Source organism: Eublepharis macularius, chromosome 9, assembly GCF_028583425.1.
Source record: "Eublepharis macularius isolate TG4126 chromosome 9, MPM_Emac_v1.0, whole genome shotgun sequence".
Lineage (NCBI taxonomy): Eukaryota > Metazoa > Chordata > Lepidosauria > Squamata > Eublepharidae > Eublepharis > Eublepharis macularius.
Genome location: NC_072798.1, coordinates 37959868 through 38104046, shown reverse-complemented (window position 1 = coordinate 38104046; position 144179 = coordinate 37959868). Strand labels below are relative to the sequence as shown.

Sequence of the window (144179 nt, the reverse complement as noted above, 5' to 3'; positions counted from 1 at the left end):
TAGCTTTGGCTTAAGGACTGCCTTTTCCCATATGAACTTTCCTGTCCACACATCTTTGGAAGCCCTGCTTTGGACGTCTTCATCATCGGAATCTAGATGGATGTCAACATGAGAAATGGCCTTCTCGGTCGTGGTGTCAAAACTTTGGAGCTCCTTCCCAAGGGAAATGTGTCTGTCTTTCTCTGTTGTTGTCTCCTGTCAGTGAGTGAAGATTTTTAGTTTAGTTTGGCATACTCCTAGTAACTCCAATTGGTTTCTCCTCACTGGTTGTGTTGTTTTGTGTGTTTACATGTTTTTTTACTGAATCTCTGCTCCCTCTCCCCCACAAAACCTATTGCAGTTATATAGTCTGTCCATTTTGAATGTTCTTGTCAGAAAGCCAGCATAGTATAGTGGTTAGTGTTGGACAAGGATCTAGGAGACCCAGGTTCGAATCCCCTCTCTGTTTCACTGAGCTGTTTCATTCCTGAGCCAATGAGAGTGCTGCCTCAGCATCCAATCACCTTTCAGAGGAGGGATGGAATGTTGGAGGGAAGCTCAGCAGCAGTTTAGTTCAGGGCTGCCTTAGGGAGTGAGCAGGGTGGCTCTGCCTGGTAGTGTGGCAGAGTGGTTTAGCTCTACCTCTGGGACAGTACCCATTTGCAAGGCCCATCTCCAATGAGCAGCTCTGGTACCATTTAGTCTAACTCTTGGGGAAGTGCATGCTGGTGTGGGTGGAATCCTATGTGAGAGAGGATTCAGCCTGCTAGTTAGGCAGCGAAAGCCTATTTGTAACCACAAGCACTAAAAGGAATTTAAATCACAACCTGAAACCATAACTAGTTTAAGTGCCTTAGATGGGCTTCTCCTATGACTGTCTGGGAATCTGGGCTGCTGTTTTGTTTTTTAAAAAACACCTGTACATAAATAAATCTTATTAGTTGTTTTGTTGAACTTTCTGCTTCAGTGATCTCTGTACTCTTCAGGCACAATACAAAACGTACCTCACAACAGTGAACTCAAAGCCTTTACACTTGTGTTACCATAAGAACAGCTAGCAACTGAGGGGATGATTTGCATTTCAAAACAAACCTAGTTCTCAAAATTATAGGAGGCTGTGTGGATCCCTCAGCAGGAAGAAAAGTCCTGTCACAGTGCCCTTGGGCCAGCCTCTCTCTCTCTCTCTCTCTCTCTCTCACACACACACACACACACACACAGTCACACACACACAGCGCTTAACCTACCTCACAGGGTTGTTGGGAAGATAAAATGGAGGAGAGGAGAATGATGTGAGCTACTTTAGGTCTTCATTGGGGAGAAAGGTGGGGTATAACGTCACAGAGTGATTTTATATGATGGGTGTGACACAAAGCCCTTCCTCCCATATAGATTTGGAACTATTTTTTTAATTGGGGGAGGGGGCAATCCAGCAAATTAGTTTTGTCTAGATTTCATGGACAGGCATGTAAGCAAGTTGCAGGTAAGCTCTATTCCTTTACCTTCAGTAGGATTTGGTCACAACTAACACATGTTGTCAAACGTGGTACCAATTAATGGATGTTACTGTTTCAGACTGCATATGTGGTTGCTACTGATGAATGTTTCCCCAAATAGAAGCCGTGTACAGGTAAAAACAAGCACATAAGAAGAGAGATCTAGTCCACCCTCGCTGTGCTTGTTTTCTAGTTGCTGGCAGGCAGGCAGTTTACAGTGGCAATCATTCAAAAACGTAATTGCAGCAACGTATTTTGGAGACCTGGTGTGGTGAAGTGGTTAGAGTGTGCAGCCTAGGGATATCTGGTTTGAATTCTTATTCTCCCATGAAGCTCACTGTGGGCCGAGCTAGAAGTGAAGAACGACACTTGAACGGCAAGTGAACAGACTCACGTGCATTCTTCCCTATTCACTTGCGCTCCACGTGATCGAGTGGAGTGCAAGTGAACAGGGAGGAATACACGTGAGTCTGTTCACTTGCCATTCAAGTGTAATTCCTCACTTCTAGCTTGGCCCTGTGTAACCTTATACTAGTCACACACTCTCGCAACCTAACTTACATTACAGGATTGTTGTGAGAATAAAGTGGAGCAGGGGTGAATCACACATGCTTTCCTGAGCTCCTTTGAGGAAGGAAGGTGTTGATAGCATTTGCTATTGTGGACTGAAGGAGGATTCAGAATATCATTGACAGGAAGACTTTGAGAACTAGGGACTCTGAAATAATACCAGTCCTGTAGTAATTCTTGGCCTGCTGCTGCCAATCAATGAAGCTGCGTTCCTTGGCAGTGTGGCAGCAGCATGGAGGAAAAAGTTCTGCTCTCAAAGGGACTGACAAAACTGTAAGGTTGGCGGGTGGGAGAGGGATTATTCTGCAGCTATCACTGAAGGAATGGCACCAAAGAGATGTCCCTTCAGAACTGGACTGAGGACAAGGGTTCAAGGCATATATATATATATATATATATATATATATATATATATATATATATATATATATATATATATATATATATATATATATATATATATATTGACTCAATATGGCCACAATATGGCCTCAGAGGCCAGCTGGCCAAGCGACTGTCTCCTGAGGAGTCCAGCTGACCAGGTGCAGGACAGCAAATACCTGGTATAGAAGAAGCCTCTGCAGGGGGCAGTGTGTAGAAAACTAGTCAGATAGGAATGTGAATCTAATTTACTTTACCTTCCTCTTCTAGTTATTTCCTCCTTAGGTGCCCAGAATGCTATTCTTAGGCTATATGTGTCTTCTTCTCAGGAGCTATAGAACGTCTCTTCCTCCCTCCAGCTATGTAGTTAGCATGCTATCTGTGTCTCACTTGAGCCAGTAATGTAAGCTTCCTGAATAAACATCTCTGTTTCTGTAAACAGGTTGTGATACTGCTGTAAACCATCCTGCCAAGAGAGCGTAGGTCAAGCTGAGGAATTGTGACTTCCATAGGGTCACTGATTCTCATGGCAGAATGTGGATTTGAACTTGGGTCTCCCAGGTTGTAGTGCAGCACTCTAACCATAGAACCACACTGGCTTTCCTACACAGCAGAGGGGTGGGGGAGAAATAGGGAGGGATGCCAAGGTAATAGCCACAAATTTGTCCCAATATAAGGGGCATTGCAAGAACTTCTTTAATAGAGACCTAATTTTCATGCCAGGAATTCAGAAAATAAAAATCTTTGCACTGTTTTCAGCAACAGATCACGTGAAAATGAGCTGATGCAGAGACACACCCTTGGTGATAGAATGTTGACAATACCAGTTCAATGAGAAAATGACAGGGTCATTTTTGAAGTGAGAAAAGCTTCCCTTTCGTGGGGAGGGGGAACTGTGGGCAGCTGGAAGAAGGCAGCATCAGAAAGGGGGAGGGCTGAAGGTTGAATGCAAGCCCGGGGGACACGAGGAGTTATTGAGGGGCCCCGGGAGGTCATGCGGCAAAAGGAGGCTGCAGTGGGAAGTATCTGAGGGAAGAGTAAAGGGAAAGAGGCAGAGCAAAGGATGTGGGGGAGGACAGGAGGGTGGACTGGAGAAAATCCTCACAGCCTACTGCCAAGGGAAGTCATGTGCTTTATATGAGAAAGAGGGGAAGAGAGGGGAAGGAGCAAGATGCTCCTGAAGGTAGGAAAGCATACTTGTACACATTTCCTGCTTCTTCAAGTGGTGAGTGGTTCCAGAGGCAACACAGTTCATAGAAAAAGCATTTCTATGAGGCAGCTGTATAAACATATCATTAAATAATATCCCCCAAGCGTTTTCCCTTTCAGCCAACTCTCAGTTCTGTCTCTCCGTCTGCTCAAACCTGCTGTTCTTTTCTCTGGTTCTCATATACATACACACGCCTATTCACATACCTGCCATCCTCCCTTCATTTGAGGGTTGTTGGGCCTTCTTCAAGTAAACCTCCAAACACAGATTCACCTATCAATAAACAACTGCCCTTGATGACCGAGCTGCTAACTGTTCTGGCTATTACCACCACAAAGGAGTGGTCAACTAGCAGACATAAGAATACGCCCCAAAATTTTAACAGAGTGGTTCTTTGCATACCTTTTATTCACTCCTTTATTCCTTATAATATTCCTTTACTTGGCCTTATAGCCTGAGGCTTTTCTCTCACTATTGGATATTGCTGAAGGCTATTCGGAGGCTACTGCACTGTATTGATCTCATCTGCAATTACCTGCCCTGCATTGGCTTCTTGAGCAAGGGAATGGTTCTCTTTTTTTCAAAACAGAAGATGTGGGTTGTTCTTATTTATGTTTATCATCCTTCCACTTAAGAGCTTATGGTAGCAAACATAGTTCCCCCCACTTTTATCCTCACAACAATCTTGTGAGGAAGGTTTTGCTTAGAAACAGGGCTTTTTTTCAGCAGGAACGTGGTGGAACGGAGTTCCGGAACCTCTTGAAAATAGTCACATGGTTGGTGGCCCCGCCCCGATCTCCAGACAGAGGGGAGTTTAGATTGCCCTCTGTGCCGCCAGTGGCACGGAGGGCAATTGAAACTCCCCTCTGTCTGGAGATCAGGGGGCGGGGCCACCAACCATGTGCCCATTTTCTCTGAGGGCAACCCACTGAGTTCCACCACCTCTTTTCCCAGAAAAAAGCCCTGCTTAGAAAGATGAGAAGAGTTTGAGGGTAGGGCTATCAGGTAAAGACAACTGGGCACTGAGAGAAATAAGAAAAATGAAACTGCGGAGAAACCTGACATAGAAGCACGTGCAGTTGGTGGGAAAGAAGGCAGACAAGTAAGGCGTATTTTAGAAAACAGTGAGATTGGTTTAAAACAATAATTCTAATGCTATTCAGATACTTCTCCAAAGCAGTTTTCACTGGTGTTTAGAGGCATCCTAAGGGTTAGGTGACAATCCAATTGCCTTGTTGACCAGGAATATAGAAATAGGATACTGGTGCTGAGATATTTTAAAGATTCATTTAGTGTTGTTGGGTACATTGGATAGTCTCCCATCCAAGTACTCACATTTCTTAGCTTCTGAGATCTGACAAGATTGGGCTATGCCATGCCTGCATCCTAACCACCTGGATCTCCTTAGCACATTACATATAAAACATGCATCTTTTAGAGAATGCAAGCCCATAGCTAAGTATCAGCTGCCAGCTCTGTCACAACACAGTAGCACAGCCATATAGCACAACTTGGACACAATATACCATCGAACATTCAAAATATGTGTTTTCTCAGTCTGTTCCTCAAATGGTGGGTGGACATCAGCCTTGCAATTCCAATATAGCCCAATTAATACTACTTTCTGCCATCCCACCCTATCACACTCGCTAATGGAATCATGCTCTCTGGGCAGTGGGGATGATGCTTCTGGGATTCTCTTGAGTCAGGCAATTTTGATTCATCTTTATACCCAGCTTCAGGATGAGGTCACTGCCTCATTATTGGCAGAGAGAGGGGCATGCTCAATGGAAAGTAGAGGCCCTCTGCATCAAAGTAGTGGGTACAGTCAACACTGTGTCTTCATCTTTCAGCATACAAGTGAACACATGTGGGGAATCAATGAAAGCTAGTGTAGTGTGGTGATTAAGAAAGTCAGACAAGGACCTAAGAAACTAGGATCCCAATCTGCCGCAGAAGTTGGGTGACTGTGCGCCAATCAACTACCTTGCAGGATTGTTGCATAGATAAAATGGAGATGATGATGTATGCTGCTGTAAGTCTTCACTGAATGCATGAAGCTGCCTTATACTGAGTCAGAGCCTTGGTCGATCAAGGTCAGTATTGTCTACTCAGACTGGCAGCAGCTCTCTAGGGTCTCAGGCAGAGGCAGTTCACATCACTTACTACCAGGTCTTCAATGGGAGTGGCCGGGGATTGGACCTGGGACCATCTAGATGCCAAGCAGATGCTGTACCACTGAGTTATGTGATTAGGTAGGAAGGACAGGCAGAGAGGTAACAGGACAAAATGTTGGCCTTGGAAACTATTGGCACAGGACCCAGGGAAAGGAAAGCATACAATATTGCCATATGCTGCCCACTTCAAGTGGAAATAAGTTCCAGGGAGAACACTGCCAACATTCTATTGGATGCGAGCACACCAATGCGTCTCTGGATTAGGACTGTAGTCTGAGTTTTCTCAATTGTAGTAAGATTGTGATCCCCAATGTGGCACTGAAGGGCACCAGAGTGCCCACCAATATGTTTCCTGGTGCCCGCGTCCTTGTTTCCCAAAGACTGCTTGTTGGTTTCTGCTGCTTTGAGGGGGGGTCTTGCTGCTTTTTAGTATTGTTGCTGCTTCGTAATTTTTGTGATCGTGTATTTTCTTTTAGCAGCTATAGCTTTTAATAGCAGCTTTATTTGCCTTGTGGATCAATAGATCAAAAGTGACAAATTAATCCATAGCATCTTGAACACTCTGAGGTCATGCCTCGTATGCAGCAGGTGCAAGAAGTAAAATTAAGTAGAGCACTTTCCTCTTTTTGGGAACAGCTGACATGCTGCGAGAAGTTCTGCGTCTCTGTAAAAACCCCAGAACCAGGGGCTGCTTCACTACCTGGGTGTTCCATCAGACTCCAGACTCCCCACCAGTCTTACCAGGGGGATAAGTTAGGCTGTAGCTTATTGTTGTTCTCCCAGATAACAGAGCCCGAGGTTCCAGCCCAATGGTCTTCATGTTTCTTTCTTTCTTCCACCTATTCACCTCAAGATTCTGCTTGTACTTCCAGGTCTGGGTTCCAGCAGAGGATTCTTTGACTGGGGTCTTTAGCCCCTGAGCCCTCATCACAAGGTTAGATCTCAAGGTGACCAGGCCTCCAGGGAGCAACTTGCTGTTTTCTCAGTCAGGAACACCACCTCCTTAGTCCCTCCTGAACTTCCACACTTTCCCAGTTCTCTGTTCTCCCACCCTTTCCAGCCAGTTATCTTTCCTCCCCTCTCTTCCGCCTGCTCTGGCCTTTTATTTTCCTTCCTTCCTCCTGCCACACCCACTCCGTCTCTGGTGGCCTACACCTCAGTAGACTTTTACTATCCAGGAGTTCTCTACTTCCAGGGCTTCCTTTACTCCTGAGGAGGGTAATCCTGGCAGTCTTTGTCCCACCTGCTCTTTAGGTGCTCCCATCATTCAGTTCCGCCTTCCCCCCACCCTCCACTTAGCCTCTCTTGGGGCTGTTCCCAGGCTGTCCCACTTCATTCCCCACCCAGGAATCCCTTGGGATGTGACATTCTTCAATATGGCCACATCTTTCAGCTTTCCAAAGTTAGTAAAGCACTTCAGCTCATCATACTGGGGGAAGCCTCACTCAAGACTATTTTTACTATGAGCTGGAGTAGACTTTCTACATGAGGCATCTTACAGGAGAACACTCAAGAATAGGGAGATGCAATGTTAGCCGGGAAGCATAGTTTAAAAGGACAGAGCCGGCAGAGAGCGTTTCCTAGAGGGTTTGTTAATTTCATCTTCTCCTCCTGGAAGGCTCTGTTGATTTCATCTCCCCTTCCAGGAGTTGAAGATGAAATTAACAAACCCTTCCAGTTAACATTGTGTCTCCCTACACTTGAGTGTTTTCGTGTAAGATATCTCGTGTAGAGAAACTATCTGCATGAATTTTATGGGATACTTCTGTACTTCACTAACCCTCCCTGATTTGGTGTTTCTGGTGACCATGACTGCATTCACATGGCAGCTATTTTTCATGTTCTTTCCATTGCCGCTGCAAATTCAAGGACATTCACAGTGGTTATGGAGTTTCCACATAATAGTTTCCCTTGCACTTTCTTTTCCCTAGCCCTCTCCCCTCCCATTCCACCACTCTCTCTTTCAACACCAGAGGGTTTTTGCAAACATTAGTAATTAACATATTGCCGTATCATTCAGCTACAAATAGTTGCCAATTGCTGATTTTAAGCTATGGCATGGGGGGATGAGACAAGTGCAATAGTGCTGATGTGGTAGCAAGCCATCTAGACAGCTGATGATCTAAATGGTATGAACAATCATGAGAGCAGGAAGGGTGGGGAGAATGTGTGCATAAGGCAGTCATCCTGATATCACTGATATCTGGGTGAAGACAAAAACCACAAACAAATCATCAGACTCTCTTAAAGGCTGATGTCACCAGAACCTTTGTTGTTAGGAGAAATGCAGTAAGATTATGGAGTATCAAGAGTTTTCAAGTCCCTTGACCGAATGAGATAATGATCTAAACCACACATGGCCTCATTGAGTGAGTTCCATTGTCACACTGGAATGTGTGTTTTGTTCTTTTACCTTCTACTGTCTTCTTGATTCCTTTCTCTTGAAAGTAGTCTGAGATTATATTCGGGACCCAATGTGATCAGCGGTTAGTCAAAAGAACATGAGCTCAGAGGAGGGGGTAGAGACAGATGCCAGCAAATGGAAAGCTTTATTAGGGATTGATGGCAGCACTGCATCTGTCTTTTGGCTCAAATCAAGGCCTTTACCTACAAGGATCTTCCATTACTCCAATTCTTTTGTGGCTGGTCAGGGCTGGGTTATTGCTTGGCAATGATCCAAACCTCCAGCTCTTCTATATACATCACAGATAATGGATCAAAGTTGTTGTGGTATTCACATGGATTTTAGTTCTCTGTTATGTTCTGACCATTCCAAGCAACACCGTAGGAGTTTTGATGTACACCATTATAATTCTGCATGCCGTTGGCCTTTCTGCATCAGCAATCAGAGCTACCGGGTCTCAGTGGGTGGACTATTGATCGTATGTCTGGTTCTTGTACTTTGATGGCCAGAAGTTATGAATACGGAGTAGCCAATTAAGCAATACAAGTGAGACTATTCTGTTCTTCCACTGTTGAACTCCTTGTACTGTAGGCCCTCTCAGCCAAGCTTGTGAAGCTAAAACTTTCCTCTCTCAAATATACCTCTCCAAAAGACAAGGGAGGAAAAAATAATGTAAATATACCACAGACCTACCTGCAATAGACAGTGTTCTTTGTTGGCAATCAAAAGCCAACTATCTCCTTTGAAGCAATACCTTTAAGCAGTTGTCCCAGGAGGTCACATGATTACCCCTGCCAGAGCTACTAGGAGCTTCAAGGTAAGGAAAGCTTTTGCCCAAGTCTACCTTGTGATATGTTCTTCAGCTGATGAGGCCTTTATCCAAGTGCCTCAGTCTTATTTTTAAAATTGCATTTTACAAACATAAAATTCATAATCTATAACCTTTTATAATCATACATTATCAAACTTACTTAAATTTACCTTTTAATATTTCACTTGTTTAAATAACTTTATTCTATCTTTCCCATCCATATATATTGATATCCATCATCCAAATCTTTCTGTCATTCTCTGTTTTAATTTTAATCTTGATTTTCAGCTGTATAATAAAAAGACTTCCTGTTTTTCTTGAAATTCTGAGATTGGTCTATGGTGACTCACAGAGGTAGTTTGCCATTGCCTGCCTCTGCAACCCTGGTCTTTGTTGGAGGTCTCCCATCCAAATACTAACCAAGGCTAACATTACTTAGCTTCAGGCTCGTCTGCGCTATCCAGGACAGGGCATGAGGTGGGAATGGGGGAGAGAAATGAAATAAAGTAGACAAATGGTAGCACCTGTGGCTTTTGAAAATATTTTAAGATAAACTTCAAATGTAACCCAATGATAATGAAGGTCAAATAATTAATGCCTCAGGAAGAAAAGATTGCCATCCAAGTATGTTCAATATGAGAGGTACAAGGTACAGTTGCAAGTAAATTGAAGCTGCAATACTATTAGGTCCTTGGGTTCAACATTTATATAATCTGGTTATTTATAGACATGTTAATAAGTTTAACAACTAATTCTCCATTGCACCTGCTGCAGACCCTAAGGAATATGAGAATCTAAAATTCATTCACGTTATGGTAAAAAAAGACAAAGCAGTAACTGATGATGCCAGAAATAAAACCCTCAAAGTGTTTTGTGTCAATAATGTCTTATATCAGGCCCCTGACCTTAACATGACTGTTTTTAGACCTAAATTCATTTGTTCCTGTGTATTCTACCTGTCTTGACAACATGCAATGTTGTCAAGAACACATTTTTGTGGTTTGAGGCTTTGCCAGTGTAAGAGTTTGTTTAAAGCTATTGACAATAGGGAGGTTATTGGAATGAGTAACCAGGGAAACAGCACTAAGAGAAGAGAGAAAAGAAGCTAAAGATTATAAAATGCGTTGTTGACAAAGGGCAAGCTGTATGAACAGGTAATACTTTTGCAAGTGGATCTACTTTACAGCAAGTGAGAACCAAATGCATCTAGGAAACAAGCACTGTGAATTTGCAAAAAGTCCCATTAAAAGGGATGGGCACAATTCAGTTAATGCTCTTTCAAGTACAACTGACTTCAGCGGAAGAGTTTCACACATGGTTGATGCCACCCCCCTGAAATCAACAGAATTAGAAAGTGCTTGAACTTTGGCTGTCATTGAAGTGTCATGTTAACCCATTTGTTTCTTATGCTTTGAGACAGTAATAAGCTGTAAGCCAAGCTTTTCTTAGGGTCAAACCAGATGAGGCACGAGGAGATCTGTCTGTGGATCTCCTGAGCATTTTTATGGGGCAAATAGTAGCCATGCCTCTGCCCTAAATTTTGGACCAGAGTCATGGTGTGTTTTCCCTCTGCGTTATTCCAGGCAGCCCCCTGGGTCTACTATTGTCCCTACTGGAGGAAACACATTCCCCCTTGAATAGGATTGCCAACCTTTAAACCTCTAGCTGCCTGTTTAATTTGCAATAAAAAGATATTTTACTTCATTTACATCCTGCCCTTCCCCACAACAGGGACACAGGACAGCATATACCACTCTTCTCCATTTTACCCTCACAGCAACCCTGTGAGGTGGATTAGGCTGAAAGTGTGTGACTGGCCCCAGGTCACCCAGCATGCTTCTGCAGCAGAGTGGGTATTCAAAGCTGGGTGTCCCAGATCCTAGTCTGACACTAACCACTACACACAGGTAAAGCTTTCATGGCATGAAGATAAGTGGATGGTGGAAAGTGTAGCTTGTTAAATACCTGTATCTCAAGATGTTATTACAGGAGAAGAAAAGGTGGCAACCTTAAGGCCAACTACAGCGTGGAAAATTTCTGGAGATTTAGGAGTGGCATCTGGGGAGAGTTAGGGAAGGGATATGATGCCATGGAGCGATATGGAGCAGTGATATGATGCCATGGAAACTGTCCTCTGAAGCTGCCATTTTGTCCAGGGAAAACTGATCTCTGAAGGTCACTTGCAATTCTGGAAGAATGCCAGTTCCCACATGAAAGTTGGTAACCCAACTGGAGGGGCTTTCCCTAAAAACCCAATTTTGGGTTTCCCCAAGTTAATCTTAAAGATTACACCCATTAAAACTCAAGGCAAGGTAAGTGGTTTTGGGATGAACCAAAGTTTCTAGCTTGAATACTACTACTAAAGCCAGTAGCCCTGAAATCCCTTAACACCTACCCCAAAAGCAATACCAAGGCGCTATTCCCTGCCATGGGTGGAGGGGGAACCACAAGGTTAGTGCTGTGGAAGGAGTGCTGAGGGCCCTGTGGGTTATTCTTTTGCCAACAGTTACTAAATATAGCTCCACTAAGATTGCCAACTTTTATTCAGGTCCCTCTAGCTGTTCTTTCAATCTCACTCTGATGAGAATATCTCCACGCCATGAAAAGCTTTAACTGCCAATTTCCACTCACTTAATCTCTGTGAAAGAGATGACATTTTTCTGCTGGCTCTACTTGTGTTTCTCTGATAAGGAAATCTGCTACCACGATCTGTGAAACTGTGCCTCTCCTTGAACAAACATGTAGATGACTTTGTAACCACTTTATATATCCGTTTATATACCCTACCTTCCTTTCTCCCCACCAAGGCAGCTATCAGATTAAAAATATAAATAATAATAAAATCTTTAAAATCATTTTTAAAAAGTTAAAATAAACATTACAAAAATATTAAAATGACAATTAAAACAATAGAGCAGGAAGGAGGAATCACTGAGGGAACTCCAGATGAAACAAACAAACAAACAAACAAAAAGTCTTCACTCAGTGGCAGAAAATGGCAACGGAAGGGGTCTGGTGAATATCTCCGGGGTGAACGTTCCTGAGATTTGATGCCATGACCGAGATGGCCCCTCCTGAGTTTCCACCTACCTAATCTCAGAAGTCAGGGGCACCCAAAGCAGGGCAGCAGATGACTACAGTGGCTGGGTAGGCGGCATGAGAAACCGTGGCATGAGAAAAGGGTTTGAAACTGTGACATGAGAAAAGAGGAGCTACTGTTTGAGAATTCCACACAGAGCTACAGAAGGATTTATCTGGATCTCCTTAAGAGCAGTAAAAACAAACAGAAGTATTGTGGCATCAGAAAGACTAACAAAATTTTATTCCAGTATCAGCTTTCAGGGCCTAGAGCCCACTTTGTGAGACACGTGTAGAGTCGTCAGATGGCAGACATTTATGTAGAGACTCGAGTTTATTTTGGATGTAACAGACTAGCACTGATACCCTCTAGACTTAAGAATAGTAAGAATCTTATCCAGTTTGGGGTTTGACATGTTTCTGCTTCCTAGCTATAAAGAGAGGCAAAAAACTCTCCACATTTCAGTAAGTTTAAACAATGAAATGGAAGGATGTCAGATTAAATAACAGGCTTTCAGAACAAATGAACTCTTGAACCTGTCTCTTCAGAAAGAAGTGGTTCATTTTGGAAGTCAAATGCAAGTTTTATGTTTGTTTATATATTGATTCTTTGGCCTCGGCCCACTGGCTGTGAGCACTCAAATGAAACAACTGGCAGCTTTACTTTTCACCATATTTGTATTAGATTCCATCGTTATGGGGACTGGCTCCATGCTTTTTTGTGAGTGTCCGGTTCATCGATGTGCTGTTGTGTTTGGAGCAGGCTACAAGTCTTTGCAGTCTAGCCTAGAGAGCATGGCATGGAACCCATGAAATGCCGAGAGCACAGATGCTTGTGATATGGTCACTTCCCATCCTCTCCCTTCCTTCAGTAGATCTTGAAACTTCTGAAATGCTGAGACTAGCGGTCAGGCGACTTGCATGGAGAAAAAGTCACATGGCTTGGGAGGGGGCTGCAATGAAGAGAGAGATCGGGATATCACCCTCCCTCTTCCCACAGCAATGCTAGCAAAAATTCCATTGGCTCAGTTGTGGTGCCCACCTGTTCCCTCCACACTACAGGATCCTTCTTCCTGCTGTTTTTAGGGTAAAATGCCATAACTATTTTGTTGTTAGACAACTCTACCAACACATTAAACTATTCATGATCTCAAGATCTGGTACAAGCAAGAAGTTGAGCTATCTGCCTCTGAGACTATCAAATTGTCAGAGCTGATGAATACATAGTAGTATTAGGTATGTATCAGTTTCAGAAAACAGGTGCTGAACCTAACGGGTTTAGCTAATATTTTTTGCTGCCTGCGTCATTAGTGACACCACAATGGGTAAGTGCCAGTGTCCCTGCAAAGCAACTCGCTTCCTCCACCAGCAAAATGTCATCGAAGGTATTGGCACAAAGTTGTGGCAGGAACTCCAGCAGCTAAATAAACCTGTTCATGACAGTGTTTGTCTGCTTCAGAGTATCTTTGCCCTCTCCTCAAATTATTTTGGGTGCTGCTACTGAAGTGTTTATTAACTAGATACACTTGGAAAGGTAGGAAATTGTAGGGCTTAGAGCTCTCACTGCTTTTCCCATTTGCTAAAAACCCTACCAGTTTACTGTTTGTCCCTCGCGATTTCTGCTTTGAAAGTTGGCCTGTTCCAGTAGTTAGGCCTGACCAAAGATCTGGCAATGCTTTTGTTCCTGCTGTCCAATGGGAAGACGAACTGAGGTCCAGCATTCTAGACTTGGTATAGAGGCCAAGATCATGAAGTCCTTGAACTACCATGGAGGGCTGTACAGAGGTTGAAGTACTGCTCTGGCATCCTTGGAGGAACAAAGGAAGTATTTAACAAATACATAAATGGGAGAAATGCATCCCTCCCAGTGCCCACAATGAAGTCACTTCCTTATCTCCCAAATTCCACCAAGTCATACCTTACTTGCACAGATGAAGCTGAATTTTGCTTAGAGGTTACCTGAGAAGAGGTTCTTTCCAGCATATGCTTTATTTTGGACATAGCTTGAGCTGCAGCCAGGTGCTCTAGGAATGACCTTGCTATGGAAGAAGACCTGCTGTTACAAACACCAGCTGCTACTTCCCTTTTCTCTATGAGCTTAAAAGTGGGTCCCAGCTTCTATAATCTATCATGTTGCTGTAACTTCCTTTTTGCTTTGGGGCACATTAGTCTTAATGCTTCATGCTCCAAAAAAGGGCCTGGGAGCAATCACTTTTCTTGACTTATACCACCACCCTCCAAAGGTGTTCTAAGATTTCATTTCCTTAGTGGCAATGTTCCCTTTCAGTAGCATGTGGTTTAGATTACAAACATTTAGTGCCTTCATCTTAGATCCTGATATCAATTTGTCTTTTCCTTTCCAGGTATTATGCTGGAGAACAGAGCTATACCAGCTCTCTCTTGCTCTCTCCCCCACCCACCCACCCACTATTTCCAGGTTACTTACTAGACTGTTTTGGAACTGCATGAAACTGTTCTGTGAAAAAGAAAAGCATTTGTAAAGGTTTCTTTGTACCAGCATTGCCTTGCACGGTTTCTTTTTGGTTGGCGTGTTCTTTAAAAAGCTGTCCCCAACCGTGCAGTAGTGTCTTTGTTTTTCTTCCCTCCTGTGCAGGATATTTGTCTTCCACTAGGATTGAATTTCATCACACTGCATTTATGGGCCATGTTCCAGCCTCCCTGGGAGTAGAATGTGGTTGGGATACACCCTCTTGTGTGCTTGTTACATATCCGATATGTTTGGAATCACATTTGGAAATCTGATCACCTCTTTTGTTGACCTCTTCTTACACCTCTCTAATGAATGATATTAAAACATCACTGACAGTATCCTATTTACTGCAATTCATCCACACTCTCTTTTCAGTACCACTGTTTAGATTTCTATAGCATTAAAAGCAAGTGGTGTTTCTCCTTGTTCTTTATGGTATCACATCAATAAATCCCTCCATGCCGTTATTACAACCATGTTAATGCCTACATTTGCTAAGTAAGCAATTATGTTGAAGAAGTGAGCATAGCCTGACCTACATTTAATCTGTTTTAACAGTTCTTATTTCTTGTCTCAGAAAGCTGCTAATTGCTGGCTGGCTTAACTAAGCTAAAGTGAAAATAAGATTCATTAATTAGACATTAGCATCACATCTAATGAACAACTAATACAGGGGTGTGATGTACTCCATATGCAAAGTGTCCACCTTCTGGGCCACAGAAGTACCAAATCTGTGCTCTGATGGAAAGGCATAAGGGTTATTTATACATAAGCTATTCACACTATGATGTTTAGGGTTTTGTGAGTATTTGAAGACAAAGACAAGGATCATGATGGAGAAAGGAACAAAGGCAGCACTGATCAGGGAAGTTAGGAATGCCAGGCTATTAGGTTAAAATTAAGGACTCTGCTATGTTGAGGACGGGCACACCATCTGCAAGACTTCTGGGTATCAGATTCTGACTGGTCCCCTTTGCATTGTTCTGCACCCATATTTGACAATATAAATATATTTCCCTTGCAGCTGAATTGCACCATAGGTTTTGTAGTCTGCATCTGCTGCATATGCCAACCATTCTCAGTTTGTGGGCTGGGACTTAGAAATGGGTCCCACCTTTCTCACAGGCACGTTGCAAACTCACTAAAAAAGTGACGAAGATGAGTGAGCTGGGAGAGGCAGCTATGGAAGATTTTAATGGTCATGAAATATAGTCTGTTACTCAAAAATGCTAGGTATAAAAATGTAAAAATAAATTGATGTGTGATCCGTACTGTAGCTGTTCAGAGAGAGCTGCGACTGAGACGCGGGGGGGGGGGGGGGGGGAGAAGACCTGATCCTGACTGTAGTTCGTATTTTATAAGATCTACCAATCTAATAGCATATTAGAAAGTTTAACTTTAAATAATTGTATTATGAAGGGAATGCAATACTTGTAGATGTAGTGTGTGTTTTTTATATGTTGTTTCTTCCCTTTCCCCCTGTTCCCTTTTTCCCTTTTTCGTAGTTTTTGCGGTTAGTAATTAAAAATAAAAATTTATAAATAAATAAATAAATTGATGTGAGATTCTTGTTTCTCATGTTAGGGTGTTACTTTGCAATTGGGTTCCATAAAGTAAAGCTTCGAGAAGTGGATCCCACTTCAAAAAGGTTCAAGAATGAATGGCTTATGCAATTAACATGGATTTCCTGCATGGTTATTTCACATAACTGAGAGCTACTAATCAAATGGAAGGACTATATTCTGCTGAGTGATGTGGTGTGATCACTGTGTGAAGCAGCTATGTGTGAAAACACTCAGAATCTCTATAATCAATAACAAAGTTTGGAAGTGAAAGAGGACCAGCTAGAAATCAATGCAAGTCACATGGATACTGGTAAGGTGGCAGCACCTCCCCACTGAGAAACAGTTCCTCCTTGGTGGCCTAGATAGCATAACAAGCTAGATTGATTTCTTACAAAAAGAACAAAAAAAGAAGTCATGAAGGGCATTTGGGTGGCTGCAGCTGGCGGGGGGGGGGGCAAGGGAGGGGACTGATTTGCTCATTGGGAGCCAACACATGCACTGAGTGTTTGCATATGCAAAAAAGAATGCTCCCCTCCCCCACCCCCAAACAATGCATGGAAGGCAGGAATTCCTCCTCCTTTCATGCAGCAGTCCTGATTTGAATTAGGCCCTGCTGTGCATTTACTCATGAGTTGCCACCAAGAACTCACAGCAGTGGCAAACTCATGCTGTTTGTAATATCTAGTTAGGCTCTCAGTACATAGATAATAAGAGGTAGAGATAACAATCTAAGACAAATACAAATAATTTATCTGGGCACAGTGTGCTAAATAGAGCTGTGCAGTTCAGTTTGGCATTTGGATTAAAATACTGAATTTTGGCTGATTTGGTAGAATCTGGGCATTCCGGATCAAAAATAGTGAACACCGAACTAGATCCAGTATTCTGGATTTTTTGCTGAATTAATTTGTTTTAATTCAGCCATTTTTTCTATAGGAAAATCAATCTGGGGGCTATCTGGCGGGGGCAAACGTTCCCAAATTTTCTGGGAACCTACTCCTGACCATCCTCTAAAGACCCTCCAAGTTTCATGAAGGCTGACCCTCAGGGCCAATTTTATGGGCCCCAAAGAAGGTGCCCCCAGCCACACTCCAATACTCCCTATCGAGAAAACTATCTGGGGGCTATCCAGGGGGCTGGGGGTGGCATTTTTCAAGCAAACTCCTCTAAAGACTCCCCTAAGTTTTTATAGGCCCCCAAAGAAGGTGCCCCAGACCACCCATTCCACCCAAACCAAACGGAAGCAAGAGATGGTGTTACAACTTAGTTCAACAGAACCAGTGTAATTCCCAGCAGCCAGACACTGGGTTCAGCCAGTGGCGGAACACCACAGCTCAGAACCAAGAAGTACCCAACCACAAGCACAAGGCATTCCTTTACTTCATTTGGGTTAAGCTGCAACAGTGTCCTTTGATTCAGTTTGATTTGGGTAGAATGTATGTGATTCTCTGGTGTGATGTTGTTTCACTTTGGTTCTGGAGGAAGTCCATTCCAGTGCTTCAGTTTGATTCTATTGGGCTTGCTCTGGGATGAGCTCACCTTGCATTTGGGAGTGTGCCTTGGCCACAGCAGTCTTGCCCCAGTGTGTTTTTGCAGTGGGAGTCAGCTTTGACTTTTTCCCATAAGAAAAAAATTGAGTAGCTGGGGGCACCTCCTTTGGGGGTCCATAGAATTGGCCTCGGGGGTCCAATCTTCATTAAACTTGGGAGGCGAGATTTAGAGGATAGGAGTAGGTTCACGGCAAATATGGTGGTTTGCTTGAAAAATGACCTCTCCCCTGCCCACTAGATAGCCCTCAGATTGATTTTCCCATAGGAAACAATGGCCGAATTTTACCAAATATTACCAAACTGAACAGATAATCAATTCAGTATTCATGGAATTCCAGATTTCTTCTTTGGTTTAGTATTCCTAATCCAGATTTACCCAAATTGTTTTTGGTGCACAACCTCAGCGCTAAATGCCTTGCAGTTACTGTACAATTCTGTATTACAACAGGTAAGGGAAACACCTACACTGTGGTGATTTCTATTTACCAGATATAGGACTGAGAGACAGTGAGTTATGCAGGGCCATCTAATCTTTAGCAAAAGTGAGATGTGGTCCCTCAACATTTCTCCCTGTTGGACAAATAGCAGTGAGAGTGTAGTGAGGGGATTGTATTGGAAGGGTGATAGTGGGAGACTCAACTCTCTCTCCCAATCCAAATAACACACAAACAGAGCCACCTTTATCTTCTTTATAAAAATCTACAAGGAAATCAGATTTGGGATCTCTCTGCATCTAGTTTGATCTTAAGAGTATAAGAGCCAGTAAGTTTTCAGTTTAGTTCTAAGCTTGCCTATCAGCTCTTTAGGCTGCCTCAGCCAAGTCTTTCCTCCTTGCCAATATATGGACAAAATATTTGCCAAAATATGGACTGACACTGCCTAAACATATAAGGCACTTTTAAAAGTAACAGAGAGAAAATAAGGAAATTAGTTTGAGTGCTTTCTAAAATGCTTATGTGACTTTTAAGTGTATATCAATCGAGTCTCGAAACCTTGATGAATGTCAACAATTACATGCACAATCCCAGACAAAACTGGACAAGAGCACACAGCAGGGAAGTGTTGCTCACAGCTCCAGTGACACAGCATCTTAAAAGGATGCCTCGTGATCTTCAATTTTTAGGAGTAGTGCTGCTGAACATTTTTATTAACACTGGCTTGTGAGAAAGCTTTGCTTGTGGCAGGGTATTTGTCATGCTTCTAGCATACAAGTAATTGTTTGCTAAAACTGCCATCGCATTCTGGCCATTTGTGTATCAGTGAACAAACAACTGCACCACTGTAGTGAACTCAGTGTATACCAAAGTTCTCAGCAAATTTAATGACCACTTTTAGTGTCAAATGGAAAACTGCATAAGGGGCACTTTGGAAATGCAACTTGTTGAACTATAGGCTAGCATCTGTCACATCCTTGGTGCATTTAGCCGTTTACTTCCACAAAGCTCCAAATCAAGCAGCACTCAGATTTCAATTAATTTGCCATTAATGCAACAACAAAAAAATTAGTTGAGAAATGAGTTACTGATTTCCAACACTGCTCAGTATTACAGTAAGCTGAGCAACACAATATGCTGAGCAACACATGTGGCTCTTGAGACTCTGCTCTTGGTAGGATTCTCCCCCCTCCCCAATGTTTCTCAACACCCACTTCCTTGCTGGGTTCAAAAGAACTAGTGAAGAAACAGTCCCAGCATGCTTAACCCCACCCAACTGTCCCCATCTCATTCAAGAGAGGCAGTGAATTTGTCAAGACTTCTGAGTCAGCAAAAAGCAAGCAGAGGCCATAAGCCACAGGGCTGGTGTGATGCCAAGTTTAGCATGGTGCAGCCAAGTGCATCTGTTTGGCACTCCAGAATCACCAGCTGTAAAAGCACCAAGGGCACATTTCTTCCATTAGTCAAAACACAGTGCTGCGTGCTATGCTAAATCCAGCCCAACCATCTCTGATGTGCATTTGCTGCTTATTTGTGTTTCTCTGATCAAAGCCCCTAAACATCCACTTTTCAGTAATTTACTCCCCCCACAAAAAACTTCCTGAAGCAGTGGACAGAAAACATTTTTAAAACCCAGCAAAATCGTAAAAATAACTGAAGCTTATTAACTACAACTAGATAGCAGAATAGAAAGCCTCACAAACAATCACTGACGGCACAACAGAAAAAGAAAAGTCTTGACTTGTCCAAGGAAAAAGAACAAGGAAGAAGCTGTAAGAATCTCCTCTAGCAGGGCGCTCCAGAGTTCTGGGACAAGGCCCAGCTGCTCGTGGAAGACAGCTCTGCGTCAGAGCACATTTGTAGCAGGGCCTTGTTAGTTGGTCTTCTGGATCAGGGCGAGGGGTTCATAGGGAAGGAAATGCTCCCTGAGGTTCAGGATGTAAGCCATTTAGGGCTTTAAAGGTTAAAATCAGCCAGTGCAGTACATCTGACCCAAACAAGTGTTGACAAAGCATTCTCCATTCTGCAGCAAATCACATCAGGTTCAACTTCAGTATATTCTACTACTGCCATCTCCTGGCTCCTATTCCTGACAATTTTATTTTTAGTTTAACAGCTCTCAACATTTTTAGCAGCATTTATATCACAGGGCACCAAGAATATAGAATCTGGCAAGCAACTTTCCTGGAAGAAATTCTGCCAAAACGAATCCCTAACCCAACTGCTACCAGCAGCTTTGACATCAATCCCATCACAATCAAAATCAGAGAACGGCTACAGTATCTGTGCCTCACCCATCCTGTGTTGATCAGGCATACAAAGCTCTGAACAGTTGCTCTACAATTGTGGGTTTCCCTTGCCTGGTTTCCCAAAGCTCAAGTAGTTGCCACACCTTCCTGTTTGGGCTCTTTCAGAGACTGGGACAAAACCAGGGTGGGATGATTTTACATTTTTTAAAAAAAATGTAAGATTACGTTTTGTCTTGTTTTGAAGCTACTGCTGTACTCTAGAAAATAAGCTAAAAATGAAAATGTGTGAGTACATGAATTTGATTCTAAGCTCCTGTTAGGAAATTTTGGAGTACCCTACTCTTTCTTTATGTCACCTATCTTTACTCTGCTCTGGATTAACTAGTGTCTTTGTTCAACATAAACTCACACACATTTTTATGTTTATTTCATTATTCTGCTCTTCCTGGGCTTAGTCAGTACAAGATAAAGGCCAAATTGAACTTAGCAAAGCAAGCATATCAATCCTTGAGTGAATAAGGGCTCAGGTGTTTTCCTTTACTGCCCTTCTCTCTCAGCCTTGGGAATATCCTCTCTTAGGTAAGTCTAAATATTACAGGAGTCTTAGAATTTTGTTTATATTATTGGACCCAAAGCAGATATGAGCTTAACCTGTCAATCCATCGTATTTGAACATCATGTAACTCTGATTTGATTGTTTATATATTCCCTTAACTGTTTACACATTCATGTAATAATATTTTGTTCTGTAAGCAAAATTATTTTTCTTCTGAAAAGTATAAAAGTGGGTGCTACCAAATTCTGGTATGCACTTTTGCTGTCTGCCATGTTCATCAGGTTTATTGGAAAATAAACTTTACTTCTGAGATTACCAGATTTGAACTCTTGGTCAATTACTCAGGCTAAGAAGAGGGGACCCTCACATTGGTACACTGAGGAATTTAAGAATTTACCCAACGGATCCGGATGTTTTTTCCTGCCTTTCCTCCAACAAGGACAGAATATATGGTTACTCATCCCCCCACCACTCTATTTTCTTCTCACAGTTCTGCGGGGCAGAGATTAGGCTGAGAGCATGGCTTGCTCAAGATCTCCCAGTGACTGGGTTGAGGCTTTGTGGGAATTCGTACCCATGTCTCTCCTGACCAGTTCTAGCCCCCGAAACTTCACCAGCTTTCTTCCATACTGGGAAAACAGTATCAGATAGGCAGTGGACAATTTATTCAGCACAATTTCATCTGGATTTTCTATTTCATATGTAACATGAAGACTAGGAACCATTATTAGTCTTGCTTTCATTCTTTTGATTCCTGTTCTTTTTTTGATTTCTCTTTTTAATGACATTGTTTACCAAACAGAAGCATTTGGTAAATGGAAGAATTTGGTGAGATCCACTTTGGGAAGCATTTCCCAAAGTGGATCTCATCAGGTTCAAATCTTCTCAGGGCAGCCCTTGTCACATTTATATCTTGGCTTTAAGAAGCATCCAGCTTCCCACAGAGTAAACCAAGGAACAGAGGCAACTATCTTTATGGATGAAAGACAGCAACTCCAGAGCTACTAAGAGAACTAATCGACAATGAATTATTTGTTATTCTAGCCAATCGTTCTTACCTTATGCTACCCCTGAAACCAGATTCACTGCATTTTCCTTCTTTCCTGTAGCAAACCACCAGGCAAAAGAAGTCTTTCAATAGTGTAAAATGCACTCTTCTTGGTCTCAAGGTAGGCATTACTAAATAAGCTCAGTATGTCTTGTTCTCATCTCCAGCTAATCTGCCTTAAAAAGCGCCTTTTCCCTAACAAACTATTGTCTATCTCTAGGTACCCTGGAAAGTTGACACATCACGATTAAGCTAAGGAAACCAATATAAGTGCTCTTTTGATGTTTCAAATGTTTGTCCAGGAAGACGGAAAAGTCGCTCAGATATCGATAATACAACAACCATGCCCTTAAAATGATCTTCAATGTTATCTCCTAAACAGCACAAGGAAAACATCAGAAAAAAGAATGTGGGGCATTTAATAGGGTCATTTATTCAGCATCTTAACAGCAAAAATGTGAGGGAAGCTGCATTACAATCCAGATTACTACAACATGCTTGGACTGGAGTTCAGTGGTTTTACTCAGAATTGTACTCTCATCATTCCCCTCCTCCAACTGGAAAACTATTAGAAACAAACCAGGCGTCTTTTGCCTGTATCATTAAGTAGATCTATGATAGCAGACTGCTTCTAAGAAGTAGAAGTTTTTGAAATAGACTGAATTCCCTTCTCTGACTAATGGGATTTACCCTAAACAAACAAGAGTGAGAAGGCTATGGTCTAAAACAAAACCATTCAGACTAGGAGAGGCAGAGGGCATGTTAGATCTAGCTTCAAACGGACGCTCCCTCTCTTTCCCTACTTCAGGCTTCTGTGCAAAGGGCATGCTTACTACCAGAGCAGAAGACGAAACCCCGACAGTGTTGCCGCTCTGACTGAACCTTCTTCACTGCTTATGGCACCAAGGCCCACTGATGATGATGTAGTGGATCATGCCTCCCAGAACCAGAGGGTGCTCTGCTCCCTCACAAGGGGATCCTCTTTCGTGAGCCCCACAGCTGACTGGAAGCAAGTAGTCCCAAACCCATCAGGAGTTTTACTTTAGCACATTGAGGATTTCACGTTTATCTTTGTTTCAAGGGTTCTAAAAGCCACAAAAGTAAAGTGGAAAAGTGTAATATAAAAATAAAAAGAAGAAGCTATAAATTATAATTTATTCTGAAAAATAGAGGTATCTTTCATGGCATTAAATCAGAATCATGAAACAGTATTTCCAGAACTAAATCTTGAACCACAACAATACGCACACACTTCCCTTTACAGACATTGTCTTCTCCACAACAGTCCTGACCACTGACTGTAATACTAAAGATATAGGAAAGGTTCAGAACCCAGTCTAGTGCCCACAAGTTTTTCACAGGGACAGGGACACGTTGCAAAGGGGCTGATGTACATGCATGTGCCCTGGCAAGTTGAGAAAAACCATGATCAGCAATCTCTCCTAACATTAGCCTTGTCCCCAAAGGATCATGCTTCAAGGCAGAATGTGATCAATTGGTTATGTTAGCCCTGCCACACCAAGTTCTATTTTCCCACCTTACAGCAAATTCATAGGAGCCTCTCTCCTTGGATTATGACACAGTCAGTGCCCCCGTTTCACTGTGGTCCATGTTCCAGAGGCGGTAGAACTCTGCAAAGTCCACATAAGGCTCAACACGCCCATCTTCATCTGGCTGGAGAGAGTGAGAGGGACGGGAACGGAAGAGGCCCCCATCCGAGCTGGAGCTGCTACTCTGGGTATGGGTATTGGTAGACTGGAGGGTGACTGTTGGGCTCTGACTGTAGAGGGTAGAAATGGAGAGAGAAAGAGAGGTACTCATTCACTTCAATCGTCACAAATGACCCAGTAAACACAATCTCAGCTCCTCATATGCTCCAAGTAACATAAAAAGCAAATCCTTCACTCTATCATTGGATCATTATGGAAACAAGGTCATAGTTGCTACAATACACCCACATGCTAGAAGTAACCCAAATGCTGCAATTAGGCATTTCACAGCCAAAACTGGATACAAATATTTGTAAAATGCATACGTTGCATTTACACTTTACATTTTCAAGAGAATATCTAAAAAACCTAATGTGTGAAGACACCCTTACAACATGCACATTCTTGGAATAAACTGTGTAAATCAGGAAAGGTTGCATACATTTACTTCATCAACATGTTAGTATATCCACTTACAAAATGTATAGGATTTCTCCACCTAAACTGTCAAGGAGGAATCTAGTTAAGGTTTAAATATTGCGTAGTGTTGGTGGGCCAATCTCTGTGTGTACGGGTAGAAGAAAGAATACAATCTATACACTAGAAGCCCCACCAAGTTTGCCATTAGCATGCCATGGTAACATCAAGACTTGACTACTTCAATGTGCACTACATAGGTCTTTCCTATAAGTTAACTGGGAAACTCCAGTTGGTACAGGATGCTGCAGCTCATTTATTATTGAGAACTAGAAGGAACATGAATATTATTTCCATTTTGCTGTCACTCCACTGGCTGCCTATCAGTTAGTGGGCTCAATTCAAGGTACTGGCTATCACATACAAAGCTCTTCACGGCCTTGGTCCTGCCTATCTACAGGACTGCTTCTCTTCCTATGTTCCACCACGGAGGCTTCACTCATCTGAACAGGGCCTTCTGCAGGTGCCACCTTGCACATGGGCAAAATCAACAACCGCACACTCGCGTGCATTCTCTGTGGTGGCTTCCACCCTATGGAACGGCCTACCTGGTCAGGAAAGCTCCCACTCTCCTGGCTTTCTACAAATGATGCAAAACGGAATTATTCAAGAGGGCTTTTTACTCAGATAGGAGGGCTGTCTTGTAAGGAAGTGGTCCCAAAGAGATGCATAAGGAATAGAGATGATAGACTTTACTTCTATGTACTGTTCGTTGCTGTAAGTATGATCCTACTGGAGAGTTAATATGTTGTTTAATATGTCAGTTTTAGCATTACTTATGCTCTGTTTAGCCTTTCTTCCATCTCTATATTAAATACCTGCTAGTTTTAAAGCTTCGCAATTTTGAATTTATATACCCATTTACACTGTTAATTGAAATGTCTTTGAAATTTACTGTACTGACTGTATAATCCGTCTTGAGTCTTAGTGAGAAAGGCGGGCTATAAACGATATAAATAAATAAAATTTTAAAAGGAATAGGGAAGGGACATATTGTGTGTGCTAAGAAATGGGGGAACAAAGAGATTTAACAGGAATAGAGAAATATTAATTGGTAGGAAGGAATAGGAATTTTCAACAAAATTTAATCTCCCTATATATGCAACATACTCGATGTTGCTGTGTTCTTCATTTATTACCTCTACTTATTAGAATTACTTATTTTACTTCTGAAGGGCCTTTAGCCCTTCAGAAAATCATTCCCCAGTGATTTTCAAACTTTTATCTGCCATTATATAGGATAGATACCTTTTTGCTGGGGGTGGCTGGGTGGGTGTTGTAGTTGTTTACTGAAAGCTAAGAGTCCAGGCACTTGGCCAGTTATTGATTCAGAATGTATTTACAATGTTTAGGAACGTGTAGTCAAGGCTGCAAACTGGAAGGACTGCAACATGCCTCCAGAAGAGGACAAAACAGCCGTGTCCAAGCAGGGGATGCTTACTTTGTAAGAGTGGGTGTGGCTTCATCCAATGTGGAACTACTGTGGGCACCGTTGACCATCTGACCTTGAGAAGGCATGACAAGGGACAGCGTCACACTGGTCTTGCTAGTGCTCTGGGTGTTGGAGTATGGCACTGACACTGGGTATACACGGCCTCCTGAGAAATGGAATAAAAATAAACCATGGTATGAGGAAGGGTGAGAAGTTTTAGAAACATTAATACCTGTGTCGTGTTTTGAGTAACTGGCATTTCCAATGGACTACTACTGAAGATCTGCTTACAAAGCTCCCTCTTTCCAACATCTCTTGACTTCTGAATCATGCTGACCCATGTCTCAGTTAAGGGATATTTCAATTTCTTCAATGCAATAGATCATAACTTCTTGGACAGAGCCAACTCCCCCTTTCTCTTGAACATACACATGAACACCCAGGATTTACTTCATCCATACCTTGTGTTGGGGTCAGTGTGGGCTGGCTCATCTCACCCAGTGGATATGCAAAATTCCTCACTAGCAGAGTCATGTCTTCATGCCGAGAGCAGAACTTCGACCGTTCACCACCACTGGCATATGTATCACAGTGAATGCGCTTCACTCGATCCACAACAGCCTGTGCTACAGAATCTAGTGATGTTTGCTTGGCAAATTCAGTGGCAATCATGGCTGCAATTTCCTGGCGAGAGGAGTATAGGAAAACATTTTGGAATTGTTGCAGAGGCTATGTGGCCCTTTAGATATGGGCTGATCGTGCACATCCCAGCCACAGAACTGGCCCACGAGCATGCATGCTTATATAATTCTCTGTGACAAAGAACAATGCAAACAAAGCCCACCTGCCTCATGGCTGAGTTATTTAAACATTCTTACAGCCATGCACAAACTGCTCACTAAGAGGGTCTCGCTTGGATGGAAGAACTCCCACCTAATGGGGGATACTGCAATAGGTGACCTGACAGGAACTCTTTAGAGTACCTTCGCTGGGGCCCTGGAAAGAAAATTGAGGGAAGAAAGCATTCACAAGCCAACCAGCCCCAGGGTTCCAGTAGTATCATCTTCTTCTGCTATGAGCAGGGCAGGACACAGAGAAAGAGTGAGAGGAATCTCAGAATGATTTCTAGGGCTTCTCATGGGCTCTGGATATTATGTACTTGTAACTATTCCATTGGGCCATTTCAGTAGCCACAGTGCTAGCTACAGCAGGCAATAGGAACCAATAATGAACCAACCCCAGATATATATAGAGATACAAATTGCCCCATAATCAATATAAAGAAGTTCATGTGTGTGATTTAAATTTCCTCTGGAGCTCTTACCTGATTAGCTTGCCCAGGCCCATGAGCTGCTTCCAGAGCTTTGTAGAGCCCTTCTGACATCAGAACAAGAAAACCTGTGACTCCATCTAGAGGGTGCCCTCCATGAATTTCAGGCTCTGCTATGATTGGTTTGGATTTTGCAACACTTCAAAACAGAAAGCAGCATTAGTACTGAACAGGGAAGGCTGCAGAGGAGAAAGAAACTTCCCTTCTAAGTAAAAGCTTGGGGCAGAATGTTTTGCCTCACCTGAGAAGTTCAATGTCACTGTAGCCATATTTGACCTTATAATCCCCAATGCGGCGAGTGCTCTCCTGTCCACATATGGTTCCTACTTGCTTTATCTTTGCTGCATCCAAACCTGCCAGATAGAGAATCAGCTAATTGACTTTGATGCATGTGCCAGGTCTCTTGCATTTGTATTCCAGCACAGGAAATGCCTGCAGCCAAACAGACACATCAGCTGAAAAGAAAGTCTAATAAATAAGGAAAGATGGTAGATTGAACAAAGAGGGGAGGAAAGAGAGCAATAATTATTCATGAGAGAAATACAGGAAATGCATGCACTCAAGAGCAGCCATTTTGCTTGTCTCAGCACACACTAATGTAGCCTTAGATCTTCGCACAAGCTAATGTTATTAGACTGCAAAGAGTCTTCAGAATCACTATCTTAAGATGGTCAAAATCAATTGATACCCTAATCAACCTTACCTCCACCTTGTCTGGATGAAGTACTATCCACATCCAGGCAATCACTAACCTGAGATTTGAGTTCATGAACTCCAACTCTCTACTCTTCCGAGGATATGAAAGCAAGAAGACGTAGAGTTGGGTATCATCAGCATACTGATATCTCTCATCAAACTTCCAAGTAACCTCATGTAGGTTTCAAGCATGTGTTAAACAGCATGGAAGAGCTGTTGAATATCCGCTTATGGTTGTCATTATTTAGCACGGCTTTATAATCTCCATTTTAATCACTCTCACAAAATTCCATCAACAAAGATCATTAAAGCTGAAGGACAGCAACTGCTCTAAGACTATGGATAGAAGTGAGCTTATGGATTTTATTTTCTTACTTAGATTTCTTTTTTATCTCATCCCAAGAACTTTGAAGAAGATATTATTTCTGCAATGCTGACCCTATTGTATAGGTTATAGAATGCCTCAGCTGTTGATCGTATTAACTTACACTATGTAATCCCCCTTGAGTCTCAGTGGGAAAGGTGGGCTATAAATAACATTAATAAATAAAAATAAATAAATTACTGGATTCTTGCAGCCATCTAACCTATCTTAATCTGTAAAGTAGGCCAAGATCAGATCCAGTGTATTGCCCAAGGTTACCCAAGTCAATTTCATGGATGAGAAGCTATTTGCTTGGTCTCCCATATCCAAACCAGGGCTGTGACCTCAATCAATTAACCAACCAATTCAAGTGGTGCAGCTTCGTCAAAGGGGAGGGGCAATTAACTGGAGATTAATTCAGTGCCCAGTTTGAACTTTGGAAAGACATTCTCACAGCTTTCTGAGAATTCCCAAAGTTCATCACAAGCGAGCGAGATTCTCCAGATCTTTTCCAGGACTCGGAGAAATGCAAGAGAATTTTCTCAATCACACTGAGAAAATACAACTGAAATAATACGACCATTACCATGACAAAGTAAAATGAAAATCAAGTGAAAATGTAATGTAAGAAAAGGCAATGAATGACTACCAAGAGAAAACAGAATACTAAAAAATAAAGAAGTTCTGAAAACCTTAGAGTCCTGCTTAAGACAAATTGACAGGTTTTGTTGGGGAAACAGGGGGGAGGTAATGTTTTGTACCATTTTGCCCCTCAAAAAAGTCAAACTATTTATTTACTTCGTATCAGCTTTTCCCCCTAATGGGGACCTAAAGTGGCTTACATCGTTCTCCTCTCCTCCCCAACAACCCTGTGAGGTAGGGTAGGCTGAGAGGATGCAGCCGGTCCAAGGTTACCCAGCAAGTTTCCAGAGCAGAACAGGGATTCAAACCTGAGTCTTCCAGATCCTAGTCCAACATGCTAACCACTACACCTAACTGTCTCTCTCACACACTGCTTAAGAGAAACTGGGCTGACAAGATTTTCTCCTGACATCCTTGGAGACAAAAGTCTTTCTCCCTTCTCTCCATCCTCTCTAAGCTGTGCCCTCCCACGTGCAAAAGGAACCACGTGCCTTTAGAACTCTTTTTCTAGAGATAAGAGTCTCAGCCTGTGTATCTCCTTGAAGCAATACATGGCTGTGTTTTATTTGGGTAGGCTAGAGATCAGCAAGAAACTGTTTGTAAATATATTTCTCAAGACACACAGGCAATCGCACAAACATACAAATCATTGTTTGATTTCAATGTTTCTGATTGCTATCCATGCTGAGTCACTGAGCCCATGCTGAGGAAGAAGGCTCAGTAACAAGATAAATAAAAAGAGGACTTCCCAAGCAATGTCAATAGACCCCTTCCCAAGTGATTTGTCATGTTCTGCTACACACAGCGGTAGAGAAGAAAGATCAATCATCATAACATATTAATATTGGCATAATCTGGCTTGGCCCTGCTGACCACAGAACCCATTAACAACAGTAAAGCTCCAGAGGGCAAAAGCCTTGCACGAAGACCCATGCATTGGCAGCCCTTTCTTTGCTGGTTCAGCAGGAAGCCAGTCTTTTGCTGGGCTTGCTGCTTACTCACCCAGCTGGGAAAAGCGGAATAGCTCATCCTCATTCTCTGTGGTGTGGTCCATGTTGAGTTGTGTCACTTGCAAGCCATCTACTGTAGATTTGCACAAGAGTGCACGGTTTGTTCCTGTGGAGAAGAAGTACATGATACAAAGACGTAGGAAAGGGGAATGAGAGAGGCAACTGGAATATTTATACATATGCCTTCAATGCAATCAACCATTACCACTCTAGAGCAAAACATGAAGCAGGGCTTGCTGGGAAACACCCAACATTCTCCCCCCCCCCACCCTTTCCCAGTAGGCTGTATTACTTGAAAAAGATACTTGCAGCCAGTTTCAGTAGCCCTCTAAGAATTCACCGGCATGGCCAATCTAGCCACCTAGATCCATGCCATGGTCACATTGAGACTAGACTACTGTAATGAACCTTATGCAGGTCGTCCCTTTGATGCAGAACGCTGCAGCTCCATTATTATCAGAAGCTAGGCAAAGCATTAATATTGCTCCCATTCCGCAGTCACAACATTGGCTACCCATTAGTTACTGGGCTCTATTCAAGCTTTTGGGTATCACATACAAAGCTCTTTATGGACTTGGTCCCTCATGTCTACGGAACCAACCCTACCCCTGTGACCTGTCACAGCAGATCCACTCATCTGAACTGGGTCTTCTACAGACGCTAATGGGCAAAATCAAAATGTAAATGGGCAAAATCAAAATGTGCCCATGTACACGCATTCTCTGTGGTGGCTCCCACCTTATGGAACGGTCTGCCTGAAGGAGGACAGCTCCTACTCTTTTGGCTTTCTGCAAACTATGCAAAACTGAATTATTCAGGAGGGCTTTTTGACACAGTAAGAAGGACTGTGCTGGAAGTAAATGGTTCAGAGAGATGCGCTGGTAAAGGGAAAGGGACTGTAAGCTATACTACTGCGTACTGTCTGTTGCTGTAAGTATGTTCCTATTGGATAGTTCTGCACCATTTACTATGTCATGTCAATTCACTTATATTTTGTCTCAGTCTTGTTTTCACCTCTGTATTGAATTTCTGCTTCTTTTCAAATTTCTGCAATCTTTACCCTACTGCAGAAGTATCTAACCTTTTTCAGTCTGTGAGCACCTTCGAAATTCTGCCACAGGGTGGTGGGTGCAACTGCAAAATGCCTGCCATAAGAGGCAGAGCCACCCACAAAATTGCTGCCACAAGAAGCAGAGAAAACTACAAAATGTCAGGGAAATGAGGGGCATGGTAATAATGCTAATAACAACTCTTCAACATTTCAGGCAGAAACTCTGTTCAATAGGGTGCATTTTGAAATGAGCATATTATTTAAAATATTTTCTTGTATACACAGAGCTAACCTTCAGTCATACAGTGAAGATCCTTGGGCTGTGAAGGCAGCTGCTGCTGAAGCAACTTTTAAAATTCTGCACACAGCAATAATCTCCAATGGGCAATCAGAAGCCTTGCTGGGCAAAAGTCCACCTGGCCCTGCCTACTTTCTAAAAACACTTAGTGGGCATCAGGACAGGTGTCAGTGATCCCCACGGCATCCATGGACACCATATTGGGGACCCCAACTCTATTGTATCATGTATTGAATGTCCCAGCTGTTGATTGCATAGACTTATTCTGTGTAATCCACCTTGAGTCTTGGGGAGAAAGGCGCACTATAAATGATGTAAATAAATATGTCTCATATACCAAGAAAATAAAGTAATTCAATTGCCCTTTCCTTCATTTCTCAGTGCTGCACTCTGTAAATGCCCGAATCACAAACAATGTTAAAAAGGCACACACCTACATTGGCGATGTAAAGTTTGTTGTTAAGAATGACTGCCACAATAGCTGTAGCTCCTCCAGAGATTTCCTTTTCTACAGCCTTCAACCGCTCCATGATTTTCTGGTACTGAGATGGCAGCTGGTGATGAGGGACTCCCTAGAACACAGGGTTATGAAAGCCTACTTAAAAGTATCAGTGCTCCAATCTTGGTACACTCTTAGCATAGAAATTCTATCAATTTTGGTGCCTTTAGCATAAACAGCTGTTGTACAGCAGGTCCTAGAAAGAGCATTCAAGGACCTGTATTTCATTTATTGCATATTAGCTGTTTGTTTAACTCCCAGCTGCGAAAGGGCATACCATCTCTTCTCTTTCAAGGCATGCTTCTGGTGAAGCAGGGATTCTAATTCCCTTTAGGGGAGCCAAGGAGTTGCATTTCATCAGGATTGTCTAGTGGGGAAATACAATGGTCCAGTTCTGTGCATATGGCACAGTGTGACTGGATAAGCCCCCTGTACTGATTACATCTTCCAGTCCTGCCTAAAGGACTTACATCAGCTCTGGTAAGAAAAAGATTTTAGCTTTTCTGTCATTAACTGCCTTGAAGGGGATCAATAAGTAGCATGAAATGAAGGTAGCTTTTTGAAACATAAAAACACTGGAAATGGGGCAAAACTGTTTCCTCTACCTTTGGCCTCTCACAGAAGACCACAACGATTCTTAGGAGGGAAATACACAGTTAAAGCTCTCTGTATTCAAGTTATGCTTATTTTAAGCCCTGTTACCTCTGGTAGCTGGGACTGAAGGCTGGCCTTCTCTGCCAAGGCATCATCAATAGACTCCAGGAAACTCCTCTCTACCACATCAAAAGCCTGAAGGGTTCAGAACAAAGTTAATACAAGAAATACTGAAAGTGCCCTGCAACCAGAGGCCCTTACACCTAGCAAGCTCTGCACAGACATCCCTCCCTCACAGGCTGAACATATTCAAGAAGGCAACTTTACAACTGGGGTTAGCAAACTTTTATAATGAAAGAGATAAACTATGTCAAAATTCAGAGCACATGATTAATAAAGAGTCAGTATCAGAAAGCCTATTTGCATAACTGAAAACATACAACTTAATAGTTGTATAGTTGACCTGGTGGTTAATAATCGATAAAAGTTTCTGAAGCCCAAACACTGGCTGTTGTGAGTTCTTTATTAGGAAGTAGCACGGTACACATGAAGCCTCACAATAACTATACAGAGGAGCACCCTGCATAGTTGTTTTACTGCTCTGCCATAAATCTATGTTGTTAGCATTTGGATTACTGGCAACTGTTCACTTGTATCACTCTTTCTGTAAAGATTCTCTAAGTCCCTTAGCCTCACAAAAACTTTGCCTGCCATTCCCTTCACATGCTGGTTATTCTAGCATTCCATCTACTCTTCCAATATACTTTAACTTAAAAGCTGTACACTATCCATAAATTTCATATTTGAATATTCAATTAATAGTATCTAGTTCTTACCTATTACCTTTCTCTCTTATGTCAATTTAATTAATTGTGGGTTTTTTAAAGAGCCGTATTTGGTTCCCTACTGAACTACCTTTGGCTCTGGGGACAACAGATTGTGAACCTTTGCATTACAAAAAATGCTCACAATACTATTTAAGGTGCTGGTTTTTACCTAAATAGGGTTAGGGTTAGTGTGCTGGTTTTTACCTAAATAGATACGATGTTGTAGCATTACATGCCTAGACTGCAAACATAAGCTAGTTCAACACATGAAGCCAGTTCAACACTGGCTTATGTTTGCAGCAGCATCTCCACACTTTATTTTCTAGTGTTCCTTCAGGTAAGCCATAAAGTTAATTTGGGCAGTAAGAACAATATAGCAAGGAATAGCACCCACATGGCACCAAACTGAGGATGCTACCAATTGGTGCTTTTTGCCATTTATATGTGGACCCACAACACAGATACCTCTGCTTCCTTGAGCTGCAAAAGAGTGATGCCGGTTTATTCTTGATAGCCTCACAGAGAGAATTCATCTACCTGTAGCAGGACTTTGCGTACATCAGCATCATCATGATCTGCATTCAGCTGGCCCAGTAGGAGCTCTGCAGAGAGCCTCTCTCCCACAAAATTGGTGATCCGGTTACCATCATAACCATTGAAGACTCCATAGAGGTAGCAGTTGTTCTCACTCCTGCCAAAAGGGGTCAGGGTGGAGAGAATAAGACACAGTCATTCACTGTGGAGCCCTAAGAAAAGCAATGAGACCCACAGGGCCCTGCAATAAGGTTAAGGTAAACTTACTAGAACAAGTGGGATAAATCCAACTAAACTAGCTACAGACTGCCCTTCATGTAATTCCGCAGGGTTCCCTATTCCACAGATATTGGTGGCTTTCAGTAAGAGAGGGGAGGCAGGAGAGTTCTGTTCCACTGATGGAAAATTTAATCTGGACCCAACTCACCAAGATTATTAGTTTTGCCATTAAATCATTCCACCCATTTCTGTAGGTCACTCACCTAAACTTCAGCCAATTATCCTCCAAGGGGTGGATTTCTGTTCCTTTTCCATCTGCAGTATATGAACGGTTAGGGGATGAACCCACACCTGAGAGCTGGCAGAGAGGCAAGTCATCTGTCCAACTTGATAACTGCTCCTGAGTAACAACAGAAAAGAGCTTCAATACAGCTTCCAGCAAAAGCATAAATAATGATCATGCAAGAGCTGGTATCTTTTCATTTACCTTATAGTACTACAAAAAGTTAGGAGACTTCTACAGATTCCCACCCTCTTTCGAACCTACATGTAATCCTTTCATTGGTACTTTATAACAACAACAACAACATTCGACTTATATGCCGCCCTTCAGGACAACTTAATGCCCACTCAGAGCCATTTACAAAGTATGTCATTATTATCCCCACAACGATCACAGGGTGTGGATGGGGCTGAGAGAGCTCCTAAAAGCTGTGACTCATCCAAGTTCACCCAGCTGGCTTCAAGTGGAGGACTGGGGAATCAAACCTGGTTCTCCAGATTAGAGAACTGCGCTCTTAACCACTACACCAAACTGGCTCTCATTCATTTACTCATGTTCTTAATCATACTAACTCATATATACCACTCATCCTGCAATACTATGGTACTCCTACTTCCTCTCTCTCCATAACTCAACCCCCTCCACCTTCAAATTAAATATTCGCAAAAAAATTTGTCAGCAAATTCCAAATATGTGCATCTTCAGCTGGTTTTAGAAAGTAAAATAACAATGTCCACACACTTTAATTAGCAACACTAGATAACAGAATTCAGACTTTTTTGCCTTTACTGTTGTACTTCCTCCATACATAATTTGGATGTTTGTGGTGCATAATACAAAGTTATTGACATAAACTACAAGGGAACTCACAGGGTCATCTACCATTCCACAAAATTGTGGGGATGTTAGAGACCTTCCAGGTGTCACTTTCCCCAGAGATTTCACAGGAAGGACCCCACAGAAAAGGGATCTGCTCACAGGCTTAGAGTTTGTAGCTTCAACTAACAGCCTACCAGATGCTACACGTACTCACACACTTTTTTTAAAAAAAAAGTCACAGCAAAACCAGGTTTATCTAGCCCACAGCTGTGCCCCCCTTTTGCTGATGTGCCAGCATGACTGTAATGATAAATCCCTCAGCCCCAGCCTTTCACATGTTGGATGTTGTGGGTTTTCCGGGCTGTATTGCCGTGGTCTTGGCATTGTAGTTCCTGATGTTTCGCCAGCAGCTGTGGCTGGCATCTTCAGAGGTGTAGCACCAAAAGACAGAGATCTCTCAGTGTCACAGGTGCTACACCTCTGAAGATGCCAGCCACAGCTGCTGGCGAAACATCAGGAACTACAATGCCAAGACCACGGCAATACAGCCCGGAAAACCCACAACATCCATCGTTCTCCGGCCATGAAAGCCTTCGACAATACATCTTTCACATGTTGTCTGCACAGATCACCCAATTCACCCAAGCACAAAGCCACCCAAAAGCATTTTGTCAGACAGAGCCTTCCCCCCCCCCGGCCATTATAGCAAAGACAAAATGCATCTGGGGCACCTCCCTATTCCATTCCACTCTTTAAAAGTACCCTTCATCGTCTGAAGGATCTGAGTCCAGTGGCACCTTACAGACCAAGATTTTCACAGAATAAGCTTTTGAGCATCACAGCTCACTTCTTCAGATACGTGAGTTCCTAGTACTAGCAATCTTTCACGTATCCTACCTACCTTACACATATCCTACACATATTTGGAATTTGCTGACAATTTTTTTTGCGTACACGCATTTCTGAAGAAATTTCTCCTTCTGAAATTCCCTCTGCTAGGTACCAAGGCGGGGCTTGTGCTCATCCTCTTTCCCAGCAAGCTCCTGCCTTGGTACCTAGCAGAGGTACAGAAGGAGAGATTTCTTCAGAAATAGAGGGAAATTTCAGTTGTTACCCCCTCCCACGACAAACCTGAACCTAAGTTCCTTAAAGTGCAGAAGCTCTGTTTTCCTTTGCATCATGCAGTCAGTAGAAGCATCACCCTAGCAGCCCAAGGGTATGGCACACACCCCTTTCCTTGCAGAGACAAAGCAACAGGAGGGGTTCCGCCCACCCACATCTTTCTAACAGGGTCTCCCGCTCGCTGCTCGTGTTGTCTACACAGGAGCCCCAGCACCTCCAACAACTCCGGGGCATGCATGACGGGAGACATTTTTCTCTCTATGCTTCCCCCCGTCCCTAAGGAACGGGCTGGGCACTCACACTCTGCACAAGACTCCTCCTCGCCGCCGCCATCTTGAAGCAGGAGCAACATCCTCCGCCCTTCGAGGGCAAAGGAGACGCAGAGAGAGGAGGAAGAAAGGCCAAGAGCGCCCTTCGGCGTAGTTCAGAGACGATCGACTGAAATTAGTCACAGCGCCTCCATCAGGACGGAAGGAAGAACCGCAAGTCAGGGGCAAGCCGGCGAATCTCCTTCATGTTCCATAATATGGAATGGGCGGGGTTTGTATTTCCATGATTAACCGGCTTTGACGGGCGTAGGAGGGAAAATGAGAGCGTGTTCAGAGCTGGATCTTCGGTTATTTTGAAAAGACGGAGCGGGGAGGGGGAATGCATTGCTCACTCATGAACTTGTGCTCTCCATCTTCACGGTCTGAATTACTGTCCTTTTTCCCCCTGCTGCTCTTTTAATAAGCGCACGACAGGCGGAAATTAAACAGATGAAGATCTCGTGTGGTACAATTTTCGTCCGTCATAAAGCCCTTTGTCTGGAAGGAGATAGCAATCGTATTTAGACCGGACACATCTCAATTGTAAATATGCAGGTGCTGTAATAATGAACAAAAACCGCAACTCTAACGGTGCAATCCTATGCAGATTTTAATGGATTTAGACTCGTAACTTTGCATAGGATTTGCACTGCAAATCTTCATAGGATTAGATGGGTAGCCGACGTCTGCAGTAGAACAGCAATCCTAAATCTTCACAGAAATACTTTGTGTTTGCCTATGCATTGCACTTAAGAAATAAAGATTATGTACTCCCAAATAATTTTGCAGACATTTAAATAATTTGCATGCTGTTTTCAACCCAGTGCTGATGGCTTAGTTCCCTAATTATTTGTATTTCTGACAAAGAATAGCGCGATGGGCTTGGGCCATATGTACAAACCAATGAGAATGCAGAGGCAGGAAACGTTAGCGGCAATATTACTACTCTTCATATCATAGAACCCCGCTGTCAAAACCAGTAGGCTTTGCAGATATTACATAATTGTGTTACAAGCAAACGTGTAACTGTAGCCCTGCCCAACAGCCCTATATAAAGCAGAAGAGCCATTTATTTAACCCCTTCCCTACAGATTCCATTCTCCACAATTGGGTTTCAAATGCATATTTATTTCAACCCCCTATTTAGAGAAGGAACAGAGAAGGGAGGTAAAAGGTTAAGCACAGATGCCCCATTTTTCTGCTTCTGGCTGCCTCTGCCTTGTCTTCTTTAAATAGGAGCCTGTAGGTTGTAGTTACATGATATAAAGCTTAGCCTCGAGACTGTCCTTTCTCCCAGGAGGGGGAAGCCCAGATTATTGCTAACTTGCTAAATGATTGATTCCCTTTGGCTAGAGGCTGCTAGTCTTATCTCTGGAGTCTGGCAGTATTCAGTCTTAGCTCAGGCATGTATGCAAAGATATGTGTCAAAATCCTCTAGAGATCTGGGACTGAGATTATACCGAAATGCTAATAGCAAGCTGCTCCCTTCCTTCTTATCTTCGAAGATCACCCCACCTCCCTGCTGCTGGAGTCCTTTTCTATAATCACCTGTGTGGAATTAAAACAGCAGTTCCATCTATGCAACACTAATGGTATAATCTCCCATAATAAAAACCTATCAACACCCATCCACATAAGGGCAAGATCTAACCATTCTAACGATGAAATCCTAAACAGAATTACTCCAGTCGAAGCCTATTGAAGTCATTGCCTGATAAATTCTGTCCAGCAAAAGTCCTGTTTCTCCCTTTAATTTTTATTTTCTTTTTTGGCTTTACATCTTTAAAACATAAGCAGAGCCCTGCTGGCTCAGACCAGTGGTCCATTTAGTCTCGCACCATTTCACACAGCAAACAGTTGCCCTGCAGGGCACAGAGAACGTGCCCCTCCCCCCCTGATGTTGCCTCCCAGCTTGCTGCTTCTGGATATGGATGCTGTCTTCAGTCAGGGTGAGGAGCCATTGATGAACCTCTTCTCCATAAATCTGTCTAAACTCTTTTAAAAGCAGAGCTGTGCTTCTACCATTGCTTCATTACTTCCTCACAATGGTCTTTCTGAATGGATACTTAATTAGTTCCCTTTCACAGAGAGGAAGTTTTGTTGACTTTTTTCCTTTTGGCCAAAGCGATTGTTCATTAATTCGTTTTTTCATCATTGTACTTTAGTAATTCTGTACTTATAGTAATAAACCTAATGAAAGGCAAAGAGAAAACAGTAAAGTGTCTTCCTCCTAAAAGAACAAGAACTGAGTAAAGATCCATTTGCTGGACGACTGCAGTGACTACCACAGCAGTCTTGTCTGGTATACCATCAAGGGACAAGCAACAAGATTAAGGTGAAGATAGCCAAACGATTATGTTTTTAAAAGAGCTCACAGTGCATCTGCTGGGTGCAGTGTGAGCCCAGCTTTCTCCCACCTTTGCAATTGCAATGACATTTCTACTAACACATTGGATGCCTGGTCAGCTGTGAGGGCTGCCCATGGGGTAGCTAGCAGGCCTGGAGAAAAGTGCCCGGCTCCATGAACGGAGGCTAAATGTGGGCAGCTGATACACGGCATGGACCGAAATAACACCACCAGGTATTTATTGTTCAAACTGATACTAAAGGAGGACATTATTCTCTGTCTCTCTTGGCAACCCTATTTCCTGTTTCACTGTGTCAAATGAACTATAATTTTTCCTAATTTTTAAGACCTGTGTGTGTCTATATAACTATATATTCTTTTGTTGCCATGTTAATGTTTAACAGCTTTATTAAAAATGCAGACCTAGTCTGGGAATTGGTGGGGGCTGGCTTCTGGGTGATACTGTCGGGTGCCAGTCAAGCAGTGCAGTGCACAGGTGACTTTTGAAGACATATTCCAACCCCCACCTCCAACTCAACCCTGTAGAGGAAAGACTTGTTGGAATGAAACATGAGGATGCTTCTGAATTGGCCCTACAGTACTTAAAGAGTGTTTTGTCCTCTGCTGTGGAGGGCCATGTTTGGAACTCCCTTTTGGGGGTTTGGTTTGTCTTTGCTTCTTTCAGAAGACAGCTGAGTTGGGCCATTTTTATTTAAGCAGGCATATAATGGTAGGGCAAGGGAAGGATACTGAGGTAATTTATGCTGTGTCCATATTTGATGGTATTTGGAAAAAGCATGTTCTTCGTTCACTAGCTTGTCAAAGGCAGATGATGTAAATAGTCAGTACGATACATTTTTTTAAAGCCAGAAACAAACAAAACAAAACTCACATTTTGATTAATTTTTTTTGTTTTGAATAGAATAACTTTATTGATAACACACACCAGTAGTTACCACCTTCACTTTTTTAAACCACAAATATACAGGACTTCATAAACACAGGTGCCGAGATGGCAGTATTTATGTTAGTTGACTTGGGGGGAAACAGACTAGAGAGAAGAGAGTGTCAGTTCGGAACTGGACATTTGGGGATCCTGTCTAGAGCAGGGCACCCTTTCATTGTCACATATGTATAAATATATATGAATAGTTTTATATTATACATCTTTATATATTATATATACTATACACAGGCAGTAATGCTGCACACGGGGGGGGGGGCGGCGGGGGGCGGCAGAGATCCCCAATGAAGTTGCCACAGGAGGAGTAAGATTGTCAGAAGAAATGGCCTGTGCGGTGCATGAGGCAAAACAAACTTTGATTCAGCTTCTTACTTGTGTTTCAATTCAGAGTCTTAAGGAGATTTGACTTGTCTGTTCTGGTATCAGAAAATTTTCCTTGTACATTTGGAAGGCTCAGGGGGACTGGCAGGATCAAGCACTGAGGCTTCCCCATTTATTCACAAAACAAGTGAGGCAACATGAATGAGGTAAGCATAAGTTCATGTCTCAGAGACAAGGGGAGACCTTAATGTGCCTGCAACAGCTAAGGAATTTGAATGACAAACTGGAGATGATGGTCTCTGTGTTCCTGCCTATTGGCTTGTACATCAAAATGGCATCTACTTCAAAATATGTGACTAAATACACGCATTTGTTTTTATCAGTACCTTCCCTTCTTCCTAGTAGGGCACTTAGGAGCCTACAGGAGGCCTGCCAAAGTTGTGACCACAAATTCAAATGTGGGCCATGCTTGGCCATCTACATTTCTGGTCTTTGCTGCTCTGGCCTTGCTCAGTACCTGACTAGTGGCTGTATTTGGCTCAGTGGCTCACAAGTTGTGCAGGCCCTGGTCTGTTATACTGTTTGGCAGAGATCTAGCCCCAGTGCTGGTAATAGGTATTTAACAATGTTTCTGCTTGTGCGTGCACTTTGTTTTCTCAGTCTGAATATACCACAACTGGAGGTTGCATTCACACTAGAGAAAGCAATCTTTTACAGCATGGTTAAGTGCTTTTAATCTCACTTGAAAGTTGCTTCATCTTTTTTTTTTTAGTAGCAGCCAGGAAACAAAAAAAAAAATTCCCACAGTGGACGCACAAAGTGTGATAGAAAGCATATAAAACTCAAGGACATGCACCTGGGAGCTGTACTTAGCTAAAACTATTTAGTGCATGCTCCACCACATTGTAAGGGCTCACAAGTTGTGTGGGCCACCACATTTTTGTCCTTGACACTTTATTTTCTCGGCACACTATTTTCTAAGGGAGATGTTGGAAGTGTTTTGGTCATCTTATTTACTTACTTCATTTATACCCCACTTTTCTCCTCAATGGGGGACCCAAAGTGGTTTACGCCATTTCCCCTTCTCCATTTTATCCTCACAACAACCCTGTGAGGTAGGTTAGGCTGAAAGTGTGTGACTGGCCAAAGGTCACCCAGCACGCTTCCATGGCAGAGTCGGGGATTTAAACCTGGGTCTCCTAGATCTGACTCCACCACTTTAACCACTACACCACGCTTGTTTGATGCTATATCACTGTGCTTCAGAGTTGCAAAGCTGTTCCCAGCAAAATTATTAAAGAGCAACCACATGATTGCAGCTTTTGGGAGGCCAAGGCATCTCCTTTGCCCCCCGTTTAATGATGGGCTCTCTAAAGGGTGCCATTTCACCAAGCTGAATGGCACCTCATGTTGTGTGATTTTTAAAAAAAAACTAGCACAACTGCACCCAAACAGTTCTTTCCACTGCAAATAATATACCAAAAAAATGAGCAAGGAATCATTACAGAAGACTTGCTGCAGAGCAAGAAGAAAGGTAAAGATCGGCCATCAACTAGGACATGAGCAGGATGTTTATTTCTATGTGAAACAATTTTCCCACCCAATGGAGGTAATGGCAATAATCTAACAAAGTTAGGCATATTTACCTAAATTGTAATCAGTGATTTTAAGTGCACCTAAGCTGTTGGATTGTGGCCAATGAACTTTTCCACATTCAACTGTGGACAAGCAAAAGGCTGAGGATTATCTTGGGTTTTGTGAGGGCACTAGGAAAAATATTTCTGTTTGGATTTAGGGATCCCTAGTTGTCAGTAAATGGGGGGCTGGAGAGGAGGAGGACAATCAGTTTGCATTCATTCAGTTTAAAAGTCTCGACCTACCTCCCACCCCCAGGCCAAGCCTGGTAAAATTTCTGCTAAGAGAACAAACGTTGAAGCGTGGAAAATTTTTTCGTTCCACATCAACACATGAAAGCATGCAATCAACATCAATGAAAGTTTGCAACGACACTGGATTTTCCACCCTCTCAATCCTTATGTCCCATGACTCTCTTTCCATCCAGGGGGAGAGATTAGTATGAAGGACCATTCCCTGACCTGTTATAAAGAAACCTGCTCAGTTTTTCTTTCCCCCTCCTTCAAGCTCTACAGAGTATTGCTTTCAATTAGGGCCATGCAGAGAAGGGCTTAGCTTCTTTTTATGTGCAACAGAGTATGCCAGCCCTACTCTCACTTCCTACTAACATCTAGCCAGGCACCATATAAAGTGAGTCTCTAGCAAGGAGATGTCAATAGGGTCGAGAGGCAACTCACATACACCACCATGCAAACCACACCACTGAGGGAATCCCAACAGCCACTGTAATGGCTCTTCCCCTTTTCACCTGTTAATTGAAATTCTATAAACTCTCCTTTAAGCTTAAAAGGCTGTGGGTAAAATAAATTAACAAAAATCATTACAGAATTTCTAATCTTTCCAAGCATCCTCCTCTTTGCTATAGTGTATTTGTTATGTGGTTGAGTTATGAACAAGCACTCTGCTGGTTTGAGTCCCTCAAGTGCCACAAGCTCAGCAGGTGGCCTTGGGCAAGCAACTTCTCTCAGCCCCAGCTGTATTGTGGGGACAACAGTAACACTTTGTTCACCACTCTGAGTGGACACTGATCTGTCCAGAAGGGCAGTCTATAATCACACAGTTATTATTATTATTTTGGTGCAGCTGTGTCTTTGTATACCCTCCTTTTCCTAGGTCAAGAAAGGCCATTTCCACATAGGTTATCTCCTCGGGTTCAATGCTGTTGTGAAGCAGGATTTTTTCCTGCTCCTCCAGAGCATTGTAGTGCTTTCGTGCACTTCCCAGGATTTCTCCAGCTTTTCTCCAATCTTTCTCAAACTTGCTTTGCTGCAAAAGTTTGGGAAAGATTGCAGAAAATTGTGGATGGATGTGGGGGTGGGGGAGTTTAGAGCTTCCTGCCATGTCAGCATTTTCCCTCCATGAATATTCAATTGCCTATTCAAAAAAAGGAAACATCTCTAGTGGCCTGGGGATGGGCGATGGCTGCTGCTGGGAGACTGGGGCAGAGAAACTGCTGGGATACCTGCCATGTGGAAGCCCTGATGCTTCTGTGCTCTATCAGCATCCACACCAGCAGTAGGAAAATCACCAAAAATGAAAGGTACTGATCAAACGATCTAATGCTTCAAACAATACCTACGTTTTTAAAAAGGGAAACAGCTTCAAACTGGTCAATGTAACCTGATTTATAACACTGGAAGGTCAGGCCCAAGCAGTGTTCTCAAAAGGAGTGTGTGGGGGGCGGATTCTTGTCCCTTTAATATAAGCTTAAAATGTGGAAATGGAAGGCTGAAGCTTTCCATGGCACAGAGGTAAATAACACCCCTTTAAGCTTCTGCTAAAGAGACAGGACTCTTTTCTCCCAAGCCACGTGGCGACCCCAGCCACAACTGGTGAACTAAAGAAGATTGTAGTAGCTTTGTGAGACTGAAGTCCTTGGTTAGATGCACTTTTATAAAGATGCTCTGCTGGCCATTTTGTTTTGTGAAATGTCATGTTGTCAATGGCCCAAAGTCTTAAGGTGGTGTTCTGCTTCTTTACTCTGGACTTCATGTAGGATCCTTGTTTCTAATCTCTTGCTTATGAATGGTTAGCACTATACACCTGCATTTCTTCAGAAATACATGCTTTGGGGGTTCTAAACTAAATTTATTTCATGTCTGCTCTCTTATCATAATTTCTGTATTTATCTGTGTGTGCATGTGTATAAAGTGCTATTAAATTGCAGCCTATCTATGGTGACCCCATATGGTTTTCAAGGCAAGAGACAAACAGAGGTGGTTTGCCATTGTCTGCTTCTATATAGCAATCCTAGACTTCCTTTGTGGTCTCCCATCCAAGTACAAACCAGAGCCAACCCTACTTAGCTTCCAAGATCTGATGACATTGGGCTAGCCTAGACCTGTATAAGATGTATTTCTTTTTAGTCCTCCAACCTTAAAATTTGCCTTTGAGATAAGGAATTAAATGCTTAAGAATGTACTGGCTGTTGCACTGTAGGCTGACTGCTGCATTGACACATCACAAGCCAAGGCACTGAAAGAGTACTGAAGATTTCTCAGTCTGGGATAGGGCAAGTTAGAGCAGGCATTGCTGTTAAAAAGATCACAGTATCTGCTCAAAGTAGCAAAGGCTGCACAGAGATGTCAGCGGAACAGAGTGTGACAAACACTGATAGGCTGATCTCTTTGTAGTCATATTTGTCTGCTCTTAGTTACATCATCATAGCCACATGGTAAGAATTTGTCTACGGTTACACTACAAACTCTGCCCTTGTTTCGTGATGCACTGGCACACCATTAATACATCCAACCATAACTGTTTTATTTCTCAGAGATATAGAATGCATGGAACTCTTAAAGCCTGAGCTATTGACCCCGAAGCACATAGAGCCAGAGAGAAAGAGAGCCAGACCACTAACCTATACGTGTTAACAGATTAGGAACTGGAACACAGGATCTGGCACTAAGCCCTGGGTAATGCAGCAGTGCACCATGTTATTGTTTGGGATCACTTCCAAGATTCCCTTCTCATGGGTAAAGAGGGGACCAGAAAATGGCTCAAGTGGTGTCAGGTGGAAGCAGATATGAAGCTGAGCAGCCGTGAACAGTTTTTCCTCCTGACCTTTCAGTGCACATCTATGGATTGAGTAATCACTATTATTTAGAGTGCCATTCTAGGACGTTAAAGCCTTCTACGTCCATTGACTTCACTGTTGGAATAGCAAATATGAATAGGTGCTAGATATTCCAAACTGATTAACCCCAAAGCATGAGATTTTGTAATGTGCTCCAGCAGGTTTTTGTGGGGCTTTTTTTTTAAGGAATAAGGGATGTGCTTTCTCTGTGGTTCTCCTGACCATCTAAAGATCCTTTTGAAGTATTAGGCTCAGTAACACACATAAGAGGGATATTAAGCTTGGTCACTGATGGCCAACACAACAAACTATCTTCCCTCTCAACTGGGCAAAATGTTATGGTGGGAATTTTGCTAGTCCTTGACCACAACGGTGTATGATGTGGCTTCTTGTGCACTAGAACTAAAATGGTCTTCCCCCTTAATTCCAGGAAAGTGAGAGAATTTGCCCAGTGGGACAGTTCTTTGTCCCACTGGGTGAAGGCCACAGGGCTCATAGTTGAATAGCAAGATTTAACCACCTTTAAAGCTAGTTTTTCCTACAAGTCAGCCTAGTTAGTTGTTTCTCCTCAGGAACAACACTATGGATTGTGATCACTGAGGCTGACTCTACATGGCAAGGTTGCAAGCGGTAAAGAGTTTTGTTTCACTACTTGGTACACGAAGAGAATTCACTGTCATATTAAAAGGGTAATGCTGTGAATGCTATTTTCCAGGCAGTTTTTCCATTCTGGCCATCTCTCTTAAGAAGTCTCAGGGTGTGAGTGCATCCCCCAGCTGCAATCGTATACACACACACTCTCAGAAGGAAACCCAATTGAACTGAATGTGGCTTACCTCTGAGAAATCTTGCAAAGGATAGGACGGTATAGTATTGCTCGCTGACCTGTGAGGTATTGCTTGTTACTAGAGGAATAATTCTGATTATTCTTTCTCTTCCAATATGTAATTTTCTTGACTAGGGAGGACAAGCTTCATATAAACTAAGTGCACAGAAAAAGTTTTGAAAAAGAGGAATTACTTCAGTGTGCCATAGCAAAGCCAAAATACTTTTGTTCCATGGAGCCTTGACTTGCTAGCCAAGACAGCTTAGTATTTTCAGGGGATTTTGGCATGTTGAACTATCCTTGCAAAGGCACTTATCATCCCATCTGACTGCTGAACAGAGGTTCTCCAGACCACAGTTGCCCGTAGGTGGCTCCTTTTCCATTTGAAGCTTACTTTGTACCATGTAATCCTGGTGGAAGCCTTATTAACTGGGCATCCAAATCTGAAGCGACCCTCTCTCGGATCTGGGATTCCATGTAATTTCAGTTCAACACTGTATTTAGTAATGACCAAGTAACATACGTGTTGGAGCATTTATAAGCCATAGTTCCACATGCCAAAACACAATAGGAAAAATGTCACATGATTTCAGCATATGAAAATAATCAGCTTGGTTAGTTGAACTGACATGTTCCTGCCCATGTTAATAGTGGCAGCAAGTTCTCTCATATACCCCTAAGCACACATATACTCTCAACACCTTTTCTCAGGACATTGACAAATAAAAACAGTCAACACATTGGACTGTGTGTTAGCTGACTGTAAAATAGGAGTCCCCCACCTCACCCCACAAGTATAAACCAGTACCTCATGACTAGAGCAACTTCTCACAGCTCTTCTGCCTGTTCTTTTTCAGCCTGGTTTACCTCTTGCCTGCACTTTGTTCATAGCAAGATGGTCACGTAATATTTCTGCCACATGTTCAGAGTGCTGTCAGGCACTCCCCAAGAACGAGCTGAGACCCAGAGTGGCCCCCTGCAGTCCACACTTAAGACAGAAACCATACATAGCCGATTTCCCATGGGAAAATGCAGATAAAGAACCTGGATAAAAAAGGCATCCTAGCATTATAAAAATATCCATCCACAAGAATGAACCAGATTTGAAAGGGGCCAATGTCCGTTTTAGTCTGGAACTATCAAGTCGGTGCAGGCCCTGATGCCAAACTTGGTGAAAGGGTAATTTCAGGCCTACTCAACACCCCTTCCTACATGCATGCCATGTTCACTCTTTACTGCCTTCTGCCTCACTCACCTTTGCCTGACTGCAAGCTCATCGCCACCCCTCACATACAGTTTTGTCTATCCATCCAAGACGTGTTCTCTCTATGCTATTTGCATTTATGCACAGATCCACCTCTGGATCCACCTCTGCCTGTCATCCTCAGTGGTTGTGATTTCCATCACACTGCCCCCCTTTAGGTCCTTCCCTTCTTTTCCCCTTACAGAAGATAACAGCCAGATCTCTTCCTACATCAGCTTTCTATAAAAGGGAGAGAAGAATGATCTCTTAGAATATAGACAGTGAAACCCTTTGGATTCAACATTTCAATCTTGGTAGAGAATTCAGAGGAGCAATGAGGCATTAGGTTTTTCAATTAAAAAAATTACAAAATAAAAATAGAGACCCTAGAAGGCTGGAGGGTGGCCCAGAGAGCCACCTGTTGCTCCGAAATACACGTGTCTGTTTTGCACTTGGCTTGTTGGTAGCAGAGGAGAGTGGGCAGAAGGAAGGGAAAGGGAGAGGGCTCCACAACAGCTCTCAGTAGTTCTGTGCTTGGTACCCCTGGGTGTCAGCATCAAAAGCATCTGCCGAAGGGGGCTGCTGGTACGTCCCCATGCTATCTGTAGTGTCATCTTCATTTGTGTAGGGCGCATAAGGCATGCCAGCCTCCTGGCTCGGGTCTGTGTAGTCCTGGGAGAAGAGGGCTGAATCGGCGCCAAGCAGGTATCGCTGGAATGCCAGAAATGACTGGCCCACCTTTAAAGGGGTGCGTGGCAGCACAAGATAAAAAAAAAATGAGAAGGAAGAAGATACAGAATGGGGAAAAGAAAGGGGAAACACATCAAGGAGAAACAAACAAAAGCTGAATTAGTAGATGTTAGTGCACAAGACATCATTAGTGCATAAGACATTGGGAGTGTTAACAAGTCAAACACAAATGCATTCCAAAACGGTAAGAAGATTCTGACACACCCCACTGAGAGTACAAGTTCGGGAAAGAAACCATAGAGCGAGCCCAGGCAACTAGTCTCCTTACCACCTTGTATCTCACTGTCTTAAGCAAAGGACGGCAGAAGAAAGATTATGTGCATATTCCAATTCACCATACAGACCACAGTGCTTATTTTCAGGGCTAGCCTACATTTATTGCAGGCTTCAGCCTTGCTCAATCTCCTGCTCATTCCAGTGACTAAGGAGGACTAAGCACAGAATATGCTTTGTTGTGCTAGCGTTAGAATGGCCTGGGAGAAAAGGTTTCATTTCTTTATCTGGGGGGGGGGGGGTCCCCATCTTACACATGCAGACACATCTTCAGCAGCTCTGGGGAGGCTAAGTATGCTGGCAGACCGGGAGCCAAGGCAGGTAGTCATTTTCAACATACAAGAATGGCCAAAGCAGTTGCCAAGAGGCCCAGCCTCATTACAAAAAGTTCTTTCCTATGGTCTTTGGCAAAACTAGGATGGAGAAAGGCTCAGAGATAACCGCCTGCCTTCCCACACAATCAACTGGTACTGGAGGAAGAGCAAACCAGAAAGACACAAGAATGATTAGAAGTAGAAAATGTATTTTGGCAATGGCTTGCGGTGGTTAAATAATATTGAGGCTGCTAGAGAAAGGTACATTGGTGTTATTTGGAATTAATTGGGGAGTGGGGCTCAGAGGCAGGAAGCAGAGAAGACGAACAGGCCACATTCTGCTGTCAGCTGCTAAGCGCTAAAGGGCAGGTAGAGGCTCTCCCAAACTCCAAGGCATCTTGGTGTTCTCATTCTCCTCACATCAGCTGCACAAGCACACTCTAAATCAATTTTCTGTTTCTCATCGTCCTTCCTGCCACTCAGCATGGAAACATTTCCACTCCAACAATTTCCGCCCTGATATGCCCAAACTTTCTGGACACTAGGCATTATGGCAGCAGTGGTGGAGAGTTAGGGAACAGTGTGTTGTATTCTTCCTGAAAGGTAATGTCTTCAAGCCTCCGAAAAGCCAGAAACGTCAGCATGCTCTGTAGGGAGAGAACAGGATGTAACAAGGGGCATTAGTGAGAGAAGGATTCAGCAAGGTCCCCTTGGCTGAAATAAAGAATCTTGTGGAAAAAGGGAAGAAAGAGGAAAGGTGGGGTGTCACTGGAGGGCCTCCCCTCCTTTCACAAAGGAGCCTCCTAGGATTGCATATGCCTCCCCCTTCAGGGCCACTGGGCTCTGGCTAAGAAGGTGTCAAAATACCAACCAAATGTAAAAAGCTACATTTAAGAGAATCTTTTAAAAATGGGCAGAACTAGGCCACTGAAAGCACTGGAAAAAAATGGAAAGTGTGCTCAGAATGCAGGAGTTTTGTTACCAAAGAATAAATGAACCATTTGACCACAATGAATATATGCAGGACAGTGGAATATGTCCTATGCCACAGATAAATATTGGACACTGTGTCAATGCTTTTGGTAGATCCATTGGAGTTGTCTGTCTTAAAAACATTTTTTGCAGCATTCATCAGTGAGTCTATATATTTTGATGAGTCTACATTTAAATATACATATGCAAATGAGCAGCAGAGGGTTCCTCTTCTCTGCCATGTAACAAATTTCCTTGAAATTCCTCCCAGTTTTAAGGTCAGATGTGGTAGCATAGGAGGCAAAAACAAACAGCTAGCATGTAACAAAGGGAAACTGGGCTGATTCCACAAATAAGAGTTCCTCAGCCTTTGCTTCCAAATTGGACAGCTGCTTTTTTTAGTATAGACTCAACAGAGAACTCTTGAGAGAAGCAATGGTTACCCTTTACTAGGCCCTGATGATCCCAGCTCAGACTCCAAAGCCCATTATCATGGTATGATCAGTTTACAACATTTATTTCAGGAAGGATTTGTGAATTGTCTTATGGGGATGGAATCGGAAAGAGCAAGTCTGAACAAGGCCCAGAGACATTACAATTGGGTCTTGTGGTTAAATGCAGATCCACAATAAATTCAAAGTATTTATGTATGGCTTCAACTAAGACATCATAGATAGCTGTACTGCCAGTCTGACATAACAGGATAGAGCTGGGGTTTCTATGTGGCTGTACAAGCTCTGCTTGGGATGCTATGGTAAGAGAGACATGAAAGATAGATATGCAAGCAACCAGATATGAAATTTGGCACGTACACCTGTCAGTAACTTTGGGCTGTAGTCAGTCCAGTGATTTATTTGGACATATGTGAAGACCCTTTGGGTTGTGAAATCTGTAAGAAGGAAGTTGTACTGCATGTAACACTACTAAAAGTCAAAGTAGCAAGATGTCTTAGAGAGGAGAGCCACAACTACCAACTGCATTACTTACCCAGGTGAAAATGGAGAAAAAAGAGAATGCAATGGCTGCCCGGGCTGCATCTGTTCCTTCATTTAATGGATTATCTTCGGATTTCGAAACTCGCCATTGGTCAGCCAAGAAACAAAAACTGACAAACCAGAGGAATGCCCACAAGCCTGAGAGAGAGAGAGAGAGAGACCATTATCTAAATCTGCACTGTATTTGCATTACCTTGATGAATGCAGATTTGGAAACAAACATTTGCAGAGATAACCTTTAGCTCTACTCTCAAGTGAAGAAAAACAGTCATTCTGTAGAACGGGGAAGGAAGACAAGTTTCAGCAACACTGAGCCTGCAGTGTAATTCACAGGTGGTGCCATCCACGACACATGAGATCTACTAGGCCCCACAGTGTCATTATTTCCAAAATGCAAAATTAAATCATGTTATGAAACACTGTCCTGAAAGTACAGCTGAAGGACAAATGTCTCCAAAATCAACTGCAGAAGGACTACAGCCAGACTATAGACACAGATAATGGAATTTTATTCTAGGGCTAGTTTCCTTAAAGGGGAAAAATTGCCACAGCCTCTTTAATGTAATATTCCTGAATGGTCACTGGTAAGACTGTACTCTTTTGATGGATGGATTTTACATGCAGCGGTAATGCAGATAATAGATCCAACAGGGAACACAAGGAGACAGGCACTTCGCACCTATAAATCCAAGACAGGCAGTGCCCCCCTTCCCCAGTATTGCAGGTAATTTGAAAACGGAATAGCTACTACATAAGATCATCCTCTTTATGCCTCTGGTAAACAGTTTTCACAGGTGTTCATACTGATTAGAAATCTTACAAAACCTGCTTGACTGGAGGAAACGGTCAAATAAAAGAAACCAATTTATAAACTAGGGGAAACAGAACCTCTCCCAAGCTACTGTTAATTCTCCTAGAAGCCCTCAGCTCCCTTCAACAGAAAATGCATCATTGAAGCACTTCAAGCTGGAAGCCAAATGCCCCATTTGGAACTATTTGGGTATTTACCCTCTCTTCCTGAGGATGCGTTCTTTCTTGCATTTTGATATGGTAATATTTATGTAACCCTGGGCCAAACCAGGCATGACTCCGGGAATTCCATCAACACAGCTGCCAGACTCTTTTTTTCTTTTCTTTTTTTAAAACAGCAAACAGGTACAGACAGAATCCAATTGAGATCACAGAGAAGGAAGTTTAAGCCTTCCTTCCCACCTTTTATCCAGTCTGAAGCGGCTCAATGGAACTGCTTACCACACTGGGGAAATGAACAGGAACTGATATAGTGCCTCAGTCCTGATCTGAATCAGGTCCCGGCATACTTGCTGTTTTTTTTAAAAAAAGAACTTCAGCGAGTTCCATTCACAAAACTCCTGGCATCACATTGTATTTGGCTCTTACTCCTTCTTTAAAAAAACAGGTGGGGAGAGTGACATGCAGAAATATCAAGTGTCTGAGCATACGAAGTTCTGATCCCATGTCATTAGTCCATCTAGCTCTATCAACACGGACCGGAAGCTGCTCTCTATGGGCTCAGGCAGGACAGGGGTCTTCCCCCAATGCTTGCTCCTAGAGATCCTTTAGCCAGAGTTTTCAGGATTTGAACCATGGGACTTTCTGCATACAAGGCTTCTGCCATACCATACCACTCTGCACAGCCCTTCCTAGTACTTTCAGAGAAATAATCAAGGTGTTCATCCATCAGTGTTGCATTTGGGCTGCAGTTCTAAGCATCGTCATCATGTTTAGCAATCATATAATGCTTGGGAATACTGAAAGAATTTCATATACATTATCTTAGTTATTCTGACAACAACCCAGTAAAACAGGCCTAGTACGATCCTTCCCCATATTCCAGATGGCTAAACAGAGACATCGAGAATAGTTTACTGAATGGCTCCTGCTTTAAATCTTACCTCTGCCATGAATTCATTGTAGCAGTGAAACTCATTCCTCAACTCAAGAGCAGCCACAGCTGCCACTACCAGCAATCAAAGGGGCTACATGAATACTGTATGGCCTGTGCACTGCCTCACCAAACACATGCAAACATTAATGTGAGATATAACTATCAATATTAAATATGTAATTATAACTTATTAAAATACTGGAATATGTTTGCACGTGTAAGATTGTCTTTCCCCACTATTGCTGAACCTCAGCCAGCCCTTGTATACCTGGAGTGCAGGAAAAGGCTTCGTTCTCTGACTTCTTGCTCTCTCCTCAGCCTGAAGTACAGCACGCTGGGGGAGAGACGCTACCAAAGTGCCTGGAGGAGGGCCAGCTGGTTGTGGAGAAAAGGGAGTATAACCACTATCATCCCACTGTGGCCAGTATGCTTTTTCTTGGGTTGCTGCCCAGGGGCTGAGATGAGACCACACAGGCTATAGGGAGCAGGGCATTGTTGAACAGGACAGGCCCTTCCATTCCTAGAATGTAGTTCACGCCTCAGGGGAGGCTCACAGCTTACCCATCCTCCAATCCCTCCAGCAGTAGCTGTTTCATGGCAGGAACCACATGACAACCACAGGGCCTACACGGCAATGACCTTGCTCACTTTCCTGGAACATGGAAAGGGTGCTGCACTGGGGAAGAGCCACGTGTCTCCTGAGCCACTGTATATCACTGCACTGTAGCTTATAATGCAATCCTATGCATAGAAATGTCTCACTGAGGTATGCAGGGCTTACTCTCAAGTATGTATACTTAGGACTGTCACCTTAGTGTGACCAAGGCAGTATTATGTGAGCCAGCATGGTATGGAGAGTATCAGACTAGCATCTGGGAGACCCATGTTCAAATCTTCACTCTGCCACAGAAGACGGGGGGCTGACCTGGAGCCAATCACACACACTTTCAGCCTAACACACCCCACTTTCATTGTTGTGACAAGAAAATGGAGAAGGGGTGAATGTTGAAAGCCACTCTGGGTCCCCATTAGGAAAAAATGTGGATTTAAAATAAATATCGCGCCTAGGCGGATTGGAGCTATTAAAAGGCAGTGCATTCTAGTATATTCACTACAAGACTTCTTTCTCATATACAGTCATAGCTGTTCCCAGATGCACTACAGCATTTGCTAAATGGGAAGAAAATCCTTCCCAAACAACTTATAAATTTAATTACAAAACCAAGAAGTGAAAAGTGAATTGACTCAACATTCCTCTCATGGTATTCTGCTCCATACTAACGTCACCAACCACAGGAGACAAGCAGTGTCTGGAATTTACACTTGAGTGCCTTTAGAATCAAGCTCACAGAATGAAGTGAAATGTGTTAAGAATGAATGGATGGTTAACCTGAAGGGTGATAAGGGGAAATGGTTTGCTGTACTAATGAAAGAAAATATGAGCAACCTGACAGTCAGAGTTGTAACCAAACAAGTGGTATGATTTACTTCTCTGAAGGCACCATGCTACACTGCAGACCAAATGTCCCCCACAAATCACTTCTGGATCTAAAAATGTCACTTGAGAAGTTTTAATACAAGCTGTTGTTTATCTCTTAGAAAGACAGCAAAACTACCAAGCTATGTCTTTTCTCTAGAGTATTAACGAATAATGCGCCTGATCCTTTCCCACTCATACACACATTGCAACAGGCATAATTTCAGAAGTGGCATTGCTCATTCTTTCACACACAGGAGGGAATGCGCTTCCAAAATAAGTTACCATTCACAGTGCTACGAGTAACTGTATTAAAAATAATTTTAAAAAGTTAAATCAGGTGCCCAAATTATCAGGGGTGCATTCTTAGTTAATCAGTTTTTTAAACTGATCAATCACAAATATGCCGAGATGGCTAAATCTGCATCTTTGATCAGGGAAAGGCCATTATATAAATATACGGTTACCTGGAAGCCCCTTAGAGGCTTTTTTGTGAGAAACAGAAAGAAATGAATTGATGGTTTTTGCCTTTGAAGAGTAGGAGGCAGGAAAACAATGTTTAGATGGAAAAGAGAAGTATTTACTTGTGGTAATTTTGGAGTTAGTGTATAATGTGTAATATTTATATATATATTCAGAGAAATTTGGTACTTCTATTCCTTTTTTCTTTTTCATATAAATATGTGCTTTTTTCTTTTTATTAACTTGCTTAAAATTCTTAATTCTCCAACACCACTCCCCCGAAATAACACCATTCACAGTGCTATAAGTAATTGTATTAAAATAATTAAAAGAGTTAAATCTGGTGCCCAAATTATCGGGGGCACATTCTTAGTTAATAATTTTTTAAAATTTAACTGACAAATCATCTAACTAATTCTAAATGTGGATCAAAATATCTGCACAATGGGACCACACACGGATAGGGAGGAACCTTCAGGGTCGCAGAAAAACTGTTTGGGAGAGGCTTAAAACCCTAAACTAGTAAAAAAAAGCACCATGTGCAGACATCAAAAGGAGAAGGACCACCAGGAGATAATTGGGACAAGAGTAGGGGACAGGAAAAAGCAACTGGGGGAAAGCAGCCATACAGTGAGGGGAGAGAACAAGAGGGATAGATGGGAGGTAAGGAAAGCAGAGATGGCACAAAGAGGGACCTTTTCCTCACACAAGTCCTTGCAGGTCCCAACCATGCCTGAGCCAAACCAACCACACATTTACTTAACTACCAACAAAAAAATATTATTAGCTCACTTGCACACACAAACCTGCATTTGTCATTTGTGGCACATGAAGGGCCTCAAAAGCAAAAGAAAAATGGACCCTGCACAGCCCCACCTCCTGCAGGATCCCATGCAGCTCTCCAGTCTGAGATAGAGCAGGAGGGGAGCCACAGAGGCTGGAAGGGGTGCGCTGCTGCTGGCGGCGAAGCAGCAGACGTGGGGATCCCCTCCTGCTTAGGAAGTTTCCCATGCCTTGCACACCCTGCGCCTGCTTCACCTGCTGGGGGGCTTCTGGAGAGCCAGGCACTGGCGGAGAGAGGCAGGCGGACCTGATCCCGTGGGAGGGGAGCCACAGAGGCTTCCTCTGGACGATGAAGCAGGGGCAGGAGGAGCCCACAAAGGCTGGGCGGGCTGCGGCCGGCGCGCGCAAAGCAGGAGCGGGAAGCTTCCTGAGCTGTCAGCAGTAATAAGAAAGGACGCCTACGTTTCCCATCTAAACTTTCAGAAACCTGACACGTGTCCCAACTCCTGTCAGGCGTCACTTGTAGCTTGGCTCTAAGAAGCCCACAAGCAGGATGACTGCAACAGCACCCTCCTGCCTGTGCTCTGATACAGAGTGACACCGCCTCTGGTACTGGAAGGAGCAGATATCCATCATGACTAATAGCCAATATTAATCAGTGCCTTCAACGTACGACCCGTGTGCTTGAATATGACTTTCAGTAGCAGCAAAAGTATGTACAATTTTAAAGGGGACAGCAAATGGAATAGGGGCAAAGAAAACCTTCTTGAAATCTGAAAGCAGAATAAGCATTTCATAGTATGCTTCGCATGGTGTGTATCCTGCCATTTGTAGCTGTATGTGAAAAAAGCTCCTCTTCACTAAGAAGCCGCACAGGACTTTGGTTTGAGAGGACAACTGGGCTCTTTACCTAAATTTGCAACTTTAAAAAAAAGCTTTAAAATGTATTTACAATATTTATATACCCACATTTCTCCTCCTCAGCATCCCAGGACCCAAGGTGGATTTTAGTTACTGCCTCTATAGAGGACTTAAGAGTTAAATAGAGAAATTGCTTTTAATGTCCTATTTTCTATGCTATGACTACACTGCTCTTTTCTTTTTATATAAAATATTAGCTTATGTTTAAACATTTTGGCCTCTATCCAGCCATGCAGTTCCAAAGATCTGAGGGCATTAACGTTTTCTTAAAAGGGGATGGCAATTTCTGCCATGTTCTCCCTCCCATGGCACACCCTTGTGGTTCCATACACTTTTCAGATTTCCTTCTTTGTATTCTTCCTGACCTCATCCCCCCACCCCTGTTGGCTTTCCTTCATCTCTTTTTATTCCCCTTCTGCAATTCTTTTGCAAAATGGGGAAAGGGGTATTGTGTTTCACTTTGCCTCCTGTGGCAATCATTTTCTCACCATCCCCTCTCAAAATTCCAAAAGAGCCCACTAATTTGCCTAGCTTGTGGCGAACAGTTTCATTAGCACATGACGTTGGTAGACTGTAGCCTCCAGAAAGTTCATGCTCTGAAAATTAAAAAAATGGTTAGTATTACACACAAAAGGATTTTTTAAATATTAACATCCTAACAGAACTTTGAGTTGTGCCAGTCCACAGGAAAACTCACCGGACACACCGACATCAGAGAGTACAACTTTCTTACGATCCTTGACGCTGCTGATCTGTGGAAAGTAGACATCTAGTGCCAAGTAAAGAAGGCAGCTGAGGAAGGCAAGGACTCCCACGGTGATGCCGTAACCACAGGCATTCTGGTTGCGATTGAAGATGCAATACTCCTCTGATTCATCTTGATGGTTGAGGTAGCCTTCATTCACAATGGAGCCAAACACGACAATGGAGAAAAGCTAGATATGAGAAGGTAAGAAATGAATTAAAAAGGACTCCCTCTACAAGCAGTATCTATACCACTGGCTTAATACAGCCAAAGGCAAAAACTGCCAAATTCTACTGTTTTAATTTAAGCACATGCATGTTTAACTCTTTCATTTAAATAACCGGGACTTAAATATGTTTCACTGTGATTGGATTGTACTGCAGGTATTTTAATCTGGCATTCCAGAAGGCATCTATAAATGAGTAGACCCTAATCTGCTTTCTATACTAGCTGATAGTTTATCCACAGAAAAAGCAAGTGTTATTTTCAGTCTACAAAAATCTAGTAGTTATATACCACCATGATTCAGTCACCCACTCAATCTTCCACCTGCCATCTCATTGCCATCTATTTTCCCCATCTGTTAACTCAGTACTCCCCCCATCCCATTTCCTTTTGTCTATCCAGCTATTACAATTCCACTTTCCATTCATTCTAGCGATGTTTTATGTTTCACTCTTCATTCATCAGCAATCCATCTGTTCCTATTTCTTTATCTTTCCCACTATTCTGTCTGATTGCTACATCTTTCTGTCTATCCTGTGCCATGCATTGTCCGTTATCTTTTATGGTCTGCAGATATGTATATGACCAAACAGCAAGATTGTCTAGTCAGCTTTTAGAAAGAGTTGAAACCTCAAATGAAGATACCCTCAAAAAGATTCAGTAGCTATGAGTTGCTGCCCCCTCTCTCTTTCCTACAATAACCTTTTAAAAACTACTAGTACTATAAGGATACTGTGCATGTATATTTAAATTGGCTGTTTTATAGAAAGACAGAGTATTTACTTAGTTCATTTAGACCCCATTTTTCCTCCCAGTGGATACTCACACCAACATACATTGTTCTCTCTTTCATTTTATCCTCACAATAGTCCTGTGAGATAAGTCAGGCTCGGCGTGTGTGACTGGTCAGTGGGCGCCCAGCAGGCTTCCATGGCAGACTACGCATTTGAATTTGGGTCTTCCAGATCCTAGTCTGACACTTTAACCACTACACAACACTTACTCTCAAGGATAGCAAAAATATGGGCCAGAAAATAGTTGGGGGGAGGATAATCCATGGTCTTGATTGGCTACAGCTCCTGTGTATGCTATGCACCTGTCCTTTCTGCTTTGTGTGCTTAATGCATGAAGTACTAGTACACACTGCCAGTCACGGTAAACATGACTGTTCCACGAAGAACAGAACACCACTCAGGCTCCTAAATACATTGTTTCAATATTATCTGGCCTCTTTTTAAAAACTATCTTCAAACATCAAATGTATATATGCATTCAATAGGCTTAATAATAATCAAACTTAAGTATGAACATTTTTTGTGTATCCAGTAACTGCATATGTTTGTTTCCTCATTTGATTTCATTTCATTTTTATCCAGTCCAAATTGAAGCCCCAGGTGGTTTATCATTAAAAAGCAATCTAAAATTTAGAACTAAGTCAAAACATACTAAAAGTACAAATTCAATGCACTAAACAGATAAAAGCCAACCAATTAAAATTTACCAAAGATTTGAGTAAATAACAATTTTTACTTGGCATCCAAAAGATAAATACGTACAGGCATATGCATATGAGCATGGCTTTCCGCACTTGAGGGTGCCACAACAGGAAAAGCCGCTGTCTTCGGTAGCCACCAACCTAACTACTAACAGTAGGGATACAGAAAACAGGACTTCAGTAGACCATCTCAAAGAAGAGAAGGTGAGCCTTCAGATACACTGGTCCTAGGGTTTTGTGTGTCAAAAACTAGCCGTTCCCATTAGAAATTGGAAAAATGAGAAGAATCTTTTAACACCAGCAGAATACAATCTGCCCTGCAGGGATCAAGCAACAACATAGCTGTCTAACCAGGTATATACAGTTTCCAAATGTATATACCTCCCAGGTTTTTTACTACAACAAGCTTGGCTTTTGACCAATAGCCAGTCTATCCTACATGACAAAAGAATGGGAATGTATCCCCACACTGCTTAAGAATTTTGGATATCCCCTTAATGGGCATTAACAGCTCTGGTCAAGTAGCCTCTACTGGTTGAAAGAAGCTGGCAGGTCTGCATGAGTACAGTGGTTAGAGTACCAGACTAGGATCCAGAAGACCCAGGTTCGACGCTCCACTGCTTTAGAGAAGCAGTGCTTTAGAGAAGTGGGGCTGATTTTTTTTAAAGCACTCACCATTTAAATATGCTTACTTATTTTTCAAAATGTGATCTGTTTCCATAACAGAGAACAGAAACAGACTGCCAAAAGGGGAAAGAGTTGGGGAGGGGAGAAGAAAATGGAAGCCATAGGCTAGGCTATACATTATAAGTTGCAAACCCTGGTGACTGGAAATGTTGCTCAGACCCCATCCAATGTATAAATCTTTGGTAAATACTTTCTTTACTAAGTCACATTTCAGCAATCAAAGCCTGCCCCAGCAATTGCTTTTCTAGCCCCAGTCTTAAGCTGTCAGCCGAACTGGGAAAAGTGTCATCTGTACCGTGGGTCATGTGATGCTTCCACTGTGATACACATTTCTTGCAGTCTATTACACCCTCCTGAGTATCATGTGATGTCTCCACAACTCAGCCCATTAGTGTTTCTTGAACACCATAGAAGAAAATCTGTCACTATGCCTCAACATCTTACTACTTAATTTAGGAAGATCTCCACCTTGTTTTCAACTGGAAAAGGTCCATGTGCCTCACCGCTCTCCCAGCCCTTCAATTCCCCATGATCTCCTTCAGTCACAAGGCTGCTACATGGCCTCTTTCACCCTCTCCTGCTCCTTTTAAAATTCAGTTATGAAAAGGAAATTGTTCTGTTACGTAATATTCCTCACAGGATTTATAATCAAATCCACTTCAGACAGAATAAAGCAAAAGCTTTTTCTTGCATTTGAGGGACCAACTGCCAAATATAGAAGGGGAGAAGTGGTAGAAAAAGAAATCTTTCAAAGTTCACAGAAAGAAAATATAAAAAGATTATCCAACTCTCATTTTATTTGTATTCAGATGCAAATGTGGAGTACCTCTGGAGAACTAGAAATAGAATATACTCTTCTTTATTATTGCATTTTAAAGAACGTGGTTCATTATTACTACGTCTTGCATTTGCCTCAGCACATCCTTATGGTGATCCCTAGCCACTCATGCTCAGGCTCCGGCAGATGTCCTGAAGCACAGCTTTCCGGGTTGAAGAAAAGCCACCACCAGTCAATGCAGAGTTCAGCTATGGGTGGAGACAAGAAGGGTGAGTGAGGTCTGGTAATAGTTCCACTACGCTCTAGACAAACCTAGTTCTACCACTCACACGTCATCAATGTGCCTTTCCTCCACAATCCCTGGAGCCATTTGCAATTTTTTTAAAAGTCTGAGTTTTTAATATAGTAGGTGTTGTGAAGGATTAATCAAATAAACACTCCTGTGCTCTTTAAAAAGGAAACAGCCAGTATCTGTCAGAAAAGATTGCAGATATTTGACAGTTTGTCTTAAAAGTTTTTAAAGAAGTTTTAACAAATGACTGACTTTTGAATGAATTGGAGCTATTTCTGGTTCCTAATGAAAGTTGGTAGTGCAGACAAGCAGCACTCCCAATGGGGCTGAGATCTTCAATTACAAGGGAAGAATGAAACTCGTCAGGGAACCCATCCAATCTAGGCCTACAATCATAGCAGCACCTAGTTCACAGGACCACAGCCTCAAGAGCCTCAACTCCTGCCAGCAGATGCAGCTGAGCCAGGTCACTGCTCAGTAGGGTTGCCAGGACCCTCTATCTTCCTGGCGGGCAAGTTGAGACCTGGGGCTTACCTTCTGCTGGCTCTCAGTCTCTCCCTATGCACACACAAAGCACGTGCATGCGTGCTCCGGAGCCAGCATGATGACGTAATTCACGGAAGTAACGTCACCACACCAGGTGACGTCACCCACACCCTCCCACCAATCACCCAGCGATTGGCGGACAAGGGGGCAAATCCCCAGGTGGGCACCTGGGAACCCTACTGCTCCGCCTATTTAGGCTGAGGCTGGAGCAAGTAGCATTGCTGGATCAACAGGTCTACTAGGCACAAGTCCCATGCTCTAAGCATCCAGCTCCCAGCATAGGCTGCCGGTGCTCTGCACTCCTTTACCTAGCTGGTCTTACTCCAGAGGAGTCTAGACCTGGCAGCCTGCAGAGCACAGGGCAATTGTGAACATCTAGTGGCACGAACCCTAGCCAATAGTCAAGGAGGATGTAGCTCAATGAAAACTGCCATTGTGACAACAAAGCCTCAAGTTCTATATCAAGGCATGAATCTGGGAAAGTTCCATTCCAATGTGGTAGTGTATGGAGATGTGACCCCAGATGTTTTGACACTACAACCAAGCTCTACCACCAGGCCAAGACAGAAGTACCAAAAATGCACCCAAAGGCAGACAAAGAACAAGTAGTTCTTCACAGAAACTCTTGAGAAAAGGCTGGAGTCAAGAAAAAGCAATCTTTCACCAATACAACTGGTTCTTGCATCTAGGAAATCTGTTTGGGCCAGGATTCTCAGAGGAATATACATGCATGTATAACAAGTACATATTATGGGGGGCTGCCACAAGAAATGCATGTGAACAGTACCTATTCCATTTCTGAAAGTCAACTGGAATTACCATTCCTTATGGTAATTGAGTGATTTGGAAATATCAAACGCCTCTCTTGTATTCCTCCAACAATCCGTCACAACTTCCATTGCCTACTGAACGGCTATTATGGAACTGCAGCTAATAATAGTGAGGCAAACTGCTCCCTATTTCCAATTCCTTCTGCTACAATTTGCTGCCCATTCCCCAGGTTAATGCTGGGCCCCACAGTATTAACTGATTTCCTCCTACTGGAATACATCAGCATCAATGAAGCAAGTTGTGACTCTCTTCCTCTGGCAACTTCTTGTCTGCGACTCTGATGGTATTCTGTTATAGTGGCCCCCAAGGGCCAAGTTTATGCAAGCAGCTGACTGTTTGACCAAACCTCATCACACTTCTAACTCCTGTTCCAGGAAAAGAGTTAATGTGAGGACAGAGCAAGTAAGGAGTTCTAGTCCATCGCTACAATACTGGGAAGAGACACATATAGGAAAGCCATCACTCTTGTGCAATTCTTAAAGGCAGAAGAGAGTTCTCAAGGTCTGGACCAGGCAGACCCAAGAACAAGAATACATACAATGAAGAGAGCTTGGCTGGGCCAACTGTCCCCCTGGGGAGCTCCTGCATCTTTATCTGCTGCATGACAACCAGGAATCCAACAGATGAAGTCTTCCCCTGCATCTCTAGCCTAGGAAAAAGTCATCTGATGAATGTCAGCTTGTATTCAGTAATGTTTATTCTTGAATACAGAACAAACAACGCAAAACCTTCCCCAAAATGTTCATCTCTACAAAATAATAACTGTTTCTGCATTTGAAGTCAGAGCAATGAAGCTTGATGTTTCACCCACTTGCGATTCTATGGATTGTATGAACAGAAGTAATGTAATTGCTACAGAATTATTCCTAGAGCAGTACCTAAAGCTGTTTTGCCATTGTATGTGCGTGCACAGCCTCTGCATTTGGACAGTCTGTGGCTGCTTAGGACTCCCCCCCTCCCTGTTCATCTTTCCAGTCTCTGCATATTCTGCTTAAATGTCAGCAGCAAGAGCTGTTTCACTGCTTCCCTTATAAATGTATGAGGGGGCACTTCAGATCACGCAACCACCACAAAAACATAACATCAAAATTCCTCTAGACAAGTGTAAAAATCACAGCTTAATTTACCATCTCTGCCTTCATATTTGTGCATGCAACCTCTGAGAAAATCTATACAGGCCACTTCTGTATCAAAGGATAATTCATGCACGAAAGACTGACAGATACTATTTCTCAACCGTGTTAATATTTTCTTTGCTAGCTGATGCCCATTTTGTAAGTCTATGAACTGACAGCTAGAGACAAATAGCTGGCAAAATGCTTTGCAAAGGCCAGGACTGAGGTACGTTCCGCTGTTGCTATGGATGCTAATGGCCTAACACACCTGCCTTGGGCACTCCTCAAGGATATTCATCGCCCAGAGACAGAGAAACATTGTTCCACCTAATTTCTCTCTCTGGACCCCCTTATTTTTGGAAGAGATTTCTTTATGAATGTTATATACTGAATAATTTGCTTTGGTTCTCTTTTTAACCAGAGAACCACTGAGGCTTTATGTATCTGGCTGCATCAGGGAAGCTGGCTCATGCTCTTGAATGTAGCACCAAAAATGACTGAGAACCTGAAAGAGCTCTTGGACTACATAATAAACAAAAATCCATTAGGTATTGTTGCTCATGTCACTGCAACATGGGGACAGGTGAAGCAGCTTCTAGTAAAACACTGCCCTCTAAGCAGTGTGGTGGGAGGTGTCATTTGACCTGTCCTAGAATTACAACCATCTAGATTGTCCCTGGAGCTCTCCGAGAATTGGAACCGATTTCCAGACTGCAGGTGTCTTTCCCCATCTTTGCATCTTTGGAGAGAAGACTCCCTGCTTCACAAACATTGCCTCCAAATCTCCAAGACTTTCCCAGGCCAGAGTCAGCAACCCTAGGCTGGGCCTCAAATTCAAAGGTAGCCTCAAGTTAGATACTTGATACTCAAGTTAGATACTAAGCAACTAAAATGAGACATACTCTCTCATTTTAATGTTACAAATTAGATAAGGGATTTGCTAAAAGACAAAAGGTTCGCTTTGGGACAAGAATGTTTGAACTGGCTTGCCATGTTCAATATCAGCTGTCAAAAAAGGTAAAGGCAGTCCCCTGTGCAAGCACCAAGTAGGGTTGCCAGCCTCCAGGTAGTGGCTGGCGATCTCCCAGAATTACAACTGGTCTCTAGGCCACAGAGATCAGTTCACCTGGAGAAAATGGCTACTTTGGGGGGTGGACTCTATGGAATTATCCCATGCCAAGGTCCTTTCCGTCCCTAAACCCCCCTTTCTCCAGGTTTCACCTTACAAAACTCCAGGAATTTCCCAACATGGAGCTGGCAACCCTAGCATCGAGTCATTACTGACCCATGGGGACGTTGTATCACAATGTTTTATTGACAGACTTTTGTTACGGGGTGGTTTGCCATTGCCTTCCCCAGTCATCTACACTTTACCCCCAGGAAACTGGGTACTCATTTTACTGACCTCAGAAGGATGGAAGGCTGAGTCAAGCTTGAGCCAGCTATCTGAACCCAACTTCCGCCAGGATCGAACTCTTGGGCTGCAGTACTGCAGCTTACCACTCTGCACAACGGGCCTTTCTAATATCAGCTGTACTGTTGTATTATAGTTGCCTCATAAACAGTGCACTTGCAAAGAAAAAGACTAAAAAATGTTCAAGTTATGTCTCATTTTCTTTTGTGATGCCTTATTTTGTTTTCATGTATCATCATTTTAATGTATCATCATTAAAATCTGGAAGTAGCCCAGGCCTTTCCAGACTAGTTGGAGCAGACCTGCTTTTAAGCCACTCCTCAGGACAAAAGAGCCATTCAAATATTCTTATAAAGTAATGTCATTTCTCCTATTTTTGATCAAATGCTAATAGTATTTATTAAAATGTACTAGCAGGCCTTTCAGCATTTTAGCGCCTCATCAGAGAAATATTGTGGACTTGCCCTCTTTTTTTTGTTTTCTCTGGAATGATCTGTTGATGATACACTGTTAGAATGGAAACATCTAAAATATTCCCGTGATGAGTAGACAAATGTGTTAAACTCATTGAGATCATTACTGTACTGAACATTGTTTTCTGCACACATTTAGAATATAATAATCACCATCCACGTCAGTGAAATTTGTGTGTCCCAACATACTGATCTCAGTTTATATCTTTGACTTATAAAGATATATTTATAAAGAATATTATGAAGAGTCCAAATGAGTAGGTGTGTTTTTCTGTAGCAGCAGAATAGAACAGCAGTTCAGTGGCCCCTTAGGGACAAACAATGTATTCCAAATAAGTTTTCAGGGGTCAGAAATTGCTTCTTCAGAAATACAGGGGAAGAAATCCATCAGGTCCAATTAATATGCATAAAGGGTTGCTGTGTGTGACAAAGAAGGGCTGGTTCAAAACCAGATGCAATCCAAAGGGTGATCAGAATTTATTACACAGTTTAAAACAAGATCCCATCCAGAGGATCATCAATTCTGATAACTCTTTGGAGAGGCCCTCTACGTAGCATCCAGCCTTTCTGTTGTGTATATAAATTGAACCTCATAGATTCTTATGTATCTGAGTTCCTATGCACCCCTTAGGTGTCTGAGCTTCCGCTCACAAAAGCTTATGCTGGAATAAATTGTGTAAATCTTTAAAGTGCCACTGGTCTTCTGTTTTATAAGAATATTACACAAGACTGATCTTGCTTAGACTATCTGCCTGTTTCTTGGTACAGTATTTTAAAGAAGGCTCAGATTGAATCCACCATTCCCAATATATGTAGAGAGAAAATGAACTTTTTAATTTAATTAATACTTTCCCAGTTTTCAACATGACCAAATCTGTGGATACATAAATCCAGAGATTAATGTTAAAAAAAGAATAAGGAATATTTTAAAAACCCCAAAAATGCAAGCAGTGCCTGTAGTTTTACAAAATGAACACCCTCAGGGGCCATTGCTAGGCAACCACCCAGTATGGCCAGTCTTCAAGCCTTGGTTTCCTTCAGTAAAAAGCATGAGGAGGTAAGGCCCTTTCTAGGATTGTTTAAGTCTTTGAGGGTGGACTCGTTGGGGTCAGGCCCACCAGCAACCACTGGCTGACTTGATACTATACAACTGGCATGACCTGCCCAGGTCTAGCTACTTGCTACTGTTCAGTTCAGCCACCCCACAGTTCAGCAGCAGCTATCCCACAGAAGCCATTGAGGTGTAGTAGTTAGACCCTAGTTCAAATCATCACACTGCTGTGAAAGTTAATGGGCGATCTTCTGCCAGCTATACATTCTCAGCCTAACTTACCTCACAGGGCTGTTGTGGGGATACAATGGAGGAGAGGAAAGTTATGTAAACTCCTTGGGGTCCCCATTATGAAGAAAGACAGAGTATAAATGAAATAATAAATACAGCTGAAGATGGAGGGGGTAAAAGTTGGGTTGGTAGTAGAGTTGCCAGGTGGCTCCCCCCCCCCAACAAAAGGACAGGTGCCCTGAAATATACCTCAGTTTACTCAAGCAGGAGCTGCCAGTGGGAGGGAAAGCTGAAGACAGGATAGATAAGGGAAGGTAGGCCCTAAAGGGGAAAAGCTATGGGAGCTTTTGCGGACAGGAAAGAGGAAATCGTGGGGGGAAGGAAAATGAGATATCCCCCACATACGTGTGTGTGTGTTGCCTGAAGAAAACATGCATTGCCTTGTTACCACAACCAACTGCAAACTCATATTATTCACAATATAGCTGCATTCCCATATTTTTCACAGTAATTAAATTTCATATATGATCTCTGTTTGGATAATTTTTTCAGAGAAACAACTTCTCTGAACAAACACCCTCCCCCATTCCATGTACCCTGGCTTGCTACTTCTACATATTGTGCAGAGCTAGGTCTGCTACATACTGCTTCATATTCCTACTTCCAGATTAAAAGGTGGGCTTTAAATTAATCTTAACTTTTAAAGAAATCCAGTTCTTCAAAATGAATTAATACAGTGTTGCTTATTTATGATTTTAATTTCTAGCATGCAGCTACTAAGATTTCCAGACAGCCTCTTCCTGCTCACATGACAGTTCTATCTAAGAGCTTTTTTAAAAAGTCAGGTCTCATGACAGCATGTAATAGCAACAAAATGTGAATGTATTGCTGTTGTCTTACCAAGTCTACATACCAATGTATCTAGAAACAAAGCACACAAGCAACGTTTGAGAGGTGTGTACCCTGAACAGCCTCATGAACAGATGAACCTCCTTTTTGTGGCACAGAGATACAGTACTGGGGTATACTTCCCTCCCCCCATCATTGCATCTGCACCCATGTCTCTTACTGAAATGGTTTTATTTTCACTTGCACTGTTGTAATCCACCTTGGATCTCAGTGACAAAGGTGGACTATAAATAAATAATTTTACAAAGGAAGTCCTGCTTGGGGGTGGGGGGGACAGCAACTTTACCTTATACTTCAAATTCATGCATGTTTACATATATGTTTACTTACTTGCATCCCACCAAATGGGGCTTACTTATTTTAAAATTATTTATTCCCATAAGATTGTACAGGACTGAAACTTTTGTGCTGAAGTGGCTTTTAAAAGCCAAGGGAGCTGGTCAGTGAAAAACAGTGGCAACTCTACTCTGCCGTGAGTCAGGGTTCATGTTGCACTTGTTCTCTATTCACGTGTGATTGTTTTATTTGCTAGTTTTCTTTAGCATATGCCATTTCAAAAGCCCTTATTGTTAAAACAAAGACCCCCCCCCCCCCCCGAAGCTGTTTAAACTCTTTTAAAATGGAACAGTGCAGCTGTCTGTGGAATCAACAGCTCCCAAGGCAATCTGGAAAACCTGAATGACATGCAACAGGCACATCTCATTACAATGATTGTTTCATTTGCTGATGAAAGGTTCCCTTTAAAGCTTATGGGGCATACTTTGCCTTTCAGACTTAATATTATAAAGAGGAAGACTGCAAATGAGAATGTTCTTGCCATGACTGCAGTCATTATTCTAGTGCTTATGAGTTAAGAGTGAACAATGTAGCCCTCTACACAAAATTGCATGAATAACTCTTCTAACTCCCCTTACAGGCAGAATTATACATTTGCCTTTCTATATGTGAACGCAGATTACCACTCATCATGAATAAAAATAAGCCTAAAAATGGATGACATCCTTATATTTAATAGTAAACTGGGTGGTTTGTGCCAACCACAAAAGCAGCAAAACCAGACTACCCAGAGATACAGTAAAGGTTTCCTCCATAGGAGACTCCCCACGTATGCAGGATAATGACTTTGTAACTAGACCTTTAAAAAAAACCTCCAAAACAAACACTTTTCAGAGGTTATGACTACGCATAAGGAGGGTCCTGGCAAGTGCATGTATTGTGAATGTGTTCCTCCTGATACTCATGGTCATGACATTGTCTGAACAGGGGCAACACACTTATTTTGCATGGTGAGCTACGGCTTCACTATGCATGAACCAGAACACTGGAAAACCCAGCAAGCAGTTTGCATGAAGCTGTACATGCTTACAAGATACACTCCTCGTACACGCAAGGGTTAGCCTCCTGGTACGTGTGGACATATCTGAAAATGGCCATGATGAAGACTGAATGGTGGCCCTGATGGAGCAGGAAGGTGGGGTAAGTAAATAAATAAAAATACATATGCTTCAGGGATCATGGAATACTGAGAACAGCTGAGAGTCAATTAAAGCAGTGGGGAAAGAGAAAATTAGCACCAGAGAACTTAAGAGAAGTAAAAGCCACAGGCCTCTATGACCAAGGACAGTTGAGTTGCCTCAGAGTTATGTCATCTCCATGTGGTCAGTTAGTAAACTACTCTTCTCTCTACTTTCAACCGACACTATCACACACAAGTGCAAGGGTGTCTACAATGCAGACAGTTTCAGGAAGTGGTACTCAGTCTGTGGCTTGCAGAGAGCCACATTCACAATTACCACATCACTATCGTATGGCCTGTGCACCACCCCACAAAACACACATATACGAAGATATAGCTATTTATATTAAATTACCAGAATACCTCTGTGAATGTCTCTCCCCACTACTACTGAACCTTAGCCCTCCCATATGTTATCTGGAGTGAGGGGAAGAAATTCCCTCTCTGCCTTCCCACAAGAAGCACTGCAGGTTGGGTGAGACAGTGAGATTGCCAAGGCCTTGCTCACTTCTTGGGAACAAGCAAGGTGTGCCGCACTGGGGAACAGTGCTCAGAAGAGCAAAAGGTGGTATGTCAACACGTCAAAGAGCCACATGTGGCTCCCGAGCCTCTGAGAATCACTACTTTAAGGTACCAATTCATTTGTTCCTTCTTTGAGGCCTCATAGCTGAAGCAGGGCATAACTCTACCTGCTCGCCATGCAACCTTCACTTTACCGCCGTTACCAGTACTTCTTTCAGTATGGGGGGGAGGAAGCTCCACTATCACTGAGTTCAGAGCAAGCAAAGAAATTCTAAACTACTCTCACAGAAGCGACACCTCCCCTCCTCCCCGATTAACCAAAAACTGGATGTTGCAACACACAGAAATGTTCATCTCTGGTTGTAACCTGCAAAAGAACTAATTCCCAGTACTGTTAAGTTGCCATTTTTAATTAATTCCAAATGCTTTTAATTCAATGGGCAAGTGTTTATTATGCATACTTATTCAGGAGTAAATCCTAATGAACTTAGTGGTACTTACTTCAGAGTAAGCACACATAACATTAGGCTGCAGTCCTTGGGATTAAATCTGAATGGGGTTTATTTCCAAGTAAAGATGCACAGGACTGGGAAGTTACTGCTGTTTGCAAATATCTGAAGAAATATATCCTATCATATATAAACTGGACTTTTTTCCCTTTCAGATTTTCAGATTGCTGAAAAGATCTGAGCTGACAATAACACAGGAAACCCACAAACACCACCTTGTCCACCTGCTCAGATCTTCCTGGGCTCTGGGCTGCAAGTCACTTCCAAGGTCAAGGCACAATAGGCAGCTGGTGCTCAGGGGAAGCAGGAGCACATCCAAGAAAATTTTGGATGCTGGCTATCTTCCTGGAGCTGACAGGTCATCTGCTCTCATAAAGAAAGCCAATAAAGTGGCGTTCTGAAGCAAAACGAAGCACACTGCAGAAACCTTCTCTCTTCTTAGGAAGCCCCTGCAGCAACAGAGTGAAGTCGCACCTTCAAAAGCAGAGAACATTCTGCCCCAGTTTATTAAGGACAGAATATTCATCTAATATGGCCACCATAATATGTGCAGTGCTGCATTGCTGCCTATGCTGTCTGCAGCTTTTCCAATACAGATTTCAATTGCTCATGCAATAAAAGGTTCTTCTAACACGTCATGACTGCAAAGGCAGATATGAGTTGGGAGGATATTACTAGAGTTCTACCCTCTGATGAAGGAACGTTGGTGTGCCGTGCTGGAAAATAAGACGACAAACAGACACTTCTGTTTTCTCATGGACCTGCTAGAATTCCGTCAGGCTCATCCTCACTTCTCCCAATGCCAGTCCCGAAGTCATATTCAGCAGGGGAGGGGCATATTGCTTGCCAAAAAATTGTACAGAGAGACATCGATGGCACTCATGAAATAAGCAAGTCAAGAACAGAAATTTCTACAGGCTTAATCTTATCAATTGTAACAGGCTAAGCAAACAACGCTTGCCCACCAATTCCTCTCTCCTAATTGAATCTCCCCCTATTGAATCCATCTTTTTCGTATCTTGATCAGCTCTGCTGTGCAGCTCCACTTCCTCTCCTCTCCCTGCAAACTCCCCTAGGAGACAAATCCCTCTCCAGCTTCGAGGTTAGCAGCCTACTCTCTTAATCCCAATGACCTTCTTATATGTGCTACAAGCACGCAGGCAGCCATGGCAAGAATGTCACGAGTTAAGTGACCTTCCCCCACTATAGCTATCCCAAAGAAAATACTCGAAAAAGAGGAACCGTTCCCCCTTGCTGACTGATCCAATTAACAGCATCTTTTCCTTAATCATGCACAAGACACACTCTTACATGAAAATTGCTGCCCATTTTGATGGGGTAAATGCATTGAACCGAAAGTGCTGAGGATTTGGAAAGGACAACTGAAAGCAAGGAGAGCTTGCATTTTACCCAACCTGTCCCTCATTTCCTTAACCCCGATCCTGCCTAAACTAAAAACAAAACAAAAAGGTTAGGTTACAAAAGTGGTGATGATGCAGAATCACATTGCAATTCCAACTTTCTTCCCACATTACAACTCATCACGTTTAGATTAAAACAACAGGTTTAGCCATTCTCTTTAAAAACCCTGTCCATGATTCTGGAGAGTTGACAGTACAGAATGGAAAACTGTTCCTTGGTCACAATGCTATTTTGCACCCTCTTCGAATCCTCAGCTGGCTTCCTCCATTGCAGCCCCTTCCCCCACCCCTCAGTAAACACAACCCAGCCCTGGTTTATAAACATTGCCGCTACTGCGGGCTAGAGACCGTATCACACAACCGGCAGAAAGCCGAGAAGGGACAAGCAATCCGAGCCGGGGGTTCCAGAAGGGGCACCACCTCGCTTCCATTTTGGAGGTCACTTTGGGCAGGCACTGAGCGCCCTCTTTGCCACCGCGCATATGGCACCTTCCCCCCCTCCCTCCACCACCTGAAGGGGGAACTGCCCGCTCCCCGTTAAGTAAGAAGCAAGAAATTGGCCCTAAAGCGGCCCGCGAAGGCCCGGCTTTCCTAGCCCTTCTCCCGCACCCTCCTCCTCCTCCTCCTCCCAGTCTTAGCCAACGTCAGGTCTCGCTCGCCTGGGCTCACCCATGCAACAGCCAACCCCTTGGCCAAATCAATGCACTTTCTCATCCAACACGATAGAAAACCGGGCTTCGGCACGCAGTACCCCCTCCCCCCTTGACTTGCCATCACGAGGCAGCCCTGAAGCAGTCAGAGACGCGTCCTCCTTACCCAAGAAACCATCCGGAGAATGGTGTGAGGTTGCCGGATGAAGGTCTGCGGGTCGAAGGCGCCCCCGGCTTTGCCGGCTCCGTACGCGGCGCCGGCTTCCATCCTCGGAGGAGCTCCGTGGCCAGCCCCGGCGCCGAGCTCTCGTCTTCTCGCTGCTCGCAAGTTTCTTGCAGCAAGGGGTGTGTGTGTGGGGGGGGGGGGGGTCGTGTGTTCCCGACGGGCTAGCGGGGCATGGCAGCTCTACCTCCGCCTCAGGTCTTGCTTACCGTCGAAGGAGGAGAGGAAGAAAAGCACGAGCCAAGCCAGAGCGGCAGCTCCAAACTCGGTTCAACCAGGCGCGCTCCCGCTTCTCAGCAGTTGAGAGACGGGCGCGCATAACAGAGTAGGCCGGAGAGCGCGCGCTGCGTGCGCGCGCGTCCAGCCCCGGCGACTTGCAAGAGGCGGGGGAGGCACTGCAGAGGTGTGGGAGCGGCTCCTGGAGGGTCGGAGAGGGGGCTTACTTTAGTCTTTGCTTGCCTTTTTCCTGGAGGGACATTTGGACAAAAATAATGGCTGCTTCAAGTGCCATTGAACTGAACAAATTATGAGACTTGTGTGAACAAACTCAGCTGTCATTTACCTTGCCAGTTAGACAAAAGGCTGGCTACGGAAGCCCTTTAAAGCACGGTAAAGTAAACTTAAAGACATAAACGTATGACATTTGCTAGGTCCCACCGTTCGGCTTTCACCATAATAAACAGGAACAGGAGAGAGGCCAGTTTTAGTGGCTTTTTAAAATGCATTTGATGAGCTGTGCCTTTTGTATTATTTAGCTTGCAGCTGATTTTCGCTTTTATTTTCAGGCCCAACTTTTCTGCATCTCAAAGCAGCTTCTCTAATTGCGACATCTTTAGTTGCCTTTTTGTTTCCCATTTCCTTGTGTTATCAGTCAGAGATAAAGAGAAGATTAATAGTGACTAGACTTACCATTCCACTGCCACTACTCAGCTGGCCAAGGGGGGAGGGCTATGGGGAGAACATCGGCAGCCTCTTGACATGCTGATGTCACTCCCCGTGTGCTCAGAAGGCGTATTGCTAGGGGACATTCTTGTATTTGGTCAAAACTTTATGGTACAGCATCTCCTCTTGAGTCCACATGGAATATATTACTTTCATTAATATCAGCTTCACTGCTTCCTAATTAGTTTCTGGGTGCACTTCTAAGTGCTGGTTTTGACCTTTAAAGCCCTGAATGATACAGAATCAAGATACCTCAGGAGCCAGTTCCTCCAGTTATGAACACACCTGTTCACCTGATAATCTCTTGAGATCCTGTTGTGCCCCCCAAACTGTCTGATATATGGTAGGAGGTTACATAAGTTATGGTCTTTTTCAGTGTTGGAACTTGGCACCCACATTATGGCACTCCCTTATTTATTTAGATATTTATACTCTGCTTTTCTCTCTAATGGGGACCTAAAGCAGCTTACAAGTACCCTGTGAGGTAGAGTGGCTGAGATAAACTGACCGGCCCAAGGTTACCCAGTGAGCTTAGATGGCAGATCCTAGTCCACCAGTCTAACCTCTACATCACACTGGCTCTCACTACCTTGCAGAGGAGATTCTCTTAATTTACTAAGTAACAGCATTTGTTTGCCAGGTTAAGACGCTCCTGTCTCAGAAGGCATTTGTAATAATAAATGGTTTAGGACACACTGCTGTTCTTTTGTACATTGATCACTGATCAGTAATTATGTTTTAAAGCTGTGTGGCAAAATCCCTCAGCCTGATATTTCAATTATTTTGATTATTCTCTGTCCATCTACAAGGGACACAAATGCAGATTAGTAGCTGGCAGAAAGGAGGGAATTGAAGAAGGAGAGTCATCAAGCTTCCAGCACAGAGCATTCAAGCTCTTGGTTATGCTAATGAATCTGCCAGGACACACCCAAAATGGACGGAGACCACTAACAGCCAAAGGTAATGAAGGCTAGAAGGTAAACTCCTCCTAGGGTGCAAGAAGATCCAAATGTCCTCTAGGTGTGATGGACTCCCCAAGGTAGACTATGAATTCTTAGGACACAAGAAAGAAGCTCTTCCTTCCATTTTGGGACAGTCCAAAGGACTAAACTTTTACCTAGGGACTCTTATCTCGTCCATGTGGCAAGGGGCAACAGAGAGAAGACCCAACAATGAGAATTATGGTAATGCTGAACTTCAGACTACTGTTATTTCAAGTAAAGCTGGCCTGTCGTATATACACATAACTGAGGTAAGAACCAAGGGTAGGTAGAGAAAGGTGACCATGTGCTTTCACCTTTTCTTTGTTCCCTTGCTCAGCATGAAATGCCTGAACTGACCATGTGTAATCTTTTTACCCATTTATTCCTTATATTTTAAAAACTCTTAAGTTGGATCTCTATTAAAAACTCCATTGGGGGTAATGAATGGATACATTTGGTTTGTGCATCCCTGGTGAGCAAGGGAAAGGGGCAGTATCACCAAGCAGAGACTTGGGATGGCCACAGGGTTTTTCTGATTTCCCAGGGGCCAATGCAAAGGAAAAGGAAGGGCTTGCAAGTCTGTTCTTCACAAGCTGATTTGTGAATCCTGCAGAATGGAAAGGTGGAGTATAAATATTTTAAGTAAATAAAGGTGTCCATTACAGTAGCTCGGAGCTTGACTCTGCTTCTTTTCAGCAGCATTGGTTGCACTTTCACAGATTTTGTTTCATGTGTCATCAGGTACTTGCTTAAGATCTGCAAACCCCCTGAAAAGCAGTTTCTGGTAATGGTCATGCAGCATTAACAATAAACATGCTTATCTCACACAACTAGAGGTAAATAAAAGAATTTTGATATCCTTGAAAATGCATTGTTCATACAAGCTGTTACTTTAGTTGAAGCAAAAGGGGAACTCTTTAAATTTCCAACATACCCTGATCTAGTTTAGAACCAGCCTTTTAAAAAATGGATGAAATAAATAAATGCCTAAAAAGAAACATGGGAATTTCAAAGCTTTGGAGGTGTAACTGAAAGTACTTTTTAACATATCTTTATTTTCTAAAAAACGACTCTCAGAGGCCAATTTTGATCTCACAACATGATGGCATATTACTGAACATACTTTAAGGATTTCTTACATACTTGTAGATGACAAGAAATGTTGTGGGAGCATTTAAATACTCAACAAAGTACCTTAAGGAAACTATGACCCTGACACATGGGGAAATACAGAAATGGCAAACTAAATTGTTCAACTACATCTGGGAACACAAAAGGCCCAGAATCAACCAAGAAACCATGCTCAGAACACCGAGGAAAGGAGGCCTAGCCATCCCCTCTTTAAAGGGATACTACATAGCATCTCATCTAGCTAATTTAGTAACCCTGCTATCTTTTCAGGAGCAAGTCCAATGGGTCATGATAGAAAGCTCATATTATAGGCCTAGGAATATCAGAGACGTTATTTGGAATGCTCCTAGTGAAAGGAGTTCCCTTGCCGCACATAATGTGCTCTGTTCTACTACTCTAAAAGTATGGGATACCGAGAGAAAATGGCTTCTGCCTAAATTCTCTCCAGTAATGTCTTTTTTGGGGGCAAAGTTGGTTTCATCCTGCTTCACAGCCCCAGGAATATGACTTATGGAGGAAATTAACCAAATGTAGATTAAAGGACGTCATAAAAAATGGGCTTATAATAGAAAAGTTAACTCTAGAAGCAGGTCATAACATCAGACTCCCATGGTTCCAGTACCCTCAAGTGCAACACCTAGCACATCGCAAGGAGGTCAAAGAGGCATTTAGCAGAAACCTCACAGACTTTGAGTCCCTTCTTAACCGGGACTGCTTACAGAGGAAAGGTGTTATATCCAGAATGTACCAGCTAGTCTCAGGCAGAAAGGAGGATTCACCACTCAGATATCAGTTGCTTTGGGACAAGGACTGTGGCCTTAAACTATCTGAGGCTCAATGGGTGGAAATATGGAAGGCTAAACCACTTAACTCTAGAGCAGTCACATTACACACACACACTGTTTCAAAATCCTGGCCAGGTGGTATATGTTCCCCAGCCAACTACATAAAATGAAGCAAAGCTATAGCCCACTGTGCTGGAAGAAATGTGGTCAGTTGGGAAGCTATATACATTGCTGGTGGACCTGCCCGGCTATCCAAATATTTTGGGGGAAGGTCCTTCTCCATGTTGAGAGAATTGTTGGTTACACTATCCCTATGCAGCCAGAATTAATTCTGTTGGGGCTTTGGGAGGATGATGGCATCCCAAAGCTTAGAAAAGACTTAACCATGTACCTCTTGGCAGTTGCCAAATTAGTCATAGCCTCTCCGTGGAGAAGTGCTTCCCTGCCCCCAGTATCTATGTGGTTCAATAAATTGTGGGAAATTTTCCTAATGGAAAAGCTGACTGACCACCTTGGCTCTCTAGATAACCCAAACTTTCAATCTACTTTTACCACCCTATGGCTTCCCTATCTTACCTATGTGCTACGGTCAGACCAAACCCATATTTCAGATCGTATGCTAATTACAGTCTTGTCCACTTTATGAGCTGAATCCATGTTCTATAGGTGGTTAACTGACATTCTTCAATTAACGTGGAATTTTACGGCTCTCTGGAGTTTAACTTTGCATCTGCAGTGTTGTTTTTCTCATGCTATAGTTGTATCTGTAAACCTGTTGTTGTTGATGATGTTGTTTTTTCTCTTTAAAAAAAATGAAAATTGAAAAATGAAGTTTATTTTAAAAAAAGGAAACTATGACACAGTTATGAAGCTGAAGCTTTGCGGATGGTGGTATGCTCACACATAAGTACTGGCCTTGTAACTCTGATCAGCTTTGTTTAGATTGCCATGGGGACCTACTGATGTCCATTATGAATTATTAGGAGATACCTAGTGAATTTTGAGAGATTAGTTGTATCAGACGAGAAGTATTTATACAAAAGAAAAGATGCTGCCCATATGGTGTGTTTGTGACAGTAGTTAGTTACCTCTTTTTGATAATATGTGCCACTGAGGAAGGCTTATTGCCAAAATACGTTTGGCTTTTTCATTATATATATATTGTGCAGTTTGGGTTCTTTTATGGTCTACATTTTTGCATATTTTGTGTATATGTTGCACAATTTGTAAGTGCTGCAATTATATGTATTTTTCCTTTGCAGCATTTTGTATTATTTTTGTACTTAACACTTATAAGCTGAGCCTCCAGAGTGTACATAGACTCTCTTGGTCATAGAGGGGTATTTTATGAATTATTAAATACATTTGTCCATTTTTATATTACTATTTTTCTATTTTGTTGGTTTTTTTCCTTTTTCTCAACTCTCTGGGTTACCTAAACAATCTGTCTTTTCTGGTCCCACGCCCATTCCCTTCTTTAAAGCCTTGGACATACCAAAATCAGCAACACTGTTTTGCAGAAATAGGTGCTGGTAATATTACAACATTTGGAGAAAAGCCAATCTGCTTGTTTTAAAATCTACTCACTGTGTGTTCTGTAAATACAAAACTGCCTCTGTAGAACAATGTTGCAAGAGAGGTAATCTCTGGTCTGTTCTGTTCTGAAGATTAAAATGAGTTTCAGAGAGACTGCTTGAGCAAGTTCCATACTTGCAGCAAGATTAATGCCTCCAGATTACACTTTGGCTTGTTTTCAATTAAATACCATTTAGCATTCGTTGAGGAGCTGTGTTGTACTCACAATTCCATAAGTGTGAGAAAACAGAAATCCCATTACCCCTGCAAAAGTATGGTTACCTTTCCTTATTCCTGTGGTTTTGATAATAGTGCTGCAGAAACAGCAAAATTAGGTAATATGAATTCCTATTACTTACTCCCAGGTCAGGAGAAGTTTTGCCTTCTACATTTCTGTATGTTGAGCTGCTGAGCAGAGTCAGCAGATAAGTTGTTTTGACACTGCCATGTGATTTTAATTTTGGAGGCTTTGGATCAAATCTGGTTCCCTAAAAAAATATAGTATTTAATTAAATCAAGATAAGTTCTCCCCACCCCCCACCCCAGTTATACCAGTAAAAAAAAGGGTGCTGTCATAAATTTGATTACACATTACTGTTATGTTCAATCATAAACATCTTTTTGTGTACTATGTTCTTTTGGGGGTGGGGGTGGGGGGAGGTCATCTTACATTCAGGATTGTCTTCCTTTTTGAGTAAATACAGTATTAGCTGCCAAATATAGTAGCTGACCTGAGAGATCTCTGGACAGAACTGTAGCAACGGAATTTATCAGGAAATTAGAAGGACACCATCTCCTCCTCAAAATGGCTTTTCTCATATACCTAGTTACTGATTGCAGCTGCATATATGCTCCTCTAGGCACTACCTGTTTGGTTTTCTGGCAAATAATTAAGGTACTAATTAATTATGAATCAACTGAGATTTTATTAGGTCTGCATAATTTGCATGAGCTTAGAATTTAATTAGCACAGATTTGCTGCTAAGCTCAGCTTTATGGCAATTTACTATAAAGAACGTTTCTTTGGAAGCTATCATGCAAACTGACCAAATGAAAGGGAAAATCACTTTAAAATAAAAATAAGATTAGTTCTAAGATCAAATGAAAAGTGATGTGCTATCTTTCCAAAATGAGAGGGGAAATTAGATAAAGTGTTTACCATCCAAATTTGGAGTATTAGCAGTATGATTTTTGGTTGTTAGAGTTCCAATGTTCTTGTTCCAGTTCCAGCTATGGCGGCTTTTTAGACTGAGCAAGTAATTCTTGGGATTGAGCACTATGGATGTTTTGGTACAGGATAGACAGAGCTAAGTCACAAAGGTAAAGACTAGGCTTGCCAATTTCCAGGTGAAGGCTGGGGTCCTTCTGTATCTACAACTGATCTCCAGACTACAGAGATCAGTTCCCCTAGAACAAATGCTAGCTGCAGAGGGTAGACTCCATGGCATCCCATCCCATCTGAACTCCCTCCTGAAGCGCTGTTCACAAATCTCCAGGAATTCTCCACCCCAGAGTTGCCAACCCTAAATCAAGTTCCTGCTGAGCTTCCTCCCCTTCCCAGGTGCCACTTCCATATCTCCAGGAACATTCACAACTGGACCTGGAAACCATAATAAAAACCTGGAGTGGAACTACTTGATATCATAAGTGATTGAGCATTCGATTCGGTTTCGTTTTCTCAGCCATGCCGGACGCTCCTCTCGGCTGGTCCGGGAGGAAACGACCGGGCACCCTGACCGGGCGGCTGATCCGCAAGGATTAGCCCCCAGGACTCCCAGGGAGGGAGCCAGGGTCCGGGACGCGGCGGGAAGAACTCCCCGAAATCAATGCGGGGGGGGAATTGCCCGTTTGTCCCTATGGAGGCCGGCAGATGTGCGTGGCGCCTCGAGTGCCGCTGGGCAATGAGAAACGGCAAGTAAAAGAAACAGGCGGAAGCCTGTAAACAAGCGAATCCCTTCTGTTTTACAAGCGTTTGTGAAGGAGAGGTTGATCTGAAGAAGACTCGCTCTTCCCCTTCGTTGAGTTCCAGAATTTTGTTTCCCCCCCCCAAAATGGCAGCAAAGAAGCAAAGTCCCGCTCTCGGTAAGTCAATCTCGGCTACTTTGAAGGGGGAGTCGCTCGAAGAGTTGGTGCGCAGGGCGGTGGTGGAAGCCATAAAACCCTTTGTTGACAAGCTGAACGAAACTGATCAAAGGGTGGGCTTAATTGAAAGCGAGGTGAAAACCATTAAGGCAGCAGCGGGGGGGGCAGAAAAGTCTGCTCTGGAAAGTGTGTCACTTGTGAAGGCTACAAAAAAGGAGCTGAAGTTGGTGGAGAACCAGCTGATCGGGCTACAGGTGGAACGAACGCAGACAATTTTGCGTCTCCAAAACGTGAAAGAGGAGGAAAATGAGGATCTGTGGGATTTGGTCTCGGAACTACTGGCGACACCCGCGAGGACGACTAAAGAAGAGGTTAAAAGCGCCATTTTGGAGGTCCGTCGGGCTTCTTCAAAATATGCAACAAAGCGACAGTTGCCTCGTGAGATCATTATTGACTTTTCATCTAAAAAGATTCAGGACACCATCCTATATAACTCATACAATGCGGATTTGGACTTTATGGGTTTGAAAGTCAAGATTTTGAAGGACGATCCATTTCTAGTCCGGAAACGGCGTTTTAAATATAAAAAGTTTGCAGCTCTTCTGAGGGACCATGGAATAAAGTACAAATGGTTATTCCCGGAAGGAATATGGTTCAGATATAAAGATCAGGCCTATAAGATATTATCAGAAGATCAACTAAAGGATTTTGAGAATAAAAACCCAGAACTCTGCTGCACCAAGAACGAAGAAAAGGAGGAGCCGGAGGGGGGGGAGGAGGAGGAGAGCATCGCAACAGCAGTTGCACAGAGAGAACTGCGTCCGGGACCTAGAAGGGGGAGGAAAGTTTAATCAGAATTTGAAATGTTTATTCTCTGTATGATTAACCACTCCATCATTATTCTATGGAGCTATTTTTGTATTATGACAGTATGAAGGGAAACATTGAAGTGTAGTGTTTAGTGTTTGTAGTTCATTCCCCCCCCCTTTTCTTTTTCCACCCCCCCTTTGTCCCTTCCCTCTCCCCTTTCCTTGTGATAGTCTGGTGTAGTGTTTTGTAGTTATGAAAATAAAAAAATTAAAAAAAAAGAAAAAAAAATAAGTGATTGAGCATTCATTGGATCAAGTTCATAACATTAACACAGTATTGTAAAATAGCAGATCTGTTGTAAGAGATGGGCAGCCTTGGGGCCAAACTACACAATACCACATTCCATGGGGATCTGGTGCCATTTTAGACCTTGGTTTTTAACTTTTCAAAATGTCACGGGGATGGGGCACTATCCTGCTGGGCACCATGATGGAAAGGCATGAGGAATCCTCCCCTGGATGTTGTGCTCTGCCTGGTTTCCCCTCCCCAGCCACCGCACACACATCAAAGGGCTTTGGGAGGAGACCTGTTTTTAAAAATTGGGAACTGCCAGATCACTATAACATTATAACAATCCGTTAACACTATGCTGGTCTATTTAGAAGTAAGTCCCATGTTACTCAATAGGACTTATTCCCAGGAAAGTATCCTTAGGATTGTAGCCTTTGCTACCAAGATGCTTGCACATCATCAAATCCAGATGGCCTGAAGAAAGTGCAACTCACCTTCAACATGATCTTCTGTGCCTGTGAAATAAGTAGTGGGGTTGTATAAGAAAATATCAGAAGCTAGTAAGAGGAATTCTAGGCAAGGATTAAAAAATTTTATCATATCACATTCAGAAGCAATCTCTCAATGGTAATGGTCGCTTGGTAATCATTACGGTAGCTGTGTTATAATGCCATCCTTAGCAGAGTTATACCATTCTACGTCCACTGATTTAAGATGACTTGGAGGGATCTAACTCAGCTCAGGATGGTGCTGTATGGCTGCAGTCCTAAGGAGACTTTCCTGGGACTAATCCCCATTGAATAACATGGGACTTACTTCCAAAGCAGCCTGAATAGCCCAGCTTAGCCCTGTCTCAACAGAGCTAAGCAGGGTCAGCCATGGTCAGTGTTTGAACCACCAAGCAAGACTGGGGTTGCTAGGTGGAGGAAGGCAATGGCAAAACTCTGCATCCCTTTCAGCTTGTGCAGGAGACACATCTCTGCCAGCCTATTCCACAAGCCAGCCCATGCTGCCCTGGAAGTAGTACATGATGCAATCTCATCTTCTTGGTGTGCAACCTTCATTTCTGCTTCTGCCTCCCAACCTCACTACCATGTCATTCATTGTCCTTCCTGTCTGGTCTGTGATGAAACTGTCACGGCTGAGCCTTGTCGATTTCATCATTGTCCTTTCGGGTTTTTAAAAATTATTATGTGCACCAGCACACTGGTGTGCATACTATTTTTTGAAAGGAAAAAACTCCTCCAGTTAAGACCTTTCCCAGACTCTGTCAGTTTCATCAACAAGGGAAGAACAAAGGAAAGGGCCCTTTTGAACACTTCCATGGTCATGAGAATGGGAAAGGAGGAATAATTGGGTTAAAGTGTGACTGAAAAGTCACTTCTGGACAGGAAGGGGAGAGTAAAAATTTGGGAGGGGGGCTGTTCTCAAATATTTACAACTCATTCCACCCTATCCCCGTCATGCTCTGCTTCTTTCCTTCCCTCACTGGCTTCCATTTCCTAGCACATCTTTTCTCTCCATAGTCTTCCCCCATCCTATTCCTGACACTCCCTTCCTCTCCCGATAGCAGCAATGCAATGTTGGGCCACAGCAACCCAAAATCCCAACTAACCCCCCCCCCCATCTACACAGGTACAGACATAATTTTTTACTTGGGGAGGTTAACCCCCCTTTTTACTTTATGCATTATACTCTGGTCCCAATGTGGCTCTGATGTGCAGATTTTTTAAAATATCTATACAGGGTAGATAGATGCTAGAGAGAGGAAAGTGTCACCCTACCATCATTTTTCCAGTCAAAACTAATCCCTAAAAAACTGTTGTTAACTTTTCAGAGTAGGGGGGTGGGGGTGGAATTCAGCTTTCCCCACACAGGGCTAACAGCAGCTTCAGTGTGTTTTTGATTTAAATTAAGGAAATTGTGCATATGCTGGGAAAGGAACACCTCCCAGCTCCCGTAAGTGCCACTGCTCCAATCAAAATCAGTCCCAATACCCTGGCTGCCTTAAAATGCAAATGAAAATGCCAGAAGATTCCGTATAGCCCTCCTGTGTGATGTGCAGTTCATTCCTGTGCCCCATCTAATCAACACTATCTGATTTCTCAGACAATACTCCACATTTGGAAAGTTACAAAACAGGAACACACCACATGCATTTCAGGCCCTGGAAGATCCTTTACTTTCATCACTTCCAATATTATCATTTGTCATCAAAGTCAGAGAGGGATTCTTCTGGACAAGGCCACCCTTAGTAGTTCAAACCAGACTGGTGGTGCTAAGACAAGATGGTTTTTCCTAAATTAGAAACTCACATCTAAGAAGTTGTACATCCTGTCTCTTTATTTGACCATCTTCATGATGATGGAAAGCACAGAAAGGTAGAAAGCAATGAAGACCATACAGGCCTTCTTCATCTGCTTCACAGCTGGGTCTGTCCCATGTATTGAAAATGCATTCTTCATTCTGGTGTTGTTCTGGAATCTCACATGCAGCGGGGTAGCCGTGACCTCTAAACCATACTTGCCTGGTCCCCTGACAATGTGCTCAGTGGCCACGACAAACTTAAGCATGGCAATGGAATGGGGCATGTCTTTGAGGTTGCAAGGTGCAGAGCCCTTGAAACGGTTACACAATGGGACACGAGTAAACGGGAGGCTACAGGTGATGTTGTCTAAGATGTTTTCTTTGTAAGCAGGATAATGTGTGGGTCTGATGCTTTTTAAAAATTGGATCACTTCGTATTTCACTGCCATTGCTGACTGAAGAAACGTCTCCTGCACCGCATCTAGGAATCCTAGGAAGAGAGCAACAGCTATTTGCTGCATGAGCGGCCGCAATGCTGTCTTGTAGCTTTCACTGTTGTGCTGGAGAAAGAAGTCCAGGGGGTAGTGGGACAGGTGCATCTTAGATGAAGCAGCTGGCAGGGATGGTTGTTTCAGGAACTTCAGAGTCCATCTGGTGGCACAACATATCAAGACATTGGCCAAATAAAAGCAGCAGCTCTGGACAGCCAACTGGGATTGCCAGATGATTTGGACCACTGGAAGCAGTAGTTCCCTCCCAAGTTTCCTAAAGAGAACCAAAAGCATTGCACTTGACATTTTTAGGCTGCAGTGCCAAAGGATGAAAATCCCAGCCAAATGGACAGTGACCCAATAGAAGATCAGCTTTGCTATGGTGCTAAAGGGATGCAGCAGTTTCCTGTAGATTTTCACACAAAGAGAATACATCAAGAAGAAGAGTGCTATCAGGTGGGCCTGGGGCAGCCGCCGTGTCCATTTTGCTCTCAGCATCATAGTCAGCTTTCTAGATGGCTGAGAAATTACAGGATCTTCCTTGTTAGTGTTGATGTAAAGCTACGCTTATCCTCCCATGAATATCTTGATTTCTTGTCTGGCCCCAGCTTCAGTGTTGAACACTTCTCCTCAGAGGACTGAATGATATCATCATAGTTGATTGCATCAGAAAGAGGACTAAATTGTCATGTTGAGGCAGGATGACCACATTTGGTTCCAGGCTTTCATGAATACCAGCCACTCACTCACTCACTCTGGGCACAATTTTAATTCTATTCCTAATCACAGAGGATGAGAAGCCAGAAGAAGAGAAGGTGTGGCTGAGGGTGAAGGGGAAATGCTAGGCAATGGGACAGGTCAGTGCAGGACAAGGGTTACTGTGACACCTAGCGTTGCTATAAATTAACAAGTGCCAGGTTACATACTGTGTTCCATCAAACTCTTATCTGAATATATGTATTGTTTTGTTGTTGATGTAACCTAGTTTCTGGCTATGGAAGTTACTATCAGTTTGCACAATTTAATTTGCTTTGATACTTCAGATACATTAACATGAAGATGCTTGTGCTGATTTATTCAAATACTGTTTGTTATCAACAAACATACTCTATGCAGCATTTGCTAAAAGGTACTGCCATTATTTACTGCACAACCATGTAAAAGTTACTTACAGAATCAGCTTCACAGTCTTTCAAACACTTTTTTCTCCTACACGATTTTCCAGTTGAGACTATTATGGACATCACATATTTTATAAAAGCAAACTCATCTAAAAGACATATATTCCACTTGCATCGCTGCCAAGATGTGACAGTTGCAGTGAGGAATGATTTCAGAGTTAATAGTGGAGGCATTCTTACAGTGCAGATCAGCTGTGGGAAAGTGCTGGTGTTTGAATGTGAGAACAATAATCATGTTTTGCCTAGAGGTTTATAAAACTCAGTTTAGAACATATGCTTTTTTGAAATGATTAGACAAATTCATTGGGAGCTATGAAGTTTAAAAGCCTTGGACCTGTGGATTTCAGATAATTTACATAGTTTATTCTGGTTGTCGTCGTCGTCATCATCATCATCATCATCATCATCATCATATTTTGAAAAAAATTGAGAAGCTAGACATCAAGAGAGATGAAGAGTATGGGCAAGTGAGGTAGAAGTTTGTGGGTGCAAGGAGAAAGAAAGCTGAAGAGATCAGTGCACCTGGACAGGCTATGTAATATTCTGGATAATTTTAGACCACATATTGATACTTCTCTATTATTGTCTTGCTCCGTGGGGCATTTAGGTCAACAGTACACAGATTACTCTAGTTTTACTGATTTCTTGTAATTTTATTGTGTGTTAATCCTGTATTATATTACTGTTGTGCGCCGCCCTGAGCCTGGAAAATGGTATAAAAGTTCTTCATGAAGTCCAATTGAGCAGTTTTATGTTGGAGTTTTCCTTTACAGATTTTTTTTCGCAAACAGGACTTATTACTTTCCGAGTAAATACGTTGACCCACCAGTGTAGTGGCCGATTCTTCCCAGTTTGTATTGTCCCAATACAACTATATATTAAAGACAGTATGAGTCCAACCGGCACCCGTAATTTATTTATTAATTTGAATAAAGGCGTTATCGTTGACAAGCTCGCGACGTTTCAGGCGCTTTTTTAAAGGTATCGCGAGTTCGTACACGCACGGATGGTTTGGAAAGCGCATGCGTTGCTTCGACGCGTTTGCGTACGTACGAGAAGAGGATATAAATAGAGCGTGCGCGGTCAGATAGTTCTCTTCTACGTCGGTTCGGAGACAAGATGGTGAGTGTCTGTGTGGCGTGGGGAAAGTGTTATCCGTCGCCATCGCCTCTGTGATCGTTTCAACTGCGTGGGGCCCTCGTTTTTCTTGTTGTATAGCCTTTGCTGTTGGTAACCTGAAAGCTATTTACGGAACTCTAGGCCTCCACTGACCCCTGTCTGCAGTTGGCATAGTGAGCGGGGCCCGACTTTACTTGTGTAGGCCGCACATGAGAGACTTTAATCTGCGGTATCGGCCTGCTCTTCCAGTAAAGGCTGCCTCCGTGACGCTGGAACTTTCAACAGTTGCTTAGGTTGCAGTGTGTTGGGGTGATCACAGTTAACATCTGTTTCCATTTTCTAAAAATGACTGGAAAAGTGGGGTTTCAAGGACTGTACTACCAAATTGCACAGATAGTACGGAGTAGTACATAGGCCTTCCACCTCCAGAAGTCTGTCTAGGATTGCTAATCGCCATCCCGTGATCACAAACTCTAAATAAAAAGTAATTTGTAGACGCAAGAGTCTCCTATATGGTTTGATGTATAATATGGTTGATAGCAGATATAGAGCTAACTAGTTTGTCATGCTTTTTGTTAAGCATAGGAAGTGAGTTTCCTGTGGTGGCTGGCCGCAATAACTATGTTTTATTGGTTACTAATGAGTACTTATTGAACCCTGACCTGGCTAGCCCTGGCAAACCTCATCTCAGAAGCTAAGCAGGGTCGATCTTGGTTGGTAATTGAATGGGAGACATCCCCAGAAGACCAGGGTTGCTGTGCAGAGGCATATGATGGAAACCACTTCTGTTAAGCTCTTGCCTTGAAAACACCAGCAGGGGTTCCCATAAGTCACCTATGTCTTGACCGCATGTTCCACCACCACTTATTATAGAAAGGGAATTGGTTTTTATATGTGGGGCTATCCGTTAGAGGTAAACTTTGTATACTTCATAGGGTGTTGCATCTATAAACTACTCAGGATGAGGCTTTGGTTACCTTGAACTCGATAAAACACCATGTAGGTAGCTAATACGTATATAGCAATAACATAGTGTTTGTTTAATAATTGTAAAACCCATTTTATATATAATTCATAATCGCTTCTATTGTTGATACACCAAATGCATGGCAGATTTACATCATGGGGTAAGGCAAAAGTGGAAACAGTCTTGATTCCTAAAGTTAAACATCCTGGAAAATGGCTAAGAGAGCTAGTTTTTAATTTTAATGCAGCATTTTAAAGTGAATTTAACAGGTTTCTGTGCAAATTGTGCAGTGATCTAGCCTGTGTTCTGAAAAGACTTTACTGTCATTTTAAAGACTTGTCTGTTTGTTAAAGTAGATTAGGTAGATGTAGACACAGAGGAAACACACTTCTTATTTTAGGACATTTATTGTGGATAGAAAAATCAAAAAGAGTCCAGTAGCACCTTTAAGACTAACCCACTTTACTGTAGCATAAGCTTTCGAGAACCACAGTTCTCTTTGTCAGATGCACAGTTCAGAAGAGAACTGTGATTCTCAAAAGCTTATGCTACAGTAAAGTGGGTTAGTCTTAAAGGTGCTACTGGACTGTTCGATTTTGCTACTACAGACTAACACTGCTAACTTCTCTGGATTGTGGATAGAGGAGAGGATTTTGTGTTAGGTTGGTTTTTAAAAGAACCTGGAGCATCTTACCCTGAAAAGAACCTTGATTTGGGATAGAAGGGGAGAAAATAGTTTGGTTTCTGCTACCTATGCAAAATACGTTTTTCTTTACAGTCCCATCGTAAGTTTTCAGCTCCCAGGCATGGATCGTTGGGCTTTCTACCTCGCAAGCGTAGCCGTCGCCATCGGGGCAAGGTGAAGAGTTTCCCTAAGGATGACCCCAACAAGCCCATCCACCTCACTGCATTCCTTGGGTACAAGGCTGGCATGACCCACATCGTTCGTGAAGTTGACAGGCCTGGATCCAGTATGTATTTATCAGTCTTGTGGAAAGCTGTTCAGAGGGAGGGGAGTAAAATTAATACTAGGCGTTTCTTTAGTGCTGAAGACTGCTACATGCATGCCAACTCCCTAAGAGGCCATTATTTATTTATTTATATTTATATATAAATTTATATGTTTTTGTGATCATCCCCATGTTGCAGATGAGTCTGAGCCTGGACGATGTGGGTGTGCAGAGGCAAGAATTGCACCAGTCATTTTGCATTTATGCTCACTTATGTAAGATGAGAGAAAGCTACAGTCACCATTATTTTCTTTGACCTGCATTAAAATATTAGACACAGCTAAAATACTTATACTGTCTCTGGCCCTCATCTTGGACACTTCTCTGGTTTATCAGAGTAGTGTTCTGATTCCATACCTATAGTTATTCTGCTGGCTATGTAACATGCCTTTTTAATTTGTCAGGTCTTAAATGCTGAAATTGTTTGAGAGTTGCTTTTAAAGTTTCCCTCAAACAGGAGTTAGTCACATTTTAAAGATGGAACAAAAGTATTGTGGATTAAACTTTAATTGATGTTGCTCAGTGTGCTCCACAAAAGCTTCTGCCCCAATAAATAAGTTAATAATTAAAGGGCTGCAACCTGCAAGGCTTCTGTTTGTGGTTTCTGGTACAGTCTAACGTGGCTGTCTGTTCCTTTATTTGTAAGAAAGTATAGATTCATTACTGTGTCTTGATACTAACTACTGTGCATCTTTTCTACAGAGGTGAACAAGAAAGAAGTTGTAGAGGCAGTTACCATAGTGGAAACACCTCCCATGGTCATTGTGGGTATTGTAGGCTATGTGGAAACCCCCCGTGGCCTTCGGACCTTCAAGACCATCTTTGCTGAGCATATCAGTGATGAGTGCAAGCGTCGCTTCTACAAGAACTGGTATGAGGGCAGGAATTAATTTTTCTAATTAGAAAGATGCATTGTGAAGTTTAAGTCTAGGTAATATAAACTACAGCTGAAGAATTTTAGAATTCAGGATTTCTGTGTTACCAGTCTGATGAAAATGAGAGAGCCTTAGGGTTTCATCTCAGCATTCGCTACAGAAAACTTTTTGAATCTGAGTAAGGCTCTTTATAGGAACAGTATTTTGTGCTTAAATGTGATGATAATTCTGGTACTTGTACACGAACACTACACATGATGATCTCCTCGACGGGCGGACATAAGAAAGTCGCTTTTGGCGCTTGTTGCTGATTGTCGAGTACTGAGTGTAGTTGGCTATCTTCACAGTGGCATACCCTTTTATCTCTTTTACTTGTGGGAATAGACTTAGAGTTTGTTCCCTTGGACCACTTTCACTTGTAGACTCGACAAGGGGTTTTTCCTCACATACAGAAGTCAGCTGTAAAAATTTCTCCTGTGAATGGAGTCCAGAAGCAGCACTAGCTGCTATGTAATACTAAGATTCTGTTAAAGGTAAAGCAATTAGTATGAAAATAAATATCAAACAAGGAATTTCCAATCCGTATTATTTCTTATGACTGTTCTGTACAGTGCGTATTAATATTTTTGTATGCGTTTATGGCAGCTCCGCTCAGCTTTGGCAGCTTTGCCTTTGGCTGATGAGCTCCAGGCTCCTCTTGTTGGTGGAAAAGACCTTAGAAACCAGCAATGAGCCAGAACCAACCTCCTGTGGCAGCTTCTTCCACTCAACCACCTCCCTGGGTGGACTGATGAAGGGCTGTGCCAATCCCCCTCTCTGCTCCTCCTTGAAGGCATAAGTCCAAGAAGAAGGCCTTTACCAAGTACTGCAAGAAGTGGCAAGATGACGAAGGCAAGAAGCAATTGGAGAAGGACTTCAACAGCATGAAGAAGTACTGCCAGGTTATCAGGGTCATAGCTCACACCCAGGTATGTCTTCTATGTTTCCTACAGAGTGCATGGATTGACAGAAGACTATAGGAATTAATGGGACCTGGATATTAAGGAAACAACGCTGTTTGAATGGGATAAGAACTGAGATGGCTGCTTGAACTGTAATCTGGTTTTTGATGCTGTGTACCTTAGATGATGATGCTCTGCAGACTCCTACATTACTGCCTACCAAGCAGTTTGTGAGGCTCCTATCTAAAGCCAATTTTTTGGCTGTTGAATTTAACCATTTACATGCATGGCATTCCCAGGGCTTTGCTTGAGAGTGGGGCAGCCACTAGCTCAAAGGGTCCCAGTTCTTGCACAGTGTTAAGATATGTTGTCCTGTTTCTTTTTAGTTACCATTCAAGTCATTGTAAAGCTTTATTGCTCACTTTATGTAGCAAGTTCTGTGAGCTTGCTGGGAAACTTGCCAGTTCATGTAGGGTATTATGATTTCTAATGGCATATGATTCCAAAATCAAGTTTAGTAATAGCCCACACTGAAGTAAAGTTTCCAAAACAATTTAAAAATACAGTATACATTGGGTTAGTTAAGCTAGAAATACCTACTTGATGCAGGACACTTAAAAGGCATCTGTGCTGTTTGCACTACAGTAATGAAAACCTTTTTTCTGGATTCCCAGATGCGCATGCTTCCACTGCGGCAAAAGAAGTCTCACCTGATGGAGATCCAGGTGAATGGTGGCACTGTGGCTCAAAAAGTTGACTGGGCCCGGGAAAAGCTGGAGCAGCAAGTGCCAGTATCAACTGTCTTTGGCCAAGATGAAATGATAGATGTCATTGGTGTCACAAAGGGCAAGGGATACAAAGGTAATATTTTCCCATGTTATAGTGGCTTTGTATTTTTGCTTGAGCCATAGGGAAGGAGGAGGGGAGTCCTTTTTGAATAGCAGCTGTTCAGTGATGAGGTCATGGAATATGCACTGAGCACAGTGCCTGATACCCATGAGGAGTCATTCCATGCTGCCTTCCTTCTGAGACCAGCTTCGGAATCGAGGATAGGGAATAAGCTTTGCTCACTGAAAAATGATATTATTGTATGTCTAATTTGTGGCTAAGTGTGCAAAGGGGTGGTGGTAGTTGTCGGATCTTGTTGGTAAATAGAGGGGCATAGGATAGGCAGTTGAAGCATTGTCAGCTACTTTTTCACAGAATTAGGGGGTCCACTGAAAAACTTAATTTGTTTTCTCTTGTTCTTAGGGGTTACCAGCCGATGGCACACCAAAAAACTGCCCCGCAAGACTCATAGAGGTCTGCGCAAAGTGGCTTGCATTGGTGCATGGCACCCTGCTCGTGTAGCCTTTTCTGTAGCTCGAGCTGGTCAGAAGGGCTACCATCACCGCACAGAAATCAATAAGAAGGTATGGGTTTACTTTGCAGTGTGCAGCCTTAAGCTGGAATAGTGGGTGTATCTGTTCTGTATACCACTGAAATTTTCATAGCTGTGGATGAGTAGAAGAGGTTGGATGACTTGGCTGGATGGAAACCTGCAGACAGCTTCAGGAGTTATGTGCCAAACCTGTGTACATGATAGCATCACTTAACATCTTCCTTGTAGTACATACAAAGAATGTAATATTCAACAGAACAGATTGCTCTTCACCGAAGGTTGTTAGATGAGAAATCAAGTCTCGTCTGGCTTTGGACTAGTGTATGGAAATGTTAATGTGATTCCTTCTCCTTGCTGTAGTCCCTTATATACTGTAGTAAACTGTGATTTTCAGAGCAAATAGACTGCTTGGGAAGGATTCTGAATCTAACCCACTGTGACCTGTAGGCTCAAGCAATTATTGCTCTTTTCCCCTATACAAGAATGAATGGGAGCAGTTTTGGAATGGGCCCACTGAATCGTTGTTGCTGAAGGCCATAGCTATGGTTGATAATGCAAACTTGAACAAGATTTTTTTTGTAAGCATAGCTTTTAAGTAAAACATGTCCAAGTTCATAAATAATCCAGGGGTAGAAGGTGCTGTCACACTAGTGACCAGCTGGAAAACATTTGTGAGACATTGGAGGAATCAAGATCATTAGTGAAAATAGTGAGCCTAAGAGGTGGGTATTGAGGTTTCATTGTCAGCTTTTCCCAGTTTGTTAAAAAGCAACTTTTTTTCCTTCTGTCTTTATTTAGATCTACAAGATTGGCCAAGGATACCAAATCAAAGATGGCAAGCTGATCAAAAATAATGCTTCAACAGAGTATGATCAGTCTGTCAAAAGCATCAACCCTCTGGTGAGTGGTTTTCTAGTTAATGTGGGTTGCGGGTGGAATATTGCTTGGCAAGTAAGACTTTTGTGTTATGTGTAAGCCAAAGCTTGAGGCACAGACAGTAAATTCTAATGCTTGAATCATTAACTCTAGCAGCTCTTGAAGGTGCCATTCTGCTTTTGCGTGCAAGTAGATTCCTCAGGCGAGTTTTCTGCTGTAAATCGTGCTCGGAGTGAAGCTAACAGCTTCTGTTGCCTGGGTTCGGTATAGCTGCTGGGAAATGGCAAAATTGTTTAGGGACATCTAGTATGCCTTATACATTGACTTGTTCTCATCATACAGGGCGGGTTTGTTCATTACGGTGAAGTGACCAATGATTTTATCATGTTGAAAGGCTGTGTTGTTGGGACCAAGAAGAGAGTTCTCACTCTGCGCAAGGTGAGCAATACATGGATACTTTTGGGTCACATTGGATCCTTCTTGTAAGTTTGTTCAGCAGTTAACATCTTTAAGATGGTGGCATTGTCAATTTTTTTCTGGGTGGGGGCTGATTTTTTTTGTTCCATATATTGCGTGGTGCATTCAAAAACAGCAGGCAAGACTTGTACACCCTGCGGGAGGCCAGGGATTACAATACATGAGTGCTTCAGGTTGAGGGAAGAGCTCTAGAACAGTGCCTCCAGGCTTTTACTTTCCCACTCATCCTGAATGTTTCCAGGTGGGACAGTCTGAAGGTTGTAGTAATTGTAGTTGCCAGTTCATTCTGATCCACTCTTTCTCCTTAGTCCTTGCTTGTGCAGACCAAGCGCCGGGCGCTGGAGAAGATTGACTTGAAATTCATTGACACAACTTCCAAGTTTGGTCATGGCCGCTTCCAGACAGCAGAGGAAAAGAAGGCTTTCATGGTAAGATTGCTGCCTTCTGTGTCTGCTTGCTGCATATATCCTTAGATGCAATGTTGATGTGCTCGTTGTGTTGAATTGGGCCTTCTCCACCTGTGTTGTGTTTGAACTGCGTCATAGTGTGGGAGACAGGAATTTGTTCCCCAAAATGTGAAGGAACCATACTAATCAATAGTCTAGCTCCAGGGTCACCTGTTTTCTATGAAGTGTTTGCTGCCTAGGGAAGACCTGGCCTGGAGATCCCATTTGGGTAAGAGCCGTATGGTGAAGGAGACAATAGTATGAATAGAGACTCTATGGAGGGATGCTGCTAAATGATGATCAGTAGCATTTAGACAGATACCATTAGGAAAGCTGTATATAAAGAAAGCAAATGGCAGTACCACTTTACAATCCTGCCTGGTTTCTATGGAATGAGGTTTCATTGGCCTTTGCTGTAAAACATGAATAATGTTAAGCCAGTCTTGAGAGCTAGAATCCTGCACTACATGAAGTTGCAACGGTGGGATAAACTATGAGCTCTTGACAAATTAGTTTTTCTCATGTAGTTTGCCGTAAAGCTTCATTTTAACTTGTGATACATTCAGATTGAATTGGTAGGACTTCTGTGTGCGTTTCACAGAATTGCCCCCTTGAAATCTTACTCAAAGGGTTGGGTTCATCCAGTTATTCCCAAAGAGAGCATTTATATTTTGCATGCCAGGAGTGTGCTATTTCAGTCTTGTGTAGTGTACTTCTTTTTTTTACCATATACTTTACCAGTATTAAATTTACAAATTCTATCCAGGGCTGCAGTAGTTAAATCATAACTGATGCTAAATAATGAGTAGGCACTGTTTACAATAAGTGATTTGCTAGTTCTCACCAAGAGAATGCTAGTCCAGCACATTTTGTAAATCTCAGCAACCAGTAGGCAGGTCGCCAGTAATTTCAGTCAGTGCTCTGACTCGGTCCCTTCCTGCCCTGTATTTGTCTTAGTTACTGTATATTATATGATCAGTAGATGGCAGCAGAAAAATTCCAACAGTCTTGTGGTATTGCCCTGCTGCCTCTTCGAGAAGCAAGGGGAAAAATCCTAAAATACATACCTTGTTTATTGTAAGACATGCTGGGAAATCTTGTATACACTGACATGATGTAATTTTCTTTGCAGGGACCACTCAAGAAAGACCGTATTGCCAAAGAGGAAGCAGCATAGTATCTGGCAAGTTGTGGTAATCTGGCCTGTAGTCTCTAATAAAGCTACAAATATATTCCAGTAACACTTCCTGGCTTGTGCTTTGAGTTATTGTTGCTGTAACCAATGTTTAGCTGGATTATAATGGGTTGGGTGTCCTTGGTTTGTGGATGTGAACAGGTAGGATATTAGGTGGCAAATGCCCTTCTTTCAGTACGCTTACTTTATATGTGCTGTAACCTCAGATGCACTTGAAGGTGTGCTGTCAGATTGATTGAAACCTTTCTGATGGCTAAAAGTGTGGGTGCCATCTGGCTCCGGAAGCGTTTAGTCTCAGGGAACTTCATGCATGTTAACAATGTATACCCTGCTAACATTGTAGGGGACAATGGGAGTCAGTGCATTTATTTATATCATTTATTTATACCTTGTCTTTCTCCCTAAGGGGGCCCAAAGTGGTTTACCGCATTGTCCTCTCTCTTATCCTCACAACAGCCCTCTGAGGTACATTAAGCTGAGTGTGTGTGACTGGTCCCAGGTCACCCAACATGCTTCCGTGGCAGAGTGGGTATTTGAATCTGGATTGCACATCCTAGGCCAACACACCACAATACAACACTGCCTCTCTATTGTAGATGAACCTGTGAATGAACTCTTGAGTTTTCTTTCTTGTAGTGCCCAATGGCCAGAGATCTTTCTCCTTACCTACTTCAACAGATACATTTTCATAACAATACGTTGCATTGTGGCACCACCCAAATGTGTGCAGGCAGGCTGTCTTGTTCACTCTGTTCCAAGGTGATTATTATTCCTTTGCTATAGGTGGAGGAGATGCGGAAGCCTGGGGTGGCTTGTTCTTCTATGTCTTTAACCTTGCTTCTGAATCTCCTTCTCTATAGTGTGAAGTTCCTTTATTTAGTAAAAGTATGTCCCCCCCCTTCCAATTACAAAATTATTATAGGTGGCTTATATCAGAGCAGTCTCTAAGCAGATTGACTCAGGTCTATTCAGTGGGGCTTACTCCCAGGAAAATGTTCTTAGGATTGAACTGTTAGTGTCGACAGTCATGCACCTGACACCTTGCATGTGGTAGATTGTTTGGAATTCAAATGTATGTAGCTCATGAGCCAGAGTTGGCCTTTAATCCACTACAGGGGGGTCTCTTCAGCCTTACATGCTAGAACAGTGGTTTGTTAAACTGCTCAGTTCCAGCTTCATGGCTCAGAGGTCTTAGTATTGAAGCTAGCAGTTAAAAACAGTGCCTCAAAGGAAACAGTCGTTAAGTTATTGAGGGCAGAAGTGGAGGCAACTCACTTGCTTCCTTGAAATACCAGTATAAAAAAACGTAACTAGAGGGTAACAACATAAGTCTGTTGCACGAGCCTGTATGCAGGACCCTGAATGGAAATGGTGAACTGCTCAGTGGGCAATCAGATGGTCTACCCAGCCACATTTCGTTACACCATAAATTTCACATTGTTCCATGTTGGAGCCTGTTGATTTTGAACTTTTTAGTTCTGCATGTTGCTTTGATTATTTACACAGTTCCCACTTGTCTTAGGATGGTTTCGAAAGAAAAACATCTACCCGTGATCAGGCCTTGACAAATTTTTCCTTTGGCTTTAGGAGCTGGAACTTACATTTCAGCCTTTAAGGTTGCAACTGTTGATATTAAAGAGTATAATCAAGATTTTTACCCCACCTTTCTTCCCGCACAGGGCCACCAAGGCAGCTAAAAAAATGTTAACATACAAATTAAAATACCCTCTTACAATCTATTAAAACCAACACAAATACATCATTAAAACAATTTAAAGTAAATAGTTAAAACATTTGGAAAGGGAGGAGGGATCACTGAGGGATGCCAAGAGGTTGGGGGAGGGAAGCCTTCACCTGCCTGGCGGCAGAGAGCAACAGAAGAGAACAGGTGAATCTCCTTGGGGGGAGAGTTCCAGGATTTTGATGCCGCTGATAAGTCCCTCTCCCAGGTTGCCTCCTGCAGTCTTGGTGGGCAGGGGCACCCAAAGCAGAGTCTCCAAAGATGACCACGGCTGGGTAGGTTCATAAGAAAATATATATGACTTTATTCTCTTAATTATTGCTGCCACAAAAAAGTGCAAGGTGCCACAATGAAATTTCTGGGTGACCTGGTGCCTAGGATTTGTTAAAACCCCTGCCTAAGTTCATCTGAATTTTCTGCTGAGAAGAATTCATTGTAAAGAGGGCCTTTGCTCTATTAGGGCAAGTGCTGCTGGAAGCTGCAGTTCATAATAAGCCAAATATCAAAGAATGGACATCGCCAGGAGTTCAGAGCTTAGTTCACAATTGGGTGTCACTAAAATGTAAAAGATGATTGTGATACTAAGGGCTGATACAGCTTACTGCAGAATAACATGAACTTGAAGCCCTAGATTCGAATTTATTCTAGTTATTTCATCACAGATCTATATTATGGCATTAAATAAATGTCAAACTGCCTTATGGTGTAGGTCAATATTATTTTTCAGAGGCATGGAATTGCTTTAAGCCTGCTTTGGTTAGTTAATGGCAGCAGTGAAATTTAGATTAGGGGCAGCTAACATCTGTGTTCACTCTCAAGCACTGCTGAAGGGATAACAGATGGCGTGCTTTTTGAGGCTGCCATTTAAGATATGTGATACACTCGGAGCAATTAAAACCTTGTGCCTGCACCCTCCTCCCTGGTACAGTCCTGGATTTCCATAGTCTACAGTTTGTTTGCAACCATTTCTTTGCACAAGGAAGAGTTGGAGACCTGTGCTGAGGTGGTAACAGATTTTGTCCCATTGCGTCTTTTTTTGCAACCTGGGCTTTACTTACTTTGCCTGTTGCCTTCCCAAACGCTGGAAAACTACTGGGCAAAGTCCAACAGGTTGGGGCAAGGGACAGAACCACTGTGATTTGCTGGTAGAGCATCTGCTTTATATGCGGAAGGTCCCAAGTTCAATCCCTGGTATCGCCAATTAAAAGGATCAGGTAATGCAAAAGACATTGCCTGAAATATTGAGAGCCACTATCAGTCTGAATGGACTGCTATCTGATGGTCTAATAATCTGATTCAGTATAAGGCAGTTTCATGTTTCAGTATTTTGAGTGTCTGTGGAGGCATTACTATGTCCTGAACCTCTGAAGTCTGCAATCTTGAGTTCCTGAGTTAAATGGTACATTTTCCTTAAGAAATATTTTTGCTCGGGAACCATTTTTAGGAACATGCTGTTGCTTTTGACCTTTCAAATACTAAAATATGTTTAGAGGATAGAGAAGAGGTTGATTTCTTTTCGAGTCTGAACACTAGGATGTGCCACAAAATGGATAGGTAGCTGACTTCATATAATGTGCAGATTTTTGGTGCTCACAGAGTGAAGAATATAAGAAGAGTGTAAGAATATAAAGGTTGTGGTTTAAATGCTATTGCATCACTTAGGTTTGTAACAGCAAAGTAAAACCCAGAATTCTTGTTCTTATTGCAAGTTCTCTATAAGCAGCGATCAGAAGTCTGTGTAAATAAATCAGACCTTATGTGAAAATGCCCTAGGAAGAAACTGCTTTTGCAACTGAATAGACCAGTAGGTGGTGGTGGTGGTGTGCTCTCTGCTCTCAGGGCTGTCAGATTGTGCTTTTACTCCATTTTTCTATTGCTGCAGCAAATTTTGCATCCTGTGTTTAGAATGGTCTCCGCAGCAACAAGAAACAATCAACTGAGGTCAGGGATCAGGAGGACTTTGCTGTGAGCTCAGTTTGTAGAGATTGGACTGGGAGGACAAGTGGCGTTTTTCCAAGTGCCTGAGATCTCAGCAAAGGGCAGAAAGTTGAGTGGTCTTTTCTATGTGCTTTACTAATTTGCTGGTCACGTGCAATTCCCTTCTGTAAGCATGATGCTGTTAAATGATAGCCTTGGTGGTGATGAGCTCAGCTGTGTGGTTTATCCGAATACCTATTTTGAAATCATTCCATGCATCTGATGGAGCTTGAGCGCATGAAAGCTTGTGTGACCATAAGTCTGTTACTTTAAGGTACCACAGGCCTCCCTTTTCTTTCTGTAGTTCATTTTGCAAAGATTTGGATGCTGAAATGAGGTCTTCATCTGCTGCTGTCTTTTATCATGCATTCTGTTCTTCCGTGAAGGAGCATTAGAGTTAGGGGTGTGCGATCTGGGATTCATATCTGGTTAATATAGCTGGATTTGTGCCAATCCAGCATAATCTGCCTATACGGGATCATATTAAAGAATCCCAGATCAGATCCACGAAACCGATATACATGGACTGTGCTGCTGCTCCAATCTTTTGTGGGTTTTCCAGGCATGGTGTGGGGAGGCAAGACTGTCTTCCTCAACCAATTGCCCTCATGGGTCTCCATGTTCCTGCCTGGCTTCTTTCCCAGGCTCTACATGCTCCCTCCTTTCCTTCGCCTGCCTGAGCCTCACACCCCTTACCTGCCTCAGCTCTTCAAGTTACTGCCCATTTATTTGCAGCTTGTGTCACTGCCTTCTTGCAGTTGTTCTAACTCTGTTGCCATGCCTCCTGCCTCCACGTCTGGCCCCTGAGCTGCAAAAGAGCCCTTCAACCCCCTCCCCTGCTGCCTTTTAATTTCTGTGGCTTGTCCAGCTCCAGCGAGCACCCCCACCCTTGCTTCAATTTGGGATTCTCTGGTCTGACATTGACTCATAGAGTTGGAAGGGATCTCCAGGGTCATCTAGTCAAACCCCCTGCACAATGCAGGAAACTTGCAACTACCACCCCCCACACCAACAGTGACCTCTGCTCTATGCCCAGAAGATGGCAAAAAACCCCTCCAGGATTGGCTTGGAGAAAATTGCTTCCTGACCTCAAAATGGCAATCAGCATTTACCTGGTCATATATGAAAGGGCAACGAGAACTAAGCACTGATGCAACCCTTCCTGCCCTCCCTGTCATGATCTGCCTAGGCTCACAGGGTCCGCATTGGTGTCAGATGGCCATCTAGCCTCTGCTTAAAATCTTCCACAGGAGAGCCTATCACCTCCCGAGGAAGCCTGTTCCAGTGAGGAGCCATTCTAACTGACAGGAAGTTCTTATTTAGCCAAAAACTCTTTTGATTTAATTTCAACCTGTTGGTTTTGGTCCGACCTTCTGGGGCAACGGAAAACAATTCTGCCACCATCCTCTATACGACAGCCCTTCCAAATACTTGAAGATGGTTATCTTATCTCTCAGCCATCTCTCCAGACTAAACATACCAAGCTTCTTTAACCTTTCCTCATAGGCCTTGGTCTTGAGACCTCTCACCATCTTTGTTGCCGTCCTCTGAACATGCTCCAGCTTACCTGTATCCTTCCTAAATTGTGGTGCCCAAAACAACACAATAGGTCTAACCAGAGCAGAATAAAGTGATACCATCACTTTGCGTGATCCGGACAATATACTTCTGTTGATACAATCCACAATAGCATTTGCCTTTTTAGCTACCACATCAGACTACTGACTCATGTTCAATGTATGGTCTACTAAGACCCCCAGATCCTTTTTGCACAGACCACTACCAAGATAAGACTCCCACATCCTATAATTATGCATTTGGGTTTTCCTATCTAAATGCAGAATTTTACATTTATCTCAATTGAAATTCATTTTATTTGTTTTAGCCCAGTTTTCTAGCCTGCCAAGATCATCCTATATTCTGACTCTGTCTTCTACCTTATTTGCTACCCCTCCCAATTTAGAATCATCTGCAAATTTAATAAGCATTCCCTTTATTCCTTTATCCAAATCATTTCTAAAAATGTTGAACAAAACAGGTCCCAGGACCGATCTCTGAGGCGCTCCACTTGTCACTCTTGTCCAAGAGGATGAGGAACCACGAACAAGCACTTTTGGGGTGTGATCTGTCAACCAGTTACTGATTCACCTAACAGTAATAGGATCCAAACCACATTTACTGTCATCAAGAATATAATGTGGAACCTTATCAAAAACCTTAATGAAATAAAGATAAACTAGGTCTACAGCATTCCCCTGATCTAGCAAGGTAGTAAGATTCTCCCAAAAAAAGAGAACGTTAGTCTGACATGACTTGTTCTTGAGAAATCCATGCTGGCTCTTAATAATCAAAGCCATCCTTTCTAAATGCTCAAGGACTGACTGATGATTTGTTATAAAGCTTTTCCAGGTAAAGACATCAAACTGACGGGTTGATAGTTATCCAGATCCCTCTTTCCCCTTCTTGAAGATGGGAACAACATTTGCCTACCTTCAGCCTTCTGGCACCTCACCTGTTTTTCAAGAATTCTCAAAAATAATAGTGGCTCAGAAGTTGTATTCACGAGTTCTTTTAGTACCCTTGGATGCAATTCATCTGGCCCTGAGAACTTAGTTTCATTTAAATAAACTAGGTATTTATGATCCTAGGGTGCAGCTCCCTTCCCTCATCATGTGTTGGTTCTCTTGCTGTAGTTTGGTTCATTTGAGCTTTTTTGGTTCAGCTTGCATTAGGAGTGGGACCTGTGTTAGGATGGGCTTTTGGCAGAGGGTTGCCTTTGCTGGAGGTTTCTATCTGGAAAGCCTTGGAAGTACTTTCTTCATAGGAAACAATGGAGAGTGGCTGGGGTATCTTGTTCAGGAACCCATAGAATGAGACCCCTCGGTCCAGTCTTTCTGAAATGGGGGGAGGTCTTTAGTGGACAAGGAGTAGGTTCCCTGAAAATCAGATGGAGTTTGCTTGAAAAATGCTTCCCCAACCCCATGGATAGAGTTCCCCATAGGGAATAATAGCTAGATAAATTCAGGATTCTCTAATTTTGCCAATCCAGATTAGAAAATCTGACTCTGATTTCAGGGATACAGAATTGTTACGGCGTCCCTGAAACCCAGACCTGGATTCAGCTGAATTTGGAGGGGTGGGTGTGACATAATTGATCCTTCCAGTAAAGTTTGCAACTGCTCTTTGAGAGGTTATATAGAGAGTAGGTGTGACTACTAGGGATTTAGACTAAACTTTACCAATAGTAGGGATATGAATCTAGGTCTGCCCAGTACAGTACAACCTCCTCGCCCAGAAATTTGCAGTGGGGTATCCAGCCATTTTGTGTTAAAGCCCTTAAAGTTTGTTCAAAATTTTGTAAGTGCCCACAGGCTCAGCAAAGTGGGGGAACCTCCATTCTAGCCACAGTACACCAGTGATTCTGCTTTTTCTGACAAGTGATGGGTCTCCATCTTGCTGAGTGTTGTCTTACTTGCTGTGTGGCATTCTGTGGTCTTGTAAAAGGCCTTTGCTGAACCCCTGCTACCTTTAAAGAGATTGACCTTGGAAATTTCTATATGCAAAGCCTAAGTGATGTTCTTTCCACCACAGTACCTGTTCTCACACTTTTTGAAGTAGAATCTAGTTCTAAAGTTACTGCTGTTTTTTAAGACCCGAAGAATTTGACACCACTTTCTGTCTTTCCAACAGAAAATGTTCTTAACTTTTCATGATTTTTTTCATAAATATTGATTGCACTATTGAACAACCAGCTGTATTTCACGATCATTTTGCACATTTCTCATAGAGCTCCTCAGAGCCTTCTCCTCCTAGGTTAGGCAGTTTGTCTCACCACTTGGCATCATCGCCCATCTGCAAGAGATTTTTGACCCAGCTTGGAAGAGTTCTTATAACAAATCATATATTGGATCAAAGTGGGGGACCAGCAAGTCCAGCTTTCAAAATATGTCCTCAAATAATAATAAAATGGAAATAGCCTGGTCTTTGCACCTCAAAGGCTAATGGGAGGCTGCTTTGTTTGCCGCAATGTACAGGTGCCCCACTGGGGTCGCCGTCTTCTGCAACTGATGACCAGAAGCTTGATGCTTGTGAACACGGGTTCTAAATTTAATTTCCAAGGAAATGGTAATCTACCATCTAAGAAGTTTTATAATCATTTTAAAGATCTTTCTATGGCAGTATCTTGCTGCATTTTTTTAAGTAACTATGCCCCAGCACTGTTAATTTTTGCAAAGCACTGGATGCCCATGACCACTTATGCCCAGTCCTTCCAGACATGGATGGGAGTGGGTGCATGAGTGCGTGCTCTTGCTAGGGAACATCAGGTTTGGTACTGACGTGTTCCCAATCTCCTGTTTAGCAGCTGAAATGAAAAGCAGTGGTGCCTCCTTAGTAAAGATTTTACATTGTGTTAAAGGTTGCCTCAGTTGCGTGGGGTGTGTGTGTGAGGTTTTGCATTTTCCATTCCTACAATTAGCTTCACAAGTGGCTCATTTGACACTGCTGCATTGAATCAGTCTTCTAACTTTGATCAGAGGGACAGGTGGAACGCTTCAAGTATGCTTAACATGGAAAAGGACTTTATTAATGTGCCCAAGGGGGATGAAGCTAGCTTGAGCAGCCTGTAGCTATTCTCTAGTGCCTTGGCTTCCCCCCACTGTTTGAAAGACATGTCATTACCCTCATCCTACCCCCCTTTTGCTATTTGATGCTGTAGATCTAAGCGTATATTTGATGGTAGGCTTGTTTTTTTTTTAATGGTAGCTTGGTTTGACTTGTGAGTCAGGCAAGTTTAAAACTGCTGCTTTTCAGTCACCTTAATTATTATTTATTGGTCTATGACAGTAGCTACCCAGAGGCCTCTACTAAGCTGATTTTTAAAAAAAACTAGCAAAGAGATATTCCCTACCTTACACAGTAAACTGACAAGGTGGAGTTATGATACCACTTTTATTACTGCAAAGTGCTTGAATGATTTTGCTCCAGGCTGTGTGTCATATTAAACTTTGCAACTTGGCCAGGAACTCAGTGTGCTTCTCAGCCCAGGACAGAAGGGACAGGCTAGTCCCACCTTCTCTTTGGCCGTTTTTGTCCTTGTTGGCAGTTCTTTACTGTATTTTTCCCCCTAAAAGCCATCCAGAGATGAGGCACCTGAGTGGCATGGCCAATTATTAAGGCTTAAAACCCATTGGAAGTGGGGTGTGTAGTGCTACTTGTTAGCCTGGTGCCCTGATACAGCAGAAGTCCGGAGGGAGGTGAAGCCTTACACTACCTGCCAAATCAAGCTAGTATTCTAGATCATCTTGAACTAACAGTTTCCTTCCAAATTCAACATCCACAAAGGGTTTTAAATCTGCACTAATCATCATCCATACTCATAAATTCTGTTCATCTAGAATAATTGGCCAGAGCAAGGTGTGGATTTAACATGGTTTACATTAAGATGCTAGGTTGGGACAGCCAGAACCATCCCTTTTGATTGAAATTAAGTACTCTCCCTGTGAACATAGCCATTTGACTGTAATCCCTTCAGTAAATGGGGGCATGAGTCATTGGGTGGGGGAGAATGGGAAGAAAACAGTAGAGCCTACCTCCACGGCTTCGTGAGGTTTGCTCTGATTTTCACTGTCAGGTGCCATCCTGGATAGAGCTCCTGTTAAAGAATTCTGAGATGAAAGAGGCAGTTTCTCCCACTGGTGTATTGTAGGGTTGGATGAAGTTATATCTGCTAAACAAATCTCTGCCTTGGAGTGATTAAAGGTATGACACATGTCAAGGATAGACTAGCGATGGATAGATGCTGCTTGCTTGGAACTGAATTTTGCCAACTTTTACAGTTTCATGGGATCTGTTTCTGGGCAGTAAAAAAGAATGGTCCATCTGCTATGGGCTATATCCATGGCAAGAGGCAATCACATGCAGTACATTATCTGCCAGTGACCAATTCTCACCCTCTGTTGAATATGTGAATGTGAATTGAATGGATGTTCTCCCTGTTTAGCCTGTTCCTGCCTTCCTCCTCTCCTTCCCTTGTGTCATATTTCAGATTGTGAGCTGTTGGGGGTAGAGGTATTATTTGACACCGTTATTTTGCATGGCAGTTCATGGAAAACATTACAGAACATTAACATAATAAATCAACAGAATCCTCCAATGCCACAGCTTTGCCAATACATTGAAGTTGCAAAGGTGGCCCAGAATTCCATGCTTGGAAAAATCCTAACATGGAAATCAAAATACATTCTAGTTGGCAGAGGAGGTGGGAAAGTTTAGATGCAAGGAGAATAGCTAGTAGTGTGAACGGGAGGAGAGTGAAGAATTAAAGAAATTGCTGGCAAATGCAAACATTTAATTATTGGGGAAGTAACCATGTGTGTTAGAGTGAGTTTTTTATTTGGACTTGTTTAGAAATGTCTCCGATTTCTTAGAAAAAGACCCTGTGTCATTGATGTCCATGTGATTGGGAGTGGGGAGGAAGCATCTTTCCTCTTAGATGAGTGTCATGAGTTTCTTTGCAGTCATTGGCAAAGTGCAGAGTATGCTAAATATAGCCTCTTTCTTCCTGGTTAGATTTCCCCAAAATGTTACTATTGATACTGCCTTCCTGAGCAGCAGCTTGTTGGTAATGGGGGATTTTCCTAGGGTTTCTGGGCGTGGTATAACCAAAATTCCTGGCTCTTTGTCCTTTCTGTTTTACCATAGCCAGGTTATGAATATTCCATGCAGGTAAGCCTATATGGACTTTATATAGTGCCAGCAAGAAAATGACCAATGTGGTACCTCCCATCTTATGTTTTGAGATCTCTGTTCCAAGAGACATGCAAGGAAGAAATGCAAGTTACTTTCACCTGATTTCATGTGAATTGCACTGTAAAAGCTGGCAACAACGCTAACATGTAGGTTTGTTTTGGTACATTTCATGGCTAAGGTTTTGAACCCTGATCTCTCTGGTCTAAGTCTAATAATCTAGCCATGACACCAACACTGTCCGGGTATTCATGGGTGCGTAGCAGGCAGTTTAAAAATCAGCATACTCCTTTGATGGTACTCTACAAAAACCCTTCTCGCGTCGTGCTGTCTAATAAATACTGTTAAGTTGAGGACTGCATAGCCCAGTGATTCTCAGCTTGAGCTATATGTACCCCCCCCACACACACACACGGGGACTTAAGCCTCCTAGTGTGCATTCAGAACTTTAGGGGATAAATGGGTATGTGAGATTTTAGGTAGCTCTCTTCTCCCCATTACAAAGCTTTTCAGTTGCTGGAGGAGAGTTGTTTTATACCGCTCACCCTGCCCTGAGGATAGACCCAGCACCTCTGTTTCTCCCCAAGGCTTTTAAAGGAGCAGATAGTAAATAGGAATCAAACCTAACATCATAGATTTGGCTGTTGGCCATCAGGCCCAAGGGTGTCATTGAATGTATGCCTGTGATCTCTGCATATATCATAAATATTGCCTATATGAATAAAGATGCTTGGTATGGATTGTTGTTTTTCTCTCCTAATTTTTTTTACTTGCGGAGGGAGGGGTTAGATGACAATACGGTGTATTTAGGATTACCAACATTCAGTTGGGGACTGGAGTTCTCCCACGATTGCAGATGATCTCAAAAGAAGGGCAATCATCAGTTCCTCTGTCAGAAAGGGCAGCTCTGGAAGGTAGACTCTGTCATTGTGTTGCCCCTGAGCACCTTAGGCACTGCCCCTGCAGCTCCAGGAATTTCTCAAGAGAGTTGGCAACATAAGATCTACCCTTAAGGGCTTTTATTAAAAAACACTATACATGAAAGTGTCATGGAGGTCGGCATTGTTTGCTGTGACTTGCATTTTTCCAAGGGCTCGGGAAGAGGTTTTCACAATCATCTTCTGGCTGAGCTTTGTTAATTGGAGAGGCCCCGGGGCAGAACCTGGGACTTTTCTGCATGCAAAGCACATGCTCTGCCACTGAGCCAAAGCCCCACCCCCTAACTACTGGTGCAGCTTATGCAGCCTTGGTCTCCCAGTCAACAGCTACCAAAATAAAACATAAATTCATGCCTCTGTTAGGATGTGTTTAGGGATGCTTGAACACCAGCTGGTTTGGACCCTGTCCCGATTGCTAGTTGCAGATGATTTTTGGATGACTGGTTCAACTGCTTGTAACCTATATGTAGCTGTTCAAAGGGTGCTTACAGAGCATAGCACACTCGGCTTTCATGTGTCTGTATGTTGTTACATAGCCCAATGGAGTTTTCACCTCTGCTGGAAGCACTGCTGTAGACCACTGTGCTCTGCAAACAAAAGAGTTAATCATAAAACATAAAAACTGCTGGTAAATCAATACTTTTTTTTCAAAAAAGCTACCTTTTGCTATTCCTTCCTGAGTTCCTTAGTCTCATAATGGCTGCCAATCTGCTTGGAGGGGAGGTTTTCACATATGTACCATTTTACCAAGCACCATGGGGAGTTGTCTCCCCTGAATCTGTGAAAAGTGTGGTGCGTTGTAAGAAGTATCCAAAAAAGAACATTTTGAAATCAAGCACATCCTGATGGTGCTGGACAGAAAATCTGCTGTGCAATCCCTGTAATAGAGGATGGACTGTTCCAGACAAGTCATTCCTTCCATTTTCTGCTAGGTAAGTAATTGTGTCATGGGCAAGATCTGCTGTGATTGCTTGAGCATGTGAAGGCAACCAACTAAATGTCTGCAAGTACAGCTAAGATGCAGCTGCAAGCTGGTTCGAAAGGCATTTGAGCTGTTTGCTGTCAAAACAAACAAACCTGGGGCTTGGCTTACCCTGATTGCAGCTGTCACACTAGGTAAACTCAACCATGGACACAGTCACTGCAAAATTCATAGCATCCTTCAATGTGTTCACTCCTTCCTCTCTAAATCATGATCTGGCAGTAGTTTTTCTAGGAAGGGCCCTTGCTATTAAATTGCCCTAGGTTGGGCTCAGCCCTTTGACCTACCTTTCTTCCACGGCACCTTGGCTCATCTTGAACAGCTGGTTCTCCCTGCAGGCTAATGCTGATCTGAGGAGTTTGTTCTGGGGTTGCCTAGCAACCTCTATGTGTTCTCCCATCTCCAGGCTGATGCTTAAGCTGAGTGGCAGCAACTTCCCTACAGTCAACACCCACACAAAGTTAGCAGCATCTCTGAAAGGGAACCCAATAGGCTTTGTTTGCAGCATGGCTTCCCAGACTAGAGTCCCTCTTCCTTAAGTAGAGGCTGCTAAGAACCAAACATTCTATCTGCTGCCTCTCCTGCTTATATCAGGAGTTCCCAGCCTTATTGATCCCATAAACATCTCTGCAATTTTGTGAAAGTGGAGTGGGTGCCACCACAAAATGGCTGCCCCAGAAACAGAGCTAATTTCAAATGTTGGGAGGTTCCAAACCAAGTGTTGTCCTACATTGGAGGCAGCTGCTCCTGACTGAGTGCCCCTGCAAACACAAAAGCTTTCATTTCCTGGCCTTTTGTGAAGCACTTCCTGCCCCATGGGTTGAGGAAAGCCCCAGATTAGCTCATTGCTTTGAGAAAGACTTGAGATGATGCTTAATTTTAGTTTCCAAAGAAGGAGAGTGATTTGATTTTGGTGTAATCATAGGGAGAAGTTTCCAAGTCCAGGACCATAAGGAAGTTTGCGACTGAGCTGAGGCTGTGGCGTGCCTGCTGTGCGTTGCTGATCTGTCGGTAGGGAGTGATCTGAAACTCCCTAGCCTTTTCTGTTCTATTCATGACCCTTTGGAGCTTATCCTCCCCTCAAGACTCAAGAAGCAAAGAGGTGCCAGGAAACATTGGTGGGCATCATGGTGCTCGCAAGCACTGCTGGCTTATACTGTAGAATGCTGGAATCAGGTGAAAATATGGGCAGGGGATAGGTGCCCAACCCCTCCCCTCAAGTTCCTCCTATGCTTTCAGAGGAAAAATATCTCCCTTTTCTCTATATCTCTCGGGTTTGAGGCTAGCTAAGTAGCTTCCTCCTCTGTCCTGGATGGCCCAAAATTAGCCTGATCTTATCAGATCTGGGAAGCTAAGCAGCATCAGTCCTGGTTAGTACTTGGATGAGAAACCACCTAGAAAACTGAGGGCTTCTCTGTCAAGGCAGTCAATGGCAAAGCACCTCAATTTGTCTTATGGGTTTGCCATAAGTCAGCTGTGACTGGACAGCACCTTTACATACACAAGTAGCTTCCTGTTTATCATTTCTGCTATGGGCAACTGAGCTACAACATTTGGTTTCTGAGGCTCAGATCAAGTTATCTTTAGGCACAAAAGTCAGCAATCTGTCACTGTAGGACTGTGACGATGGGAGATTCCCAAACAATTCTCTTTCCAATATGATTTCTTCCACCCTGCCCCCTTCCCCCAATATATTATTGTTCCTTGGAAAGTGGTGGCCCTGTCTCAGAAAAAAGGGGTGTTTGTGAAATTTGTTCCTGACGGCTACCTCAAATATTTCTAATGTCCAGGATTTTGTGATTTGGTCATATTATTTTTGTAACACTGGTGGAGAATCTTTATATCCATTTCTGATGAAGAAGTCTAGCCATATGTTAATGAAAAGGATGTGAGGAACCTGGGAAAATGGTGGTTTTTCTCTTTCAAAGTGATAACTCTAGCAGATAAAAACGTAAATTCCTTAGCAACAGAAGAGATTGTTTCTGAAGGAGAGCTATCCTTTTGTTTTATTGAAATTTAAAGCAGCAGTAATGCGTTGCACATGGAAGGGTCACAAGAGTATGATGTTTCCTTTTTGTATTGATGAAATAGTCCCATCCAGTTACTCTGTCTGCCTTTTCCTCTCTGTTCTGGATTGTTAACTATTCATTTCAATTTCTAGCCCATTTCATCTCTGAGCTGCAGCATGCCTAACAACAGGAGAAACTTTTATATTCATAAAGATTCTTGGTACTGACCCACTCACTGATTGAAATATCAGAATTGTTAGGATATTTTCACACTTTCTAGGAACAGGACAGCTGACAAACAATGTAGGCCAGAAAATCTGGTTACTAGAAGAGTCTGAAAATGGAACAGTTGACATCTCCTGAACAGGGCTTGAAAATATGCTCAGAGTTAATTTCATATTCCCTAGTATGGCAAAATGTGGGGAGCTTCCACACTCTCAAATTTGGTTCCTTTGGTGCCACAGTTTGAACTGGGATGCTTGCTGTTATCATGGCTGGGTTTGGAAAGAAAGAGGTAGAATTTTCTTGTCAGTAATTATACCCTAGTAACCAGGGTGGGTGGATTTAGGTGTATATTTAGGTGTACATTGTTTTTAAGAGGAGATGTATAGTCACACACTCACATACGCAGTGGTACGCCCTGATGTATTGCAGTAATTCATTTTGCATTGTAGGATCTCATCACAAGAAGGACAGCTCATTTTCTCCAATGGTTAAAGTCAAGGTGTTCCTACATTATGACTTTAAACAAATTGAAGTTCCAAAATTTTCCACAATCCATCTCGAGTAACATGCACTCAGGTTTCAATGGGAGAGGAATGGAAATATAGAGAATATAACATGGAGCTGCAGAGTTAGTTTGGGACATTTGTTTGTGCAAAACAGAGGCAAAATGTAGTGAGCAGCAAGATTTGAGTCCAGTAGTTTGTCAAAGACCAACAAGCTTTCAAGGGTATAAGCTTTTGAGCTCCCACTTGAAATTATCTTCATGTAGTCAGATTAGTTATTGCATCTGGGCTAGGTTCAATTTTCCATTGTGTTCTCTACTGCAAGTCTCAATAAACGCTGTACCGGACCTAACCCATGGGAGATGATCAGTGAAAGGGCTTGGAGAGGAGAAACTCTTAATCTGTTGTGGCCAAAGGCACTGGAGATACCCACAGGCCCAATCCATGGTGAATTAAAGGATTTCACTAAGAGCTGGGCAGTGGGGGGAGAGAGGACCTTGCCTGAGATCCTGCATAGTGGTTTTGGTCAGAGTGAAGAGTCGGCAGACTACTCTCTGTGCAGCGATAGGTGGAAGTTCATTGCACCCGAGCAAAGCTGGTTGCAGATGGAATAAAAGTATGATTGCTTCTGAGTCTCGAAGCAGCAGTCTGTAGTACTGGTTAATGGGGATTCCTTTTCATCCTGATGTTCTATAATTCCTCTAAACAGACCAAAGATACAAAATAACCCACAATGCATCACAAGTAACATGAACACAGGTTTCAGGGGGAAGAAAACTAAAATTCAGAATACACCCACAACAGCATGGAACTGCTATGGGTGGACATCGGGTCTAGGTGGATCTCATCCACCTTATGCAGGTTCAAGTCTTCATGACTGCTCGTTGCCATCCTTTTCACACCTGTCTCACAAATCCAGATGTGCAGCTCTTTGCATCCTGGACAGAGCTGGTTGCTCCTTCTTAAGTCTTTGGCTCTTCCCTCCTTTCCACAGTCTCTCTCCCCTAATTTACCTAGGAATTACTTCCCAGTTTCCTTCCCTTTTTACCACATTTACCCATTCCCTGAAAAGAGGGAGAACGTTTCTGTGCTGAAGAAACCAGGTGGCTGGGTGCTCCCTCCTCAGCTGACAAGTCCCTCCTGAGCCCCATTTGGCTTTTGTCCCACGGCTGCCTCTTGGAAGTGGAATTCAGAGCAGCCCTGACGTGTGTTCACTGCTGCAATTGCCTGAACAGGCTTCTTCTCTGAAGCTGGGCCAGAAATTCTTCACACCCATTCCAAACAGGCCCCAAAGGTGAGGAGGGAGAGAAGGAAGGAGGCAGCAGCAACAGTTTTGACCTGGGATGAAGGAGTGCCGATCTGCAAGGGATACCAAGAAAAGGACTCACTAAACCTATTTGGCTTTGCTAGGCCTGGAATTCACAGATCAGAAAAAAGACCCACATGCCTTTCAATTCAACTCTTGCCCCCAAATAACAGGGATATCTGCCCTTCTAGCCCTCCACAGATCAATCCAGGCAACACAAACCACAGGGCACCTCACAAGGAGAACAGGCACAAAGTCAAAAAGGGCCATCCTGATTAGGGAGGGGAGTGTGCTGGTCTGTCTTTTGCATTTTAGCCCATATCCCATATTATCTGAGTCAGATAATCTGACATGTTCCATTTCTGAAGCTTTTCCTGATCTGGATGTTAAATTGTTACTCTCAAACAAAGAGGATTCTATGGTGCCAGTGATCATGACTGATCAGCCATCAATGATGAACTTTCCAGGGCATAACTGGCTTTACAGCTCTAACATTTCTAAAAACATTTCAAAGATCTGTTTTATCACAGTGAGCAGCAGAGTAGTTAAATGACCCTTTCAGGGAGCAGGCTGGCAATAATTAGGGATTCTCTTTCTCTGGCCACAGCTACATTGCAGACATTGTTGAATTTAGCAGTCGTCTCCAATCCCCAGGGCTTGGAGATGGGGGCGCGGGGGCTTGACTAGAGAATACTCAACTCCTTCACCGTATTATGATTTGCAGGCTCCTTTGAGGGTAGGGGGAAATCAGGACAAATAGAAAGTCAATTTATTTTATATATTTCATTTTAATATCATCCAAGAACCTGAAGAAAGCATTCATGAACTCACCGCACATTTTGTCCTCACAACAATCCTACAAGGTAGGTTATGCTGAACTTGACTGTCCCAAGGTGACTCAGTGAGCTTCATAACTTTTCAGTCTGCATCTCAGTTTGTTCTATATTCAGTCCACTGCCTCTCTCTGCACATAGTTGCACAGAACAGGGTAGATTTGCTCCCCCCCCCTCTTCACACTATCTGCCTAGAAACCTGTGTGTTCGCTGCACTAGAACAAATAAATAAAACTGAAGTGCTGTACCATTAAAAGCTGTCTTTTGTTGTGGGAATGGTAGACACAATTTGAGATGCTTCTTTATCATTTATTTATTTATTGAGCCAGTTTGATGTAGTGGTTAAGAGTGGCAGGAATCTAATCTGGAGAACCAGGTTTGATTCCCCACTCCTCTACTTGAAGCCAGCTGGGTGACCTTAGGTCAGTCACAGCTGTCTCAGAGCTCTCTCAGCCCCACCTACCTCACAGGGTGTCTGTTGTGGCGATAATAATAACACTGACTTGTTAGCTGCTCTGAGTGTGGCATAAATCTGTCCTGAAGAGCAGTATATAAGCACAAGGTTGTTGTTACAAAAGCTAATAGGAAGATGTGGATCAAAAGGGTTGATCCAAGGCTTGCCAATTCTAGGTTCGGAAATTCCTAGAAATTTGGGGATGGAGCCTAGGGAGAGTGGGGTTTGAGGAGGGGAGAACTCAGTAGTATATAAAACCACAGAATCCACCCTCCAAAGTAGATATTTTCTCCAGGGGAACAGATCTCTGTACTCTGGAGACCAGTTGGAATTTGGGGAGATCTCCAGGCCCCACCTGGAGGTTGGCAACTCTAGTTTGGACTGGTGCAAATAGCAGCCCTAATCTGGATAGCCCAGGCAAGCCTGATCTTGGCCGAATCCACACTCACTCACCATCCGCTTATCTTGCGCATTCGTGGCAATCGGGTTCATTCCGCTACCATGCTGTGCATCATCACATTCACCCTTCCAGTGCGTCTTCATGGCGCAATCATTTCTCCACACGCCACTGAGTAAAGTGTTACAGTGGGTGGTTCCATCCTCCGCTGTCAGAATTGATGGCGCACGTCACTTCCCTTTTTTTTTTTTAAAAAAAAAGGTCAATTTTCCGGTATACCAATATTCCGACTTTTAAGAAATGGCAATGTACCCTCCCCCTCATCTTTGATTGGCTCATTTTTTGCTCATCACAGACCACTTTCTAACAATTGGCTCGTTGGTATGGCGGGCAAATTTGAAATTAGATTGTCACATTAAAGGCATTGTCTGGAAATTCTGCTGCTCAGAGTGGTTTTCTGCTTTTAGTAGTTAACAACATGGATGCTCAGAGTGTGATATTTGTGATGATGGCTCAGATTGTGGTTGGCATGCTTCGCAACACAGCCATGCGACACCACGAGATAATGCATTCTGTCTTTTGCACATGGTAGAATCTCCCACCTGGGTCCTAAGCTTTCAGGAATATATTTGTTTTCCACACCTGCTGTTTACTGGAGACAATCGTTGTGGGAAATACAGGATTGCTCGGCTTGGCTCCTTACCCTCTTTAAAATGGCGGGACGCAGTAGGGAAACGGTCCCCATGTGACATACGCATGCTCCGGTGACCGTTTCTTTTCCCGCACAAACCGCTGCTCACTACAGTTGGTTTACTGGTATACCGACCCTTCTGCACTGTGCAAGCGGGGAGAAAACGTATTTCCACCACTATCACGTGGTTTGGAAGGAAGGCGCAATTGTGGAGCGGTGATGGCAGGGAACACGCGGAATGGGAAAGCGTGTGAGTATCTGCATGAACAGCACACTGCATGTGAAAAAGGTGCGGAAACAAAAAGGAAATGTGAATTCGGCCCTTGTCAGATATCGGCAGCTAAGCAAAGTCAGCCTTGGTTAGTAATTGGATGGGAGACCGCCAATGAAGACTAGGGTTGCAGAGACAGACAACAGCAAACTGCCTCTGTTAGTTTCTTGCCTTGAAAACCCCAGCAGGGATTGCCATAAGTTAGCTATGACTTGATGGCACTTTCTACCACCAACACCCAAATAGCCTGCTGATTGGGCCTAGCGCATCCCTGAGTTCTTTCGATTAAAAACCGTAACTGCTACCGCCTGAAAGCAGAATGGTGTTTTTTTTTTAAAAAAAACCAAAATCTGCTGAGATGTGGATTGATTATTTTATTGCTTTAATATGATTCTGTTCTGACTGATTTTGGTGTCATTATAATTTTTCATTTTGCCATCTAAAATTGTGTGGGTTTTTTTTAAAGAGCTGTTTCAAAGTTGACTTTTTATTCTTTGTTTAACCCTCTGGCCAGCATTAGTGAAAAGACTGGGCACAATTGATCAATCAATCAATTGGGTGTATATATTGTTGACTCAAAGTGCTGCTAAACTACTTGTAATGTTTGTGCCACAAAGTGTTGAAAAACATGGTGACACACAACAATATACAAGTGAGAAAAAATCGCTCATGCTTGCTTGCATATTACTGCATATATGCTTCTTTTTGCTACATATGGAAAAAGCTGAGCAATAAAGCCACTGAACATTGGCAGTCCTACTCAGCCTGATGAAAATTCAAGTTTTTCATGCCTTGCGCAGATAATTCCTCACCCAAAGCAAAAGAAGCCACTAATATAATTTATGCAAATTGCAAAATCCATATTTTCTTAAAAGACAAACTTTGGTTACCCAAAACAGAAGTTTGATTTGAATGTGTGAAGCATACAGAGTCTTGTCTATAAGCAGGCAAGCAAGTAAGAAAAAAAGAGTATAAGATATGAACAGACAGCAAAGGAAATATTGGATATTTTAATAGGAATGTGAAACCCCATAAGAAAAGGAGACTGTTATGCTGGGGGAATGAGACCCTGTCTGGAATAATTTATCATACAACTGCACTGGCTCTGGCTATTCCTGTTCCTGCAAACTGCCTCTTTTTACACACAAGCATGTGTGGGGTGGTGAGAGATGCCTTTCCCAGGTGTCCCAGTTGCCATGGAAGCCTTCTGCTATGGTTGAAGTTCTTGGAGAATTGGGCTTACATGCAAGAGGTGGCTGTTTCTTTTCAGATATCCCTCATTCTTGCCCTCTCTCTTTCACCAGATTCCCATTTTGTCATGGAGCAATTAAGGGTGTCAGGTTCCAGGCAGCCAAGAGGAGGGGGCAGGGGGTGCTTTACATCATGGAGAAGGCAGGGCCTAGTTGGGGTGGAACAGTAAACTTTTCTGAGTGAGGACTCTGAAGCAGAGGCCCAGGGAAAACCTTATCCATAGGCAAAGGGTCCATAGAGCAGGAAAGACTTGTATCAAGCAATTCTGAGGGAACAGCTACACTTAAGTGGCTAGTTTCACACAATCCAATCAGCACAGAGTGAAACCTACACTAAACCTATTTGGATAAAGGTGTGCTTTTGGTACAATAATTGTGCGAGTGTTCTCACAAAGAGTACAAATTGCAGGTCAGGCCAGTTTTACTGCAGTAGCTTAATTCACTTATTTTCCCTATTTTGTGCCCTGCCTTGCCCTACGTTCAGAGCAACTTGCCTCATAAAATCATTTTTAAAATAAGCACAACATGATCATAATGTAAAATCAGCCACCACCTAAAAACTGAAAGTGCCCTCCATTCCTCCTTAAATAGTGTTCCTGAAGCCAAATTTGTGTGGATTTTGGCACTGCGATGAAGTGCATTAACCATTGTAGTCAAGAGCAACCCATGGGATCTCAAATGGAATCCTGGGTAGCGATATTCAGATATCATGAATGATAGATTGTGGATTGGTCAAGCTCCAGTTAGTTTCTTAATAGTATCGTTGTGGTTGTTATAATCTCTGAATTTAAAATCACCAATTTGTGGAGTAGCCACCTGGACAGCAGTATGGGATGTGTGGTTGCCAACCTCCAGGTAGGATCTGGAGTTCTCCCATAACTACAACTCATCTCCACACTGCAGAGATCAGTTCCTCTGGAGAAAATGGCAGCTTCAAGGTGTGGACTATCTGGCATCACATCCCTCCTGAGTTCTCTTCCCAAACTTTTCACTCTCTAGGTTCCACCCCCAAATCTCCAGAAATTTCCCAAGCCAGAGTTGGCAACCATAAGAGGACATCTTCATTGCTGGGAGACAGGAAGGGAGCAAGAATCTATCATACTGGAGTCTGTCTGTACACAGAGTGCAATTGTCACCTACGCCTGGTAGACAAATCAAGACTTTGCTGCACAAACACAGTTTAAACAAATCACAGTTTATCACAACATCTGAATTCAGCCTCTTCATTTTCTGAGTCCTCCCCAGAATCAGAAAGGCTTTGCACTGCCTTCACCATAAGATCTCTTTGTGCATATGGAACCAAGGGACAAGCTGAGGCGATTCTCTTTTGGAGAATGGTTAGCTGAAGGGAATCAGTCTGGAGGTCTGCTTTCACTCCATCTAAGAATCTCCCAGGGTCATGAAGTTAAGAAATAACCATCCAAAAGGAAGGAAAGAGAGAGGAGATATGCCCAGGAGGAGAAAACTCACATTCCCAGACGTCTCCGTACATTTTTCCAGTTGAGTGACATGAGGTATAATAGCCAACAATAGAAAGGAAATACCCTTCTCCCAAGGGCTGGCTGGCTGGCTAGTTTGCCCCTTTCAAACAGCTCCCTTTATAGTCTGCATGAACATCTGCATTGTGCCTTTCCCTCATGCAGGTGGATGTCAATTCATCATTTAAGAATATTAGAATCCCACCTGTGTGCACAATGGCCAGCAGGGGCTGCCATGACTCAGCGTTAGCGAAGGACTGCTTCTGCCACTAGCTTCTGTCTTCTATAGCACCTCCTGCAGGAAGAGAAATAAGGGAAGGAAGCCAGGATGTCAGTGCTTACTCAGTAAGAGCTCGGAATAATCCATCATGCTTCAAAAGGCTGTCTTCCTTACGGAAGTGTCTCTGTCTGTGTTTCCAAACTTTCTTTAAAAAAACAAAAGAAGAACCCACCATGGATCTTGGCCCTTTTCATACTACATACCTGCTTCCAGAACGTCGCAAAAAGCAGCACAAAAAACGTGGAAGATAGCGTCTTCTCGCAAGAGTTTTGTGCGATGTTGTGCTGTAGAATGGGTGCTCCCTGCAGACACAAAAGTAGTGCCTCCTGAATCACCTCTTGCTCTAAGGAGAAAAATCAGGGCTGACTATTTGCTCTGGGAAAGAGATAGTTTAGGGTATAAAAAATAGATGCCAGAAAACACACTGGGGGACACCAAATGGCAAGAGGCACCAGGCGGGGGAATCACCACTTTAGATTGTATGTGAACTAAAGTTTGTTTGAATATTGGGGACAAATTTGCTTTTTGATTGATGGCCCAAAATTGTATATGTTCCTCCCAGTAGCATTTTCACTATCAGTTTATCAGGTTATTCCCATTGCTATAGCATTGCATAACAATGCTGTTCCTGGGAAAAACCCAACTGCTGAAAGCATTTCCATGCTATGATTTATTATGATGTAGTATGTACAGTGCAATTTAATTTTCTTGATCCTGATGCACACCCCTAGGAAAGCGTGGCAGTGAAACTCCTGGTAGGATACAACTTTCCAAAGCTGGGAGAAGACTTTGGAACCGATGGAGCTGTTAGAAAGCAAGGCAGCCTTGCCAAGCTCATCAGAGAGATTAAATTGATGGACTGGAGTGGCTCTGTGTGTTCCAAGAAGCACTGTGTTGCGAGCATCCTCCATGAACATACAAAGTTACCTTCACTCAAGGCTTTTGTACCATTTGCTAGGACTTGGTAGCTGGTGGCCACTAGCAAGCAAAACCTTTGATTTGTGTGGGTTGGGTGGAAAGAATCAGATTGTTAGCTGGCATGTAACCAGCAAAGCAGACAGAAGTCTTCATTTTGCAGCTGGCAAAAAGTAAGAGGGAAGGTCTCCAAGGGCAGGCTGTTTGGTTCTGGGGAACTGATGTTGCTTTCAAGACTTCCTTTCCCTTGTGCTCAACTTGTACATTTGTTACTAAAGAGATGTCACTCAAATATCATACAGCTCTGACGTTATCTCCTTACAAAGGACCCGATGATGTTGAAGGCTATTTTCTAAACCTTACAGCCATTTTGGGAAGTGGGGGGAGCACTAAATAATAAGAAAAGGGGTGCAGAGAAATTTGTCTATCCTTGGCACTTTCTGTAAACTACTTTTATCTCAGGCTTCTGCTTCACTAGGAAAATCTGGCTCTGCCACAGCAGACTGAATCAGCTGGCCTGCTGATTTCATCTCTTCTGGGCCTAGTCTTGTTTGCTTGCTGCCTGTGAAAGGAATTTGAGAGGGAGGGCTGGTGTGGACAGTATCTATAGAAATCTGAAAAGTATCCTGTCTTGAGGGTGCTTCCAACAAAAGGTGTGGATGTTTGAACACAGTAATTCCTGAAGATGTTATTTTGGACCAGAATCCTTCCCATTTGTCTGGCATTCCTGGCTCCGTGCTTGCTTGTTCTCTCTAACACACAGGACAATGTGGAACTTGCCTAGATGGTGACATCATTGCTGCAGTCCAACCACTTCTACTGCCTGCAGCTGTTCCTCATTTACTTATTGAGCAGGCAAGCCAGGACCCAATCCCACCTCACTAAAAATACACTTGCATCCCACTTCATTCTTCCCCCTGGGGACAGAACAGCCTGGCTTTGGCCTACACTGCTAAAATTACACACGCACACGTGCATGTGCACATATACACGGGGCTATACGGCTGCACACTGAGCTCAGTCCTATGTTTATAAAAGAAAATAGATCCTGGAATCTGGCCAGGATTTGGAGGCTGATGATGATACCCCATCCTCTGCTCCAGAGAAAGGAACGCGGGATCATCAAGTTTCAAGTTTCAGCTGAGCAGCAGCAAAAAGGGCCTCCGGAGTTCTGTTAGGGAAACAGGAACTCATACCTGATTCGGAGGGACAAATTCCAGCCACCCCCCCCCCTTTAAAAATAACATTTGCATTTTCTTCTGTAGCACTTTTCCAATCCAAGCATTAGCTAACCTTTAGGTTCACAAACAGTGGGCCAGGAGGGGGCCTCTAGGCATCAAAAGTAATGGGACTCTCTCAGGGGAGATCTACTGCCAGAAGGTAAGTAACAGACGGGGACCTCTCTCCAGTCCAGGCATCTCAGAAACAAAACGGTTGCTTTTGATGGGCATGGACCTTTCCCACTATTAGGTTATCTCCATCCTCCCCTGAGAGCTGGGGGCAGGGGGGTTCAAGTAACTGCTATCTGCCATCACATCTGGAAGCAGGCACCACCTCAGCTCATTGAGGCTTCTTTCTTTCCTGGTAATCAGGGTGGTTAACCATGGTTGAGCATTCTGATTACTGCGGAAGAAACGAACCATAATTTGGTTGTTGGGGGTTTTCCGGGCTGTATTGCCGTGGTCTTGGCATTGTAGTTCCTGACGTTTCGCCAGCAGCTGTGGCTGGCATCTTCAGAGGTGTAGCACCAAAAGACAGAGATCTCTCAGTGTCACAGTGTGGAAAAGATGTAGGTCATTTGTATCTACTCAGGAGGGGTGGGGTTGAGCTGAGTCATTCTGTAAGAGTTTCCCAGGGTGTGGAATGCTAATGGCGGGAGGCTTCACTGTGTCCTGAGGCGGTTCTTTTGCATATGGATTGGTGCTTGATGTGCTAATCTTCTCTGCAGGGCTATTGTCGGGTGTGGAGTGTTTTGTTGGCCTGGTGTTTTTCAGAACTGGAGCCCATGCTCTGTTCATTCTTAAGGTTTCTTCTTTCCTGTTGAAGTTTTGCTTATGCTTGTGAATTTCAATGGCTTCCCTGTGCAGTCTGACAAAGTAGTTGGAAGTGTTGTCCAGTATTTTGGTGTCCTGGAATAAGATACTGTGCCCTGTTTGAGTTAGGCTATGTTCAGCCACTGCTGATTTTTCAGGCTGTCCAAGTCTGCAGTGTCTTTCATGTTCTTTTATTCTTGTCTGGATGCTACGCTTTGTGGTCCCGATGTAAACTTGTCCACAGCTGCAGGGTATACGGTATACTCCTGCAGAGGTGAGGGGATCTCTGCTGTCTTTTGCTGATCGTAGCATCTGTTGTATTTTTCGGGTGGGTCTGAATACTGCTTGAAGGTTATGCTTTTTCATAAGCTTTCCCATCTGATCAGTAATTCCTTTGATATATGGCAAAAACACTTTTCCTGTGGGAGACTGTTTTTCTTTGGTTGTTTGATTCATCCTGGGTTTGATTGCTCTTCGGATTTCATTTCTGGAGTAGCCATTTGCCTGAAGTGCGTAGTTTAGATGATTAATTTCCTCATTGAGAAAGCGCGGCTCACATATCCGTCTTGCATGATCCACTAATGTTTTCATTATGCCTCTTTTCTGTCGGGGGTGGTGATTGGAGTTTTTGTGTAAGTACCGATCAGTGTGAGTTGGTTTCCTGTAGACCTTGTGACCTAACTGAAAGTTAGGATGAATCAAACAACCAAAGAAAAACAGTCTCCCACAGGAAAAGTGTTTTTGCCATATATCAAAGGAATTACTGATCAGATGGGAAAGCTTATGAAAAAGCATAACCTTCAAGCAGTATTCAGACCCACCCGAAAAATACAACAGATGCTACGATCAGCAAAGGACAGCAGAGATCCCCTCACCTCTGCAGGAGTATACCGTATACCCTGCAGCTGTGGACAAGTTTACATCGGGACCATAAAGCGTAGCATCCAGACAAGAATAAAAGAACATGAAAGACACTGCAGACTTGGACAGCCTGAAAAATCAGCAGTGGCTGAACATAGCCTAACTCAAACAGGGCACAGTATCTTATTCCAGGACACCAAAATACTGGACAACACTTCCAACTACTTTGTCAGACTGCACAGGGAAGCCATTGAAATTCACAAGCATAAGCAAAACTTCAACAGGAAAGAAGAAACCTTAAGAATGAACAGAGCATGGGCTCCAGTTCTGAAAAACACCAGGCCAACAAAACACTCCACACCCGACAATAGCCCTGCAGAGAAGATTAGCACATCAAGCACCAATCCATATGCAAAAGAACCGCCTCAGGACACAGTGAAGCCTCCCGCCATTAGCATTCCACACCCTGGGAAACTCTTACAGAATGACTCAGCTCAACCCCACCCCTCCTGAGTAGATACAAATGACCTACATCTTTTCCACACTGTGACACTGAGAGATCTCTGTCTTTTGGTGCTACACCTCTGAAGATGCCAGCCACAGCTGCTGGCAAAACGTCAGGAACTACAATGCCAAGACCACGGCAATACAGCCCGGAAAACCCCCAACAACCATCGTTCTCCGGCCGTGAAAGCCTTCGACAATACATCGAACCATAATTTGTTAAGGAGTCTTTGAGCAGAAGCTGAAGGAAGGAGATGCTTAGTCCCTGCCTTTCAGGTTAATGCCTAGAGCAGCAAAGAAGGACTCTGTTGCCAAATAGGAACGTGGGGGTGATGGAGGCAGGAGAAAGAGGACAGCACAGCACTTATACTTTGCATTCACATCCAGGCGCTCCACTCGTTTCTTTTCTTTTCTTTTTTTATCATTTTAACTTTTATTTAATACAAAAGAAGAACTACAACAATAACTTGAACAACATATACAGGGAGTGATATAACAGTTATACAAAATTGCTGGTCACTCCAGTTTCTTGCACACAGCAATGGATGTAATCTCTACACATCCACCAAATAGATAGTTTTGCACAGAGTTTGTGGTCTTGGGAGATAAGTGTGGAAGAGGGATCCAAGTTTTAAAAGTCTGAGAAACACCAGCTAAGCCCAGCTCAGTGTCTTTCAAAGCAAAAGCAGGCAAACACCCTACTCATTGATGGCTTACTTCTAACATGGTCTTCTATAGCGATTCTTGCCTGGATGAATAGCTAGATGGATTGAAGAAGACACATTTGGCCAACCCACAAAAGGAAGCCAGGGAGACAATTGTATGGCCTAAGGTAAAGAGGTGTCTGTGTAAGCCCATCTCACTCTCTGCTGTTCAGGTGTTAGTCAGGAAGGACTGACTCACCCAATGGAGAAAATGCATCTTTCTTCAGACAGCACAGCCTGGAGGCTCAGGCACCTAGGAGGATTTGTTCTGTCACTTCTTGCTCAGAAAAAAAAAAGAAATCCTCACATTACTTTGGGTGGAATGGCCATTGCAGTTTCCCCCTTCTAAACATAAATGAGGTAGCCAGCCAGAGTCAGCAATACATTGGCAGCCTCCAGTCATCCAAAGAAAGGCATATGATGCGGATGTTTTAGGAGAAAAGCACACAAGGGGCACAGCCTTACTTGTTTTCAGTGCAGCAATTCCTACAGAAGACCTTTGCTTTCATAGTGGTTCTCCAGGCCATTGCTGGTGGTGACCCCAATGTGGGTCAGGCAGTGAGCTCATCAGGGCTTTTTTTCAACTGGAACACGGTGGAACGGAGTTCCGGAACCTCTTGAAAATGGTCACATGGCTGGTGGCCCCGCCCCCTGATCTCCAGACAGAAGGGACTTTAGATTGCCCTCCACGCTGCTCCAGCGGATCAGGGGGCGGGGCCACCAGCCCTGTGACCATTTTCTTCAAGGGCAACCCACTGAGTTCTACCACCTCTTTTCCCAGAAAAAAAGCCCTGGAGCTCATCAGGAATGACCAACTATGGTACTGAAAAGGGGCGGGGGGGGGCTGAATGGTTAAGTTACCTGCTTGCTCATGCTTCCAAGTAATAAAACAAGAGCTTTCAAGCAGCCAGTCTGGATGCTCCTATAATGACCTGGCCAAGATCAGAGTGATATTTGAGCCCAGGGGCTTCTAGACTGAAATGTAAAGGCTCATTCCCAGACGCATGCCACTCAATGTCTCCTCAGTCAATGACTTCACAGGTGATGACTCACAGTTGAACCTGTGAGCTGCATTCATTGAAAAATATTGTATTTGAAGGGATGTCAGAAGGTATGAAAGTTCTGTCTCTGGTTTCCGATACAGGATGACTTCACACTTGCAATTCACTGTTTGATCTTCAAGTAATCCAGTGGTGAGCATTTCACATGTGGACTCATTGGAACACACTAACTCCCCCAAACAAGGAATACATTTTGGGGTGCAAAAGCTTTTGTACTCAACACAGTCTTCTTTATCAGAGGTAGGATTTATTATATTTTTTTGTCCCACGCTTCCCCCAAGGAGCTCTTTCTCATTTTATTCCCCCAATAGCCCTTTGAGGTAGGTTGGGGTGAAAGATGGTGATTGGCTCAAGGCCACCCAGCAAGTTTCACAGCAGAGTGGGGGATCTGGACCCTGATGCTAGTCCAACACTCTGCTCTTTGTGCCCTCTGTGCTGGCTTGGATCACCACCATTAGACCCAAATACTCACCAGAGGCTACGCATGACAGTAGCAGCTCTCAAGGCAAAACTAGATGTTAACACTGGAGATGCATAAACAGTCTCTGAACTATTAGCCTTTAATGAAAAGCAACTGCAGGAGGCTGCTAGTGTCCCACCCTGGATTATGGTCTCCAAGGCTTCTTTTAATTAAAAGAAACAAACTTTTGGGAGATTTTTTTTGGAGGGAAGTAAAGCAAAATTTGACCCATAGTATGACTTGCTTATGCAAGTCACCAAATCACTTTTTACCTTTGTTGAACATTCATTTTGGGGTTTTTTTTGGCTTGCACTTCAGAATCACATCTGCTTTCTTTCATGACTAGCTGTTCTCAGGATTCCCTGTTCCATATTCTGTCCATGTGGATTGCAGGATCCTTGTTGTTGGGGGGGGGGAGGAAGCTTGAGGCACCTTAAAGACTATCAGATCCATCGTAGCATAAGCTTTTTTTCATGCCTCTGACTGGCATGATCTCTAGCCCATGAACGCTTAGCCAATAAATCTGGTAGTCTTTCAGATGTCACAAGTCTCCTTTTTGGTTATCCTGCAACAAATGAATATGGCTGCATCAGTCACAGGCTCTTTCTATTTCTATTATTCTTCCTAGGGTTCAACTTCTCATTGCACTGAATATCATTTTGAGATCCCTGAGGTTAATATTTCAATGAGGGGTCCCTTGCTAACAAAACATACTGTGTTATGTAGAGGTTAGAGTCTCCAACTAGGATCTGGGATAACCAGGTTCAAATTCCCATTGTGCTGGATGACTCTGGGCCAGTCACACACTCCCAACCTAACCTACTTTACAAGGTCATTGAGAGAATAAAATGGAAGAGAAGAGAATGATGTAAGCTGCTTTGGGTAACAATTGAGGAGAAAAGCATGTACAAATATGACTTTTTAAAAAAGAAAAAGAAATCTTCAAGTATATTTAGTCCCAAAATGTATGGGACTAAAGAGCTTCTTAGACATGGTATAGATGAACAGTTGCCATTAACCCAAGTGTGAACCATGTGCAGAATTATGTCAGTGCACTTAAGCTATGGCTCATGTGAATAACAGTAATGTAAACTGATAACGTAAAAAGTTTCTGCCCCCTGGTCTAGGGCATCTTTGCCAAGAGTGGAGAATGAAACATGCCATGGAGAATGGCAACAAACAAAGACAATGTGTGGTGTTGTGGTTAGAATGTTGGACTAGGATCTGGGAGACCCTGGTTTGAATCCCCCCCTCTGCCAGGGAAGCTCGCTGGGTAACATTAGGCCAATCACACTCTCCCAGTATACCCTACCTCACAGGGTTGTTGTGAGGATAAAATGAAGGAGAAGAGAATTAAGCATGCTGCTTTGGGTCCCCACTGGAGAGAAAGGTTGGGGTATAAATGAAGTAAATGAATAAGTATTTTGATATTTTTATTTAGGCAAATAGGCTTTCTTACACTAACTGTTGGCTGATATCTTGCTCTAAATGTCGGTGTAACATAGCTCTTTAATTGTAAAAAGTTTTGGTCCCCTGGTCTAGCAGGTGTTTTGCCAAGGTGGAGAGTGAAATACACCTTCGAGAAGGGCAGTTAACCCGCAGCAGACAAAGGGCCTTCGGTAGCTGGCACGGGTAGATTCTTCCGTACCCCTGCAGGAGGCACTGTAGGGAAGACGGTTGGCAGTTTGTGCTAGCACCATTTCCTTCTAGGGTAATATATATAATGTGCTGAGCTCACAAACGCAGAGTAGGAAATCTGGCATTGAATTTGGCAATCTCATGGCTGCTTGAAGACAGCCAACTGGCCAGAAGGAACCAGCCCGACCTGTTCTGGTCTCTTTCATAGGATTAGATATGCAGAAGCTGGCAGGGTGAAGATTTTCACAGTAAAGAACTAAACATGATCACAGGCAAACTGTGTCAGATCAAGCTGCTTTGAAAGGGACAGAGAGAGAGAGATGTTTCAAAAATTGGCTGTAGGGCTAGCCCTAGAATGAGATGGCCTGAAGGAATTGCCTCAGGTGTCAGATGGAGGGGGCAATGACACGTCCTACCTGTCACAATTCAACCAGCTGCCCGACTATTAGCCCTGCCCAGGATACAAAGGGCATCACTCTCTTTACCTTTGGGTTCCCCGTGGCCTCTTTAAAAGCAGTGCAGAAAACCACATGTGATACTTCCCAAATTCTTGCAAGATTCCTTCTTCTTGCAAGAACTGGGCCACCATTTCCAGTTACCTATTGTCCAGACAACCAAAATGATGGTTGAAATCTTGCAAACGGAAATCTTTTTGCAATAGTTCAAGAAGCTCTACAGGGCTTGTATGACTTGCTAGTCTCTCAAAAAAAAAGTCAGGAGAGTTCTCTCTCCTCTGGCTGCAGGGTGGGGCAGTGGCAACAGCCGTGTTGTGCAGCAGCAGCTATTGCTGCCACTGCCTTTCCCTCAGGGGGCAAAACACCTTGAACTGCCAGTGGTTGGCAGTATCAGAGTTGCATCACATGTATGTACCTTTTATATGTTTTACATGTGCACATATAAAAACATGTCTGAGTTGGGATAGAAGCCTCCCCCCCACCCCAACCTTTGGCTACACAAGGGAGAGCTTGTCCTTATGGGGCTCACATTTGAATGTGTTGCTCTCTGAGGCTCCCTCCCTACTGTTCATAGAAATCCTTCCATACTTCAGCTTTAAACTCTCACCAGTTTACTTTGTCAGGTTTTGTGAATGAAACCGGTTGTGCAGTAAAGTTAACTTGCCACAGTCAAAATAGAGGAGGCCTTTAACAGTACTGTAGAAGAGAGGGCAGCTAGACATAGCAGTTATCCTGGTGCAGCCAGTGTAGACAAATTCCCTGCTGCAATCCTCTTTTTTGAAATGAGAAATGCTCTCTCGGTCCCAAACCTGGAAAGAGGAGGCCTCAGGTCGATTGGCAATGCTGGAAAGAGGGACGGTTCAGGCCTGAAGTTGGCTGGAGAGGGAAAGTGAGAAGAGCCATCTGCAGTTTTGGCAGGAGCCTTCATACCATTTCCTTTTCCAGTGGCCCAAGCCGCTCTGTTTCAACGCTGGTGGATTTGAAATATGTCACTCTGTCAAGAGAGAGCTATTGCAATTGCTTCCCATTAACACAGCCTTCACTTTGCTAACAAGCTGAGTCAGTACAGGACATGGTTTCTCACTACTGCATTTGCAACACTGATTTCACCAGAAAGAGCCTTTTCCATTCTAGTATTGCAGTGGTGGGAGAAGCTGCATTTGCTGAAATTCTCTCTTGTGTCCACCTTTTGAACAGGGTCAATGACCTTACTAGATGTGAATCTAGAAACTTTGTTACATATCCCCCAGGGTGGCAATCGCTCTATAATTTGTAAAAATAGGGTTGAAGCTTAGAAAATCAGCTCTTGGTGCTGACTTCCCCAATAGTTACTGCTTGTTTCCAATCTCTTCATTTGTAGGAAAGATTATTGTGACAGTAATGTCCAAGTGAAATGTTTGGTTTACAAACACTATTGTTTTCCTGAGGAGAAGGACAAGACTTTAAAAAGTGCTATCAATACATACATTCTATTTTTTTTTTAAAAAAAATTTTTATTGGGTTAGAACATTGATATTTTAACATTACATTACATTCAGTTTTCCCCTAATTTTTCGTTTCTAACCCCCTCCCTTTCCCCCCCTTTTGTTGACTTCCAACAGCTTTCCCACCCTCTGTCCCTTTTCCCTTACTTCTATTAAATTCCTCTATCTAAAACAAATATACATTCTCCATTATATTAAGCAGTACATCTTTAACTCCCTTACTTATTATACACCCAAACTATACGTCTTTAGATAAACAATTTATCCCATTTTCCATTTTTGAATATTTCTATATAAACCTATATATCATAAACCATAAAAATTTCCCACATTTAAATCAAACAATTTGATTTGTTCTCTATGTATTACTCATTTCATCTTTTTATGGTAATTCTATATAACTCCTCAGATACTCAATCAATTTAACTCTTCTATACATTCAGTTTGGTGCATATAAATCTTATCAAAGAAAGAAAATATTGTTAGTTACTCAATCCTCATGTTTAAACCTTATCATTAATTATTCTCTATCAGTTAACCTATACATATCTATATATATCTCAATCAATTAATAACTGCTTATAAATTCACATTTCTCTTCCTCCCCCGGTAAAGTCACCCCTCTCTTATACTTTAATTATACTTCAGTAGTTCTCAAACTGCCACAGTTTTCCTCCCACCTCCCATTTCTTCTCCAGATATTGTTTCAGCTTCTCCCAGTCTGTGTTAAACTGCCCTGAGTCCAGATCTCTCAGTTTTCTTGTCATCTTGTCCATTTCAGCCATATACAGCAATTTGTAGATCCAATCTTCAATAGTTGGCACTTCTTGTACTTTCCATTTCTGCGCATACAAAAGTCTAGCTGCTGCAGTCATATAAAAAATCAACGTCCTATGATGGGCTGGAATTCCCTCCATTCCCAAGTTTAGCAGCAGGAGTTCTGGGTTCTTATTTATTTGAAACTGTAAAATTTCACTCATTTCTCTTATTATTTCCCCCCAGAACTGCCTAGCTACCTCACACGACCACCACATATGATAGAGGGAGCCCTCATGTTTCTTACATTTCCAGCATTTATTAGAAGTATTCAAGTTCCCTAGCGCAATCTTCTTTGGTGTCATGTACCAACGATAGATCATTTTGAAAATGTTCTCTTTAATATTGATACATGTCGTTGTCTTCATTGTAGTTTTCCACAAGTATTCCCATGCCTCCATTGTTATTTCTTTATTGAAATTTATAGCCCATTTCACCATCTGTGTTTTAACTATCTCATCCTCAGTATACCATTTCAGCAGTACTTGGTATACCTTGGATATTCTTTTCTTGTCTTCTTTAAGAAGGGTCTGCTCTAGTTCCGAGTTCTCTGTTCGTATACCCCCTTTTACAGAGTCCGAATTGTATAAATCTCTAATCTGTCTATACTGGAACCAATCGTAGTTAGGTGATAGTTCCTCTTGCGTCTTTATTCTAAGTTTAGATACTTCAATTTTAGTTATTTCTTTGTATGTTAAACATTGTTGTTCATTATCAACAGCTCTCGGATCTATCACCTCGTATGGAACCACCCACAAGGGGGTTCCTTCTTGTAAGTAAATTCTGTACTTCTTCCAGATTGTATATAAACTTCTCCTTACAAAATGATGTAGGAACATCGAGTTGACCTTTACTTTGTCGTGCCATAGGTATGCATGCCATCCAAAAAATTTTTTATATCCCTCAAGGGCTAATAGTTTCTTATTCTTTAACGTCATCCACTCTTTTAACCAAACTAGGCAGATTGCATCATGATAAAGTCTCAGGTTGGGCAGTTGCATTCCGCCTCTTTCCTTTGCATCTTGTAGAACTTTTACTTTCACTCGAGGCTTCTTGCCTGCCCAAACAAAATCTGATATTTTCCTCTGCCATTTTTCAAATTGTTTAGAGTCTCTGATGATTGGTATTGTCTGTAGCAAAAACATTACTCTTGGTAACACATTCATCTTAACTGCTGCAATCCTGCCCAACCATGACAAATTCAATCTATTCCATTTGATCAAGTCTCTCTCTATCTGAGTCCATAATTTTTCATAATTATTCTTGAACAAATCTATATTTTTTGCAGTCAGCTCAACTCCCAAATATTTCACCTTACTAGTTACTTCACAGTCCGTTGTTTCTATTAACAATTGTTGTTTCTGCTTAGTCATATTTTTGCATAATATCTTTGACTTCTTTTTGTTAATGAAGAAACCTGCCAAGTCACCAAACTCCTTGATCTTATCTATCACTTTTGGCATGTTCTCCAATGGATCTTCTACAATTAACATTATGTCATCAGCAAATGCTCTAACCTTGTATGAATAGTCCTTTATTTTCATTCCTCGTATTTCCTCATCTTGTCGTATTTGTATCATCAGAATCTCCAATACTAAAATGAACAACAATGGAGATAACGGGCAACCTTGTCTTGTTCCTTTACTAATCGTCAATTTCTTGGTCAATTCATCATTCACTACAATTGCTGCAGTCTGGTCTCTATAGATTTCTTTAATTGCTCTGATGAATCTTTCTCCCAGTTGTAGCTTTTCCATAGTGGCAAACAAAAAATCCCAGTTTAAATTGTCAAACGCTTTTTCAGCGTCTACAAAGAAGAAACCAACCTCTTTATCACAACGCTTATCATAGTATTCAATAGCATTGATCACTGTCCTTAAATTGTCTCTTATTTGTGTGTCTGGCAAAAAGCCTGCTTGTTCTTCCTCTATGACTTCCGAGAGCCACCCCTTCAGTCTCTCCGCCAGTATCTTCGGAAAAATTTTATAATCATTGTTAAGTAGTGATATAGGTCTGTAATTTTTCACGTTAGTCAAATCTTGGCCCTCTTTAGGGATCAATGATATATTCGCTTCGCTCCAAGTGTCTGGAATTCTTTGATCCCTAAAAACTCCATTCATCACCTCTTTTAGGAATGGTGCCAGTTCATTGGCCATTGTCTTATAAAATTTAGCCGTAAGTCCATCTGGCCCTGGCGCCTTTCCTAGATTTGCAGATTGTATTGCCTTACTTATTTCCTCATCGGTTACTTCACTATTCAACTTATTTCTCCAAGCTTCCGAGATCTCTGGAAGTTTAGTTTTCTCCAAATATGATGCTATTGATTCTTTGGTTACTTCTTTTTTATTATACAGCTTAGCATAAAATTTATAAAAGGCTCTACTAATGGTAGTCTGTTCCAGATACGTTTTGTTTTCTTCACAGATTTTATTTATTATTTTCTTTTCCCTTTTCTTCTTCAATTGCCATGCCAAATATTTCCCAGGTTTATTAGCACCCTCAAAAGCTTTTTGGTTCAGTCTTTTAAGGTTCCACTCCAATTCTTTATTACTCATTGCTGTTAACTGTTCTTGAAGAATTTTGATTTCCTGATATATCTTCTTTTTCCCTGGTCTCTTTTTTAGCTGTATTTCTTTGGCTTTTATTTTCTCCTCAATCTCTTGTCTTTTCTCCTCTTTCTTCTTTCTTGCTCTGCCATTTAAGTCCATTAGTATGCCCCTTACAACCGCCTTGTAAGCATCCCAAACTTTATTGGTTGGTACTTCTTTATTCACGTTGTATTGTATAAAAAACTTTGTCTCTCTTCTCAATATTTCCATATTCTCTCTTTCCTGTAACAAGTCCTCATTTATTCTCCATGCTTTCCTTTTTCTCTTTTTTCCAAATTTCCACATAATTGGGTTGTGATCTGAGCCTACCATCGGCATTATTTCTGCCTCCTTAGTCCATAACGCTAAGTCCTTTGAGGCCCAGATCATATCAATTCTTGATAATGTAAGATGCCTTGCAGAATAAAAAGTAAACTGTTTGGTTTTAGGATATTCTCTCCTCCATACGTCTTCGAGAGTCTCTTGTTGAATCAACTCAAAAAAAAGCTTTGGCAATAGTCCTCTTTTCTTTTGTGCTGTTGTAGTCTTTTTGTCTAGTTCCAAATCTGTCACTCCATTGAAATCTCCAGCAAGAATTATCTGGTCATATACAAGATCGTCTAAATGCTTCCTTAAATCCTCAAAGAAGCTTTCCTTTGCACCGTTAGGTGCATAAAGTCCAACTACCAACACTCTCTTTAAATTCCAATTACATTCCACTGCTACAAATCTAGCTTCCACATCTCTCATAACAAATTTTGGCTGCAGCTCCTCTTTTATGTACAACACCACTCCTCTTTTTTTCTTGTTAGAGGCCGCTACAAATTCTTTGCCCAATTTTCCAGATTTTAAATATTTTACATCCTGTTTTCTAATATGGGTCTCCTGCAAACAAACAATATCACATTTTTGTTTTAGTAGCCAATGAAAGATATTTTTCCTCTTGTTCGGTGAGTTTAGTCCGTTTACATTCCAAGATAATACTTTACACTCCATATTCATGGTTTTGTTGGTAAGTCTTTTTCATTGTCCTTGATAAATCTCTCCATCTCCCGCTCAGATCTGATACGTTTTTTTGCCCCTCCAAACTCAAAGGACACTCCTTCCGGTAACTCCCATCTGTACCTGATATTCATGTCCTTCAAAGTCTGAATTAGCACTCTATATTTTTTCCTGTCCAGTAACACTGATCTGGGCAGTTCCTTCATTATGATAATCGTCTTGCCATCAATCTCCAATGGATCTTGAAATTGTTTTGTCACAATCCTCTCTTTCATGTTTCTAGTTGTAAACTGCACAATCACATCCCTTGGTAGTTTCCTCTGGGTTGCAATTCTCGAGTTCACACGGTACGCCACATCTAGGATAGCCACAATTTCCTCCTCCTCCTTCCCCAGGTAATCAGCCAACACCTCCGTCATCTGTTCTTGCGCTGATTTCCCTTCCACTTCCGGCAGACCACGAAAACGAAGCTGCTTCTCCATGTGTTTAGTTTCTGCAACTGACATCCTCCCCTTCACCAGTCTCATCTCTGTTTGTTGCGTGTCTATTAAATTCTCCATCGCGTCTTCTACTGTTTTAACTCTCTGCTGCGTTCCTTGTAATTCACTACTAATCGTTTCCACGCCTTTTTTCACTTCTGACAGCTCCGACTTTACTGTCTGTGTAACTTCTTTGACCTCTTTAATAAGCTCCAGTTTCGTGTCCTTAAGTTCTTTCATCATGTCTATAAGTTTTTTGTCCAAATTTTCTATCGCCGATTGCCACTCTTTTTTCGACATCGTGGGGCTTGCTTTAGCTCGCTCCCACGAATCTGCTCTCTTCCTTAGCTCCGTGGCGTATATTTAAACGTTTTCCTTTTTTTCAAATGTCCCAATCTTTGCCAAAATTAATTTTTTTGTATCCAAAATGTCGGGCGTCTTTTCTCTATGGTTTCTCTATGTTATTGTAATCCAAGATGGCCTACTTCCTCTTCCGCTGAAGCCGCGACCCTTCCCCTTTCAAAAATGGCGATTCCCTGCTTCCTGTCCGTCGGCAAGGGCCGCTTCCCTCCAGCCACTCTATTGTTGTTACGCACTTCCTGTCTCCCGTCTTCCCACAGCAGGTCTCGCGATGGTGTCTTTTTCCCACAGCTCCGAAACCACAGGTATTCAAAACAATAGTCCAATTTTTGCAATAACTTCTTTAAATTTAGTCTCTTTTAAAATACAACTCCTGCCGAGTCTTCGCCTCCTTTTCACTAGTCTGTTGCAGTTTAAAAATCTACTTTCTTTCTTCTCTGTTTTTATCAATCTGTCCCGTTTCAAGAGATAGCGATCTTTACCTTCTCTTCAGCTTTCTCGGGTTGTAATCGCTGTTTCGATCTTAAATTCTCCTCTCGACTTCCCTCCCCGATCGAAGCTTGGGTATGTAGGTCTTATGCCAGCCGAATTGGCCCCAAAACTGCCGCAGAGATTATAGCCGACCCGTCGCAAGGTGGGACCTCAAGGATCCGGGGGGAGACTCCTTGTGTAGAGCCCCCCCTCGTCCGAGATCTAACTCACCCTAGGGTCTTGAGCGTTCTTTGCCTGCTCCCCGCCTGAGAGCAGTCGGCCGCGGGTTATTTTCACCCCTCCGGCCGGTTAAAACGGCAGTCCGGTCAGCTCCGCAAATGGAGCTGCGTTAGACCTCCATGAATCCCAAACCGGAAGTCATCAATACATACATTCTAGACTGGCATACAGTTAGGCATGCCAGTAAAACTGTACCTGTCACTTTGATCAAAGATTTTCCTGTAGTAACTTTTAGGGGAAATGACCTATTTATAGATCTTTTGTGGCTCTGGAATCCACAGGCTCCGGGATTAAGACTGATAGACAGGAGACTATTTGTTGCATTTTAGCTTGATTTGTTTTTAAATTGTTACGTACTTTTTGCTTTTGGGCTATAGAGGATTTTCTTAAAATTCAAAAGGAATACATGAATAATATTTGTATATGCCAGCTCTTCTACCATTCAGAGACTTAAAAACAACTTCCTGTGTCTACCAGCAGATTCAACAAACCATATTCATTCCCTGAACCCCTGATCCAGTGAGGGACAATCTCTATATAGAAAGAAGTTTTCACATTTCTTCCACAGTACATTAACATCTCTTGCACTCAGTCCTGAGGTTGCATGCATGCAGTTTTCCCCATCCACAGAACCAGTAGATGAAAAGCTAGAGATGACCTTAAAGGCTTGGAGAAGGCAGCAGGCCAGGCAGGGTGGCACAGTGTCTCTGCTACAGACCAGCACATTTAGCCACTGAATACTGTTGATGGAAGGGAGAAAACTGGAGGCCTGTGAGACACTGGAGGCAGTAACTTTTCTTACAGCAGTGTCTAAGCAGGAACAATCTATCAGAATACTGAGAGCTCAGAATTCAGCAGCAATCTCCTTAAATGTCCGTCATCATTCTGGACTCATTCCAAAGGTAGTTCTCAAGGTGGAGAGGTAGAACTGCAAGCCAGCACAGGCAGTTGCACGGAACCAGAAGAAGGCTGCGTGCCTGCTGCTATTCTCCCAGATCCAGCTTCTTCATGCTGAGCGCTCACTTCCCCCAGCAAACAGGTGCTCCACACTGTCAAGAACTGACAGCGCTCATCTGTTCAGAGGGGGAACAAGGGGGCCCTCTTTGCTCACATATTTGTGGATCAGAGCGCTGAAGTGCAATCTTGCATCACTAAGGTCATTAGGAGTTCTACCACTTACTATTCTGAGAGGCAAACGGCATCCATAGTCACTCGTACTCTGTAGAAAAGATTCCTATCTCTTTGTGCAGGCATATACATGAAATTGCCTTCTGCTGCGTCAGACCATTGGTCTATGGAAGTCATTGCTGTCTATTCAGACTTGCAGGGGCTCTCCAGAGTCTAAGCTCCATCAGTACGTAACAGAGGTCTTGTGCTTCTTGGGGAATAATGCAAGGTGTGTCACACATGTGTCAGGAGTTTTATGTCTTCCAGATGTGCTCCGGTTCATTGCCCTCCGCTGTTTTTGCATTCTCAAACCACCCCATGGACCCGCTGGTTCTCTTGTAAAAATTGTTACTTATAAGGCTACTCTTAAGTTTCACAACAGAACCAATAATGGCTCCAGAGGGTGGTTTGAGGACAAAAAAAGTGTGTGTGTACAGAGACAGGGGGGAATCTAAGGCTCCTTTGCCCTGCACGCTGTGGTTCTGAAAAGAAAAAGAAACGGTGTGCATCTGGGAGACACAAAACTCCCATCACACAGGTGATACAAAGTCCCCTCCAAACATGAGGAATTTGTGATGTGTAGATGAGGCCTCACAGGTAGAGGTCTTTCACATCACCCACCATCAGATCCTTTTAACTGGAGATTGCAGGGACTGAATGCAGGACCTTCTACATGCCAAGTTCTTCCACTGAGCTATGGCCCCTTCCCATGCATGTTTTGGAGGAATTCTTTTGTGTCCCCCTAAGGATAGGATATGAGCAATACTCCAGAAATGTAATTTTTCCAGAAGTAGGCTGGGAAGTTAAAACAGCCCAGGATCAAGCTGGGATGAAAAGCCTCCTGGAGCACTGCCAATGCACAAGGGCCTTTCAGTGTAGGCTCAGCTGACAGCAATGTGAGATGAGGCAAAAGCAACAGGCAAGCCCGTGCCTGTGATTGTTGCTGCTGGGCAGGTGTGAGCAGGTGTGTAGCCCTAGAGGAATTGCTTGCTTTGAACCCCGATCACCTGGGATGGCCCTTGCCCATTGCCACTGTCACTGGCTGGGTTTCAGCCAAACAGCCCTCATGGCAGCCAGCGCAACACCAGACCAAGGGCCCACCAAGAAATGTCAAGGGAAGAGCCAGTCTTCCCTGATCCTCTCAACAGCGGCTGATTCATTCCTTTCTGGGCTTGATTCTTGGAAGAAAGGGAAGCTGGCTTACAGAATTATGCTGAGTAGGAATGGCTCTGCAGATGGGGAGTGGTAAGGAACCTGTTGCTGTGCAAAGCAGTGCCCCAGTGCCTGGAGACCACAGTTCCTCTGCCTTTTGCATGACATTCTTACTGAGAGCCTCAGCAGCACCACGCTGCTCGATGGCCACCAGGGACAGGGTCCATCAGCCAGTGGACAAGTAACAGAAGGTGTCTTGAGTAACAGGAGATGTCTTGCGAAACTCAGCTCCTGTTTTTATGCTACTGTGTCGTTTGAGTACGGGAGGAGATGGTGGGGCAGGGGGGAGGAAGAAATGCAGGAAATTGCAGGAGCACCAGCAGAATTGTTGCTCAAAGATGCCACCTCTTCTCTGAGGAAAAAAAAGAGGTGCAGAAAGTCCCCACTTGAATCAGACACGTCACTTTGCCAGGATACCCACAGCTGCTCTTCCATTTGAGGACACTCCAGGATGTCAGCCTCCCCGCCCCTGCTTTGGGCTAGATGCTTTTTGTGTGGGCTGTCGACATTATCATGTGTGAAGCAACACCTTCTCCCCGCTCATTTTGTAAAATGACACAGAGGTAGGGTAGGAAAACAAAGACACACACCTTTTCTGGAATCTGCTGGCCAAAATTGCTGTGTGTTGTTTTATGGATAAGCTCTGGCATGGTGTCAAACTGCAAATGTGGGCAGTATCTCTTGAATACCTAAGAACTTTTCCCAAAGGAGGACCCTGAGCCAGCGAACATGAAGGTTAGCTGCTTCTACGCGAGGAGGATTCTGTGTGCTGCTTTAATTGGGGCTGCAAAGGCAGAGGTGCGCGCATTGTCCTTGAAGCTTCCGCATCCTGGTTTTCTGCCCATTTCCCTCTGCCGCCCTCTCACAACTGTACCATTCTCCCTACATTTTCCCTGCTGTGCCACAGGAAGGCTTTTTTGAGTTTTAAAAAAATGATGATTACTATAGTGTTACAGCGCCATAGCAATGACCAATTTTTAATATATATAAAATTTTTAAAATCCACTGATGGCATAGGAAAACGGTGACTGCTGGGGTCTGATGGGCAGAAAATGGTGCCGTTTGAGCGGAACCGTTGCGGATCTTCCATCTGGTCTGCGTAACAGCTCACTAGGACTGTGCACTTTCCTAAAAGATCAGAGCAAAGCAGGTTTGGGGAAGAACCTACTGAGGGAAGGGGTGATTAGACAATGAGAGCATGACATTGTGTGGATGTTCCATAAAAAAGCACGCCAGTTTGGAAGTCAAAGTGGAGGAAAACCTCCATGTCGAAGCCGCCCCTGTCCAGCAAGCAGCCAAACTGGCATATAAATAAACATTAAGCAGATGTATCTTCAGGAATTTAACCAGAGGAAAGGTTCACTGCAAGATCCGGTACTGCTAGTTGTACCAAGAGAAGCTCCTGACCTGAATGAAATATTTTGCTGGTGGAGGAGCTCCACTCCGCCCCTGTCTGTTCCTGCCCACTTTTGTCATTTGCTCAGATGAGGCATCTCCCCCATAAAACTCAAAGCACAAGTTTGTGCAGCCTCCTGTTTGCCTTGGGCCCATGCAGAGAAGGGCTGGAAGAGTGTTTAACCTGCTGCATTCAGTTCTGCCATTCGAAACGGGTCTCCCGTCTGTTGTTATTAACATTTTAAAAGGGGAAAATGTGTTTTTACAGGACATTCCTTTTGAGACTGAATACAGATTAAAGAGTTACACACTCTCCCGTCCCTGTGTGGTTCCATTGCATGCCTGAAATTTGTATTATATAATCTGGATTTTCATTATCTGATTCTGGAAGTGGGAAAGTTCAGGTATCACACACTGCAAAGGGGAGGGGAAAGATCCATTTTGGACATTGTGAATAACGTGGAGACTGGAAGTACAAAGCAACTATGCTACCTGTTCCTCCAACATCTACAAATGCCTGGAGTCGCTCACAGTCTCTGAGGGAGTTCAGAGGTTGCAAAATGCAAGAAGAGCCACAAGTACAAGTCCATTGTACTTCTTTTCCTCTGCAATGTTGTACTGTTCAACCTAGATATGGCACCAGCTTAGGGTTGCCAACTCCAGGCTGAGAAATTCCTGGAGATTTGGAGGCCTGGGGAGGAAGTTCAGCAGGGCTGTGATGCTGTAGAGTCTGCCTTCTGAAGATAACATTTTCTCCAAACGAATTGATTACTGTAGTCTGGAAATCAGTTGTAATTCCAGGAAAATTCCAGACCTCACCTGGAGATTGGCAGCCCCATGGAAGTGCATACTGCCCCACTGAGGATGATGTGAAAGCTTATTTCAGACATCATAATGATGGGGAAGAACAAAAAGTGCTTGTTCTCTCTGCTCCCTTTATTTGCATCTGCGAAACGTCCTCCAAACCATTCTCAAGCCCAAGTGCATGTGGTACGGAATCTCCCAACATTTTCCTTTTGTTTCAAGGCAGCTGTGTGGTGGGAGAAGGGATGGGGCTTTGGGTTTGATCAGTAACCCTTTCACTCTTTCCACTTGCACCTACTTCTTTAGGGCTGAAATCAGGGGGGGCAGGTTTGGGGGTGAAAGACTAGGAAACTGATAGAGAAGAAGAAGAAAGAAGATGGTGCGTGCGCTGCTGCTGCACCTAGAGGCAGACAGACAAAGCCTCCCTCGACTGCTTTAAAAACAAAAACATTGGGAGATCCAGTTACGGGTCACCTGTATAATTTGGCGCCCCATGTACATCTCTCTCTCTCTCTCTCTCTCTCTCTCTTACTGTGACCCTGATAACTAAAACTCTGTCTTTCCGTTTACAGATTCTTTCTCTTATCCCTTCCTACTGATCTGTTTCTGAATATGTTTGGTGGAAGGAAAATCCAGGAGACAAAAAAAGGGTTCTCTGACAGCTGCTGGGGCTGGATGACATTCAAGTACCTTCTAGCAGTTACATTTCTACAACTCAAGAGAGTCACTATGGTGGCATTTCTGCAGGGGGTTCAGTTGCAGCTAGGAGCTAGCCTCAGGGAAATCCCGAGGGGTTCCCTTCTAACCTGGCTACAGCTGTTCTAAGAAAAAAAACAAGTTGTCTGGCTTGCCACACTGGGCTTGGAATGGGAAACCTAGACCCTAATGAGACTTCAGGGTGTGGGCGTGGGCCTTTCTGCTGTTTCAAAGGGCTCTGCTTTCCACTCCACAATGCCAAGACAGCTGTCTCCCATACAAGTCTTTCATACACAAGGGGCTCTCTGTCCTGCATGCACAAAAGGAAACTGTGAGGAGAAAGGCTGCAGAGAAGGTCCAACTAACTTTCTCACAAGACGAGGGGAGGGAAACATTGGCCTGTCTGTCTCTCTAGACTGTCTCACTGATGCAAGTGCTCAGCTATCTCTGTTTCAGGCCAGTTTGCAGTGCCACAAAGAGTTAAAAGCCATTCCCTCCCTGCCAGTTGATGACTGTCAATTGTTGGCTCCTCCTAGGGCTGGTTCTTTGCCCAAGTCACCACAGCATTGGGACGTAGGGCTGCCAGCCTCCAGGTGGTGGCTGGAGATCTCCTGGAATTACAATTGATCTCCAGGTGATAGAGAAAGTGGCTGCTGTGGAGGGAGGACTCTATGGCATTATATCATTCTGAGGTCCTTCCCCTCCCCAAACCCCATCCTCTCCAGACTCCACCCCCCAAATCCCCAGGAATTTCCCAACCTGGACCTGGCAACCGTATTGGGGCATGCCAGCCTGGAGCTGAAGTCATTCCTGGGTACTGATGATGTGGGAGGAGGCAAAGGGCATGGGCTGTACCCATGGTTCTCTCCCAGACCTCTGCTGCCACCAGCCAAGTTCAAGCTGGCCCCTGTGGTACTGCCACAGCTGCCTGGGCTTGGCTTGTTCTCACCCACCACCAGTGTGAAGGTAAAGAAGTGTACAGACAGACAAAAGCCTTCCATGACTGCTTTAATAACAAAAATATTGGGAGATCCAGTTACAGGTCACTCATATAATTTGGCAGCCTGTGTGCATCTCTCTCTCTCTCTCTTACTGTGCTCCTACTGTTCAACATTCCCTCTTTCAGTTTAGAGTTTCAGTTTTGATCTCTGCTGGTTATGCTGCATTTAAAACTACAGCATTGCATCAACAGGTCCACTTCTGCACTTCCATGCTCAGAAAGATCTGTCGGTCCTGCTCACTTCTGCCCAGCACCATACTGTATGTGACAGCTTTGCCCCATTAGACCCGCTCTACTAAAAAGTCTGTTTCTAGCATATCTATTGGCCTGTCTGTCTCTCTAGACTGTCTCACTGATGCAAGTGCTCAGCTATCTCTGATATCTCAGGCCAAACCAGCCTAAGCTGGTTTGATGTCTTCTCCTCAAGGAACTTTGTCAAGAGGCTATGGATCTACAATATATGAATCGCTGAGGGTTCTTTGACAGAAGCCAGAACAGTTAAACCATTTATATACTGTAGATGCACTTTGGCATATAGGATTTAATGTGATTTCAGTGTAGGGGGCCACTACAAACGTTCTCCATTCTATAAACTCTGTCCAAAATGGATCTCTACTATTTTAGTCATTGGGGCTCTCCATAATCCTGCCAAAGTGCTTCTTCTTTCATTAACTTCATCTAATCCTTTTCTGTTTGCTTGCCACTCAGCAGAAGCATTCACCATTTGCTTGGTATATCTGATTCCATCTTTCTTTAGTGTTCTTTGACGAAATATACTGTTGGAGGCCCTCTTAAAGCTCTAGCCATGATGGATGATCCAGACAGGCTTTTTCTTTTACTTCTCCACACTCCCACCAAGAGCTGAAAATGGTCAAAGACAACTTTCTTTGGCAGTTCCAAGGAAATTCCAACCACTGCCATATGAGGAATTCTCTGGCCTCAGGAAATGTTCCAGATGCTCTCCCCTGACCTTACCTTGACTGTGTCTTAATGAAATGTTTCTCCTTTAGTTGGTGCCACATCACTTCCTTCAAGAGAGCTCCTTCCATCGTCTGGCTTCCTGCTCCGGGTTAACATCATCTGCAGCTGGCTTCCTGTGGGCTAAGGAGCCACCTCCGGCACTTCCAGCTTTTCCACACCTGCTGTGCCACTCTGAGAATGCAAGTTCTCCGAGGGCTTCTTAGGAAGCTTTTGGGTAGCTTCATACATGCTGTTAACATTTTGCCTCTACTGCTTTTTCCAGACTATAAGCTTCCTATATAATGTCAAAAGTGCAAAGTACTGTTGCCATGTATTGCCACAGTGATATGCTTTCACACACCATCACAATAAAAATAGTTGGTGAGAAGGCAAATGCTGCATTTTGGGGTGTGTGGCATGCAGAAGTGTGTTGGCCAGAGTTTTCACCTTTGAGGAAGAACAGCAGGATGGCTGTGGGCAGAGTGTCCATGTGGAAGAGAGGGGAGTGGAGCTAAGCTCTACCCCCCCTTTAAAGGGCTTTTAAAAGTGTTCCCTGCTGAGCTGCAATGTAGCTTGAATTCAGCTGAGAAGGGGCAAGAGGCTGCAAGGGAGTCAGCACGACGGTCATTGCTTTGGCACTTCTATGGCAATGCATTGGAAGCAAAGAGACAGCAAAGGACGGGGGGCTTCCACAGCAGCAAGTAACAAAGGGCAAGGCCAGGCGGAGGCTGTTCCCACCAGCTTCCATAATGCTTGCTGCTGTTTCCACAGTGGGAGTGCCTTCTGGTTCCCCCCTATGGAAGCAGTCTATGTCATTTTAGAAATAACACACCCATTTCTTTTATGATTCATGAGATCATATGGCTGGGCCAGGATGAATATGGGCATATGGGGCCCATGTTACTAGTTTGTTCCGGGTCTAAGGAAATGATGAGCAGGACAGAGAAGGATCCCAGCCTGAAAATCTTGGGGAGTTGCTGCCAACCAGAAGCCACTACAAGGCTGGCAGAACCAAGGGCTTGACATGGAACCAGCCAGCTTTGCAAGCATGTTCTTATGAGTCTTCAGGGTGGGGGGGGGAAGTTCCATAACCGAGGGATGGGGGCTGTTATAACAAAGAACGCCTGGTACAAAGAATGCAATAAGAGTGTCAGATGTTAAAGGGCAGGGGGGAAACGTACTTATCTACAAATACTCATAAAAATATCTGCTATAGATTCTACAAGCTCAGAATGCAGGTGGAGCATCATATATTTGAATGCCTCCACTTAAAAATACAGCATGTAGAAAATTAGCATGTCAGGGAGGAATCTACCTAGGAGTTTTCTTTCTAGTATGAGAGCTTTTAATAACTCCCTGATCTGGATGGTCCAGGCTGGCCTGATCTTGTCAGATCTCAGAAGCTACACAGGATCAGCCCTAGTTAGTACTTGAATGGGAGGCCACCAACAAAGTCCAGAGTACCTACACAGAGGCAGGCAATGGAAATGACCTCTTTCCATGTCTTGCCTTGAAGACTTCCTTGGGGGGTCACCATAAGTTGGCTGAGACTTGAGAGCGCTTTACAGAGACCGCTTTTCTATAGGCGAGAAAAGGTTCATACAGCCTGTGTGCATGCAAGGCTGCACTGCATGCTTTTATGAATGAACAAATCACCCCAGGTGACTTTCTTCCACAAAGTAACATAAGCAAATGGACTATGAGCTCAGGAATCAGGAAGTCCAGAACATGAACACCATCTCTGGATACTCTCTATTTCTATGATCTTAAACAAAGCCCTTTTACAGTCGGTACCTACTTTTTTCTAGCTATGAGGACTGAAGAGTATTCTGCTAAAGACGAGCCCTGTAAAGTTTCATTCACTCATGTCTGCCAGATGCGATTTGCTTCTATTTGCATTAATAGGAAAACAATGTGTATGATGCATATGTAGTCATGCTAAGCCAAGAGGAAGCATGCAAAATGGCAAAGACAGTGGAATGGGGGATGGGAAGTCCAGGAAACTGAAGTTACTACCAATACTTACACCAGTGAGGCATACAATGGGAGAAGACAGCATTTGCACATGCACAGGGGGTGGGAGAAGATCTGCAGCACAGAGACTGCAGAATACAAGCAGGGACAGCACTGCAGGAGAACGAGGGGCAGGCCTGCAACAAGGCCAGGATACACTGGGCATGGCAATGTGGGGTGGGAGTTCGGACAGGGCTTCACTGACTGAGAAAGGGGGACCATGATGGGAGATGGCGTTCCAGGACTTCCAATGGAATGGAAATTCCAGTGCAGAGGAGGGCGGAACTGTGGTTCAGTGCAAGAGCACATTTGGCATGCGGAAGATCCCTGTTCAGTCCCTGGCATCTTCAGAAAACACATTTCTCTGCCTGAGAGCTGCTGCCAATCAGAGTGGACAATACTGAGCTAGATGGACCAATAGTTTTTTTTAATTTTTATTGGATGGGTCATTATATCAATTCACACATACAACACATTATTTTGTCTCCCCCATATAATAATATCCCCCACCCTTTCCCCACCCTTTCCCGTTGACTTCCGACAGTTTTCCATTCCCTTCATCTAATTTACATTACTACCTTTTAGTATATAATCCTTAACCATCCTAGACCCTATATAACATAGTTATCTAATAACATATAATATATTCTAACAATATATACCATATATTTAATACTATATAGTATCTAGTATATTCTAGTAATAAATCATATATTCTATTACATATACACTCTCTATAATAACATAATCTATAATATTCCATGTCCAAAATAATATATATCTACTATACCATGTCTATAACATTCAAAATTATTGTTATTTTCAATATTACTTTAAGATATATTGTCTCATTTTTTCCTCTTACAACTTAAATTAGGCGTTTATTATAATGTCCTACAATATATCATAATCTGGTGTATCGTATAATCCTACCCTATAGATCCTGTCCTCCATTATAACCTAATGTATTATAACAAAATGTATTGTAACAAAATACATCACTATAACATGGTATATTATCACAAACTATATTATTCTTTTCCAATATAATATTAAAATTTCTATCTCTATATTCAGTTAAAGTAAAAGAGCACTGTCCTCCCCTTAAAAAGTATCCAAAGACCACACCTTCCCTTTAATGTTAGATGGACCAATAGTTTGATTCAGTATAAAGCAGTGTCCTGTGGTCAACTGGGACCAGAAGGAAGCCTGAAGGCAAAGAATGAGGATTCCAGAGGCATAGGAACGTGATCGGAGCACATGTTGGAAAGACATTGTGAGAGAAGATTTACAAGAAGACCCAGGGCTTTGCAGTGTCCGTGCATTTCTTTATGTGGACCACAAAGACCATCTGAACTGCACCAGCAAGTTGTGATGCTGTTATTCAGGTCATTGTAATAGTTCCCAGTATCAGGCTGGGTAGTTATGGCATCAGGCCCTATCTAAGAATAGAGTTCAGTCATCATTTAAACAGGAGAAGCCAGAGACCTGAAGAAGGACAAAAAGATGGCTTCTGAAGTAATACATTTATTTCTAGCCCAGAGGTGGAGGGGAAGGTGAGTGGGTGGGCTTGGGTTGAAAAACGGAGCCCTGATATCATTCTCTTCAATGTGGTATTGTGAAAGATTAGATCATCGCTCACATTCCAGAGGACAGGAAGTCTGAAAAAGGCAGAAATGGAGCGGATGCCATGCTTCAAGAGGAGAGGCTAAGGATATCCCCTCTGCTCCTTGAGCCAAGAAGTGACGATACTACGCTGGACCCCTGGAGCTGTGGGTCTCCAGCGGGGGAAGTCTCAACAGGTGCTCCATAAAAACCTCCAGTGCTTTCCTTAATCCATTCTCAAGCATGCTTCATTACCTTCTAGTCTACTTCTGTGCACTTGTCTTTTTGGATTTTAGTTGTTTTGGTTATCATTTACAGAAACATTTGACAGGAGTTAGCCCAGTTCAAACCAGGACTTTCTTGTAATTGGCCAGAAGGGGGAGGGAGTTGCCCTAGCATTTGGTGCCACGGGGTTGACCTGAAGCATACAGGCAAGCCTGATTTTTTCTCACTGTGGGGGCTGCTCGGTATGGTGGAAATCCCCCCCCCCCTCATGAGACAATTGTGTTTGTCAAATTCTGACAGATTAATAATTGGTATATAAAGGAACAAAGAAACATAGCTGCCTCCTCTCCTGGGAAGAAGAGCTGAGCCTATAAGCAGGCTTCTGCAAAAACTCCATTTGGTGCATCCGGGTGTCAATCAAATGTACACTTCAATGTGCACCAGAACACCCAGTCATGTGTGGATGCCATAAAGCCATATTGCAGCACTTTCATTGCACTTGAATGTTCATCAGAATACGCATTGGTTTTAGTGGGATAGATAGTGCACATATCCCCATCCAGGTTCTGATGCAACTAGTCACTGCAGAGACCTTTTAGATGTAGAACTGAGTGGGGCACATTACCCTGGCCAGTGGGTTTCAAGCCTCCTGCCTTTAGGGAATCTTTTTCACATGCATTTATTTGCCAAAGAAGCCATGTGCATTACAGTGGATTTTGGAATGCAGTCTAAAATGCTCCCACAGTTTGCCTGGGGGCTAGTCTGGACAGCTGGGCATGTGGTCCTCATTCAGTCCCAGGATCCTCCCTAGAAGGAGACTAATGTTCCTCCAAGGTTCTTTGGGGCTGAACTGAGGACAGAACCTCTTCCTTTTCAGATCCTAATTCTAAATGTATCCATACCTTTTGATGTGTTTTTGTTTTTACTCTCTATTGTTACATGCTTGGCCTACAGCACAGTAAAGATTTGCTTACTTAATATGTCTCTTTTCCACACAGATGACCAAGGTGCTTTTTGTTCTGTTTCTCCCCATAAGAGCATGGTGATAAACAAATGGCAGTGGACGGCCTTTTTTTTTTTTTTTGTAAAATTTTTATTGGGTTAGAACATTAATATTTTTACATTACATTGCATTCAATTATCCCCTAATTTTTCGTTTCTAACCCCCTCCCTTTCCCCCCCTTTTGTTGACTTCCAACAGCTTTCCCACCCTCTGTCCCTTTTCCCTTACTTCTATTAATTTCCTCTATCTAAAACAAATATATATTCTCCATTATATTAAGCAGTACATCTTTAACTCTTTTACTTACTAAACATCCAAACTATACTTCTTTAGATAAACAATTTATCCCATTTTCCAGTTTTGAATATTTCTGTATGTCATAAACCATAAAAATTTCCCACATTTAAATCAAACAATTTGATTTGTTCTCTCTATATTAATCATTTCTTCTTTTTATAGTATTTCTATATAACTCATCACATAGTCAGTCATTTTAACTCTTCTATACATTCAGTTTGGTGCATATAAGTCTTATCAAGTAAAAAAAAATATTGTTAATTACTCAATCCTCATGTTTAAACCGTTAATTATTCTCTATCAATATTCTATCAATTAACCTTTACATATCTATATATATCTCAATCAATTAATTAATCTAACTGCTTATAAATTCACATTTCTCTTCCTCCCCCGGTAAAGTCACCCCTCTCTTTTATACTTTTATTGTACTTCAGTAGTTCTCAAACTGCCACAGTTTTCCTCCCACCTCCCACTTCTTCTCCAGATATTGTTTCAGCTTCTCCCAGTCTGTGTTAAACTGCCCTGAGTCCAGATCTCTCAGTTTTCTTGTCATCTTGTCCATTTCAGCCATATACAGCAATTTGTAGATCCAATCTTCAATAGTTGGCACTTCTTGTACTTTCCATTTCTGCGCATACAAAAGTCTAGCTGCTGCAGTCATATAAAATAT

The 144179-nt window shown here is 43.0% G+C and overlaps 3 protein-coding genes and 1 non-coding gene across 5 annotated transcripts; 2 read left to right on the top strand and 2 right to left on the bottom strand.

Moving 5' to 3' along the window:
- Positions 1–23135: 23135 nt before the first annotated feature.
- TAB1 (TGF-beta activated kinase 1 (MAP3K7) binding protein 1) lies at positions 23136–36249 on the bottom strand. Of its 2 annotated transcripts, XM_054989451.1 has the most exons (11): positions 36206–36249; positions 33945–34081; positions 33466–33619; positions 32210–32296; positions 31442–31580; positions 29652–29765; positions 27189–27300; positions 26942–27086; positions 26079–26301; positions 25627–25783; positions 23136–23779 (listed from the first exon to the last, which is right to left on the bottom strand). In XM_054989451.1, the coding sequence occupies exons 1-11, from the start codon at positions 36236–36238 to the stop codon at positions 23572–23574; spliced, it is 1509 nt and encodes a 502-aa protein (XP_054845426.1). In that variant the 5' UTR covers positions 36239–36249; the 3' UTR covers positions 23136–23571. The 2 variants fall into 2 exon arrangements, with proteins under 2 accessions (XP_054845426.1, XP_054845427.1); XM_054989452.1 differs by lacking the exon at positions 33945–34081 and having other exon boundaries at positions 36206–36243.
- A 3223-nt stretch (positions 36250–39472) lies between these two features.
- SYNGR1 (synaptogyrin 1) lies at positions 39473–71388 on the bottom strand. The gene is made up of 4 exons (XM_054989453.1): positions 71055–71388; positions 56176–56413; positions 49922–50067; positions 39473–48609 (listed from the first exon to the last, which is right to left on the bottom strand). The coding sequence occupies exons 1-4, from the start codon at positions 71154–71156 to the stop codon at positions 48511–48513; spliced, it is 585 nt and encodes a 194-aa protein (XP_054845428.1). The 5' UTR covers positions 71157–71388; the 3' UTR covers positions 39473–48510.
- A 13353-nt stretch (positions 71389–84741) lies between these two features.
- RPL3 (ribosomal protein L3) lies at positions 84742–93024 on the top strand. Its single transcript, XM_054988381.1, has 10 exons — positions 84742–84811; positions 86554–86746; positions 87488–87656; positions 88493–88628; positions 89276–89462; positions 89853–90013; positions 90781–90882; positions 91201–91296; positions 91644–91763; positions 92914–93024. Exons 1-10 carry the CDS (start codon positions 84809–84811, stop codon positions 92956–92958), a joined length of 1212 nt encoding a protein of 403 aa, XP_054844356.1. The 5' UTR covers positions 84742–84808; the 3' UTR covers positions 92959–93024.
- Positions 89545–89637, top strand: LOC129336396 (small nucleolar RNA U83B). The gene has a single exon (XR_008597712.1). It is a non-coding gene; the product is annotated as a small nucleolar RNA U83B (small nucleolar RNA).
- Positions 93025–144179: the final 51155 nt, after the last annotated feature.

What these genes read in the sequence shown, in the direction of transcription:
- SYNGR1 (XM_054989453.1), bottom strand. Translation starts at nt 71,156, where the DNA reads ATGGAAGCCGGCGCCGCGTACGGAGCCGGCAAAGCCGGGGGCGCCTTC. An exon ending in CTCTGATGTCGGTGTGTCCG is followed by an intron (nt 50,068 to 56,175) that starts GTGAGTTTTCCT and finishes TCTCTCTCTCAG; the next exon opens with GCTTGTGGGCATTCCTCTGG. An exon ending in TTTTCTCCATTTTCACCTGG is followed by an intron (nt 48,610 to 49,921) that starts GTAAGTAATGCA and finishes CTCTCCCTACAG; the next exon opens with AGCATGCTGACGTTTCTGGC.
- TAB1 (XM_054989451.1), bottom strand. Translation starts at nt 36,238, where the DNA reads ATGGCGGCGGCGAGGAGGAGTCTTGTGCAGAGT. An exon ending in GGAGGAGTCTTGTGCAGAGT is followed by an intron (nt 34,082 to 36,205) that starts GTGAGTGCCCAG and finishes GTTGTTACTCAG; the next exon opens with GAGCAGTTATCAAGTTGGAC. An exon ending in GGCCTGGGCAAGCTAATCAG is followed by an intron (nt 26,302 to 26,941) that starts GTAAGAGCTCCA and finishes TCCTCTCGCCAG; the next exon opens with GAAATTGCAGCCATGATTGC.
- RPL3 (XM_054988381.1), top strand. An exon ending in CGTCGCTTCTACAAGAACTG is followed by an intron (nt 87,657 to 88,492) that starts GTATGAGGGCAG and finishes TCCTCCTTGAAG; the next exon opens with GCATAAGTCCAAGAAGAAGG. An exon ending in TCAAAAGCATCAACCCTCTG is followed by an intron (nt 90,883 to 91,200) that starts GTGAGTGGTTTT and finishes CTCATCATACAG; the next exon opens with GGCGGGTTTGTTCATTACGG.